At 40.4% G+C, this 133714-nt stretch overlaps 2 protein-coding genes and 1 pseudogene across 12 annotated transcripts; all 3 read left to right on the plus strand.

Annotated features, from left to right (window-relative positions):
* The first annotated feature begins 5038 nt into the window (after positions 1 to 5038).
* RNF135 (ring finger protein 135) lies at positions 5039 to 21036 on the plus strand. 4 transcript variants are annotated; one of them, XM_041726384.1, is made up of 6 exons: positions 5039 to 7407; positions 13689 to 13759; positions 15121 to 15270; positions 17605 to 17767; positions 19340 to 19429; positions 19983 to 21036. In XM_041726384.1, exons 1-6 carry the CDS (start codon positions 6768 to 6770, stop codon positions 20510 to 20512), a joined length of 1644 nt encoding a protein of 547 aa, XP_041582318.1. In that variant the 5' UTR covers positions 5039 to 6767; the 3' UTR covers positions 20513 to 21036. The 4 variants fall into 4 exon arrangements, with proteins under 4 accessions (XP_041582318.1, XP_041582319.1, XP_041582321.1 ...); XM_041726387.1 differs by lacking the exon at positions 13689 to 13759 and having other exon boundaries at positions 7130 to 7407; XM_041726386.1 differs by lacking the exons at positions 13689 to 13759; positions 15121 to 15270 and having other exon boundaries at positions 7132 to 7407.
* Positions 21037 to 27151: 6115 nt separating this feature from the next.
* On the plus strand, positions 27152 to 30548 carry LOC121474229 (annotated as a pseudogene).
* Positions 30549 to 36528: 5980 nt separating this feature from the next.
* Positions 36529 to 101740, plus strand: RHOT1 (ras homolog family member T1). 8 transcript variants are annotated; one of them, XM_041725003.1, is made up of 21 exons: positions 36529 to 36762; positions 56228 to 56286; positions 58049 to 58130; positions 60795 to 60838; positions 61347 to 61400; positions 61557 to 61609; positions 66596 to 66704; positions 67001 to 67102; positions 74037 to 74135; positions 74659 to 74767; positions 75524 to 75644; positions 78033 to 78117; positions 78527 to 78672; positions 79820 to 79920; positions 81968 to 82098; positions 83190 to 83273; positions 84877 to 84996; positions 86736 to 86938; positions 87986 to 88081; positions 89745 to 89867; positions 100634 to 101740. In XM_041725003.1, the coding sequence occupies exons 1-21, from the start codon at positions 36687 to 36689 to the stop codon at positions 100749 to 100751; spliced, it is 2115 nt and encodes a 704-aa protein (XP_041580937.1). In that variant the 5' UTR covers positions 36529 to 36686; the 3' UTR covers positions 100752 to 101740. The 8 variants fall into 8 exon arrangements, with proteins under 8 accessions (XP_041580937.1, XP_041580930.1, XP_041580933.1 ...); XM_041724996.1 differs by lacking the exon at positions 87986 to 88081 and adding an exon at positions 99028 to 99171; XM_041724997.1 differs by lacking the exon at positions 87986 to 88081 and adding an exon at positions 99028 to 99171 and having other exon boundaries at positions 36543 to 36762; positions 56232 to 56286.
* The last annotated feature ends 31974 nt before the right edge of the window (positions 101741 to 133714 follow it).

A 133714-nucleotide genomic window follows, 5' to 3' on the forward strand; every position in this document is an offset into this window, starting at 1 on the left:
TCCAAGCCACTGCATGTATCAATAATTCTTATTGCTGAGTAGTATTGCGTTATATGGATATACCACAGTTTGTTTATCCCATGCAATAGTACTCAGCAATAAAAAGGAATGAATTATTAATACATGCAATAATATCCAGGAGTAGCACTGTTGAGTTATATGGTAGGTGTATGTTTAACTTTATAACAAACCATCAAACTGTTTTCCAGAGAGGCTGGACTATTTCGCATTTCCACTAATGATATTTGAGAGTCCTAGTTACTCTGTTCAGAAGTCCAGTGTACCATCCATTGTGCCACAGAGCCAGGAAGAGAGTTCCAGTTACTCTGCATCATCACCAGCACTTGGTATTGTCAGTACTCTTAATTTTAACAGTCCTAATAAATGTGTAGTGGTTTTCCATGGTTTTCATTTGTATTTCTCTAGTGGCTGGTGATGCTGAACATTTTTTCATGTGCTTATCTTTGGAGAAGTGACTTTGGTTCCATGTCTCATTTTTTTAATTAATTTTTTAAAAAAGATTTATTCATTTGAGAGAGAGAACACAAGCAGGAAGAAGAGCAGAGGAAGAGGGACAAGCAGACTTGCCACAACACGGGGAGCCCGACATGGGGCTCGATCCCAGGACTATGATATCTTGATGTGAGCTGAAGGCAGATGCTCAACTGACTAAGCCACCCAAGTGCAGGTCATTTTTTTAATTGCGTGGTCTCTTTTCTTTATTGTTGAGTTTTGACAATTCTTTATATATTCTTGATATTAGTCCTTTGACAGACATGGAATGTGCAAATATTTTACCCCAATCTGTAGCTTTTTATTCTCTTAACAGTGCCAGGGAAGTTTTCTTACGGCACTGAGGTCAGGGTTTATGGATTCCTTTGTTTTTTGCAGATTTTTGTTGGTGATGAAGTTTGGCATGAAAAATAGGGTGTTTTGGCTTATGTTTGGATATTTTGAATTCATATAAAGTGGAGTAGGAATGAGGATGATGTTCATTTAATGGCTTCTTCCCCTGAAAAAAATATGCTTTGTCCCTGAAGGAATGCACTGGTAGATATTAATGGCAGTCATACCTTATTTCATCCCCCACACAAATTCAGGAATTTGTCCTTTCCCATCTAACATTAGAACCCAGTGTCACAGGGATGTGTATTGACAATTTTTAAAAAAGATTTTATTTACTTATTTTATTTTTTTTAAATTTTTATTTATTTATGATAGTCACACACACACACACAGAGAGATAGAGGCAGAGACACAGGCAGAGGGAGAAGCAGGCTCCATGCACCAGGAGCCCGATGTGGGATTCGATCCCGGGTCTCCAGAATCCCGCCCTGGGCCAAAGGCAGGCGCCAAACCGCTGCGCCACCCAGGGATCCCTATTTACTTATTTTAGAGAAAGAGCATGCAAGGGGCAGGGAGGGAGGTAGAGGCAGAGGGAGAGAGAGAAACCAAAGCAGAATCCCTGCTGAGCAAGGAGCCCAAGGGAGGGCTTGCTCCCAGGACAGCAACATCATGACCTGAGCAGAAACTGAGCTGGACACTTAACCTGCTGAGCCACCCAGGTGCCCTTTAACACATCTATTTGAATTTAACAATGATGTCAGACTGACGGAAAATGAGTCTGATTCGCCTGACTGGTTTGATGTGAGAACTGGCCTTGCCAATTAGGTTATGTGGCAAGTATTTTGCATAAATTGGGTAAGCTAAATCTGCAGCCCCCAAATTTTAAAGAAAATATATTTCAAGCATATAAAAGTATCTTTCCAAAAAAAATATGAGATTGGCAAAGGTGTATTCAAATATTCCAGTTTTTCTAGGCCTGAGTATATCCTTTTTTTTTTTTAATTTTTTTTTATTTACGATAGTCACACAGAGAGAGAGAGGCAGAGACACAGGCAGAGGGAGAAGCAGGCTCCATGCACCGGGAACCCTATGTGGGATTCGATCCCGGGTCTCCGGGATCGCGCCCTGGGCCAAAGGCAGGCGCCAAACCGTTGCACCACCCAGGGATCCCATAGGCCTTAGTATATCAAGTTAAACAAAGTGACTCTTAAGTAATAGAGTTACTGGTTTAATTGATAGTAATTTGATAAGCCCGGGCAAAGTCTTGTTACCATACCTCCCAGAAAATGAGAAAGTGAACACTTCTTTTTTCTCTAAGTTTTTATTTATTTAATCTCTACAATCAACATGGGGCTCAGACTCATGGCCCTGAGATTAAGAGTTGCTTGCTCTTTCAACTGAGCCAGCCAGGCACCCCAAGAAAGTAAATACTTTTGACTTTTGCAACACAGGTAGCCTCAAATTCTTTGTTCTAATAAAGATTAAAGGAAAATCTGATCAAATTGTCAGCTGAGAGATTACTAAGTAATTTCTGTTGATGGATCACTGATTTTTTTTTATCTCAAAGTATTCAGTAAAGTATGTGACATGGTTGTCATATATGTGAACGAGGTTTTTCAGAACTAACATAAAAACAAAAAATAGTATAATTTATTCCCGAATCTTGTTTAATTCTATTGCTAAGTAATGTTCATCTCTCATATAACTCAATAGCAAAAAAAAATTAAAAACAGGCAGAAGACCTGGATACATATTTTCCAAAGAAGATGTACAAATGACCAGCAGGTACATGAAAAGGTGCTCAACAGCATAATCATCAGGGAAAAGCAAATCAAAACACCAATAAGATATCACCTTGCTGTAAGAGAAGCTATCAAAAAGACAAGAAATAACAAGTATCAGCCAGGATGTGGAGAAAAGGGAACCCCTGTGCACTGCTGGTGGGAATGTAAATTGGTGCAGCCACTGTGGAAAAGTTATGGAGGTTCCTTAAAAAATAATAATAGACCTACCATATAACCCAGTAATCTCATTTCTGGGTATATATATGAAGGAAACAAAATCACTGTCTCAAAGAGTTATCTGCACCCAATGCAGCGTTATATACAATTGTCAAGTCATGGAAATAGCCTGTGTCTACATTAATAGATGAATGGATAAAGAAAATACACACACACCCCTTGAGGATATTATACTAAATGAAATAAATCAGAGAAAGACATTGTATGATCTCACATGTATTATCTATAAAAGCTGAACTCAGAAACAGAGTAGAATAGTGGTTGCCAGGGACTGGAAAGTGGGGGGAAATGGGAAGATGTAGGGCAAAAAATACAAATTGCCATTTTTGAGATGAAGAAATTCTGGGAATCTATCATACAGCATGGTGACTATTGTTTACTATTTTGTATATTTTAAAGTTGCTAAGAGAGTAGATCTTAAATGTTCTCATCAGCCTCAAAAAAAGGTGAGATGATGGAGGCGTTCACTAACCTTATTATGGTCATCATTTTGCAATATATATGTGCATTAAATAAATCATCGTATTGTACATCTTAAACTTAGAGACAATGCTATGTGTCATTTGAGATAACTCAGTAAAGCTGGAGAAAAAAGTAATATTCATCCACAGATAAATGCGGTTTTTTTAAATTAAAAATTAAAAAAAAGATTTTATTTATTTATTCATGAGAGACACAGAGAGAGGCAGAGACAGGCAGAGGGAGAAGCAGGCTCCATGCAGGGAGCCTGATGTGGGACTCCATCTCAGGACTCCAGGATCACGCCCCGGGCCGAAGGCAGGCACTAAACCGCTGAATCACCTAGGGATCCCCCAGAAGAAAAATTTAATGAGCCTTTTTGTTATAGGAAGTAAAACAGACTTAAAATTTCAATAAATATGCATATTTCTATTGCAGAGAATTATTACAAGTTGATAAAAGTGATTACAAAGTGATAAAAGACTTTCATGCATAAAATAGATTGCTTTAGAATATCGTTCTGTGGAATTGGACAACTAAGAAGAAATGGATAAATTCCTAGAAACATATAAACTACCAAAACTGAAACAGGAAGAAATAGAAAATTTGAGCAGACATATAACCAGCAAAGAAACTGAATCAGTACAAAAAAAAAAAAAAAAAAAAACCCTCCCAACAAATGAAACTCCAGTGATGTGGGAAGCAAAGACAAAAGAAAAATCAAATGTCTTTACTACTTATAGGCCATTGACAAGTCCTTGAAACAGGCAGAATGACAGTCCTATAGGAACTCAGCTGCCTCGATGTTAGAGCTTTGCTAAGGGCAAAAGGCAATCTTAGCCCAACTCCAGAATCCTGTAAGTCTACTTTAACATGTAAAAATTCCTTTGAGGGGCATCTGAGTGGTGTAGTCGATTAAGCGTCCAATTCTTGGGTTCAGCTCAGGTTGTGATCTCACAGTCTTGGGATTGAGCACCAAGTCACACTCCGTGCTCAGCATGGAGTCTGCTGAGATTCTCTCTCCCTCTGCCCCTCCTGCTCATGCTCACCCTCTGTCTAAAATAAATAAATCTTTAAAAAAAATAAATAATTACTTTGGAAACTTCCTTTATCTTTATCCTCCCAAGATATGTGTTGGCAATCATCCTCCAAGCATATGATCCACCAATATGCATCTGGAGGGTCTCATGACTAAGGTTTTATCAGACAGTAATAAAGATTGATTTTATTTATTCATTCATTCATTCATGAGAGACAGAGAGAGAGGGGTAGAGTCACAGGCAGAGGGAGAAGCAGGCTTCCTGCAAGGAGCCCAATTCGGGCTTGATCCGGATCCTGGGATCACGCCCTGAGCCGAAGGCAGATGTTTAACTGCTGAGCCACCCAAGCGTCCTATCAGACAGTAATAAATGATCTTTTCCTAACAATAGCTAGCCCCCTCAAAGTCCTGGAAACCTTGCTTCCAAAATTCTTTGGAGACTTATGCTCTCCCTAACCCCCTCCCAACTTGGAGGTATATAATGGGCCACTCCTCATGACCCCAGTGCAGCTCTTTCTGCCCACAGGTCCTGTCCCTGTGCTTTAATAAAAACACTTTTGGGCCCCTGGCTGGCTCAGTGGTTGGACATCTGCCTTTGGCTCAGGTTGTGATCCTTTCTCTATGTATCTCATGAATAAATAAATAAAAATCTTTAAAAAATAAAAACACTTTTTTGCACTGAAGCCGTTTTAAGAATTCTTTCTTGGCTGTTGGCTATGAACCCCAATATCTATCCTATATCACTAGGATCAAATGACTTCACAGGTGAATTTTACCAAATAGTTAAAGAAGAGTGAACATCTCTTCTTCTCAAACTATTCCAAAAAATAGAAAAGGAAGAATATAGTTCTCTGGAGAAAATGGAATGGCAATACAAATTCAAAAAGATGAAACAATGAGAAATTTTCCAATGTAAATGAAGAACTTGTTAATGTATTTTTACAGCTAGGGCTACTTCCACCCCTACCCTCTTTCTGGTAACCACTGCATGTTTTTGCATGAAACTTTCAGGAATTGTCCAAGAAAAACTTTGCAGACCACGGGTTAATCCACTCCTTCAAGAAACTTGGGTGTCTAATAGAGAAGGGAAGGAGAGGTCGCTAGAGGGATGCTTCTATTAAAGGAGATTTTATTTTTCAAGATGGAAAATTTGAGCATGTGTCTTTAGTATTGTGTCTATATTTCAAGAAAAGAGAGGTGTGAAGAAATAGGGTTTACCACCAATGAAGAGACTTCGGAACAAAATCCAGGTAACATATCAATCAGGATAGGCTAAATTATGCTGTAGCCACAAGCATCCACTAAGTCCCCATAAGCTTAACATGTCTTAAGTTTATTTTTCTCTTTTACTACAGGTTCCAGTGTGGGTCCCCAGGGGGTCTGCTCATCTTCACCACTCAGACACCAGGCCACCGGATGATGGCTTCATCTCCACAGTCAGGGCATTTGGCAGAAAGGGATACAATGACTTACTAGCTTTTTTAAGCTGGTGGAAAGGTGACAAGTATTCTGCATGTTTCAAGTGGGTCAGAGAAGTGCCAATCCTACCAGGTGCTGAAAAGAGCTGGAAACTTCACTGAGTAGCCTAATAGGTAGTTCTATTGACTACTACTTGTCATTACCAGTATTGGAAATAGCCATAAATTTGTATTATCTGGTACTTACTTTGGGGCAAGGCAAGATGGGATGCAATAAAATATGAGATACTGTTAGTTCATTTCAACAGATCAGAGAGATGGGGGTTCTGGTCTCTGCCACTCAATGGCTGCTGTGTAAACCTGAAAGTTCCTTTGCCTCTTTGGGCAAATGTTCCAGCCCCAACATTTTCCTGCTGTGATGAGCTTGAGACTGGAATAAGGAGAGAGGAGGAAGCCAGCGAGCCCAACCAAGGCCAGGCGTGCTACCTCAAGAAAACAGACCTTAGTGTTTTTGTCCGGTTGCCTGTTGGGTAATGTGCTTTCAGCCAGCAGAGAGCAGTACGGAGACAGTGGCATAGTTCTGCATCGTAGTGGCGGTTTGAAATGTCTAGGGGTCCTTCAACTTTGGCCGCATATTAGAATCATCTCGAGGAGGCTTTTAAGAATATCCGTGCGGGGATCCACCCCGGAGGATGAAATCAGACTCTTTGGGAGTGAAGCCCCAGCATCATTCTTTTTAAAGAGCTATGTGCACTGGGAATTTTTTTTGTTTAAGATTTTATTTATTTATTCATGAGAGACACAGAGAGAGGCCGAGACATAGGCACAGGGGGAAGCAGGCTACCCCCGCGGAGCCTGATGAGGACTGGATCGCTGGACCCTGGGATAAGGACCTCACCCTCTGGCTGAGGCTCAACCACTGGGCCCCCCAAGTGCCCTGCGCCGGGTTTTCTTTAATCTTTTACTACTTGTTGGAGGGGATGGATGACAGCTAGTGGGCGCAGTCTCGTAATAAAGTTCTCGAACCGGACCCTCTCTTCTCGAGGGCTGTCGGGACCGCGTTTTAATGGGCCGGGGTCTGTGTGCAGAGGGAGGGCACCAAGCTCGCGGGTGCTTGGGACATCAGGGTATCCCCAGCGCTGGGGGCGAGCTGAGATCGCGCGCAGCTGTGACTCCGGCCCGCTCTGCCCTAGGGCGCGGCGTGCGGGGAGGGGAAGGACGCTCCAAGGCCGCTCTCCCCCACACCAGAGACAGGAAGAAAGGCTGGGCCGAGGCGGGCAGAGGAAGGCCGAGGGAGGAGCTGGAGGAGACGTCCGCGCCCAGGCGTCCCGTGGGGCGCCCCGTCCCCATGGCGGGCCCGGACCCCGGCCCGGCCGTCCCCGTGTGGCTGGCCGAGGACGACCTGGGCTGCATCATCTGTCACGGGCTGCTCGCCTGGCCCGCCACGCTGCCCTGCGGCCACAGCTTCTGCCGCGACTGCCTCAAGGGGCTGTGGGCCGCCGGCTGCGCTGGGCCCCCGCGCTCCTGCCCCACCTGCCGCGCGAGCGCCGCGGAGCCGCGGCAGCTGCGCAAGAACACGATGCTGCAGGAGCTGGTGGACAAGTACAGCCGCGCGCTGCGCCAGGTAGGCGAGGGCCCGGCCGGCGCCGCGGGCACCTGCGCCCCCCGCCGCCCCGCCCCGCCCCGCCGCGCCGACGCGGACTGCGCTTCCCGGGTGCCCTGCCTCCGCGCTTGCGCCCTTCGCCCCGCCGCCTGCCTGCTGCGCGGTCAGCTCTGGCTCTGGGCGCTCCCGCTCCTGGGGAAGTGGGGATGAGTGTGAGGACGCGGAGGAGAACCCAGTCCCTGACTTGCAATCAGACTGGGTGCTCTATCTCCTCCTTGGCACATTTCCCCTCTCGGCCAGTCTGTCTGCAGACCGTGGTCTCTTTTAACATTCTTCTATTGGGGTAACATATAGCATAGAGTCATACCAACCTTTTTTTTTTTTTTTTTTTTAAAGATTCTATTTATTTATCCATGAGACACACACAGAGAGAGGCAGAGACACAGGCAGAGGGAGAAGCAGGCTCCGTGCAGGGAGCCCAACATGGGACTTGATCCCTGGACCCCGGGATCAGGACCTGAGCTGAAGGCAGAGGCTCAACCATTGAGCCGCCTAGGTGTCCCTCCATACTTTTTTAAGTGTATAATTTAGTGGCATGAGTTATATTCACAGTGATGTGCAGCTATCACTAGTTTGTTTCCAAAAGGTCATCACCACAAAAACTCTGCACCCTTTAAGCAATAACTTCTCATTCCAACGCTCTGCAGCACACACACACACCTTTTTTTTAAAAAAGATTTTTATTTATTTATGAGAGGCAGAAGGAGAAGGAGGCTCCATGCAGGGAGCCCGACGTGGGACCCAATCCCGGGGTCCAGGATCACGCCCTGGGCCAAAGGCAAGCGCTAAACCGCTGAGCCACCCAGGCATCCTATCTGAAGACCCTTTTAACCTCTAATCTGTGTTCTGTCTTCATGACTTGCCTACTCTAGATATTTCATATCAGTGGAGTCGTGTAATATTTGTCTCTTTGTGTCTGGCTTCTTCCACCTACCATGTTTTCAGAGTTCATTCATGTTGTAGCATGCACCTGAATTTTATTCCTTTTTGTGGCTGAGTAATGTTCCATTGTATGTATGTACCAAATATTATCTGTTCATACACTAATGGAAATTTGGATTGTTTCCACATGCTGGTTACTGTGAGTAATGATGCAGTGGAATATTGGTGTGCAAATAACCAAGGCCTTATTTTCAGTTCTTTTCGGTAAATTCTGCAGCAGCTACAACATTTTACATTCCACCAGCAAAGGAGGAGTTGCCGAATTTTCCACATACTTGCCAGTACTTGTTATTCTCTCGTTTTATTTTCATTCCGCCTTCTCACCACTTTGTTTTTAGTATAGCTTTCCCGTTTAGGATTGAAGTGTTTTCTCACTGTGGGTTTGATCTGCATTTCCCTGACGATTGATGATGGTGACTGAACATCTTCTCATGTGTATGTGTTTTTTTAAGATTTTATTTATTTATTTATTTATTTATTTATTTGAGAGAGAGATAGTAAAAGAGAGCACTAGCAGGGGGCAGAGGGAGAAGCAGGCTCCCCGCTGATCAGTGAGCCTCAATATGGGGCTCTATCCCAGGACTCAGGGATCATGACCTGAGCCAAAGGCAGACTCTTAAGGGACTGAGCCACCCAGGCACCTCTCTTTTCTTGTGCTTATTGCTCATGTATATATCTTCATTGGAGAAATGCTTATTCAGGTCCTTTGATTGTTTTAAAAGTTAGGTTCTTTTTTTTTTTAGAGATTTAATTTGTTTATTTATGAGAGACACGGAGGCAGAGACATAGGAAGAGAGAGAAGCAGGCTCCCTGCAAGGAGCCGGATGTGGGACTCAATCCCAGATCCCAGATCCCAGATCCCAGGATCATGCCCAGAGCTGAAGGCAGACGCTGAATCGCTGATCCACCCAGGCGTACCTAAAAGTTAGGTTCTTTGTTTTTGTTGAGTTTTAGGAAATCTTTATAAATTGTGGATATTAAGCCCTTATCAGATATACCACTTTCAAATATATCCCCTCATCTTATGGGTTGTCATTTTACTTTCTTGATGGTGTCCTTTGATACACAAAAGTTTTATCTATTTCTTCTTCTCATGTCATATCTAAATGCATTGCTGAATTCTGAGTTCATGAAGATTTACCCTCATATTTTCTCCTAAGATTTTTATGGTAATAGGTCATATATTTAGGTTGCTGATCTATTTTGAGTTAATGTTTCTATGTGCATGAGGTAGGGGTCCAACTTTATTCTTTTACATGTGGAAATCTAGCTGTCCCAGCACTATCTGTCGAAGAGACTATTTTTCTCCATTGAGTGGAGTTAGCACCTTATAAAAAAATCAGCTAGGGGGATCCCTGGGTGGCGCAGCGGTTTGGCGCCTGCCTTTGGCCCAGGGCGCGATCCTGGAGACCCGGAATCGAATCCCACATCGGGCTCCCGGTGCATGGAGCCTGCTTCTTCCTCCGCCTGTGTCTCTGCCTCTCTCTCTCTCTCTGTGACTATCATAAATAAATAAAAAAAAATTATTAAAAAAAAATCAGCTAGGGGGTACCTTCACCTGAAACCATTTGTACAAGTATTACTCTTGGGGCGCCTGTGTGGCTCAGTGGTTGAGCATCTGCCTTCAGCTCGGGTCGTGATCCCAGGGTCCTGGGATCTAGTCCTACACTGTGCTCCCCATGGGGAGCCTGCCTATCTTTCTGTGTCTCTCATTAATAAATAAAATCTTTTTAAAAAATCAGTTGGCCGTAGATGAATGGATTTATCTCTGGACTCCTAATTCTATTCCACTGATTTTTTTTTTTTTTTTGGTCTATCCTTATGTCAGTACCACATTGTTTTGATTACTATAGCTTTGTAGTAAAGTTTGAAATCAGAAAGCATAAGTCCATCCTACTCTGTTCTTTTTCAAGATTGTTTTTGCTCTTCAGGGCCTCTGCAATTCCATATGAATTTGAAGATTGATGTTACCATTCTGCAAAGAAGGCTGTTGGAATTTTGAGAGGGAGTGGATTGAATCTGTAGGTTGCCTTGGGTGTGACATCTTTAACAATATTATGTCTTCTTGGGGATCCCTGGGTGGCACAGCGGTTTAGCACCTGCCTTTGGCCCAGGGTGTGATCCTGGACACCCGGGATCAAGTCCCACGTCGGGCTCCCTGCGTGGAGCCTGCTTCTCCCTCTGCCTCTCTCTCTCTCTCTCTCTCTCTCTGTCTATCATGAATAAATAAAATCTTAAAAAAACAAAACAAAACAATATTATGTCTTCTTGGGGCAGCCCCGGTGGCCTAGCCGTTTAGCGCTTCCTTCAGCCCAGGGTCTGATACTGGAGAACCCGGATCAGTCCCACATCAGGCTCCCTGCATGGAGCCTGCTTCTCCCTCTGCCAGTCTCTCTCTCTGTCATGAATAAATAAATAAAATCTTTAAAAAATATATTATGTCTTCTTCCCAGAAATGTGAAATGTCTTTCCATTTATTTATTATTTATTATTTCCATTTATTTATTCCATTTATTTAGGTCTTTTTAACTATCTTTTAGTATGTTCTGTAGGTTCCAAAAATATAAGTCCTTTCATTTCCTTAGTTAAATTTATTCCTAGGTATTTTATTCCTTTAGATGCTACAATAAATGGAATTGCTTCCTTAATTTCATTTTTGGATCATTCCCTGCAGGTGTATAAAAACACACTTCTTTTTGGGAGCTGATCTTGTGCCCTGTAATTTTGCTGAATTCATTTACTAGCTTTCTTGCGGATTCTTTTTTTTTTTTTAAAGAGATTTTTAAAAATGTATTTGACAGAAAGAGAGCAAAAGTAGGCAGAGTGGCAGGCAGAGGGAGAGGGAGAAGTAGGCTCCTTGCTGAGCAGAGAACCCAACATGGGGCTCCATCCCAGGACCCTGATATCATGACCTGAGCCACCCAGGCCATCCTCTCTTGTGGATTCTTTAGGATAATATTTATATGGTCATATCCTATGTGAGTACAGATCATCGTACTTCTTCTTTTCCAATTGGGATGCTTTTTATTTCTCGTATAATTGCTCTGCCTAAATTTCCTGTACAATGTTTGGTAGCAGAGTTGAAACCAGGCATGCTTGTTTTGTTCCTGACTAGAAGCTTTTAGTCTTCTACCATGGAGTATGATGTTAGTTGTGGGTTTTTCATAAATTCCCTTTATCATGTTGAGGAAATTCTATTCTTGGTTTTCTCAGTATATGTATTTTTTTGATCATGAAAGGGTGTTAGATTTTGTCAAATGCTTTTTCTGCATCGATTGAGATGATTGTATATCGTGTGTGTGTGTGTGCTTCCTTCATTCTATTAATGTGATGTATTATATTGGTTGTTTTTCTTAAGTTGAACCACCTCACATTTCTAGGATAAATTCTGCTTGGTCGTGGTGTATTATCCTTTTAATTTGCTGTTGGATTTAGTTTGCTAGTTTTTGTTAAGAATTTCTACATCAGGGATCCCTGGGTGGCGCAGCGGTTTGGCGTCTGCCTTTGGCCCAGGGCGTGATCCTGGAGACCCGGGATCGGATCCCACGTCAGGCTCCCGGTGCATGGAGCCTGCTTCTCCCTCTGCCTGTGTCTCTGCCTCTCTCTCTCTCTCTCTCTCTCTCTCTGTGACTATCATAAATAAATAAATAAATTTAAAAAAAATAAATAAAAAAAATATATAAATAAAAAGAATTTCTACATCAATATTCATAATGGATAATGGCCTGTAATTTTCTTGTGATGTGTTTATCTAGCTTTGGCATTAGGGTAATGCTGGCCTTACTGAGGAGTTAGGAAGTGTTTCACCATCTTCAACATTTTGGAAGAATTTGGGAACTATTGATGTTAACTCTTTAAGTATTTGGTAGAGGGACGCCTGGGTGGCTCAGGAATTGAGTGTCTGCCTTCAGCTCAGGTCGTGTTCCCGGGATCCTGGGATCGAGTCCCGCATTGGGCTCCCTGCAGGGAGTTGCTTCTCCCTCTGCCTGTGTCTCTGCCTCTCTCTCTGTGTGTGTCTCTCATGAATAATTAAATAAAATCTTAAAAAAAATTTAGTGATTGATTTGAGATCTTATTTCTTTTTAATGCAGGTCTTTCCAGTTATAAATTTCCCTCTGAGTCTTTTACAGAGCTCTGACACAATTTTTTCTGTCAGTTTTTGCTGGTTCTGTGATGTTTCTGTGTGGAGGGAACATGAGATCTTGGAGTTGCCTACTCCACCCTTTTGCTGTTCTCAGATATACATATACATATATATATATAAGATATATATTTATACATATATATATTTAAGATTTTATTCTTTTTTTTTAAATTATTATTTATTTATGATAGTCATACAGAGAGAGAGAGAGAGAGGCAGAGGGAGAAGCAGGCTCCACGCACCGGGAGCCCGATGTGGGATTCGATCCCGGGTCTCCAGGATCGCGCCCTGGGCCAAAGGCAGGCGCCAAACCGCTGCGCCACCCAGGGATCCCTAAGATTTTATTCTTAATTAATCTTTATACTCAATGTGGATGTGGCTCAGACTCACTCCAAGATCAAGAGTCATACACTCTACTGACCGAGCCAGCCAGGTACCCCTGTTCTCTGTAATATATATTTTTAAAGATTTATTTATTTATTTGAGGAGGGGAGGGGCTGAAGGTGAGGGAGAGGGAGAATCTCAAGCTGACTCCCCACTGAGCACAGAGAATGAGGTGGGGCTCAATCTCAGGATCCATAAAATCATGACCTGAGCTGAAATAATGAGTTGGATGCTTAACCAACTGAGCCAAACAGGTGCCTCTGCAATCTTTTTTAACAGAATTGAGGTCACATTGTATAACCAGGTTATATCCTCTTTTTTGAATTAATTAATAGCGTTTATTTTTCGAAGCAGTTCTATGTTTACAGAAAACTGAGCAGATATTGTGGCAAGTCCCCATATGTCCCTAATAATAGTTTGCCCTATTATTAACATCTTGCATTAGTGTGGTACATTTGTTGCAATTGATGAATCAATATTAATACATTATTTACTAAAATCCACAGTTGAGCTTGATGCAGTGGCAGTATTGTAGCCAATGAGGTTTATCCAAGGCATGATTTTGCCAATTGAAACTAAAATCCACAGTTGATATTAGGGTTCACTCTGGATTGTACAGTTCTATTGGTTTTGACAAATGCGTGATAATATGTAACTGCAGTTATGGTGTCATACAGTTTTACTGCTCTGAAAATCCCCTATGCTCCACCTCTTTGTACCTTGATCCCAAACCCTGGCACTTGCTAATCTTTTTACTGTCTCTTTTTCCCAGGATGTCATATAATTAGAACCATACAATTTATATCCTTTCCAGATTGGCTTCTTTCACTAAGCAAAGTGATGGTATGTGGCTTGATAGCTCATTTCTTTTTATTCCTGAATAATATTCTATTACATAGATGTACCACAATCTATCCATTCACCTTCTGATGGGACATGGTTGCTTCCTTTTTTTTTTCTTTTTTTGTGTGTGTGTGTGATTATGATAATTTTTTTTTTTTAAGATTTTACTTATTTGGGCAGCCTGGGTGGCTCAGCGGTTTAGCACTGCCTTTGGCCCCGGGCATGATCCTGGAGATCCGGATTGAGTCCTACATCAAGCTCCGTGCATGGAGCCTGCTTCTTCCTCTGCCTGTGTCCCTGTCTCTCTCTCTCTCTCTGTGTCTCTCATGGATAAATATAAATAAACAAATTAATTAATTAATTAATAAATTAATTAAAAATGTGTAGGATGTCAATAATCAAATGAAAGGAGCTGGCATCTGTGCATCACTTTAAAGTTTCCAAGATCGGGGCACCTGGATGTCTCAGTTGAGTAAACATTGAACTCTTGATTTCAGCTTAGGTCATGATCTCAGGGTCTTGAGATCAAGCCCCATGTTGAGCTCTGCATTCAATGCGGAGTCTGCTTGAGATTCTCTCTCTCTCCCTTTGCCTCTCCCCCTGCTTGCACTTTCTCTCTCATTTTCTCTCTCTCTCAACTAAATAAATAAAACCTTAAAAAAAAAAAAAGTCGCTAAGATCCCTGCACAGTAAACAGGTAGAGTCTCTGCATTGTTGAAGAGGAGAAAGAGGGAGGGTCATTTTCACTTTGAAAGGAGTGGTGAAGACACAAGATGACCCTGGTGAGAGTGGACCTTCAACCCCTCCAATTGAATGCCCTCCACAGTCCCACTCACCATGCCGGCTGCATGCACCCTGCCAGGCTCTCAGCATCTCTCTTACCTCCTCTGTTCACTTTCCTTTAGCCTTCACTCTCACCTCTGCCCCCTGCCTGTGGATGGGCTCTGTTTCCCTGTTATGGCTATAGGATGATCAGTAGGATGCCAAGGTATATGGACTGTCTGCCTCCTTGTCCTCTGGACATTTTTGTCACTCGGTTGCCTGCTTCCTTTATGCAGTATTTACAGCTCCCTCTGTCTAGAGCTGCTGGGTCCTGGGTCCAGCTTTGTGTTCCACTTTGTTATTTTATTTTATTTTTTTAAAGATTCCATTTATTTATTTGACAGAAAGAAAATGAGCACAAGCAGGGGGAGCAGCAGAGGCAGAGGGAGAAGCAGACTCCCCACCAAGCAAGAAGCATGATGTGGGGCTTCATCCCAGGACCCTGGGATCATGACCTTAGCCAAAGGCAGATGCTTAACTGACTGAGCCACCCAGGTGCCACCCCACCACCACCACTTTGTTCTTTTGTTCTTTTAAAGGCAGCGGCCCAGAAGAGCATCAAAGAAGTTGGACATGAGCTGACAGAGTTGGTGGAACAGCTTGTAGGCATTGTCAGGAATCTTCAGAGTCAGAAACACCTTCCTGAATCTGGACCAGAAAATGAAAGGAGCACCCTGAGCATGGGCATGGTAGGCTCAGCGGGGAGGGGAAAGCATGTGCTGGGAGTAGGACTAGGGACAGTTTCCAGCTGGAGCCACAGAAGTATGTGAAGGATGCAATGTCTTCATCTTTTACCACTTTCTTACTGTCACACATGGATGACTGGAAGTGCAGAATGCTTGAGGTGAGGTAGGGGAGCTTCAGGTGGGCTAGGTTCCATCCTTATCTCTACACCTAACCAGCTCTGAGATACCCAGGAACCTCTATGCAAATCGTGCAGACAGTCTAGTCCTCATCTTCATTGACCTCTCAGCACCCTTTGACCACACTTCATTCTTGAAGCTTTCTTTTCCCTTACCTTCTGGGACAGGGGTCTTCTGAACTTCCCATTTCTCTGTAGCTGCTCCTTCTTTGTCTTGTGGGCTCACTCTCTTTTTCCCTCCTCAGCAGCAAAGTGCCCAAATTCCTCAAGGCTGAGGGTACATCCCTATCTTCCCCACTGCATGGTCTTCCCCACACCATGGCTTTAATGACCACTCTGTGCACAAACATAACTCCATCCTGGACCCTTCTCTGAGCTATGGTCTGATATCTTCCTTGTCACCTTTTCCTCTTGGATGTCTTCTTGGACATCCCACTTAAAATGTCCCAAACTGTTTCTCCTTTGGGAGTCCCCATCTCAATGACTGGTTCTGTTATCCTAAGTGCATAAACCTGGGAATCATGTCACTCCCTCCCTTGCTGGCCTAAACATCCCTGGAACCTATTTACTACTCTTTTTAAAAAAAAAATTTTTTTTTATTTATTCATGAGACACACACACACACACACACACACACACAGAGGCAGAGACACAGGCAAAGGGAGAAGCAGGCTCTATGCAGAGAGCCTGATGTGGGACTCGATCCTGGGACTCTAGGATCACACCCTGGGCTGAAGGCAGGTGCTAAACCGCTGAGCCAGGGACTCCCGCTATTTACTACTCTTGAGCTCCTTGGAGACATCTCTGATCCAAGCCTCTGATCATTTCTTGCCTAGATTACTGCAAGAATGAATTACTCCACTCTATTCCCACTGGTCTGCTCTCCTAGTGATTGTCAGAGTGACCCTGTCAGACACAAATCTGATTTACAACATCTCCAGTGACATCTACTTTTGTGGAATTAATACCTCAATCTTGGCAGTCCTCACAGAATGAACAGGGCCCTCCAGAACGCATTTCCTGTCTGCCCCTCTTGTGGCCTGCCACCGGGCTCCCCTCCTTCGCCTCACCCCAGGTCTTTATGCTGCAGCCACTCTGGCCACTATTGGTTCCTGCAAGGTGTCACACTTCTTCCCACCACGGGATGCACTCCATGGAATGTTCTTTCACCCTGTCACCTAGGTAACGTCTGCTCATCCTTCAGACCACAGCTAGATCTTCACTTTCCTGGAGAAACCTTCACTGATTTCCTCAAACAAGTGCCCCTGTTAGATTAGAGGCCCTTACAATTTCACTTGTAGCAGTTCCATAAGTTGCAACGTGACAATGATGGGTGCCATAATTTATTCATATCCATTCTCCTTCTTCCCTTGCCCTGGACTTGAAGCTTCATTATGGTAGAGACTTTGATGGCCTTTGTTCTTTTGTTTACTCTTGTATCCCCAGGCCTAGCAAGGTGCTTGCTGCACAGCAGGTGCTCAGCAAACACTCACTGAATGAGTGGAGACAGGGGTCTTCAGGGCTGCAAGGTGTTGAGGGGGAGGAAAGCCTGAGAATCTGACTTTCACACTTGATCATTGCATTGGTTTGATGTGAGGATGAAAAAAAGCTCTGGTCTAAAAAAGTGCTGAAAAAGAAAAGTGCTCAAGTGGTAGGCAATTGCAGGACAAAAAAATTTACTGTGGTGACTGAGTTCACCATGAGTTGAAACTTCTTTGGTAAAAGGGAATAACCAACCTATGGTGGAAGGTTGTTCTACAAATTAGAAGTAAGCCGAAGAAAGTACTCCCTTTGCCTGTGTCTCTGCCTCTTTCTCTTTGTCTCTTGTGAATAAATAAATAAAATCTTTAAAAAATAGCTTATATATATATAAAAGAAATCCATATTTATTGTACAAAATACTAGAAAATACATAGCAGTTTAAAGAAAACAAACGTCATCCACAACTCCACCACCCGTAAATAACCACTCTTTAATACTTTTGGCTGCACTATGTGTTCTTCCATATTGCTTTCATGTAGTTTGAAGGCCTAATTATGTTTTTAAAAATTTGTGAGGAGGCAAGTAGAAAATTATAGATGGCAGAATTAGAATATACTAACTTGATGCATACCTTAGGAGACTTCAATTAATTAATTTATTTTTAATGATTCATCAATAGTCTTCTTCTGATGGGGCGGACCTTGCCTTGGCTTCTTCAAAGCCAGTGACTTCTGACACACCCGAGAGAAAAATGAAAGACATTCTGCATGACCTAGAAGAAATCCAGAAAAAATTACAAGAAAACTTCACATGGAAGGGGGCCCTTGAAGAACATCTGCAGGGTGAATTGATTTTATTTTGGGAAAGAGGATTAACTATGGAAGTTGGGGGAAATGACAAAGTGTTCCATGGCTTTGTTTTGGGGGGATGAGGATCCCAGAGCCCAGCTGTGGTGTTGTAAATGAGGAAGGAGTGGGCTGAGGTGTTTTTGTGGCTAGCTATGTGTTTTGGATGTAACTGGAGGTGTGATGTAACATAAGCCTTTAAAAGATAGAAAAAAAATAATAAAAAAAAAATAAAAGATAGAAACTCATTTTCTGAGACCTATACATCCAGAATCTAGACCTGATTTTGCTGCTTGCCTGTGTTATCTACCTGGAGATTCAAAAATAGGCTGCTTTTTATGTTTAATTATTAAATGTCTTTGTTAACAAAGCATGCGACTTTGTAAATCATCCTTGATAAGTTCTATTAAACTGTCATCCCTGGTGAGTATACTAATAGTAAACAGTAACAATGCAGGAAAGAACCTCTCTGTCCTGACTTTGTAGGTTCTCTATTATAACCCTTGTCGTGACTGAAGAACAATTCACACCTGCCCCTTAGACATTAGCTCTGGACTCCTTCTGCTCTGCCTCCTGCTCCGCTGCCAGCTTTCTATACTTTAGAGACATATCTCTTATAACTCTTTCTATGTTTAAATGATCTTACTCTGCTTAAAAAGTTATTTTTTATTTAGGTGGAGAAACATGATCCCTTGGGAAAAGTTTCTCAAGGAAACAAGTTAGAACATACTTTATTAGCTGCTGCAAAAATTATCTGAGAAATAAGTGCCCTCTTGGCTCCTGTGTGCCCCTAAATTTAGATTGGGTTCCTTAGTGATCTTATTTACTGACACATATTTGAAATCAATATTTAGGGGCTCCTGGCTGGCTCAGTTGGTGGAGCATGTGACTCTTGATCTTAGAGCTGTGAGTTCAAGCTCCATGTTGGGCCTAGGGATTACTAAAAAATAAAATCTAGAAAAAGGGAGAAATAAATTTTGAGATTAAATTTAAAATTTTAAATTCAGAAATCAAAACAATATAAAAGCATACAGTGAAAATCTCTTTCCCACCCTTGTCCAATTTTCCTATTGCCCTGCCTCAGTTAACCACTTGTATTAGTTTCTTGAGTTCCCATTCAGAATTTACTTGTGTGAGTGACAGTTTAAATCACAGACAGGGGGTCATGGGTATTCTGGGTGTTAGAATGCTGTGACCTGCTGGAACTGTAATTTATTTGATAGATATGCATCTGACACTTACTTCCTATGTAGCTGGCACTACGCTTGGTGCTTAGAACATAAAGGTGAACAAGGTCTCTACCAGCAAGAAGCTTCGAGGGAAGCCGTTACCAGGGAAACAGGCAGTAAAAAAAAAAAAAGGTCCATGGTGAGAACATGGGGCTGAACATACCTGAGCTGGATGTTCTGCCTTGATCCAAGTCTGACACTAAAAAAATCCACTAAAGAAATGTGATGAAGCAGACAAGCCATATGTCCTGATCATGATGTTTGGATACCTTCTATTTGCCTTTTTTTTTTTTTTAAATGAGACTTTCTTTTCTCCCTCCCAATTTTTTGAAATCCTTAGTGAAACTCCAGGAAGCTCCATCTTCTTCTTCACACCCATTGCCTGACCACAGCTGCCCAGCCCCCAGGAGGGCCTTCCAGTTTGCTCAGTGTAAGTATGTGATCTCCTTAACACCTGGGTTTGGCCTGCCACATCCACCTTCTGCTGCTGGGTCTGTTCCTGGCCTCACAAGCCATCTGATTACAAAGGCAAAAGGGAGAGGCACCTGGGTGGCTCAGCGGTTGAGCATCTGTCTGCTTTTAGCTCAGGTTGTGATCCTGGGGTCCTGGGATCCATTTTCACATCAGGCTCCCCACAGGGAGCCTGCTTCTCCCTCTGCCTATGTCTCTGCCTCTCTCTGTGTGTCTCTCATGAATAAATACATAAAATCTAAAAAAAAAAAAAAAAAAAACCCACAAAAGCAAAAGAGATTGAAGACTCTCAAATTCCAAGCTATGCTGGGTGGGATTCAGATACAGCTTCTGGAAGAGGCTTAATGGGGAAGTAAAAATTAAGATAGAAAAAGGGGTATTGTTACTAGAACAACACTGGGGATATGTACAGAAAACTGCAATTTGATAAACTAATTTTAATGCCAGTGTGAATAAAACTTTATCACACCCAAAGACACAGAGATGCTTTCTGCTCTTACTTTTTTCCTCAGGGGCCATCAGCCCAACCTTTGACCTTCGCAGCCACTCCTGTAGCTTGGAGGTGTCCGAGGATTGCCGGGTGGTGACTGTATCTCACTGGCCACAGACCCATCTCTGGAGTCACGAGAGGTTTGTGACCTGCCAGGTCTTATGTTCCCAGGCCTTCTCTTCTGGACAGCAGTACTGGGAAGTGGACACTCAGCATTGCAGCCACTGGGCAGTTGGGGTAGCTTCCTGGGGGATGAGGCGTACCCAGATCCTGGGAAGGACCAAGGACTCTTACTGTGTAGAGTGGAAGGGGAATAGCCAACTCTCTGCATGGCACATGGTCCAGGAAACGGTCCTTGGCTCAGACAGACCTAAAGTGGTGGGCATCTGGCTGGACCTGGAGGAGGGAAAACTCGCCTTCTATTCAGTGGCTGACCAGGAGACGCTGCTGTATGAGTGCCCAGTCTCTGCCTCCTCTCCTCTGCACCCCGCCTTCTGGCTCTATGGCTTAAATCCTGGAAACTCTCTGACTATACGGCCAGTAAACGTGTAAAGGTTCCCTGGGTGTTAAAACATGGTGGTGGTGTCCTGGTCTCCCCCTCTGGTTCCAAGCCAGTGGCAACTTGACAAGAATCCTACTTCTCAAGTTAACGGGTGTACAGTAAAGGGCTAACTGCCGGCTTGGGATGTTCAGCTGCACATTCCCAAGAGAGCATGGGTCCCTGACTGGCTCCTGGGAGGCAGCCTCTAAGTGCTTGGCATATCCTGCCTGATAAGAGTATTTTGGTTTACCTGAGGGCCTTGGGCCAGAAGGTATCAGCTTGAGCTCTGGAGGGGCTGGAGACAAAGGCCTGCCTATGTGACCGACACCAGGGCACCAAGGCTTGTGTAAGCCACCCTGGTTGATAGTCCTCCTTGTATATTGTCACATGCTGTTGCATGGGGAATTAACATTGTCCTTGTGACTCTGTGGGGAAGGAGACTTGGGGTCTCTTAGCCTGTTTCCTATGTGCCTTTTTCTACTGCTGATTTTAATCTGTATCTTTCCACTGTTAATAAATTGTAACCAAGACTATAATCACTTCTTTGAGTTCTCTGAGTTCTTCTAGCAAATCACTGAATCTGAGAGTGGTTTTAGGGACTCCCAAGCACAGGGGCAGGTTTTCAATTGCTGTGTAATAATTGTAATAATTGCTGTATTATAATAACTACCGTGAATGCAATGGTTTCGAACAATGCACAGTTATTATCTCAGTTTCTGTACAGCAGGCTTCAGGACACAGTTCGACAACGCCTCTGCTTCATAGCATCACCAGGTGCAGTCAAGGGGTGATATGGAGCCATGATGGCATCTGAAGCTCAACTGGGGAAGGATCTCCTTCCAAACTCATGTGATCTTCAGCGCATTCAGTTCCCTGTGGGTTGTCAGACTAAGGGCTTCAGTTTCTTGCTGGCTATTGGCTATGGACCACCCTCAGTTCCTTACCCCACAGGCCTCTGCGCTGTAGTTACTTACATCCTCAAAGCCAATGAGGAAGAGGAGTTCTTCTAGCCAAATGGACATTAGATCTTATATAATGTAATCACGCTAACATAATCACATACATCCTGTTGCCTTTGCCTTATTCTATTGTTTAGAAACAAGCCACAGATCTTGCCCAGGCTCGATGGGAAGGGATTATGCAAGAGCAGGAATACCAGGAGGTGGAAGGTCATGGGGGCCACCTGACAGTTTGGCCAGCATTGGATGTCATTTCATATTTGATTTCCCCTGTTTTTAAAAACCATTTTATTACATAATAAGAAAACTCTATACAACATATGTGGAATATAATGAATTATTACAGAGTAAACACCCTTAGTAACTACCCTTCCAGTCAAGAAAGAGAAGTTTCCTAACTGCCCCCCCACCCCCACCCCCTGCCAGAAACTCCTTCATGTGCCTTATCTCAATCACAGGACCCTGCTTCTACCTGAAAGGAATCTGACTTTTACAGTAATCATTTCGTTGAATCTCTTTAGAGTTTTAGCACCAAATATGCACACCTAGTCACAAGAGGCTTACCCATGTAAAAAAAAAAAAAAAAAAAAGTGGATATGTCTTTTTCTTAACTGCTTTGTTGAGATACAATTACATTTTATAAAATTCACCTATTTAAAGTATACAGATGGCAGGGTAGGGGGGCAGGGAGTGGAGTGCCTGGGTTGCTTAGTCAGTTGAGGGACTGACTCTTGGTTTTGGCACCAGGGTCCTGAGAGCTAGCCCCACATGGGGCTCCTTGCTCTGCAGAGAGTCTGCTTAAAGACCCTCTCTCCGAGAGGCACCTGGGTGGCTCAGTGGTTGAATGTCTGCCTTTGGTTCAGGTCGTGATCCCGGGGTCCTGGGATCAAGTGTTACATTGGGCTCCCGGAGGGAGCCTGCTTCTCCCTCTGCCTATGTCTCTGCCTCTCTCTGTGTCTCTCATGAATAAATAAAAAAATAATCTTACAAAAAAAAAAAAAAGGGAAGCTTGGGTGGCCCAGCTGTTGAGCATCTGCCTTCGGTTCAGGGCGTAATCCCAGAGTCCCAGGATCGAGTCCCAGGACCAAGTCCCGGATTGGGCTCCTTGTGTGGAGCCTGCTTCTCTCTCTGCCTGTGTCTCTGCCTCTCTGTCTGTCTGCCATGAATAAATATATCTTTTTTAAAAATAAAATAAATAAAGTATACAGATTGGGCACCTGGCTGTCTCAATCTGTAGAACATGCAACTCGATCTTGGGGGGTCGTGGTTGGAGCTCCACAGTGGGTATAGAGATTACTTAAATAAATAAATTTTTAAAAAGATTTTATTTATTTATTCATGAGAGACACACAGAGAGAGAGGCAGAGACACAGGCAGAGGGAGAAGAAGGCTTCCCTCAAGGAGCCCGATGTGGGACTCAATCCCTGAAGTCCAGGATCACGCCCTGAGCGGAAAGCAGAGAGCAAACGCTGAGCCATCCAGGTGTCCCAATGAATAAATCTTTAAAAACATAAAAACTAAAGTATACAAATCAATGTTTAGTATGGAGTTATGAAACCGTCACTGTATTCTAATTTTAGAATATTTTCATCACCCCAGAAAGACCCTTCATATCTATTAGCTCCCAATGTGTCTTGTAGGTCACCCAGTCTACACATCTCCTTCTCCCTCTCCTTTCCTTGCAATTCAACTGTAGGACCCCAGGCTGTAGCACCCAGTTTGAAGATGTGGAAATTCACATTTGGGCTGTTGCGTTGGTTTGAGCAGAAAGCCTTGCAACACAACCCAGCCAGGCAACCCTTGGCAGCACATTTCACCTCTTTGCCCTGTAAGATGGAAATAATTATTATTTGCCCTTCCTTACCTTCCTCAAGGGGTTGCTGAAAGAATTAAAGTAATAGGTCAGGAAACTGGGAAAATGCCATGGTGATTATAACCACAGCAACAATGACAGAGTTATGTCGGCCTCCAAAGCACCTTGGCCTCTAACATCTTGAGATCCTGGATCTTGAGATCTTGAGATCCTTGAGATCTTGAGACTTGTGTCTCATTTACATATATATCCTTGAAAACAGGGCCAAGCCAATTCTTCCACATGTTCTACTAACTCGCTTTCTGGCCTCACAACCACTATACATGATGTTAACACACCAGAAAGTGGAGGCCCAGACAGCATTGGTGGTTTGTCTGGGACTGGTTAGCTGATAGAGCAGTGACCAGGCCCAGTTCCTCTCTCTCAAGTCTCTAACTATAATACCCTCTGTTAAGGTCCTGTGCTGAACCAGGACCTGGCCTTCCACTCTGATGGGACACAACTAGCCCTAGAGCCACAAGGTACTCCTTTTTTCTGGTTGTTGGTGGTGGTGGTGCTCAGTTAGTATAGTGGCCTTGGGTTGTCTGAGCAAGGGCAGGCCCTCTCTTTGTGCTGGTTGACCGCTAAAGGGCTCTCTGTTTTCACTTCCTGCATTATGGAGCTTTTATCTTCTCACCCAGAGTCACCTTGATATTTGCCCTTTAAAAGTACCAAGATGGAGAATTCAGAGGCCAGGGTTTTTAGCATCTTGAGGTCCTTTGGTTAAATACCATCCTGCCTGGTGGTTTGGATAATGGGGCCTCTGTGAGCATGGATATTTTATTGCCTGGCCACATGATTTCCCCAAACTGAAGCTGAAGTATAAGAACCAAAAAGGTAGAGAATGGGGCACCTGGGTGGCTCAGTCAGTTAAGTGTCTACCTTCAGCTCAGGTCATGATCTCAAGGTCCAGGGAATCAAATCATTCATCAGGTTCCCTGCTACGTGGGGAGCCTGCTTCTCTCTCTCCCTTTGCCTGCTGCTCCCCCTGCTTGTGCTCTCTTTCTCCTTCTCTGTCAAATAAATAAACAAAATCTTAAAAACAAAAACAAAAACCTGAGACAATGAAGTTTAGCACTCTGCTTCTTTGCTTTTGTCTCAAGTTTTCTGTCAGCATCTGCTTTCCAGGACACTGAAAAGTGGTACCCTTTTCTGAAAACAAAACAAAACAGAACAAAACAAAACAAAAATCCTCCAGAACAGAAATAATGAAGCTGAAATGCCAGTGGCTGAAGGGCTTCTCACTGGGATCTACAGTGTGGGGGAAGGAATCGTCCACCCACGCATCAAGCTGGAAAGACGGCTCATGGGGGTGCAAAGGCTCATGGGGAGAGTGCCAGGGACTCCTGGGCTGCTTCTCACCCCCCACCCTCCGCAGATGTTTCTCTCAAAAATTTATATTTTCTTGTAGGCTTGTCTCTGTGAAATGCTTTTTTTCTGGGGGTCAGGAAGAAGGGAGTAATGTCAGTGATAATGGCCACTCCTCTCTCTCCCTCTCTCTTCCCCTCCGCCTCAGACACACTCTTCACCCGATGGGGAGGGTGCTCCCACTGGAAGGCATGGTTGTGCCATTATTGGGGCCCAGGGCTTTGTGTTCCTGGAAGAACCCTCTACCAAGCAGGAAGCCACCATCTTCTTAGGCTCACGACAGTTATATTTGATACAATTATATCTGTCCCTTACTTTTCCTCCCTCAAATACATTTTTTTTCTGGAAAGGTTAATTTGAAGACTTTATTTCCCAGCTGATTGCAGAAACAAGCCACAAAATGCAACAATGCTGCTCTTTGGAGATACCTCAGGCCCCTGTGCTCTGGTTGAAGGAAAAATCCCTTCCCTAGCAGCTTTTGGGGCTTTTGGCAGGAAGGGAGAATTTTCTTTGGTATATGCTCTGCTCCATCATCCCCCATTCCTGCCTGAGCCCTCAGCCCCAAACCCAAATTCATCCTCGTTGTAATTGTTGAAAACCCTAATCACTGCAAGGGGCACCTGACTGGCTCAGTCAGTGGAGCATGTGACTCGATCTCGGGTTTGTGGATTCGAGCCCCACATCGGGTGTAGACATTGCTTAAAAATAAAATATTAAAAAAAAAAACAACCCCAAACCCTAGTCCCTGCATGACTTTTTGTCCTTCTAGAGGGGTGCAGTCTTCTTTTTTAATTACAGTTAGGCTTATGTCAAAGATTTGTTTTGATTTGGGGTTTACCTTCCTAACTAGCCATAGGCTTTCTCAGGACATGGGAAACCAAGCTTCAACCCTTTGTGTGCCACGATTCTTGTCACATTTGCACCATTTTTTACTTACCTAATATTTTTCCCTAAAAAAAAAAAAAAAAAAAAAGTTTTTTCCTAAACCAACTTAATAACTCCCCGCAGGTATATTCATTTCAAAAGGAAACTTAAGGGACTTAAGGGAAACTTAAGGGTGGCTCAGTCAGTTGAGCATCTGCCTTGGCTAAGGTTGTGGTCCCAGGGTCCTGGGATTGAGCCCCACATCAGGCTTCCTGCTCAGTGGGGAGTCTGCTTTTCCTTCTCCCTTTACCCCTCCCCCTGCTCATACTCTCTGTCAAATAAATAGATAAAGTCCTTAAAAACTAATTTAGGGACGCCTGAGTGGCTCAGTGGTTGAACGCCTCCCTTCGGCCCAGGGTGTGATCCTGGAGACCCAGATAGACTCCCACATTGGGCTCCCTGCATGGAGCCTGCTTCTCCCTCTGCCTGTGTCTCTGCCTCTCTTTGTGTCTCTCATGAATAATAAATAAAATCTTAAAAAAATAACACTTAAAAAAGTAAAACTATGTAAATGGAAATCAGAATCATGTGTTTTAAATAACGAGGAATGGGATCCCTGGGTGGCGCAGCGGTTTGGCGCCTGCCTTTGGCCCAGGGCGCGATCCTGGAGACCCGGGATCGAATCCCACGTCAGGCTCCCGGTGCATGGAGCCTGCTTCTCCCTCTGCCTGTGTCTCTGCCTCTCTCTCTCTCTCTGTATGACTATCATAAATAATAAAAAAAAAATTAAAAAAAAAAAATAACGAGGAAAACCCTAAATATGTTTCACGGAAAACACAAACAATGTGACTAGCTTGGCTCTATCCTATAAGGCTCTGAACCCAAGGCTTGCTCTGGAGCTCGCTCGCTTGAGTTCTCTCTCTCTCAAAAGGAGATTATCAGGTGTTATAGATTTACTGAGGCTTTCACCTTGACTTAATTAGGATGAAACATAATAGAAAAGGAAAGAACCTTCTGGCCACAGGGGTCACTATGTCCAATGTCCCCACACCATCTACAATTATCTTGTTCCATCACTTCCACTTAGGATAATTTGGCCTAAGATTTGGCCAAAATCTAATTTGGCCAAGAGATTGGCCTGCTGCAGTATGGAAGACTGTGTCTTCCTTCTTGGCTCAGTGAAGTCTTTTCACCTTTATTTTTCAAAATTAATATGCCCTGGGAAGAAAGTCTTACACCTTTGCTCAGGAGTGTCACATACAGTGACTTGGAGTCACATACAATCTTTTTTTCACCACTTTCTGCACAGTTACCAAGTTGTGACGCTGCATTTCTGCCTTCTCAAATCATCCCAACTACGGCTTCCCTCTGCACCTGCTCTGGTTTAGACTCTAATCACTTCTCTACTGGATTATTTTGACTTAAGCCCCTCTGTCTCTAGTCAGAACCCCCTTCCATCTGTTACCGATTGCTCCTAGTATTAGTACGTCTTCTATTTTTTTTTAAGATTAAAAAAAATTTTATTTATTTGAGAGAGAGTGACTGAGCATGAGACAGTGCACATGAGCAGAGGGGGAGGGGTCAAGGGAGAAGCAGACTCCCCACTGGGCAGGGAGCTGGATGGGAGACTCCATTCCAGAGCCCCAGGATCATGACCTGAGTGGAAGGCAGATTCTTAACCGACTGAGCCATCCAGTTTTCCCCCTTCCCATCTGTTCTCATTCTGTTAATGTGAGCTTCCCTGAACACAAATCAGGTATCACTCTTTCACTTAGAACTCCTCAATGTTCCTCAGTGCCTCCAGCAGAAGGTTCCACTTGCTACCTCTATCTTCCCTATCTCTAGCCCCATTTCCTGTCATCCTCCCACACATACGCTCCACCCTAGCCACCTTGCTTTGTGTCACATCATGTACTTTTGTGTATCCAGTCTACTTTGCCTGTAATATCCTCCCCCTTGTCTAGAGGGAAGTCTCCGTTGAAAATGGTGCACAATGTGTTTAAATGGGATCAAAGCAGATGTACTAATACTAGGAACATTCAGGAAGGCCACTCAGGCTAAAACCATGGCATTTTTCCTAAGAGTTCTCTGGAGATATTGGCATTTTTGCTGGGTTAAGGCATGGCATTGCCTGGGGGTCATCTGTTAACACAGCCCAGTAGGAAGAGGGGACTACCAGAGGAATGGGACACAGCCACATGGGTCTTGCTGGTTTGGGCTAGGGAAGGTAAATATTTAGATTATGAGGTGCCACCTTTTATGGAAGGTTTTTGAAAGGTTTGGGTACATGGAGAATAACTGGGAGGATTCTGGTGAGAAGAAAGATGAATTGTTTTGTCCACAGCTTGCTTCCCATAACAAATCTGTGTTGTTCATTTCTGTGCCCCTAGCACCTAGCACAGAGCCTCACACATGGTGGAGACAATAAATACTTGTTAAATGACTTAATAAAAATGATATCCTACATTAGTATCTCAAAGCATTGAGATACTATTCTTCTAAATATATTTTTTAAAGATTTTATTTATTTGAGAAAGCAAGAGAGTGAACAAGCATACGCAGGGGGAGGGGCAGAGGGAGAAACAAACTCCCTGCTGAGCAGGGAACCTGATGCAGGGCTTGATCCCAAGACCTTGAGATCACTACCTGAGCTGAAAGTTTAACCAAATGAGCCACCCAGGCACCCCTCTTCTAAATAGTTCTATTAATTTTATTTAAAAGATTAAATTAACTTGACATGTTACAAAAGACAGTTGTACTAAAAATTCACAATCTTTAATACGTTTTTCCTTTCTTTGTACTCTCATCTAATATTTATGTACATCCGTTAGTTTTTAGTTACCTGATGAACACATGTGCATACTTGGTAAAGGTTCAAAGCTACAAAAGTATAGAGGGTAAATGTTGCATAAATGTATATCATACTTGATTTTTATATAGCTGTAATTATGTGGTTTTATATTTCTATTTTTTCACTTATTTTGTAAATACTTTTCCATATCTTTTATTAATATTTTATTTATTTGAGAGAGAGAGAGAGAGAGAGAGAGAGAGAGAGTGGTGGGAAGGGCTGAGGGAGAGGGACAGAGACAGACTCTCCACTGAGCTGAGCCCCACACATGGGGCTCTATAATTGGATCCTGAGATCATGATCCAAGCTGAAGGCAGATGCTTAACTGACTAAGCCACCCAGGTGCCCCTCCATATCTTTAATAGTCGTTAGTTTTAATGACTGCAAAGATTCTCCAATTTATTTATTTATTTTTAAAGTAATCTCTACACCCAATGTGGGGCTTGAACTCATGACCCTGAGATCAAGAGTCATGTGTTCTACTGACTGAGCCTGTCAGGTGCCCCATAATGACTGCAAAAGTTGGCAGAGGCGGCCTTGGTGCTGGGCGAGCGCGCGTGGACTGTACAGCAGCCGCGGAACGGCCATGGGCCTGCTGGGCCCCGGGCACCGTGCAGCGCGAGCACCGGCCTAGAGCCAGAATTGAAGCTGCAAGATGCCTGACCAGGACCCTGGGGCTATTAGCCCCCTCCAACACACGGTGGCCTCAGGAACTGGGGCTGTGGTCACCTCCCTCTTCATGACACCCCTGGACGTGGTGAAAGTACACCTGCAGTCTCAGTGCCCCTGGACGGCCAGTGAGCTGATGCCTCCCTCCAGACTCTGGAGCCTCCCCTACGCCAAATTGCCCTCCTCTCTCGGATCCACAGGGAAGTGCCTGCTATACTGCAATGGTGTTCTGGAACCCCTGTACTTGTGTCCAAATGGTGTCTGCTGTGCCACCTGGTTTCAGGACTCTACCTGCTTCACGGGCACCATGGACGCTTTTGTGAAGATCGTGAGGCACGAGGGACCAGGACCCTGTGGAGTGGCCTCCCAGCCACCTTGGTGATGACTGTGCCGGCCACTGCTATCTACTTCACCGCATATGACTAACTCAAGACCTTCCTTTGTGGTCGAGCCCTGACTTCTGACCTCTACGCACCCATGGTGGCTGGTGCCCTAGCCCGCTTGGGCACCGTGACTGTGATCGGCCCCTTGGAGCTGGTGAGGACAAAGCTGCAGGCCCAGCATGTGTCCTACCGGGAGCTGGGCTGGGCACCTGTGTCCGAGCAGCTGTGGCTCAGGGTGGCTGGCGCTGGCTATGGCTGGGCTGGGGCCCCACTGCCCTTTGGGATGTGCCCTTTTCAGCCCTGTACTGGTTCAACTATGAGCTGGTGAAGAGCTGGTTGAGTGGGCTCAGGCCAAAAGACAAAAGACCAGACATCCATGGGCATGAGCTTTGTGGCTGGCGGCATCTCAGGGACGGTGGCGACCATCCTGACTCTACCCTTCGACGTGGTGAAGACTCAACGCCAGGTCGCGCTGGGAGCGGTGGAGGCTGTGAGAGGGACGCCCCCACGAGCCGACTCCACCTGGCTGCTGCTGCAGAGGATCAGGGCTGAGTCAGGCAACAGGGGGCTCTTTGCAGGCTTTCTCCCAAGGATCATCAAGGCCGCCCCTTCCTGTGCCATCATGATCAGCACGTATGAGTTCGGCAAAAGCTTCTTCCAGCGGCTCAACAGAGAACAGCCTCTGGGCCCTTAGAAGGAGATGGGACAAGGACTCCATCTTTTCCATGGATTGGGACGGGTGGTGGGCAGAAGGAGACCGAGCCAAGTGCCTTGTCCTCAGCACTGAGGAAAGGGGCCTCATTTCCCTTCCCCCTCAACTCTGAGCCCCAGGGGTAGGGGGCTACCCCTCTAGGCCTGCTCAGGCCCCCCAAAACAGCTTTCTTCCTGCCATTTCTCATTGCCAAGCCCCAAGGATAATCACTATTCCACCACCACACCCACCCCAAGTTGAAGACCAAATCTAACTGACCCCTCCCTTCCCACTGTTTTCCTGTGTGTTTGCTGTAGCTGGGTCTGCTCCCAGGAGCCACAAAACCCTGGGCCTGGTGTAGTCTGCACCCATCCCTGTTAATTCCTGGAATCTAAAGATGATGAACTTCTTTCCAGTAAAAAAAAAAGACTGCAAAAGTTCTAATAATTTTATGTCATACTAATTTATTCCCTTATAATTGTATGCTTTTCCATTTTTAACTGTTGTGTAATGTTCCTCTAAATAGAATATGTATATGTATATATATTTTTCTTCTTTGAATTATTTTCTTGGACTATATTTAATTGTAGTGACCTCTTTGCAGAAATAAACAGAAATTCTAAATTTACTGTTCTGTGGAATTTTTTGTTTTGCAGAAATAGCCTAAAATTAGCCTAAAAATTTCTGAGAATAAGTGGTTGATATCTATAATAAGTCAGCAAAAGTTTAATGTCTTTACAGTGATTAAAAGTTATATTAAATGCATTTTTGCCTTTCAGAGTTTACAATTTGAGTGGGGAGGCTAATCAATTTGCCCTTGGAAAGATAATGTATGTCAGCAAAAGAATTCCAAATAAAAAAAATGCAGCAAATGGTGACAAAATGTATACTGATCATACATTAAGCAATGTGATAAATGTTTTATCTTGATTTTATTTAATTTTCAAAAGGGTCCTATGAGATAGCTCCATTTTGCAGATGAGGTTTATGTTTTCAGAGAGGTTCTGTAACTTGCCCAATGTTGTACAGGTAGCAGAGTGTTGGAGATAAACTGTAGGCTCCAGCATCCATGGTCTTACCCATTCCCTACGGGAATTCAGACCACTTGTGGGGAGGATAGATCTGAGAGGCTTTTCAATGTCAAGCATCTCTTAATTGAGGGTTCTTGTTTTACAATCTATACTTGAAAGGAGCTTAAGAAAATTAAAAAGAAAACTGGATGCAACCTCATCAATATGTGAGGGTTTTTCTTTTTTTGTTTTTTTTTTGTTGTTGTTTTGTTTTTTCTTTTTTGGACAAAAATCATCCTTTACTGTCTTGTTGAGTGTTATGAAAAGTATCCAGTACTTCAATACCTAAAATGCCCGTGCTTTTTTCAAAAACTAAAGAGAATCCATAAAATAAAGCATTTGTACCCTGCTGAGTGCATTTTCTTTCTTTCTTTCTTTCTTTCTTTCTTTCTTTCTTTCTTTCTTTCTTTCTTTTTTGAGTATAGTTGAGATACAATGTTACAAAAGTTTCAGGAGTACAACATAGTGATTCCACAACTCTGTAAATGGATCCGATGAGGATCCGATGCGGAAAAATTTCCTTTCAACATGGTTAGTTATCAAATGCCTTTTATTTATTTATTTATTTATTTATTTATTTATTTATTTATTTATTTATTTATGATAGTCAGACACACACACACAGAGAGGCAGAGACATAGGCAGAGGGAGAAGCAGGTCCATACACCGGGAGCCCGACTTGGGATTCGATCCCGCGTCTCCAGGATCACGCCCTGGGCCAAAGGCAGGCGCCAAACCGCTGCGCCACCCAGGGATCCCTCAAATGCCTTTTAATAAGTAATTGTGCTGATTAACATGCCTTCCAGCCTAATCACGCAAACAGAATCCGTGTCTCTAGAGACCCATCCATGTGACTATTTAGAAGACATGGGTATTTGAACAGTAAACCAAGAACAAGTGCATTAAAAGGCAAGATAAAATATTCACTCTGTATCAAAGCATTGGACTTTTCTGCTCCACCAAAGCAAGCTTGACAGGAAAAGGAAGACGTCTTCCAGGAAGGAATGGGAGACAAAAATGAAGAATGAGTGGATGATGAATGATACTTCGGGTTTAACTTGAAGACCAAAGATGAGGGCGCCTGGGTGGCTCAGTGGTTGAGTGTCTGCCTTCTGCTCCAGTAATGATCCCGGAGTCCAGTCCCCGCATCGGGCTCCCCATGGGGAGCCTGCTTCTCCCTCTGCTGGTGTCTCTGCCTCTCTCTCTCTCTCTGTGTGTGTGTGTCTCTCATGAATAAATAAATACAATCTTACAAAAAAAGAAAGAAGAAAGAAAGAAAGAAAGAAAGAAAGAAAGAAAGAAAGAAAGAAAGAAAGAAAGAAAGAGGGATCCCTGGGTGGCGCAGCGGTTTGGCGCCTGCCTTTGGCCCAGGGCGCGATCCTGGAGACCCTGGATCGAATCCCACATCGGGCTCCTGGTGCATGGAGCCTGCTTCTCCCTCTGCCTGTGTCTCTGCCTCTCTCTCTCTCTCTCTCTCTCTGTGACTATCATAAATAATAAAAAAATAAATAAATAAAAAATAAAAAAGAGAGAAAGAGAGAAAGAAAGAAAAAGAAAGACCAAAGATAGAAGGATCTGAGGAGCAGGACCAATGCCAGCCCGAGTCTTACTTGGCCTCTTGCCCAGGACTGTGTCTAACTCACCAATCAGAGGCCAACCTCTTGTTCCACCCAATGTCAGTCATCTTCTACCCACTGGCCCTGGGTGTTCCACTATCCTGGGATGCAAAGAGAGGCTGTGTGGCAAGCTCCTCTTTTGACAGACATAAAAGATGGATCCTGTTATCTCCTGGCAGAAGTACTTTGTTTAGACCTCCCCATGTCTCCTGCAGAGTTGAAGTGGCAAGAAGTTTGTCTTGTGATGGTAGAGCTTCTTCTTAGCAATGTTTTGGAGGAATATTCCATCAGTGCCTTCTAGATTCCAATCTGTCCTCTTGGCTTTATCCAATATACTTAATATGCAGTAATCAATCTGTAATATCTCAATAGTAAACTCTATTGCCAACAACTCCATTCCCTGGCTTATTTTTGCTGCAGTGTGTCATCATGTGGCTCTATGCTTAGGCACAGAGAGGTGTACAGAAGTCACTTTCTTCACAATTTACTTTATTTATTTAACATTAGTAAATCACTGACCACGTACCATGCACTATTCTAAGTGTTTTCCTGGTCTATCAACTCACTTAATTACAATTAATTACAATTCCATGAGGTGTACTTACCATTTAGCAGAAGGGACACAGAGAAGTTAAACAATTTCCTTGATGGTGCACAGCTAGTAACTGGCAAAGCTGAGGTTCAGATCTAGGCAGGCAGACTCCAGAATCCCTGCTCTTAACCCCTGAACTCTGCTGTCTCTAGAACTTCAGAGTGACCCTTGATGGGTGCCTGTTAAGATCATGAGAAGGGCATATCATGGGAGTGCGGGGGTCCGAAGCTCTAAAAGTATAGCTGACCAAGGAGATGGAGAGGGGCTGTAAGAAGAAACTTACATTGTCCAGGAGGCCCAGACACTCTCTCCCACACTTTAACAACTGCTGGTCTCCATTAGTTGTTGCCTGTCGAAAGTGGTTGCTGGCTGTCCCTTACTGCAGCCTTGAGTTTGGATTTTTAAGTAGGTTTTATTTACAAAGGAGTTCCCAGTATTAACTCTGTGATATTCCCCTACCAAATAAACTCTTCTGAGTCCCCTGCCTTCCAGATGTTTAAATTAATAGAAATGCCAAAGCTGTTGCCGAGCACACATGTACAACACTATGAAGATCTTCTCTCTTCTCATGCTCCTGGAGAAGTCCCTCAGAATTAACACTGTCATTGGCTGACAGTGCTGTTGCAGTGCTCCTGGAGTCAAGATTCTTCACAAAGGGTTGCTTAGAACAGGCAGTGCCCTAAAGAATTTGCCCCCTCCCTCATAAAGGGCCTTTGTTCTTTGTTTAATATTTGTGTAATTTATGTTTTTTTTAAGAAGAGTTTTTTTCACATATATTATTTCATGGGATCCTCCAAACAATTCCATGAGGTAGAGGAGTGGGAAGAGATGATAGTCTTCATCTGGTAGAGAGGAAACTGAGGCAACAGGTGATGTGACTTGCCCAGAGTCACATACTAAGGATGGCAGAGCCAGGCTCGGTCTCAGCTATATTGCCTTCGGCAAGTCATGGTACCTCTCTGGGTCTTGCTTTTACCTATAGAGTAATGAGATTGAAATAGGGGCTCTGCAGGGTCTTTTCAACTCAACCATTGTGTAATCCTAAAATTCAGAAGAATTCTTTTCCCTGAAAGATCTGGCTAGCAAGACTCCTGAATTTCACATTTCCATCCATCTTATTTGCATCCATCCTGGAATATGACTTCATTACGTTTCAGCAAGCAGGGAGTGTCTCTCACCTCTCTCCCTCCTTATATAATAGTGTTTTTTGGAAGCGCTTCCTCTCTTATGCTCTTTAGGGACATCTTTATTTTATTTTTTTATTTTTAAAAAATATTTTATTTTTTTATTCATGAGAGACACACACAGAGAGAGAGACAGAGACAGAGACACAGGCAGAGGGAGAAGCAGGCTCCATGCAGGGAGCCCGATGTGGGATGTCCAGGTCTCCAGGATCAGGCCCTGGGCTGAAGGCGGCGCTAAACCACTGAGCCACCCAGGCTGCCCCTACGGACATCTTTATACTAAGAGGCAAAGATGATAGCTGAAATCAATAGAGCAAGTACCACGAGTCTGGCACTATACCAAATGTTTAACCTGTATTATCTTACTTATTCTTCGAAACTACCTGAAGAGGTAAGTGTTATTATCACTATTGCTCTGTTACTGAATGGACAGGTTGGAGAAGTAAAAGAACTTACTTGGGACACCTGGGTGGCTCAGTGGCCAAGGGCCTGCCTTTGGCTCAGGTGGTGATCCTTGGATCCGGCATCAAATCTTGCATGAGGCTCCCAACAGGGAGCCTGCCTCTCTCTCTGTATCCCTCATGAATAAATAAATAAAATCTTAAAAATATATATATAAAATAACTTACTAGGGTTACATACTTAATTAGGTAATGGACTCTGGATTCAATCCCATGCAATTTGTCAGCAGCTCTTAACTAGTACACCAACACCCGGGGCTTCTCCTAGGAAAAAGGAGGGTTGTATTATGCCCACTTCATTTCCTCTAAAAATGTATTATGTAATTTTTAAAAAAGATTTTATTTATTTATTCATGAGAGACACAGAGACAGGCAGAGACATAGGCAGAGGGAGAAACAGGCTCCCTACGGGGAGCATGATGCAGGACTAGAGTCCAGGATCATGCCCTGAGGCTAAGGCAGACGCTCAACCACTGAGCCACCCAGGTGCCCTCTATTAAGTAATATTTAAGATAGAAAAAAACCCGCACATTATGTAGATTGTATTTCCTCATTAATTCTAAATATCCGTCTATTTACCTACTCTCTCTCTCTCCCACTGTGTGCCAAGCACTGTTCTAGCATTCGGGATGTAGCAACAAATTCCTCCAGATAGAGAGGGCCAGGAGGAAATAAGGCAATATTAGGAAAATCACTAATAGTTCACTATCGGGTGTCACCCATGTGTCCAGCACTAGGCTCGGCAAGCTTAACTAAAGATAAGTATCAGAAGACCTAGCTCAAAGAAAACCGCAGAAAGTGACTTAATTTGGCTTAGAAACTAAGTTTGGCTTAGAGCAAAGTCATTTCGTTGGCTACAAAGAAATGAATCTGTTTACAAGGACAACGTTAAAAAGAATGTCATTATTATTAGTTTATTGAACGTCATTATTTTGATTTTTTTTTTTTGTTGTTTTTGTTTTTGAATGTCATTATTTTGAACTGCTTTTTGTAAGCATCGCCGGCCAAAAGCAGCTGATGGTGGCTCTGGGTAGTGGAAAAGGCTGTATCCTGGCAGCCAGGGACCCTTTCAACAATCAAGCATTTTCCGAGGGCTATGTCCAGTAAGGTATGGATGCTACTGAAAACCAGGTAGACTGGCTCCTGGAAATTATAGTCCGCTACGAATATTCCCGTCCTGAGTCACCGCCAACCTCTAGCTCTGTGACCTTGGATAAGTACCCTCGCCTGCCCCAATCCTGCAAAATGAACGGGGTCAGACTAGCGGATCTGCCCCTCCAAGTCGCAGCCTGCCCAGGCGCATCCCGGAGAAGCGCGGGCGAGGCGTCCAGGCCCTGCGCTGCGGCTAGCCAGACGCGGGGGGCGCCGCTCGAGCCCGGGGAGCGTTCGCGTTCCGCACGCGCTTGTCCCTCGCGGCGCCCCGTCGGCCCCGCCGCCGCCGCCGCCGCCGCCGCCGCCGCCCGCGGAGCCGGAGGAGGCGGAGCTGGAGCTGTCCCGGCTCCCGAGCGGGGAAGCAGCCGAAGGGGCGGCGCGGCGCGGCGGCGGGGGAGGCTAGCAGGCGGTGCCTGCAGCGCCGGGAGAGCGGCGCCGTGGGGTGGGCGCTCCCGGCGAGAGGTGTCCGCTCCATGCGTGCTGGCCCAGCCCGGCCCCTGCGAGCCGCAGACATGAAGAAAGACGTGCGGATCCTGCTGGTGGGAGAACGTGAGTCCGCGCGCCGGGGCCGCCGCAGCCCGCGCTTCCCGGGCCTGCTCGCGCCTCTCCGCCCCCGCCAGCCGCCCGCGGGCCTCAGCCTCCCTCTCACCTGGGCCCCCCGCCCCTCCCGGCCCCTGCCCCTCGGTCGTCCCCGTGAGCCCCTGGCCGCCGGCCTCAGCCCTCCGAAGGTCCTCTCTTCCTTTTCCGCCCGGAATCCTTCCTTTCTGGGCCTCAAAGCGTTTCCGAGGCCGCTTCCTTTTCAGACCCTCTTGTCTTGCGTGGAGATTCCCTTGTCACCGCCTGGCAGGTGCTTGGAACAGGCCGATTGACCAATTGGGATGGCGTGGACCGGCTCCTGGGGAAGCTAGGGGGAGGGGTGCAGAATTGTTCGACTTGCGGCAAGGTCAGGGTTCTGCTGCCCTTTTTTTCTTTTCTTTTTTTTTTTTCTCTTCCCCCTTTGGTGCTCGCAGTGCTCTCTAGACACTGATTTCAAGGTATGGAGCGGTTTTTTTTGGCGATACTTAGCTTTGCATTGGAATAACTGCTGGTAGACTCGGTATTTCCTCAAAAATTTATTTTCAACTTCAAGTTAGACAAGTTAATACAGGTGCTCGATGAATGAATAACCATCTGGGGAGGGTCCTTTAGTTCAAAGAATTATTGTCAACCAAAAGGCCTAATCCCCCCCCACACACCCCACATTATGTATTCCATAGCTACTTGGTAATTAATTTATAAATAACAGGCACACAGGAGATCCAAACAGACACATGCATCTAAGACCCCCTAGAAATTCTTAGATTTCACCCTTGGAAGATATAATGAAGGAGAAATGCCTTCTGATCACCGACTTGTTATCACAGGGACTTCTTGATATCATTTGACTAGTTACATGACTCATTTGGTAGGACTAAAATAAGAAAGTGGGCTGGGAGGACTGAATTGTTTGTTTGTACATTAGTTAATGCTCTGCCATTGATGTTTCGAAGCATTCTGTTGCAAACCCCATTTCATCCTAGAGTAGCCCCTTCAGGTCTCTGTGATGCACTCTCAACGAGGAAAGCTAACACATTTTTACCCTCTTCTGTAGTGTTCTTTGATATTCATTGAAATCTCTGTTCATCTGCTCTTTGGAGAAGTCTTTAGCATCAGAATTTGGAAGTAAGCCTGCCCTGACACAGTTTACCTTTTGTTTGCAGTTGTGAATTTTAGGCTTTATTTACAACAATATCGTAATCTGTATTTTGCATGGATTCCCTTGACAAAATTCAAGAAGGTGTTATTTAACATATAATTCATAGCTTATGCATCTGGAATCATGTAGAGAAAGTGAGTAGATAGCCATTTAAAAAGCTGATCCTGGGCAGCCCGGGTGGCTCAGCGGTTTAGTGCCACCTTCAGCCCAGGGCATGATCCTGGGGTCCTGGGATCCAGTCCCATGTCGGGCTCCCTGCGTGGAGCCTGCTTCTCCCTCTGCCTATGTCTCTGCCTCTCTGTGTCTCTCATAAATAAATAAATAAATAAATAAATAAATAAATAAATAAATAATAAATAAAGTCTTTTAAAAAAAATAAAAAATTAAAAGCTGATCCTTAACTGTGTCATAAAATAGTTTTATAGTACAGTAATTGTAATAGTAATTTTCTAGAAGCAAAATTCCTGTGTTTTGGTTTTGAATATAGGAAGCAATTACATATAATTAGTCTGTAAAACATCTAAATAGGAATGCTATACATATGTAAGATACGTTGTCAGCCTTAGGGCATTTAAATTGTTAACAGTGTTACTTAGAAGTACATAAAAGAACCCAAAATTTGTTAGAAAAACTGAAAGTCATTTTCTGCAGATATGAAAACAAATAGAGATGAGAAAAGTGTGCACGTATGAGTTTTTTGATCACAGGGAGAACCTGACATAAGAAAAAGCCTTAATTTTTAAGGAAAACAGTTTTCTTGAAAAGGTTTGTACCAAAAGTTTTAGGCCAGTTACCATATATATCATTTTTTTTTCACATTTAGAAATATTAGAATTATACTTAATGTGAAATATGTAATTTTATTTTATTATTTTTTAAAGATTTTATTTATCTATTTATGAGAGACAGAAGGAGAGGGATAGTGACACAGGCAGAAGGAGAAGCAGGCTTCCTATGGGTAGCCGGATGTGGTACTGGATCCTAGGACCCTGGGATCATGCCCTGAGCTGAAGGCAGGTGCTCAACCACTGAGCCACCCAGGCGTCCCAAAATATGTAATTTTAATTTGTTAAATTAAAAGCAGGTATTTTGGAGGGGAAATGTTTGTAGCATTATTTTTTGAGGTTTAGTGTAAATATTTGAGAGCTGTTAACCTAAGTGTACCATTTTACTTTTTTTTTTTTTTTTAAGATTTTATTTATTTATTTGACAGGGAGTGCGTACAAGTAGGGGGAACAGCAGGCAGAAGAAGAAGAGAAGCAGGCTCCCTGCTGAGCAGAGAGCCTTGTGGGTTTTGGTCCCAGGACTCTGGGATGGAAGGCAGAAGCTTAATCAACTGACCCACCCAGGCGTCCCTAGCTTTACCGCTTTAAATGCTGGGTAAACATAAATGTGACCAAACCTATTTTAATAAATAAAAAAATAAAAAAACTGGCCTAACACATGGATTTATTAGGTAAACCACTTTTTTAGGTAAAAGTGGTGGTAATTTAGTTGTCATTTTAAGATGGTTACGGGGAATGGGAAAAAAAAAAGCATCATCTTTGGTATTTTTAAAAAATATTTTTATTTATTTATTCATGAGACTTCATTTAGCCTATATTTAGTATATTATATTTTATAAAAGATTTTATTTATTTATTCATGATATACACAGAAAGAGAGAGAGAGAGAGAGGCAGAGACACAGGCAGAGGGAGAAGCAGGCCCCATGCAGGGAGCCCGATGTGGGACTCGATCCCAGGTCCCCAGGATCAGGCCCTGGGCTGAAGGTGGTGCTAAACCGCTAAGCCACCCAGGCTGCCCTCATCTCTGGTATTGTTGTAAAGTCTGTTCCTTCTCTATCACTTCAGTACATTTTACTGCTGTTAGTGTCTGGCCCTGAACCACAGAGCAGCAGCTTCATTCACTGAAGCTCCCAAATAGTTGTGAATGGTTTCAACATTCTGTTGGCTGAACCTATACTGTACTCTGGAGGTGGAATGGATCTTTTCTTGGCCCATCCAGAATCTGGATTCTGATCCATCCCGGCTTAAATGCTAACCAATTGCTTATTGTCTATTTAATTCTGAGATCGAAGAAGTTAGATTGTCTATAAATTTTAAAGTATTTATTTGCAGAGAAAGCCAAAGTGTTTTAAGTATCATCTGCTCCTTAATAATATTGAACATGATGAGGACCATTCAGGCCACGTAAAAGTCAGTTGCCATTCTTTAAACGGAACAAATTTTTTTAGATCATTAAGAATGCAGCCACATAAAACTTAGTTCTTCAGGGTATTGTTTTTCATGGTCAGATTCTTTGGCCAGAATTTATATTTAAGTAGATTTGCATTACTATGCTTAACAAATGTCCTTGTTGCAATAAAATTAGCATGAACCTTACTGGCCTTTTATCTAAATCATGTAGCCATCGTTAATAGTACACAAGATTTAGTTCTAGTGATGTCTTGTTTTTAAGTTGAGATATGTTTGTCTTTACTGGTCAAAATCATTAAGAAAGTGGAACTGCTAACCTCTTTTTATTTTTTTTTAAAGATTTTTATTTATTTTTTATTATTATTTTTTTTTATTTATGATAGTCACACAGAGAGAGAGAGAGACAGGCAGAGACACAGGCAGAGGGAGAAGCAGGCTCCATGCACCGGGAGCCCGACGTGGGATTCGATCCCGGGTCTCCAGGATCGCGCCCTGGGCCAAAGGCAGGCGCCAAACCGCTGCGCCACCCAGGGATCCCTTTTTTAAAGATTTTATTTGTTTATTCATGAGAGACAGAGAGAGAAAGGCACAGGCTCAGGCAAAGGGAGAAGAAGCAGGCTCCATGTAGGGAGCCTGGTCTCCAGAATCACACCCTGGGCTGAAGGCAGTGCTAAACTGCTGAGCCACCCGGGGCCGCCCAGCCTCTTTTTAAATGAATCTGGTCATTCTTACTCAATATGTCTGTTTAGTTTTTCATTAAAAAAAATATTTTATTTATTTATTCATGAGAGACACAGAAAGAGAGAGGCAGAGACACAGAGGGAGAAGCAGGCTCCATGCTGGGAGCCCGATGTGGGACTCCATCCCGGGACCCCAGGATCACACCCTGAGCCAAAGGCAGACACCCAACCGCCCAGCCACCCAGGCGTCCCTGATTAGTTTATCACTGAAACTCATTCAAGCCAAACTAGTTCAGGCTTCGATTGGCTCTGGCCTAGGCTTTTGTAATATCTCTCTATAACTGGTCTTCCTGCTTCTAATTTTGTCTATTCTCTACGTAGCAGGTAGAGTCATCTTTAAAAAATATCTCAGATCCTGTTACCCATTTTTGAAATTCTTTCATGATTTCTCTTTTCATTTAGGATAAAGTCCAAACTTTTTAATGCAGACCTGTGACGTCTATTAGAATCTGGTCCCTGCTTCGCTCTTAACCTGTTCTCTACTGCTTTCTCAACAAGAAGGCCCTGACTCAGGCAATTCTTCCATGTGTATTTGTTCACTTGTTTTTTGGGCTAGAAAGTAAGCTTCATGAGGGCAGAGGATTTATCTTGTTCATTGTTATATCCCCAGTGCCTGGAGTGGGCCTGGCACAAAGTAGGTGCTCAAATACAGTTGAGCTTTGAGCAACATGGGTCTGAACTATATGGGTCCATTTATATGGGGATATTTTACAGTACAGTACTGTAAATGTATTTTCCTTATGATTTTTCTTAATAACGTCTTTTCTTCAGCTTACTTTATTGTAGAATATATGTATAACATACAAAATATGTGTTAATAGACTGCTTATGTTATTAGTAAGGCTTCCGGTCAACAATAATTATTAGCAGTAATGTTTTTGGGGAGTCAGAAGTTACCAGGGGATTTTGGACTGCTGGGGGTATGGGGAGTAGGTTGATGCCTCTATCCTCTGCATTGTTCAAAGATCATCTGTAGTTTTTGGTTTTTTTAGAGAGAGAGTATGCAAGCTAGCTGGGGGGAGGGGTGCAGAGGGAGAAGGAGAGAGAGAATCACAAGCAGTCGCCATGCTCAGCACAGAGCTGGACCTGGGGCTTGATCTCAAAACCCTGAGATCTTGACCTGAGAGTGAGATGCTTAACCCACTGAGTGATGCTAAACCCACTGAGATCTTGACCTGAGAGTGAGATGTTTAACCCACTGAGCCACTGGGGGTGGAGGGGGCAGGTCATCCGTAGTTTTTGAAAGAATGAATGAGTTCAAGTTCCATTTATTTAGCCTTTCTTTGTTTTCCAAACTAAACATAAACATTTATGTCTTAGTCATAAACATTTGACCATTGTCCTTTCTTAAATCCAGTCTGCTGTGTGGTTATTAGCATTTGAAGGCAACATTCCTCCAGTCTCCTTCTCCAGGTCCTTAGCTTTATTTTGCCTTGGAGATTCCTGTGTTCTTTTTTTTTTTTTTTTTTTAATTTTTATTTATTTATTATAGTCACAGAGAGAGAGAGAGAGAGAGGCAGAGACACAGGCAGAGGGAGAAGCAGGCTCCATGCACCGGGAGCCCGACGTGGGATTCGATCCCGGGTCTCCAGGATCGCGCCCTGGGCCAAAGGCAGGCGCTAAACCACTGCGCCACCCAGGGATCCCAGATTCCTGTGTTCTGACAGTAAAACAGACCAGTGACTTTTAATGACAGTGTCATGTCTGTTCCATGTCTTGGCTGCCAACAGTTACTACATTCCTTGCCAAAAGAGGTCAGCTTCTCCTTGAAACACTAGAGGTCATTTTAGTAGGATTGGGGAAAAGACTCTTCAGGCATAAGATAGGTATAAGAATCAAAGAAACTTTAGTAATAAGCTAGCATTTATGTTAAGAAAAAAGCTTTCTACAATCCCTTTAAGCCATATTGCTTTCCATTCTGGTCTTTGTTAAATGATATTTGAAGATTAAACTGCTCCAGTTTCAATTATACTGTGTTTAGTACTTTGGGTGATAGGCTGTAGTCAGGTGTGATAGTCTGTGTTCAAGCATAGTCTAGTCTCTTCTGTTCATATAAGGTCTATTCTCTGTCATTCTCATGTATATATTAAGATCTGTCTTTTTGTTCCTCTGGCACCAGTTGGGCACTACTGTTGATCTAGTTCAAAGGAGAGGGATAGACCATAACATTTGTTCTTCTGCAGTCCAAATAGTCTGCATATGGTCACTGAAATTTCCCTTTAGAACAGTACTCAGCTGTTGCCCCAGGTGCTAAAGCTTCCCAGTTAAAAATGAACACAGTCATCCTCCTCATCCCTGTATAATTACATAATTTAGTAAGAGCCAACAAGTCTTCATAAGAAGCAGCAGATAAAAATGAGTAGATCCCTTTACTACTTGAAGCACAGGGTGTTTGTTGTCAAGAAAAATAGCCAATATGGCTGGTAGGATGGTAATTGGAACCAGAAAATGTTATTGCCACTTCATGAATATTAGGAATTTGCTGTCATTTAGAACTAGATGTTCAAGAGATGTGATGAAAAGACAAAGAAATTTTTAGCCTGGATAAATCTAGATAATTTGTTCTATAGTGATGAATTATGTTTCCCATGAATGACCTACTTAGAAGCATGGAGTCTCAGACAGCATTGTGGCATGTTGTGTTGAACTGATCAGAAAGCTTTCTCTCTTTGGGAATAATTGTGACCGTGCCTTTTGTTTTTATACATCACTTCAGGGTTTCTCAGGCAAAATAGAGGAAGCAGAGACCATTAGATGACTGTCTAACAATAATGTTTTGTCCTCCATATTAATATTTTAAGTATATTTATGTATTTTATTTTTAAGTACTTACTTGTATTTTTACATATTATATTTTATTAAATTCATTTATACTTATTTGTTATAAAATTATGTAATATTATATATTGTATTTTGTATTAAATATAAAATTTAATTGGTACAGTAATTAGAGAAGTGTGTTCCTTTATAGAATTTATTTTTTGGAGCAGTTAAAAATATACTCCTGCCTGCCACTGTTGAGGGGCCTTTTGGATTGTAAGCTTATTTAAATAGTTTTTATTTTTATTTTATTTTTTTTTTTTTTTAAGATTTTATTTATTTATTCATAGAGACACAGCTAGAGAGAGGCAGAGACACAGGCAGAGGGAGGAGCAGGCTCCATGCAGGGAGCCTGATGTGGGACTCGATCCCGGGTCTCCAGGATCACGCCCGGAGCTGCAGGCGGTGCCAAACCACTGCGCCACCGGCGCTGCCCTTAAATAGTTTTTAAATTTAATATTTTAAAATGTTTTTAAGGTACTCATTTCTCAATTAAAAGGCTAAAATTAGTGACCTATTGTAATTTTAAACCTGCTGCTTCCCTATTTTGATAGTCTCACTCAGGGTTAGGTGAGTAGGCCTTAAGGGAAGCAAAAGCTCTAGTTTAAATTCACTGAAGCATTTCTTAACTAAATCACCTTTGTCTAATCTTTTATTAAAGTAACTATCATCTTACTATTCTTCCAAAAGGAAACCCAAAATGATGCCAATGAAAATGTACTCATTCTTTCCCAAGTTAACTGTATAATCTGTCTCTCTTGGTCTGATTTTGAACTTTTTTTTTTTTTTTTTAAGACTTTATCCACTTATTTGAGAGAGAGCACCAGTAGACTGGGTAGGGGGAGGAGCAGAAGGAGAGGCAGAAGCAGACTCCCCATCGAGTGGGAGCTTTTCTTGGGGTGATGTGGGGCTCTCCCCGGATCATGACCTGAGCCAAAGGCAAATGCTTAACTGACTGAGCCACCAAGGCACCCCTGAACTTTTTTTAAAAGACAAAATCAGGAACGCCTAGGTGGCTCAGCGGTTAAGCATCCGCCTTCAGCCTAGGGTATGATCCTGGAGTCCCAGGATCGAGTCCCACGTGGGGCTCCCTGCATGGAGCCTGCTTCTCTCTCTTGAGACAAAATCACTCTTGGAATTTTGCATGGAAGAGGTTCATTTTCTTTGATTTTTAAAAAGCCTACAATACTGATTACTTCAAAAACTAGATGGAATTGTTTTTATTGCAGTGAGTACTAAGCCACCTCAGCTTCTATAACAGCTGAGGCAGAATAGGAGTGAATAAATAAATAGAAGTGCCACACTGTAAGTGGTAGTATCCATATATAAAATTTAAATTGAATGCTTCCCACTTTTTGGTATCACTGTCTGTCTGTCTTGTATGATCAAGCGTAAGTAAAACTCTTAAATTGTTGTGGTGCTTTCAGTGCCCTTTCTCCTGCTAAGGGGTTTCCTTCTGGGTCCCCGAGGCCTGCCCTGTTGGAATAGACTTGGTGGCAAGTTTGTGCTTTGACAGGAGCCTGCTGCTGTAGTGGTGGCCAGAACTGCCATGTTGAGCTGAGTTGTGAAGAAATCTGGATTTCCTCAGAATGTTGGTCTTTCCCTTCGGAAAATATCATTGGGAACGTAGTAGAGGGTTCATGGGTCCATGGAAAAAGCAGAAAGGGACAATGGCCAGTAAAGGGGTGTTCTCATGAGGTTTTTTTTTTTTTCCCCATGAGTTTTAAGCAGAAAGATAAGGAAGAATGGATGACCTTTAAGGGTTATGGTGAGGGAGGGGACTTTAGTGGTAACATGGAACACCTATCTGTTGAAGGCCTGAGTGGTTGTGATTAAGGAGCAGTAAGTCTTTTCTTTCTTTCTTTCTTCCTTTCCTTTCTTTTTTTTTTTTTTTTTTAATTTTTATTTATTTACGATAGTCACACAGAGAGAGAAGGAGAGGCAGAGACATAGGCAGAGGGAGAAGCAGGCTCCATGCACCGGGAGCCCGATGTGGGATTCGATCCCGGGTCTCCAGGATCGCGCCCTGGGCCAAAGGCAGGCGCTAAACCGCTGCGCCACCCAGGGATCCCCACCTTTCTTTTTTTTTTTTAAAGATTTTATTTATTTATTCATGAGAGACACAGGCAGAGGGAGAAGCAGGCTCCATGCAGGGAGCCTAATGCGGGACTCAATCCCAGGTCTCCAGGATCACGCCCTGGGCGGAAGGCGGCACTAACCTGCTGAGCCACCCGGGCTGCTCGAAACTAATAAGTCTTTTAATGTTGGTGTTTGACTTAATTTTGATCATTTTTGTATGTTTCAAGTTGTGAACTAAAAGGTAGGTTTCTTCTGAAACTGGTGAGGGCTTTGGAGTGGTGGGATACAAGAAAAATTTTAAAAAGGTAATTCTAAAAAGGGGTTATGAGAGAAATCAAGGTCTTAAGGGTATTAAGGCAGGCAAATTTCTCTAGGACCAAGCAAGAGTGAGACTTGTTTTCCTTTTGGGTACCAGGAGTATTTGAGTTATTGAGCATCTGATTCATTTTTCCCATTCTTAACATAGTTGGTCAAGGATAAGAATGTAGAGATGTGTAAGACATCCAGGAGAATTCTGCAGAAGTGAAACAGTTTCTGGGAACATATCTGCTGGTGGTAGTTGTGGAATTTTGGAGACACTAGGGAAAAAAAGATATGTCTAGTTGGGTGAGAAAGACCCAGAAGTTCAAAGGTCACAGGATTTGTACAAGCTTTGGATCTTCTCAAAGGTTTGTTGTTTTAAGCACCTGGGAGTCTTATTTAATTTTTTTTTTTTTTTAGAGTTGATTTTTGTACTTCTTTTTTTTTTTTTTTTTTTTTTAAGATTTTATTTATTTATTCATGAGAGACGCAGAGAGAGAGAGAGAGAGAGAGAGAGGCAGAGACACAGGAAGAGGGAGAAGCAGGCTCCATGCAGGGAGCCCAGTGTGGGACTCGATCCCAGGATTTCAGGATTCCAGAATCACACCCTGAGCTGAAGGCAGACGCTTAACCACTGAGCCGCCCAAGCACCTGGCGGTTTTACTGCTTACTAAAATAATGTATAAGGCAGCCCAGATGGCTCAGCGGTTTAGTGCCAGCCTTTGGCCCAGGGTGTGATCCTGGAGACCCAGGATCGAGTCCCATGTCAGGCTCCCTGCATGGAGCCTGCTTCTCCTTCTGCCTGTGTCTCTGCCTCTCTCTCTGTGTGTCTCTCATGAACAAATAAATAATAAAAATCTTAAAAAAAAAATAATGTATAGGAAAAGCCTCTACAAGTCCTAGTGGACTTGGTTGGACTTCACAGCAGAGGCATCCTCCTGTCAGGTGACCCACAGGTAGCTTTGCTTTGTGTTGTCTTTAATCAGACACCACTCTTTGCAAGGAACTTTATTTGGGCTCTTTCCCAAATGCATTTTTCTTGATCTGCTGCAGCCTCAGTTGCCAAGAGTAAAAAATGAGCAGGAGGTCCAAGTTCTAGGTTTTCTGATGCTGAACTAAGAAGGCAGTGGCTTGATTCATTTTAAAATAACTATTTTGCCTCCATTTTGCGTAATCAGGTGGAATTAGAGTGGACTGCTGTGAATTTCCATATGAATACTACCTTGAGCTAGCTACCTTTGGGATTTCTGGGACCTTAAATAAGGCCATGATGGAAGGAATTATTTAAGGAAAAAAGTTATGAAATGCTCACTATAAGCCCACAAGTTCTAGAAATTTCTGGACCCCATATTGCCATGGTGAGACCCATTTTGTTCTTTTTTTTTTTTAAGATTTTATTTATTTATTCATGAGAGACACACACAGAGAGAGAGGCAGAGGGAGAAGCAGGCTCCATGCAGGGAGCCCGACGCGGGACTCCATCGCGGGTCTCCAGGATCACGCCCCGGGCCAAAGGCAGGCGCCAAACCGCTGAGCCACCCAGGCGTCCCCCCATTTTGTTCTTATAGATAGATGAATATTCCTGACAAGTCACTTTCCCATACACAGTTAAAATAGTTAACACATACAGTTTGGGGATCTGTCTACCATTGCTAGGGTGCTGTAAGGGATGTTACTGTACATTACTTGTAATATGCACCTTTTTATCTGTTACAGGCCAATCTTTTAGGTGTACTACATGATAGTGTGCTTTAATCAGAGAGTATAAGCATTGATAACATCTAGTCCTTTTTTTTTTTTTTTAACTGATGAGAAAATTGAGGCCCAGGGAGTCAGTGACAACTCAAGATTATACTGCTAATTAGAGGGCTGATTCCCAAATCCAAATTTTCTGGCCCATTTTAGTGCTCAATCAACTCCTTTATTTTTTTTTTTAAAGATTTTATTTATTTATTCATAAACACAGAGAGAGAGAGAGAGGCAGAGAGAGAAGCAGGCTCCACGCAGAGAGACTGATGTGGGACTCGATCCAGGGTCTCCAGGATCACGCCGTGGGCTGCAGGCGGTGCTAAACCGCTGTGCCATCAGGGCTGCCCTCAATCAACTCCTTTAATTTAAACTGTGAGCATCATCATCACGACGACTACCATTCGTGTACTTAATGTTTGCCAGGTATTGTGCTAGGCATTATGTATCTGCCATCTTAATTAATCCTCTTACTGATTTAATTTAGCTGCAGCTGTTCAGCATTCTGTAGATGAATAAACTGAGGCTTCATGACTTGCCTGAGGAAACACAGCCAGTAAGCACTGGGATTAAGATTTCAGTCCAGGGATCCCTGGGTGGCTCAGTGGTTGAGTGTCTGCCTTCAGCCCAGGGCGTGATCCTGGAGCCCTGGGATGGAGTCCCACATCGGGCTCCCTGCTTGGAGCCTGCTTCTCCCTCTGCCTATGTCTCTGCTTCTCTCTCTTTCTCTCTCTGTCTCTCATGAATAAACAAATAAAATCTAAAAAAAAAAAGATTTCAGTCCAATCTTAGTCTTGGCTTATTCCAAAGCCTGTATTATGCCCCCCGCTTTTTGGGAAATATTTATATCAAAGCTATAAAGAATAATATAACAAATACCCAACACCTAGGTTAATAAAACATTACTATCAGTTGAATGGTAATCATTTCCTTTTCTTTCCCTCAAAAGTAACCAACCACTTTCCTAAATTTCAAATGTATACTCTTAACCACTAAACCATAAGCTGCATTTACCAAGAGTATTTGCTAGGAACTAAGATTCAATAGTGAGCAAGAAAGACACATTCTCTGCCCTTGTGGAATTTCCTGTGGGTGATAATGAAATTCTTATTCCTTAGTGTTTCCAGACAATCAGTAGCTGGCAGGAAAAGTAAAGTTTTCATCAAGGAGGGGTAGGAAGTCCTTTAGGAGACCATTGGTAGTATGCTACATGTTTCCCTAGGTGTTACATATGCACAGTACTCTTAAGAGTTTGCTTGTCTTAACTGATATTCAGTTTTTCTTCCTTGAAACCAAACTATAAGCTGCTTTTATGAACTTTTCAATTTTCTTCTATGTTTAGAGACTTCTGGGAAAAGTGAATGTCCCCTTCTTTTCCCATCCTTCCTTGCCCCCTTTCCCTTTTTTGGAAGAGTGATTGAGCATAGCACTTAAGCCATACTTCTTTTGTAGCAATTTTATCTATTTTGTTTAATACATTTTCCATATTATCCCCACAGAGTATGTAAGATAAAACTTTGTGCTTGGAAGACAATCAGGTAAATACTGAGCAAATGAATTAATAGTAGGAGTCTACACAAGAAAGATGAGTCATGTAAAAGCATACGTTAATACTCTCTGTGTGCTTTTCTAGTGTTTTCTCTATGTTGGTCTAGGCATGGGCAAATATGCCACAATAGAACTTATACTCTTGGATAGAAGGTCAGTTACAATGTTTCTCAGTTTTTTGAGCCATCATTACTTTTTTTTTTTTTTTTTTTAAGATTTTGTTTATTTATTTGAGAGAGGCAGAAATAGAGCACAAGCTGTGGAGAGGGAAAAGCAGGCTCCCCGCTGAGCAGGGAGCCCAACGCAGGGCTCCATCCCAGATGACCTGAGCCATAGACAGACACCTTAACCGACCAAGCCACCCAGGCACCCCATCACTACTTTTTTTTTTTTTTTTAAATAAATATTTTATTTATTTTTTTTTTAAAGAATTTTATTTTATTTATGTTAGTCACAGAGAGAGAGAGAGAGGCAGAGACACAGGCAGAGGGAGGAGAAGCAGGCTCCATGCACCGGGAGCCTGACGTGGGATTCGATCCTGGGTCTCCAGGATCGCGCCCTGGGCCAAAGGCAGGCGCTAAACCGCTGCACCACCCAGGGATCCCCCCATCACTACTTTTTATAAATACAAAACTGTTGTGCCCTCTTCATTCTGACAGTTTTCTGACACTGGGTGTTCTACAGTTCAGTTCAGTTTTGACACTAACAACCCTGAGTTAGCATCAGATCCTTCAAGTTAAAGTGCAAGCTCCCCAACAAGATTGCCCTTACTTTACACACCAACTGCAAATGGGGTCCCAGACTATCCATACTTCCTCCTGGCTAACTAAAAGTTTGAGGCTTCCCACCACCCCCTTAGGTTTGATAATTTGCTAGAACAATTCACAGAACTCAGGAAAGTGCTATACTTACGGATACACAAATGAACAACCAGATTAAGAGGTACTTAGGGCAAAGTCTTGAAGGGTCCAGAGCCTTGAAGTCAGGAGTGCTACATTCCTGGTTCATCATTATGTTCATCAGCCAGGAAGCTCCCCTGAGTTTTGATGTCCAGAGTTTTGCTGTGGAGCTTCATTATGTAGGCCCGATTGATTAAATCATTAACCATATGATTGAACTCAGTCTGTGTGCTTGCTGTGGCCTTCTGCCTGCCAGCCACTAAGTTTTGAGGTGGGGGCTGAAAATTCCAATCTGCCAATAACATGGTTAGTTTTTCTAGCAACCAGTCCCCATCCTGAAGCTATCTAGGCCCTCCCTTCTCCCTAATAGGTCATCTCATCAGGATAAACTCAAGTATGATTGAAAGAGACTATAACAAAAGACACTCCTATCACACAGGAACTTCTGAGGGCTTTTTTTTTTTTTTTTTTTAAGATTTTATTCATTTGAGAGAGAGTGCTCACAAGCAAAGGCTGAAGGAGAGGGAGAAGCAGGCTCCCTAATGAGCAGGGGGCCTGATGCAGGGCTCCATCCTAGGACATGATCTAAGCTGAAGGCAGAAACTTACCCAACTGAGCCACCCATGCACTCTAATTCCAAGGGATTTTTAAACTCTGTGCTAGGAACTGGGTGGGGATGAAGACCAGATGGATTCTTTATCATATCACACCCTCCTTTAATATTATTGGAAATTCCAGCATTAATTATTTTCTATTAAAGACAAATTGAACGAGTAATTTTAGAATTTATTTTCCCCCTTAGAAGTTACCTACTGTTCACAGCTTTTCAGATGCTGTTAAGAAAAGCTTTGAATGGGATAGTTCCAGAAACACTATGAGGTGGAACTTAATTTCCTAAGTGGCAGTATGTGTGCATGGGAAAGGTGAAAGCAATTCAGTCTGTCTGATGTACTAGAGGTCTTTTTCCCCACTCATAAAATTAGAAGATTCAGTTTATTAAATATTGGATTATTATGTTAATGTAGACGCATACATGTTAAGTATGCACCTTATATTCATAATAGTTTGATGTAAGTTATGTGGCACAGAAGTAGTTCAAAGAAGGAAGGGGGGAGCTGCAGTAGCCCTGGGCTATCCATAGGGATGAGGTAGATTTTGAGCTGTCCTTGAGAGATGGTTAACATTTGGAAAAGCAGAGGAGAGAGAATGAATGATGTTTCAGGTGAAGAAAACTATGTGAGGAGGCAAGATCCATCATAGCTTGTTTGTGCTTACACAGAGCAGAACTGCCTTATTTGAGCAAATTGTGTATGTGGGTGTAGTGGGAAATGAGATTAGGTAGATGAGGTGGGGTCAAATTATGCATGGTTTTCAAAGGCCAGCAGAATGTTTCACCTTGATGTGGTAGGTAATTGAGAGTCAAGGCTTTTGATCAGATGAGTTAGAAAATGAAAAGATGTCTTAGAGAGATGGGCTGACATTTGTATTGCTGGTGGATTTTAATAAGAGGAGAGATTAGAGGAGGGGGTAGAAAGTTGGGAGTGGGAAGTGTTTCAGTAAAAATAATTACAGGAGTGCCTGGGTGGCTCAGTCAGTTTAGCGTCTGTCTTTGGCTCAGGTCCTGGGATCCAGCCCTGCATCTGACTCCCTGCTCAGCAGGGAGTCTGCTTCTCTCTCTCTCTCTCTCTCTCTCTCTCTCTCTCTCTGCTGCTCCCCTTGCTTGTACTCTGGGGGAGTCTCTCTCTGTATTTCAAATAAATAAATAAAATCTTTTTAAAAAAGTACCACAATTACAGAAAGGTGGGAACATAGAGGAAGGAATGAATATTAAAAATTTCAAAGAAAGGGACACCTGGGTGGCTCGGTGATTGAGTGTCTGTCCCCGGATCAGGACATGATCCCACGGTCTGGGGATCGAATCCCACATTGGGCTCCCTGCATGGGGCCTGCTTCTCCCTCTGACTATGTCTCTGCCTCTCTCTTTTTGTGTCTCTCATGAATAAGTAAATAAAATCTTTAAAAAAATTTTTCAAAGGAAAATTTGGCAGAGCTTGAATGCTCATTTACAGAGAAAGGGTAAATCAAGGATGGCCAGTTTTTGAATTTTTCCTTTTTGTCCTGATGTGTAGAGTGTTCTTTATTGGTGAAAACCTCATAAATCTGTTGGAATATAATCTCTCTGAATGTAAAAGTAGGGAAGACCAAGTGCCTTGATCAGCACATGGAATAGTGCCTGGTATATAGAAGTGCTCAAGAAATATTTGTTGAAGGGATGAAAGAATGCATTTAACATGTCAACCTTTAGGTAAATTTTAGTTGTCACCTGTAAATTTTTTTTTTTTTTAAGTAAGCTCCATGCCCATTGTGGAACCTAGTGTGGGGCTTGAACTTAGAACTGTGAAATTAAGACCTGAGCTGAGATCAAGAGCTGGACACTTATCTAGCTGAGCTACCCAGATACCCTTGCCATCTGTAAATTTAGAATATACCAATTTTTACTACCAAAACGTGACTTTTAAAATAATACTTGTTGGGATCCCTGGGTGGCTCAGCGGTTTAGCACCTGCCTTTGGCCCAGGGTGCAATCCTGGAGACCCGGGATCGAGTGCCACGTCGGGCTCCCAGCATGGAGCCTGCTTCTCCTGTGTCTCTGCCTCTCTCTCTGTCTATGATGAATAAATAAAATCTTAAAAAAAAAATACTTGTTAACATTTTCCAGTAGCAAAAATTGTATATATTTGTTGTAGAAAATTGGGGAAATGTGCAAAAGTACAAAAGCATAAATAAAGTTACAGTTACATTGGCTTCAGAGATGACTGTTGTTGGTGTATAGATCCTTCTGTTTTTTTTTTCCACAGTTGAATACGTATGTATTTATAAAATGGGATCATATAAGTAATGCTGATTTTTACCTGCATAAATGTCATTTTTCAAGTAAAATGGAACAATTTGAGCTTCCAAGTAATGATAATAATGTATTTAACATGTAGAATAATGTAGGAATCCATGAGACCATGTTAATATGAATCAGAAATGAGTTTTTCCTTAAAGTAGAATGCAAAGTAATGTAGAAGGAGTGATAGAAATAGAAATATCATCATCACCATCTAGCAACCAACTATAGCAACACAAGACAGAAACCATGAATGACTGCGAAAACCGGGAGGCAAAGGTTTGGTGAGAAACAAGAGTGTTTGCATGGTCTGAACTTACCTTCTCACAAGATACTTACCAACTACAAAGGGAAAGAGAATAACTTGCAGACACCACCTTCCAGCTGATGATAGTTAACTTCACCAATAATGGGACAAATTGACATCATCTCCCTTCAGTTGTGATACACTGAGGGATACAATATCATTTCTGGGGCATTCCTCTCAGAGTGCAAAACCTGAAATTAATCATGAGGTGATATCATACAAACCCAATTGAGAGAGAGTCTACAAATTAAATGACTTGTATTTTTTTTCAAAAATGTTGAAGCTGTGAAAGATAGAAACCACTAAGGAATTCTTCCAGACAAAAGACTAAAGAGATGTGATGACCAAATGCAATGTTTGATCCTGGCGAGAAAGATTTTTCTTTTCTATGAAAGATGGTAATGGGACAAATGATGAGATGTGAAGTCAGGTCAACAGTAGATAATAGCATTGTGTTAATTTCCTGATCTTGACACTACACCATGGTTATAGAAGAGAATGATCTTGTTTTTAGGAAATACATACAAGGTGCTTAAGGGTAAAGGGGCATCATGTCTATAAGTTACTCTTAAATGGTTTATTTTTATTTATTTTTTTAAGATTTATTTATTTATTTATTTATGATAGACATAGAGAGAGAAAGAGACACAGGAGGAGGGAGAAGCAGGCTCCATGCCGGGAGCCCGATGCGGGGCTCGATCCTGGGATTCCAGGACCATGCCCTGGGTCAAAGGCAGGCGCTTAACCGCTGAGCCACCCAGGGATCCCCTCTTTTTTTTTTTTTTTTTTTAATTTTTTTATTTATTATAGTCACAGAGAGAGAGAGAGAGAGAGGCAGAGACACAGGCAGAGGGAGAAGCAGGCTCCATGCACCGGGAGCCCGACGTGGGATTCGATCCTGGGTCTCCAGGATCGCGCCCTGGGCCAAAGGCAAGCGCCAAACCACTGCGCCACCCAGGGAAGGGATCCCCTCTTAAATGGTTTAAAAATACATGGAGTCAGGGGAGGGAGAGGAAAGGAATGATAATGCAAATATGGTATAATGTTAACATTTGAGGATTTTGGTTAAAGAATAGACATGACTCCTTTGTACTAGTTTTGCAATTTTTCTATAAGTCTGATACTTTCTCACAGTGAGTTAAAAAAAAAAAAAAAAACTGGACCCAGAGCTCCTGGATTAGTCACTAGTGAATCATTGAATATTTTAATTAATTTATATAGTATTTGTGTATGTAGTGTTTGCTGACCATAGGGGCCATCATTCCCTCTCTGTATTATTGTTTTAACAATATTTTCTTAAAGTGTGTCATAAGAAAGAGAACAGTGGCTTAGTCAGAAGATGGGTTTTCATTTTAAATCTGCAGCTAATCTTTAGTGAGATCTTGAGAAAATCACTGTTTCTGGATCCCAGGTTCTCCATCTGAAAATTTTTGCAGGGAGCTGGATAAGCTGACATTGATAATCAGAGTCCAGCAGTTCTGTGATGATGGGCTCTGATTCACTGACATGGTCAGAATTCAGGGAAATGTTATCTTATAGTCAGCTACTTGAAAAGTAAGCTGAAAAGATCCCCAGAAACTAGAGCCAGAATCAGGTCATGATCTCAGGGTCCCGAGATCGAGTCCTGCAGGAAGCCTGCTTCTCCCTCAGTCTATGTCTCTGCCTCTCTCTGTGTCTTTTTTTTAATTTTTTATTTATTTATGATAGTCACAGAGAGAGAGAGAGAGGCAGAGACACAGGCGGAGGGAGAAGCAGGCTCCATGCACCGGGAGCCTGATGTGGGATTCAAGAAGCAGGCTCCATGCACCGGGAGCCTGATGTGGGATTCAATCCCGGGTCTCCAGGATCGCGCCCTGGGCCAAAGGCAGGCGCCAAACCGCTGCGCCACCCAGGGATCCCACTCTCTGTGTCTTTCATGAATAATTAAATAAAATCTTTAAAAAAAAACTGGAACCAGGAGATACCTGTCAAACCATCCACTCTGTCCTTTTACTAGTGGCATTCTACTTGTTTGCAGCATACCCTCTAAGTTGTTTTGACCAGTACTCTTTTTTCCAGCCATTTGTTGTTTTTCCAGAGACTGACTTGTGTTTTTAGTCACTGTTTTCTTTCAGTCATTTAAAAAAGAAATGGATTTCTCTTTGCTATTTTTAAAATTGTGATAAAATATATAAAACATATGATTTAACATTTTAACCATTTTTAAGAGTATGGTTAAGGGACTTTAAATACATTCACAGTGTTGTGTAATCAACAGCACTTTTTCTATCTAAAACTCTTTCATCATCCCCAATAAAAGGTTTGTGTCTATTACATAATAACTGTCCCTTTACCCTTCCCAGGAGATTTTTACATACGGACATGGAATACTGCCCAAGGACATAATTAAATGATAATGGAAGATTGTAAAGTAATATGAATACCAGGATTCTATTATTGAACTATGTGGTGAATTATTATAATATGTTAATATAAGTAAAAAAAATCTGGGAGACTACATGTATTAAACTGGTAAAGAGGAATTTGGGGGAAGATTTTTACTTTTATTTATTTTGGTAATTTTTTTTTTGTTTTAAACAAGGAGCTTTAAGCAGAAAAGGATATACTTTAAGCATTGTGCTAAAACTTGGTGATTTGGATGCCTCTGAGTTTGGCTAATGGGTGACAGACTCTGCTGTGTTGTTGCTGAATTTGAGCTTACGTAGTACCCAAACATTTTATTATTAAAATAATGATGTTTGTTTTCACAGCTAGAGTTGGGAAGACATCACTGATTATGTCTCTGGTCAGTGAAGAATTCCCAGAAGAGGTAAATATTTTTATTTCTTTTCTGTATCTAAGTCTTTTAAATTTATCAAAAATGAGCCTAAAGTGAAATCAATTCTGCTTTCTTATTTTTTTATTTTTTTATTGGCATGTGTTTCCTTTCTGACAGTTGTGACTTTAAAAGGGCTCATACTAGTTTATACAAAACATCCCTGCAATGTACTGCAGGAGCTAGAATCAAACTAGATCTGAGTTTACCTAATTGTTTGCTCTTCCTCCTTTTGATCTTAGCTAGGACATTTGTCATCTCTGTGCCTTCGTTATCTCATTTGTAAAATGGGAGCTGGAAGGGATATTAGAGATCATGTAAGCTATTAATCCTTTCTTAAAAATAATATGTTATTCATAAGCCCAAAATGTAAAACAGGTGAATATTCCTTTAGTTGAAATAAAGATGAAATGTTTGGCTGGCTGCCCACCTGCCTTCCATCTGACACTCCCCAGTCTTTGAGACATCAGAACCTCTAGGATTTTAACTCACATATTTGAGAACCTTTAATTTTTGCATCATTTTACATTTTATAAATGAAGAAACTAATTCACCCCACCTCTGTCTACCTCAAATGATTATAATGTGTCTCAAATGAGATAAGCTTCATAATAGTAGAGTAACACCAAAAGTAAGGTGGTTTTATGATTACTGGCAATCTATTTGTGTTCAAAATGAGGGACCATTGGCTAAGGCCCTATGTAAAGTTAGAATTTTGTTTGGGGAATAGGATGGGTGCAAATGGGATGAACGTTGTTTCTCTTTATCCTGTTCATAAAACTGGTATTATAGCCTCACAGTTTGCATTTCCCCTGTCTTTACTCTTGTTTAGTTAGGGTATCTGTATAATTTCATTGTGCAGACAGGAATTTGATATATTATATGGTAGTGTTTTCAACAATTACAAGTGCCACATGAACCATTCATTGTTTCTTTTGCTTTTTTTTCCTCTTAAATAAGTAATTACTTAATTTGGGAAATGAAGTGTATCATCATGTGATCACTTGGAGTATAATACTTAAAAGTTTTCTGTGATAGTTTGAGTTTAGATTTGTCATTTTAGCATAGACTTCTTGGGTGTGGATAAGAGGTTTTTAATTGGTTAAAAAAAATCATATAGTCTTTCTAGAAAATGCAGTCATTAAGCAAGGCTTATGTAGCCAATCAGTTATCTTCTAGAAGATAATAATTTTGATAATTTATTGTTTTATTTGAAGATTGCTTTGGATTAACTTCATTCGTCATTTGTAGAATATCTTTAGCATTCAACAAAATAAAATGAAAACAGCAGTTTAAAAATAAAATATTTGAAATACCAATTAATTTAAATATTATGGTAGGCTGTGTTAGATCTGAAGTATTCTTAATATATCCTATGCCCACCACGCAGGTAGAAATGTGCATGTTTTTTTATTTTTTTATTTTTTATTTTTTATTTTTTATTTTTTATTTATTTATTTATTTATTTATTTATTTTTTTTTTTTTTGTGCATGCTTTTTTAAAAGAAGTGTTTATTGGGACACCTGCGTGGTTCAGTCAGTTGAGCTTTCAACTCTTGAGCTCAGCTCAGGTCTTGATCTCAGGCTCATGGGTTCAAGCACAAAAATAAACATTGGCAAAAGTGTAATAAATCTTGTAAGGACAGGTATGGGTGGAAGAGGCTAATATATAGACAAATTTACATGATCTGTTAACAAGTTTGATTCATAATATCCAAAGTTTTTTTTTTTTTTCTATATTTGTTTGCAAATGAAGGTTCCTCCCCGGGCAGAAGAAATTACCATTCCAGCTGATGTCACCCCTGAGAGAGTTCCAACACACATCGTAGATTACTCAGGTAATGAATATTCTCTTGTAGGTGAAGCTGCAGGATTAATTTAATAGTCCTCAAGAAAGGTATATATACTGAGCTTTAAAAAATATTCTAGGATAGGTGTTTTTTTCTTTGGCAGTAAATAATCATTTACTATTCTTGTTTCATTTATATCTCCCTGCCAACCCCTACCCCATACCCCCTATAAAGCCTCCATCTTGCAGTTCTCAGTCCCATATTTACTAAGTTGGGTTCCATAATAATGAAAAGGAAAGAGAGATGATAAAAAACAAGTAGTAAGGCAGCCCCGGTGGCATAGCGGTTTAGTGCTGCCTGCAGCCCAGGGTGTGATCCTGGAGTCCCGGGATTGAGTCCCACGTCAGGCTCCCTGCATGGAGCCTGCTTCTCCCTCTGCCTGTGTCTCTGCCTCTCTCTCTCTCTCTCTCTCTGTATGTCTCTCATGAATAAATAAAATCTAAAAAAAAAAAAAAAAAAAAAGACAAGTAGGAGATAAATCATTACCCTCCTTGACTTGGCATATTCACAGAGATAAGTTTTGGATTAATTTTGTTACCAGGCATTCAGGAATGCTCTGATGATGCAGAAAGAGTTCTGAATTTGAGAATTTGTTGAGTTCTAAATTTGTTTTTTAATTTATCAGCCTTTGTCTCCTACCCAAATAATAGTTAAAACAGTTGTAAGCTTGCTTACATTATATGGTAACAGAAGCACATTTGTATTGCTTTTAATAATTTAAAATTTTTCTACCCACTAGTACTGACTTTTTAATCATTAAAGTATTTTGCTTTGTGCTGGGACTTTTTTTTTTTTTTTAAAGGAATGTCTGGCTGGCTCAGTGAAGCATGCAACTCTTGATCTTGGGGTTGTGAGTTCGAGCCTCATGTTGGGAGTCAGTTGTAACAGATGTACCACTCTGATGAGGGATGTTCATAATGCGGGAGGCTATGTGGGGCAGGAATTATATGGGAAATCTCTGTACTTTCTACTCAGTTTTGCTGTGCATTTAGAAAATAAAATCTGTAAGAAAGGTATAACTATATTGGTAATACTTTGTTTTCCTAAGTTGGTATTCCACATGTTCTAAAAGTGAAATTCCTACCTAGGACTGTAGGACTGCCCAGTCCAATACATTATGACTATTGAATGCTTAAAATGCTTAAAACTAGGCTAGTCTAAATTGAAATGTGCTGTAAATATAAAATGCAGGTGGAATTAGAAGACTTGGTGTGAGAAAAAGAATGTAAATCTCAAAAAAAAAAAAAAAAGAATGTAAATCTCAATAATTCTTTCATTGAGTACATGTTGAAATTTTAATATTTTTGATATCTTAGGTAAAATAAAAATGTACTTTTACCTGTTCCTTTTTAATTTTTTTAAAGGAGAAGGGGCAGAGGGAGAGGTGGAGAGATGGTCTTAAGCAGGCTCTATGCCCAGGTGGAACCCAACATGGGGCTCAGTCTCACAACCCTGAGATCATGACCTGAGCCGAAATCAAGAGTCAGATGCTTGAGCCACCCAGGCACCCCATCCTGTTAGTTTTTTTTTAATGTGACTAATAGAACATTAAAAATGACATACGTGGCTTGCATGTCTGGCTACTAGATTGCACTATACCCAAAGCTGAGGGGGTTGGATGCTCTCTGCTGCAGTTAGCCTTATAACCTGCTTCATTTACAGAATTATTCTTTTTCAGCATTGGAATTGGAGCCATAACCCATTGATTACTCAACATATGAGAAGATATTTAAGATATGGCCAGTTGTTTAGCATAAATTAAAATTCTATTGCATTCATTTATGTTATTAGTTTGTATGTCAGAAATAACAGGCATTTTGGGGGGAAAATATTTAACATAAGGTAATCCAAATTAATGTCAGTTATTGCTTTCCTCTTCATTTGTATGCTTTAAAAAAAAAAAAGATTTTATTTATTTATTTATTAGAGAGAGTGTGGGCACAAGCTGGAGAGGCAGAGGGAAAGGGAGAGAATCTCAAGCAGACTCTCCACTGAGTGCAGAGCCCGATGCAGGGCTTGATCTCCTGACCCTGAGATCATGACCTGAGCCAAAATCAAGACTATGCCATCCCATTCATTTGTATGCTTTTTCATCATAGCTGTGATCATGCATATCTCCTGCACATCCACCATTTGAGACCCATTCCAGCCAGAGATAAGCGCTAGCAAGGGAATTCTTGACTCTTCACTATCATGCTTTGGTTTTGCTTCTGGGGCTTGCTCTCTCAAGATACAAGCTCTTAGCTTGTATTGTCCAGATTCTCACCTGGCCTTCTGACCCTGTGTGTATGGACTCTTTGTCTGGGCTTCTGACTGCAGCACCTAGTCCTCTAGCTTGGGTTTCTGATCCCTTTGGCCTCACCCTTCTCAATTTTGGATCAGATGCTAGCCTAGATTTATCACACAATGCCTTCTGGTCTTCTGTGCCTGAGTTATCCTTGTCTTCCAGGGCCAGTCAGCTTCCTTATCATAGTCCAGCTCTTTCTTTTTGCTGGCTTGCCCTTGTCTTTGCCACCTCATCTGGCACTACACTATATAAATGACATAAGAGGTGAGGGATGTTGGATGTATGCCATGTAGAAGTTAGCTTGACCATTAGTTTTTATGAAAATTTTTAAAATAATGGACCTTTTTTGACTTTGTCATTTGTAGAAGCAGAACAGAGTGATGAACAGCTTCATCAAGAGATATCACAGGTGAGTTAAAGAAAATAGCTGTTGGGTTTTTTTTTTTTGTGGGAAAATTGTGATGATTTTGTGAGACTACCTTTTTCATTCTCTGACTTAGGTCTTTTCAATTCTTTGTTGTTACTGCTGACTTTGAGTATGTATTTCTGCAATAAATCCTTAGGAACTTTTTCCTCTTTGAGGCATGCAAAGTTTGGGGGTTTTTTTAGGTTTCAAATTTTATTCTTTCTTTGGCTCAAATATATTAACTAGTTGGCAATTAAATGCTAATGTTTACATTTGTTTTGTTTAAAAATACCATTAGGGCAGCCTGGGTGGCTCAGCTGTTTAGCGCCATCTTCAGCCCAGGGCATGATCTTGGAGACCGGGGATCGAGTCCCATGTTGGGCTTCCTGCATGGAGCCTGGTTCTCCCTCTGTCTGTGTCTCTACCTCATTGTCTCTGTTTCTCATGAGTAAAAAAATAAAATCTTAAAAAAAAAACCAAAAACCATTAATTTCTTATTTTTTTCTTGTAGGCTAATGTCATCTGCATAGTTTATGCAGTTAACAACAAACATTCTATTGATAAGGTATGGACTTGTGACTTTTTTTACTATATTTAGTTAAATTTCATTGGGGGCACTTTTAAAATTGATCCTCAGTTTAGAATTTTAGCGGTCCCAGGGCAGAGTATTTTTCAGAGAAGATCCTCATTGTGGCTTAGCTCTTACTAATTTTCTTTTTAGGTAACAAGTCGATGGATTCCTCTCATAAACGAAAGAACGGACAAAGACAGCAGGTATTTTTTGTTTCCTCCTGAACTTTGTATAATGAAAAATTTCAAACTTAGAGAAAAGTTGCAAGAAATAGTACAATGAATACCTGTAAACCCTTCACTTAAATACACTAGTTAACATTTTACCACATTTACTTTACCTATAGATCTTTCTCTATTTATACACACACACTGATTTCAGGAGGAATTATTTGAGGCAGCACATATATTTGGGAGCAAAGCATAAAATAGAGTTCTGGTACTATAATGATTTACAACTTCAGACATTAACTATTTTGGTAATTATATTATTTCTCCTTCTCAAACCACTGCTTAAGAAGTTTCCACTTTAGAATTCCTCTTCACTTGTATAGGTTGTACCTTCTCTGTGGAAATGCCACTTGGGTGAGGAATGGCTTCACCTTGTCACTGATTGCTCACAAGGTGGTGTGTATGATGTCATGGGACTGGGAGGAAAACAAGTGCTCTTTGAGATCTGACTTATCCATTTGACTTGACTGAGCCTTACTTCCTCGTCTGTAGTGGAGAAGACACTAATGCCTGTCTTGGCTGCATGTGGTAATTTTGAGAAGGCAGTGAAATAACACACGTGTACGTGCTTTATAAGTTCTCTAGAGATCACTAGAGATCTTTATTTCGGAATGCAGAGAGGGAAATTTCTTTGAAATTCTTTGGAAGGTATATATGTGATGGGAAGAAGTAAGAGAACACATCTTCTATATTTTTCTGAGCAGGGTGATAGTTCTGGATATAAACGTTTCAAGTTTTAAGTCAAAATGTAAACTAAAAATTTTTCTTGCAATATTATTTAACGGAACATGTGTTATTTATGAGGCATTTTTAAACATTAGGGAAGTCAGATTAATAACTGTGTATTGTACACTTTTGGTCCTTTAATTTTTTAGATTTCTCTCTCTCTTTTTTTTTTTTAAAGATTTTATTTATTTATTCATGAAAGACATACACACACACACAGGCAGAGACACAGTCAGAGGGAGAAGCAGACTCCATGCAGGGAGCCCAATGCAGCACTGGATCCGGGACTCCAGGATCACACCCTGGGCTGAAGGTGGCGCTAAACTGCTGAACCACCCAGGCTGCCCTAGATTTCTCTTTTGATTGGACATTTTTGTGCCTTGAAACTGTAAAGATCTGGTGCTTAACAGATGAACACGGTCATTGGCCCTGCCTCATGTATTTATGGAGGGAGACTTTGTGACTGATACGGCATTTTATATGCTATGTCTCACAGCTCTGAAGGCTCCTCTTTGTCATAGTTTTAAACTTTGATGTGACGTCCTGGCAAGGTAAAAAGGAGACAATGGCCTGAGAAGTTGTACTGTCCACTGTAGTAGACTCTAATTAGTTGTGGCGATTTAACTTCAAATTAAGCAAAATTAAATCCAACTAAAATTTCAATTCCTGGGAATAGCTACGTTTCAGGCGCTCACTAGCTACTTGTGGCTAATGGTTACAGTAATGGGCAGTACAGATAGAGATCATTTCCATCACACAGAAGGGAGTATCAGATAGGCTGCCTTGGAGGAGTTCACAGCTATATGCTCCTGACACTTGCTCTTCTTGCTGAACACTGGAGCTGTTTTCAGAAGGGACTTTTCAGAGAAGGCAGTTTTTCTGGGATCTATCAAGCATCAGATTGGACTCCTGAATTAAATCAGTTTCACTATGATAGCTTCCTGAAATTCTGTGGTGAATTCTGTGGCCCTTTTGGTATCATCTGAAAGTAGCTTTTGACATTCAAAGATCAAGTTGAGCTTTCTTAGGTGTAGCTGTTTTCCCTCTCTGAATCATATAAACATAATTATTTTTCTTGTGGTTGACTTGTCCCAAGAGGGGCTGTTTTCTTTCTTTTTTTTTTAATCTTTTTTTAAGGATTTGAATTTATTTGAGAGAGAGAGAGAGAGAGAGAGAGAGAGTACAAGTGGGAGGAAGGAGAAGCATACTTACTGCTGAGCAGGGAGCCTGATGTGGGGCTTGGTCCCAGGACCCTGGGATCATGACCTGAGCTGAAGGCAGATGCTTAACTGACTGAGCCACCCAGGCACCCTGTTTCTTTACTATATGGACCTTAGACTTTCCCAATAACTTCTTTCCTGAGCCTCATAAGTTTATATTTGTTGCACAAATATTTTTCCTTAGGATTTCCTTGGACTGGTAGCATAGTGGTTCTTATTCAGGTGTGCCCATTAGTGTCACCTCAGGTATTTTCAAAGAATGTAGATGCCTTTGCCCCACCCCTGGAGTTTTAGAATCTGTAGGTTTGGAGTAGGGCTTGGACATGTGTATTTTTTTAAGCTCTGTTAATTATTTTATGCACACCTTTAGTTGCAAACCACTACATTTTTGGAGAGACCCTCCTGGCTTTTTTAGGAATCTATATTTGGGTTATATAGATGTGGGTTATATAGATACAGACTATATATATAGTCCCTTTATGCATAATCATTGTAAGGGGTAAATAAATGCTTGCAAGAATTTCTATTGCTATCTGGAGTTTCAGCAAGATGATTTGCTTTCTCTCCAAGCTCTCTGTAGGTCATACAAATAACAGTTCCCTACTAGACTAGCTCTCTTTGATAATCCCCATTTAGATTTCTCATAGGACTGTCAGATTTAATCTGTTTAAAACAAAATCTTTAATTCCCTGCCTGCTCCCCACTACTCCCCCCGCCCCAAATGAATCTTTTCTATCTCAGGAGGCCTACTCATTTTGTCCAGCCAGAAACCTATGTGTTTTTCTTGATTTCTGCCTTGCCCTCAACCTCCATATGTAATCTACCAGTTGTTCCTATTAGTTCTACTTCTTTTTTTTTTTTTTTAAGATTTTATTTATTTATTCATAGAGACACACAGAGAGAGAGAGAGGCAGAGACACAAGCAGAGGGAGAAACAGGCTCCACGCAGGGAGCCCGATGTGGGACTCGATCCTGGGTCTCGAGGATCACGCCCTGGACTGAAGGTGGCACTAAACTGTTGAGCCACCCAGGCTGCCCTATTAGTTCTACTTCTAAAATATATCTCAAATTTGAATACTTTCTCTCCATCTTTACTGCTCTAATCCAGGCCAGCACATTTTTTTTTAAGATTTTATTTATTTATTCATGAGAGAGAGAGAGAGAGAGAGAGAAAGGCAGAGACCCAGGCAGAGGGAGAAGCAGACTCCATGCAGGGAGCCCAATGTGGGACTCGATCCCAGGTCTCCAGGATCACGCCTTGGGCCAAAGGCAGGCACTAAACCGCTGAGCCACCCAGGGATCCCCCAGGCCAGCACATTTTAAAAAGCTTTTTATTATTGAAAAAAAAAAATCAGACACATTCAGAAGTAAAGAGGATCATCTTTCTATATCATCTGTTTATCTGTCACCAGCCTCAATTCATGGCCAGTCTTTGTTTTGTTTTGTTTTGAGTATGTGTTAAAATATTTCTTGATCATTGCCCATTTTTCTACTTGATAATTTTACTTTTCTTACTTGTATTTTTTTCTTTTTGGTATCTATTTAGTATGTTTTATACATTTTTAATACAAGAATTGAGAAAATGGGAAATAATATACTGAAGCACAAATTTAGAGATATTTCTCTAGGTGGATATCCACACATTAATCAAAAATGTCTGTCACTATCATGGCCAGTCTTGTTTCATTTATTACCCCTCCCATTGGATCATTCTGAACAAATCATACTGTAAATATTTCAATATGTATCTCTGAAAGACACCATATGACTCATTTTAAAATGTTGATCCTAGCTCAGTGGTTGAGTGTCTGCCTTCGGCTCAGGGCATTATCCTGGGGTCCTGAGATTGAGTCCCACATCTGGCTCCCTGCATGGAGCCTGCTTCTCCCTCTGCCTATGTCTCTGCCTTTCTCTCTTTGTGTGTCTCTCATGAGTAAATAAATAAAATCTTAAAAAAAAAATGTTGACCCAGTCATGTTGTACCCCTCTCATAATTCTTCAGTGGCTTCCTGTTTTATACTTATAATAAAATGCATATTCCTTACCACAGCTTATGTGTCTGACCTTTGCTCCTCCTTCCAACCCCTTTACACACCTCTTCCCCTTTGTTTAGTACTCCAGCCACTCTGACATTTTTCTGTTCTTTGGACTCACCAGAATGTTTTTTCAGTTTGAGCCCTTTGTACACACTGTCCCTTCTTCCTCCACAGCTCTTTTCTGGCTCTTCACAGTGCATATTCCATTTCAGCCTTCACTCTTTGACCCAAATGTCACCTTGTCAGGGAGATTTCCCTCTGATTCCTGTATAATTAGCCCTCCCATTACTCTGCTGCATATCCCCTTATTTACTTTCTTTATTGCACTTACAGAATTGGAAAGTGTATTGTTTATTTACTTTTGTTCATTTTCTGATTTTCAGTTTAGCATGAGTAGGGACCTTGTCTGTCTTGTATCCTTAATGCTTAGAACAGTACCTGGCTTATAAGAAGTACTCAGTAGGGATGTCTGACTGGCTCATTCAGAAGAGCATGCAACTCTTAACCTCAGGATCTTGAGTTCAAGTCCCATGTTGGGCATAGAGATTACTGAAGAACATAAATTAACTTTAAAAAAATTTTTAAGGGACACCTGGGTGGCTCAGTGGTTGAGCATCTGCCTTCTCTCAGAGCGTGATCCTGGGGTCTGGGATTGAGTCCTGCATTGGGCTTCTTGCATGAAGCCTGCTTCTCCTCCCTCTGCCTATGTCTCTGCCTCACTCTCTGTCTCTCATGAATAAATAATAAAATCTTTCAAAAATAAAAAATAATTAAAAATAATTTAAAAATTTAAGAAGTACTAAGTAAATATTTGTTGAATATGAACATACCATCTAGGGGACTAGAACTGACTACAGTAGAGGGTTCATGTTGGGGGGATTAAGTAAAGCTAATTAGAATGGGTTATGGTGTACTTTAAAATATTTAAGGTCTTCTGCAAACTTCCTTATTATTGCAATGTATCCTTTTTATTTCAGGTTGCCTTTGATACTGGTTGGGAACAAATCTGATCTAGTGGAATATAGTAGTATGGAGACCATCCTTCCCATTATGAACCAGTACACAGAAATAGAAACCTGTGTGGAGGTATGACCATGTGATTGCTGCTGGTGAATTCTCACTAAACCAAGGTTTGAAATAGGATGTGGGAAGGAGTGGGATGGAGTAAATTTCCTGCTGTTTGTGAAGTCATGTAAACCAAATACAGCAAAGGACTTGGAATTGGCCTCTGAGTTCTTTGTAGACATTGTGATAGCAACAAAGAAAAATGTATTTTTCAGTTTCTTTAAGCAACCTTATTACCTTATATTGATAGTTTAAAAGTTGTTTTTAGTGCCCATAATTGCTTTCAGAATATAAAATTTTGAACTTTTTTTTTCCAGTGTTCAGCAAAAAACCTGAAGAACATATCAGAGCTCTTTTATTATGCACAGAAAGCTGTTCTTCATCCTACTGGGCCCCTGTACTGCCCAGAGGAGAAGGAGGTAATCCCTGGCCCCCCAGGGTGTGTTAGTAGGGGCTGGAATATGTAGGGAGTAACCTTAGTATTGATTTTTAGTAACTCTTGAGTACTCTTCTAAACTACTGAAATTTAAATTTATTTTCTATTAAATAATTACATTTTCTAGGTACTGCAAAGACATTCATGTTAATACTATGAATAGTATTCCAGATCAAATAATTTTTCAGGAAATATCATTAAACAAACAGAAGAATTGGCAAAAATAAGTCTGAAGACTTACCTAGTGGTCTACTTACTTTCTTAGTATAGAGTTCACAAACTTAAAAATATATTACAAATGAAAACCTTGTGTAATGATTGGACACAGGAACAACATGTAACACAATTTGAATATTCTTTTTTGTTTCATAGTTAAACACAATAATATCTAAATTTAACAATATTTACCATAGACTTTTTTCTTTTTTAAAAAGAATATGTATCTGTTTTTTAATTCCAGTATAATTAACATACAGTGATGTGTTAATTTCAGATATGCAATATAGTGATTCAGCAGTTCTCTACATTACTCATTGCTCATTGTGATAAATGTACCCTTAATCCCCTTCACCTGTTTGCCATAGACCTTTTTTTAAGATTTATTTTTTTATTTGAGAAGGAAGGAGAGAGAGGGAGAGACTGAAAGAGCGAGTGACTGAGAGAGAGAGAGAGAGAGAGAGAGAGACAGTGTGCATGCACTGGAGAAGGGGCAGAGGGAGAGAGAAAGAGAATCCTCATCCAGACTCCATGCTGAGCGCAGAGTCTGATGCAGGACTCGATCCCAGAACCCTGAGATCATGACCTGAGCTGAAACCAAGAGTCGGCCGCTCAACTGACTGGGCCACCCAGACACCCCTACCATAGAGTTTAAAAGTTAACTTTTACTGAGATATAACTCACATATCGCAAAATTCATCCTTTTAAAGTATACAGTTTAGTGATTGCTAGCTAGTATATTCACAAACTTACACATCTACAACCACCCCCAATGTCTAATTCCAGGACATTTTACCACCCCAGGAAAGAAACCTTGAACCCATTAGCAGTCACTTCATTCTCCTTTCCCCAGCCCTTGGCAACCACTAATCTACCTTCTGTCTATGAATTTGCCAATTCTGAACATTTCATATAAATGCAATCATGAAATAGGCAGTCTTTTCTTTTTCTGTCTGGCTTCTTTCACTTCACATAATGTTTTCATCATACATCTGTGTTGTAGCATGGATCAGCATTTCATGTCTTTTTATGGATAAATAATACTTCCTTGTATGGATATACCACATGTCATATTTTTATTCATCTGTTGATTGACATGTGGATTATTTCCATTTTTTAAATTGTGAATAGAGCTGCTTTTAACATTCATATGAAAGTTTGAATACCTGTTTTCATTTCTTTTGAGTGTATATTGAGGAGTGGAATTGCTAAGTCACATGATAGATCTGTTTAATTTATTGAGGAATCACCAAACTAAACGGCAGGTTCTGATTTCTGCATGTATTTGCTATGCCAGTACTTGTTATTTTCCTGTGTATGTGTGTGTGTGTGGTTTATTATAGCCATCCTGGTGGTGACAGTGGTTTTGATTTGGATTTCCCTGATGCCTAATGATGTTGAACATCTTTTTCACGTGCTTATTGGCTATTTGTATATGGAGAAATGTTTATTTAAGTCATTGTTCATGTCTTAATTGAGTTACCTTTTTATTGTTGAGTTTTTAAGAAGTAAAAAGTTGCAGATTTTTCCAAGAAAAGTTTATAGTATCAGTGGTTGGCAGACTTTGACCTGTGTGCCAAATTGGCCTGTCACCTGTTCTTGTATAGCCTGTGAGCTAAGAATTAATATATTATACATTTTTCAATGATTGAAAAAAAATCCAAAGAAATAATATTTTGTTATATAGGAAAATTATATGACTTTCAAATATCATCATTTATAAATAAAATTTTATTGCAACACAACCACACTTGTTCATTTATGTTTATCTGTGACTGCTTTCATGCTGCAAAGGCAGAGTTGAGTAGCTGCAATAACCTGTGTGTGGTACTCTCACTTCTCACTGCTGCTCGAGGTACTGCTGATTGCACTGACACAGTTATAACTTAATAGTGTGAGTACTGGTGCCACAGTGCCATAGAATTTTATCATTTTATTATCATGCTATTACGTAGCATGTCAAAACAAGAAAAGAAATCTATGACAAAGCAGATATATCTTCTGAGCTCAAACTCCAGTTCCAGCATTGTTTTTGGGAGGACTTTGGTGTAAATGGAAAGGAAATTTCCATATTTCATAATCCACTTGACTGTGCACTTGAGGAGCTTCCACCTAACCTTCAATTGGGAGTTGATCAATCTGTAGTATAATGACATGCTAACGGGAAAATATCAAGAATCTGATTTTATAAATGTCTTCCAAGCAGTTAATATGCTCAATTAAAATTACATATTTATGGATATGTGTCAGTATTGGCCATATGTATCTACAGAATATTTCAAAAATGAAATATGTAACATCTCATTGCAGACCAGCATTAACAGGTGAACATTTTCAGTCTTCATGATAGAGAACACTAATGTTGAACCCTAACTAAACCAAATGGTATTCCTCCCAAAAGAATCCCATTTTTCTTATTAGTAAACCTGTATAGCAAATTTATATTATTACCGTAATAATATCACATTTTGAATTCTGTCAATAAAAACTTTATGGAATTTTGACTCTCTCTTGCTATATAAGTACCTTCATAATATTCTTGATTTTGCTTGTTGGCCCCCAAAGTCTAAAATATTTGCTGGGTGGCTCTTCACAGAAAAAGTGCTGACCACTGGTATATGTGATTAATCTAAATTATTCCTTAATCTGACCCTGATATACTCTTCCTTAATCTTGGTTTACTTTTCCATAATTGGAGTGCTTCTTTTTAATTTATTTTTAGTCCACTATTTCCCTAATTTGCCTCATAATAGTCACTAGGCACACTTATTAAAAACACCAGTTCCATTCTGATTCACTCAGGTACCATATTTTATGATCAAGGAAATTTGGGAAAGTTGTACTGTAGAGATTTACCTGAGGCCTTGGCCTAGTGGTGCATTAAATCCCCTATATTATAATAGACTATGCAGTGGTTTAATTGCTACTTTTTTCCTAGGCTTATTATTAGTCCTAATCTGCTTATCACCTCTGCCCCTCCCCCAGTCCCAGAGAGTAAAACATCTACCACCATCTGTTACTTATTTCTTAGGGGGACTTGTCTGAGATAAAGTGTGCAACTTTTTAAAGATTAAACCTTGCTTTAGACAAGTATAAGCTTTGAGTCTAAGCTTATACCAGAACTATTTATTTATTTATTTATTTTTTTTTTTTTTAAAGATTTTATTTATTTATTCATCAGAGATACACAGAGAGAGAGAGAGAGGTGGAGACACAGGCAGAGGGAGAGGGAGAAGCAGGCTCCATGCACCGGGAGCCCGACGTGGGACTCGATCCCGGGTCTCCAGGATCGCACCCTGGGCCAAAGGCAGGCGCCAAACCTCTGCGCCACCCAGGGATCCCCAGAACCGTTTATTTAGACAATAATAAACTTTTTTTTCTAAGTAAGCTCTACACCCAGCATGGGGCTGGAAATCAGGACCCCGAGATCAAGAACTGTACCCTCTACCAACTGAGCCAGCCAGGTGCCCCAACAATAATGAACTTTTAACAGAGGTGGGGTGCCTGGGTGGCTCAGTACATTGAACTCTTGATTTCAGATCAGGTCATGATCTCAGGGTTGTGAGATCCAGCCCTGATCCAGCTCCAGGCTCAGTGCAGAGCCTTAAGATTCTCTCCTTCTGCCCCTCCACCCCAGTTAATGGGCACATGCACGCACGCGCTCTATGCGTGCTCTCTCTCTCTCTTCCCTCCCTCAAAAATAAATAAGCTTACAAAAAATAAACTTTTACCATAGATTTGAGGTGTAATCATAAAAAAAGTAATATTTGAGATTGAAGGCTAATGACTAATTCAAAATTAATTTGTGATGATGGACTCTGTATGGCCCATGGAGTCCTCTGCTTACCCAATAATGAAAAAGATGTGACTTGTATAATGTTTATTCTGTGAGGATTTCAATTACTCATATGCAAAATGAATTTTTATTATTATTATTATTTATTTATGATAGTCATACAGAGAGAGAGAGAGAGAGAGGCAGAGACACAGGCAGAGGGAGAAGCAGGCTCCATGCACCGGGAGCCTGATGTGGGATTCGATGCCGGGTCTCCAGGATCGCGCCCTGGGCCAAAGGCAGGCGCCAAACCGCTGCGCCACCCAGGGATCCCTGCAAAATGAATTTTTTATTACTGTAAAAAATTTTTACAGCTTTATTGAAATATATTTTTAATACCTTTTAAACATAGTCATATTTTGGTGTTATATTTTAAGGTAGTTACTATTTAGATATTGTATTGAGGCAGTACCTTAGACCACTTTAGCTTCTGATGCATTTCAAGCTTTAATGAAAAATGCATCATTTTATTTTTCTCCAAATTACCTGTTGTTTAATGTAGCTTTTTATGATATGAGGAAAAACCACTTGTACAAAATAAAGTTATTTTTAGATTCTATTTTTTACATCATTCTAGCTCTTGCTACTTTTTGAAACATTTAGGTTATATAACAGGTTTTTAAAAGAATCAAAACAGTCATCTTTATTAATTTTGAATATCTAATGTTAGGATCACATTTATAGAAGTTATATCTTACCATTCTTTAAGAAATTACCCATGATTGTAGACTTTCTAGCTTATAACCTGTTTAATAATACTCTTTTTACAGAGGAAGCCATATCAAATGGTTTCTTTTTTACTTAACTTTTTTCAATTCTTTACAATCTCTTTATATCATAGGTTTTATCTTTGTCTCATTAGATCAAATTGCTCTCCTAGAGACCTTATTTAAAACAAAATAAGAGATTGTGTGTATGTGTTTGAGAAGATAAGTGTTCCCAATTTTTAGGGAATTTCTGGGTGGCTCAGTCAGTTAGATGTCTGCTTTCGGCTCAGGTCATAATCCTAGGGTCCTGGGTTCGGGCCCTGCCTTGGGTTCCCTGCTCAGTGGAGAGTTTGCTTCTCCCTCTCCCTTTCCCCTCTCCACCTCCCACTTGTGCTCTCTCTAGCTTGCTCTCTCTCAAGTAAATAAATAAAATCTAAAAAAAAAAAAAAAAAAAAAAAATTTCTGAATTTAGTTTGATAGCATGATAAAAACTTATCATTGCTATTTACTCTAGATAGTGGTACAGTTCACAGGTACACATTTCCTTTGCCATCTTTATTTCTCTGATTCAGAATGTCCATAAGAGATCTCCTCCTAGATTTATACTGTTTAGAGACCTTCCTGAAAGTTTTATTTTCTCAAAATAGTTGACAGTGGTTATCCTATAGTAATTATATAAATCAGAAGCATGTAGGCCTTATTTTTAAGTAGTAAAATATGTGTTCTGTTACATATCCTAAGACAAAATTAAGGAAGTTGACAAAATATATTTCCAGCAGCATTACTTAGAAAAGTTTTAGAGTCACAAAAGGCAAGATTCTTTTTTAAATGCAAGTAATTCTTAAAATAAGTTAATAAAAGGCTTTTTATACTTTTGCCACGTGTTTGGGAATAAACACATTTAATTCCTAACTTTGACACACACACACGAGACCAAAACATTTAGTCTCATTCTTCTACCAGAAGGTTGGTCAAAAATCATAAGTTGGTTATACATCAGTAAAGTTGGGGGCGGGGGGGATCAGAAATTGGGAAAGAAAAAGCCCTTAGTAGTTTTATAGACAGTTCAAATTCTTTATAGGATGAAGGAGAACATAAATACTTTCTGGAATGCCTGGGTGGCTCAGCGGTTGGGCATCTGCCTTTGGTTAAGGGTGTGATCCCAGAGTCCCTGGATTGAACCCCGCATCAGGCTCCCTGCATGGAGCCTGCTTCTCCCTCCTGCCTGTGTCTCTGCCTCTTTCTCTCTGTGTCTCTCATGAATAAATAAAATCTTTAAAAAAATACTTATTTTCTATATGACTGGAAGAATAGATCTTCTCTCTAATGATGAACTTCTCTTTTGCTTATTCTCAGGGAATTTATGATCACCAGGGGCAGAATTTGACCATTCTATATATTGGTCCAAGTAAATAGTACCTCTTTACTTAAAAAGACTTTGAGTATAAAAGTAAATGGCTTTACTTTAGTTCATTTTTCATGCTGTATTTGATGTTATGTACTTAATAGTGGAAAACAATCAGCATTATTCTTTTTAAGATTTTGAGAGCGAGAGAAAGTATAAGCTCTGGGGGGAGGGGCGGAGGGAGGGGGAGAAGCAGGGTCTCAGGAAGCCTGACTTGGGGGGCTCCATTTTAGGACCTGAGGACCATGATCTGCGCCGAAGGCAGGTTCATGACCAATTGAGACACACAGACACCCCGATCAGAATAATTATTAACATTACTTATGAAAGGGATCCCTGGGTGGCACAGCGGTTTAGCGCCTGCCTTTGGTCCAGGGCGCGATCCTGGAGACCCTGGATCGAATCCCACGTCGGGCTCCCGGTGCATGGAGCCTGCTTCTCCCTCTGCCTATGTCTCTGCCTCTCTCTCTCTCTCTCTGTGACTATCATAAATAAAAATTTTTAAAAATTACTTACGAAAGTCACATTTTGGGGCACCTGGATGGCTCAGCAGTTGAGCGTCTGCCTTTGGCTCAGGTCGTGATCCTGGGTTCTGCATCAGGCTCCCTAAAGTGAGCCTGCTTCTCCCTCTGCCTATATCTTTGCCTCTCTCTCTGTCTCTCATGAATAAATAAATAAAATCATAAAAAAGTTATATTTTGAAATTCCAGTTGTCTTAATTAACATAATTATTTCTTTTCTTGATGATGTATAGATGAAACCAGCCTGTATAAAAGCCCTCACTCGTATATTTAAAATATCTGATCAAGATAATGATGGCACTCTCAATGATGCTGAACTCAACTTCTTTCAGGTAGCCCTCTTTAGGCATTTCTGTGTCTTGGGGAGTTTCTTGCTGAGAAAAGCTATAAAAATATTATTAGCTTAAACAGTGTTATGTTGATAAGCATGTCTCTTTCATAGAAAAATGTTTCCCATCTAGCTATTTAAGTCTTCACCTGGGGTATAAAAAACTCTCCTATGGATAGGAATTGAGGAGACTCTTAAACGGTGTCATTTCATGGTAAACAATGTGTGTATTAAATATGACTTGAAGGTGAATTCTGAATTATTTTTTTTCTTGGTTTTGTATAACATGGGTACACAAAGAGCTCTGTGTTTTACAAATGCAATGGAGAGAGTAGAGAAAGATTCTTTCTTTTGACCTATGACGAGTTTTAAATAAATAATGCAAAGCAGAAATTATCCTAATTTAGAATTTGGGTTTTTTTTTTTTAGTTACAACTGATTTAATGTTGTTTTGTAGATTAATGTTTTATATTACTTGTGGTTTTAATGCTATTTTGTTTTTAAATTTATTTTTATGTTTTTGCTAGAGAATTTGTTTCAATACTCCATTAGCTCCCCAAGCTCTGGAAGATGTCAAGAATGTAGTCCGGAAACATATAAGTGATGGTGTGGCTGACAGTGGATTGACATTGAAAGGTGAGTGAATGGTGTCTTACCCCGTTTTAAGCTTAATGTTTTCAAACATTGGCAGAAGGTGAAGGTCTTTAATAGCATTATGTATACTTTAAGGAAATGTTAATATTTACTGATAGGCCTAAGATCTAACTTCATTATTAAGAGACAGGCCATTGATGGAGATAATTTACCTTACTGTCAGCATAAATTAGAGGTGGGGAAATTGCTCAGCTGTTAGGAATGCAGAGGTCCATCTGAGGGGCAGAGATTTCTGGGACAAATTTATCTTAAAATTCTTACTACTTAAAAGCATCCTTTAAAGAGAAATTATTTTTAGGACAGACATTTTGCCTACCAGTCACATTTACCAAGTACAAAATGTTCCTTGTAGAATATATTATTGAGCCACAGTGAAACAAGAAATGAAATTGAAAACCACAGTTTTCCATTATAGAAATAAGTTCAAAGATCTATAAAATGATTTCATTTATTTTTATCATAGAACTTTGTGAATGTTGGTGTTTTCCTTGGGATGCATTTTTGGCCCTTTTATCCATTGCCATCTCTGCTGACCTGGGTGTATATGTGAAATGATTCTGAAGTCAGCTCTTTTTCATTGAGAAACTTGTGAACCTTGTTTTGATTTGACCTTGGACATGCGAAATCATATGCATATGTTCATGATTCTAGCTCTTACCATTACATGTTATGTTTTTCTCCCTTGTTACGTAGTACCCTACTCACATCAACTGTACTTACTGATTTATTTTATTTCAGGTTTTCTATTTTTACACACACTTTTTATCCAGAGAGGGAGACACGAAACTACTTGGACTGTGCTTCGACGATTTGGTTATGATGATGATCTGGATTTGACACCCGAGTATTTATTCCCTTTGTATGTACCTTTGGCTTTCTAGTTGATTTTGCTTGCCAAGTATTTTAAAGTGTTCTTTAAATGCATAGTTTAGGTAGGCTTTGAGCTATTCAGAACTAATTTAGATTTCTAGAGAAGTTTATAGCAGAGTTTATCAACCCTGGCACCATTGACATTTTAGACCAGACAATTCCTTGTTGTAGAGTCTGACCTATGTATTATAGGATGTTTAGCACTTCCTTAGTTGCCAGTAATACCTCCTCCCCCCAGCTGTGACAACTGAAAATGTCCAATGTCTCTAGAAAGTGTCAAATATTCCTTCAGGAGTGAAATCATCCCCATTTGAGAGCCCCTGATTTATACATGGCATAAATTTTTCCTCCTCATGGAGAGTAAGAGTATCTTTTTTTATTCATCTTACTGAGGAAGGAGATATAGATGCTGGACAAACTTGCATTTGGAACCAAGAAGTCAGAGTATATTGGTTCACTTCTTTTCATTAGTTTTTCTCTGTAAGTTTTATGGCCTTTTCTTAGCTCAGGATAAAATAAATATTCTTCCTAAAAAGCCAGTCTGTTTGTAGTTATTTTCCTCTGATACTACTATGTGTAAGTTGTGTTTGTTTAAAACGGACCCAATGTCACCTGAAACAGGAGACTGCCTTGCTGTGTGTTGCCCCTCCTGTAACCCAGGGAGGTAGGATTTTCAGGCAAGTGACATCCCAAGATCTCGCCTTTTGGGTCTTCAGCCTTTCTTCTTTACTTTTTCCTTGGTGCATTGTCTTCATATTGTCCCTTTTTATTTTAGTATAGCACCCCTGGCTATCTGTGTAGGGGTTCAGAAAGACTCCTGGTTTTTTCATTTATCATCAAGAAAGCAGTTTTTTCAGGCTGGATTCCTGGCCTATTAATCAGGTCTAAGTTGGAATTGTTCTTGTCAAAGTTACTAAATCTTGGCTCAAGTAATTTCCCAGATTTTTCAATAAAACTATAGTGGATGAATGAATTTGTCCCAAGACCTTTGTCAAGTTTTCTTTTCTGTGCCATTAACATGGGTAGGTAAATTCTACAGGAAATGGCTTATTACTTTCTTAAGCATGACAGTAAGAAAACTCCGTTGCTTGTGGATTTGTGGGTCACACTCATATCTCTCAATATCCTTATGCTGTCTACCTTTCGTTTTCTATAGAATAGCTTCATAGAGCTACCATTTGAATCTTGCTAGCCTTATTAACTGTCTCCTTCTGTCCTTCATACTACTACTAGATTAGTAGATGTATAAATATAGATTTGCCCATGTCACTTCCCTTCGAGCCAGGATAAAGCTCAGGCTTCTTAACATGTTATACAAGGTCGTTCATGATCTGCTCTGCTCATGCTTCACTCCCTGCCTTCATTCTAGAAGTAAGTACTAATACTAAACTATTTATAGTCTACCAATCATCTGTTGTTTTGCGCTCCAGGCTTTTGCGCAGGGATTCTCACTTTCGCCCTCTCTCTCCCCCAACCTAATTACTGCCTCTTATCCTTCAAATCTCCAAGTCAGTGTTAGTGTCTCTTAACAGGGCTAATACCTTCCCACTCTCAGGCCAGAGATGTCCCCTTTTGCGTAGGCTCCCGTAGCATCATTGGTTCACCCATATCCACCATTCACCTCATTCTGCTGCAATAATGAGATTGTCTGTAGTCTGTCTCCCATTTGAATAGCACATTCCCTAGAGGTAGGGAGCCTGTCTTGGGTTTGTGTGCCTAGTACCTAGCTCGGTGCCTTTGATTGAACTGAGCTTAGGGTGCATCAAAAAGTCAAATCAGGGGCAGCCTGAGTAGCTCAGCGGTTTAGCGCCGGCTTCAGCCCAGAGCCTGAGCCTGGAGACCCAGGATCGAGTCCCACGTCGGGCTCCCTGCATGGAGCCTGCTTCTCCCTCTGTCTGTGTTTCTGCCTTTCTCTCTCTCTCTCTCTCTCTCTCTCTCTCCTCTGTGTCTCTCATTAATAAATAAATAAAATCTTTTTTTAAAAAAAAAGGTCAAATCAGGCAGAAATAACCTCTTCACATCATTTTCAACTCATTACAATGTTGACATAAGCAATAATTGCAACTTATAATTTGTTTAGAAGAATAACAAGCCCATTACAGTATAATTGGTGTTACTTGTAAAATTTTTATTTCAACCTGCCCTTCAGAAATTTAAGAAAACTTCATATGTCAGCTCACAATGAATGTTAGCTATAGCTCTTCTGAGGATTGCCATTCCACTCTATTGGCTTTCCCTGGGAAAGTCTAAATGGCTTCAAAGGTACTTTATAAATGGCATCATCCCCAAAAAAAGACTGTTGCAGTTTTATATTCGTTCTTAAATTTTAATATTTGGTTAATGATTTATTTTACTCTTAAATTTTTTTTGTCAATAGGTTAAAAATACCTCCTGATTGCACTACTGAATTAAATCATCATGCGTATTTGTTTCTCCAGAGCACCTTTGACAAACATGATTTGGTAAGCTTCTAGCTGCACTTTTTGGTGATATGTAATAAAATATTTTTCTGTAAATGATTCAACTTTGCTTCCTTACCTATGGGAGGTTCATGTCACATAGCCAAAAATTGCTTAAACTTAAGTTACACTAGCAAAAATACTTTCTTTAATTTATTTACTTCTATTATTTTCTCAAGTTGAAAAAGTCTACTTTCTGATAGATTCTTACATAGGTTTTCTTCTATACATGAGAGAATTTTCTTGATAAAATGTAAAACTTTATTTATTTATTTATTTATTTATTTATTTATGTATTTATTTATTTTAAACTTTGTTTTTAGAAGCATAGCTTTACTAGACTGGGGGCTCTTATGTTTGGGAATTATTATCTTAGATATCTAAACATTTTATATACTTTGTGTGTCCTCAGGATAGAGACTGTGCTTTGTCACCTGATGAGCTTAAAGATTTGTTTAAAGTTTTTCCTTACATACCTTGGGGACCAGATGTGAATAACACAGTTTGTACAAATGAAAGAGGCTGGATAACTTACCAGGGATTTCTTTCCCAGTGGACGTGAGTACAGAGCTCACCTGTTTCCTTTAGAGTCACAGCTAGTTTAAAATTATGATACATTACATTCATCATTTTGTAAGTTTGTCAGGTCTTATAAAAATACTTCAATCATAACTGCCTATGAGCAGGATTTATAGTGCTGCTGCTATATCTAAGATGAACTTTAGATATTCTATTAATTTATCAGGAAGGTTGTGTTTGCTTTTGGATGATGTATAAAGTAACAGTGATAAGTCTTACATCAAAACTGAACTAGAGGGATCCCTGGGTGGCGCAGCGGTTTGGCACCTGCCTTTGGCCCAGGGCGCGATCCGGGAGACCCTGGATCGAATCCCACGTCGGGCTCCCGGTGCATGGAGCCTGCTTCTCCCTCTGCCTGTGTCTCTGCTTCTCTCTCTCTCTCTCTGTGACTATCATAAATAAATAAAAATTAAAAAAAAAAAACTGAACTAGATTTTAGTACTTTTTTTATTATGGGAATTGAAAACCTCATTGCTGTTACAGTTCTTATACTTCCAGAATATGGGGAGAGTGTGTTTTACTTGACACTGAAGACTTATTTTGGTTTTTTGTTGTTGTTAGTTTTTAGTGCAGGTCTTAGTGATGGTTTTACTACAGTCTACTTGCAGTGCAGTTGACATTGTATCTAGGGTGCTTAGGACATCCTGTGGTCACACATGATGACATTATTACTTTAGCCTTGGTGAGACTAACTTTCTCAACACCAAGACCTGTTCTGTTTTTAGACAAGAAGGGCTAATTCCAAGTACTTTTCAGTTATTTTTGCACCTCTTGGAAACCTTTTCAAATTTAATTATCAAGTCCTCAACCAGCCGATATATGCAGTCAACTGTGTGCAACTTGAGAAGCAGATACTGTAAGATATCCTTACCCTGGATTTTATCAGCATCTCGCTGCTCATCTGTGTGTAGGTTTAGGAATCCTACTCTACCCCTGCCAGTCTTGCATCCCCTCCCTCTCTTCTCTTCCTTAAGAATGGCGATGTAGGGAAACCTCTGGTTGGGCACATGGGAACTTAAAGCAGTCTGACAGAAATTATCTGGGTCTGGTGGTAAGGTTATTTGAGCTGTTGGGATTTTTTTTTCTATAAATGTTCATTTAGGAACTTTTCCATCTCTTCTCTTAGGCTCACGACCTACTTAGACGTCCAGCGATGCCTAGAGTATTTGGGCTATCTAGGCTATTCTATATTGACTGAGCAAGAGTCTCAAGCTTCAGCCATTACAGGTGAGTATCTAAATAGTACTCAGTTCATGCTCAGAAACATTTTTATTTTTTCAAAAACATTTTTTAATATTCCAGTTTCAGGTGTAAAAAGAGCGAAAATAAATTCCTCTTCATTAGTCTTCCACATCTACACTCTATTTCTTCTCCTGGCCACTTGGTAATTTCTTTTGAGTATCAGAGGCTTGATTTTGTTTATCAAAAAATAAAGAGTAGTAGAAGTTTTACTTCTAGCTTACCCCTGTGGACGCTCCACTGATGAAATCAGGGAGAGCTGTGGGCATTAAATGTATTGTAATGTGCCAGATTATCTTCTTTTCATTTTCTTTAGACATTGGAAACAATACCTATCAGCCTATGATGTCAATACTGAACTAATTGTGTATCTCTTGGTTTTGTTACCATTTTCTACATTAGAAAATCTTTCCCAGACTTTGTAATTCTTACTAAGCAGTGTGCTCCATTTAAAGAATACCATAGGTAAAGGCATGCCTCAGTGGGTCAGTGGATTAAGCATCCAACTTCGGCTCAGGTCATGATCTCAGGGCGCTAGGATCGAGCCACACGTTGGGCTCCCAGCTGAGCTGGGATTGTTCCTCTGCCCCTTCCTCTGCTTGTATTCTTTCTTTCCCTCTCTCTGTCCCTCCACTAAATAAAATAAAGTCTTTAAGAAAAAATAACATAGGTATGGAAATAACAAATTAGGGAACTGAATGTTTCAAGATTTTCTTACATCTTCATCAGTAGAGGGTAATGCCATATCTACAGGACGTCCTGACACAAGAAGACAACCAATCTTAAATTGACAGGGCAAGTACCCTTTAAAGTAGCTAACCAAGTAGACAGTATTTAATTCAGCACCAAAGAGCAAGGAATGAATTGTTAGCTAGCATGAGGTTCTTTCACTCAGCAAAATACTGTGGACGTCTTGTTATATCAATAAGTTAGTGTGTCGGGCAGCCTGGGTGGCTCAGCAATTTAGCGCTGCCTTCAGCCCAGAGCGTGATCCTAGAGACCCGGGGTTGAGTCCCACGTCGGGCTCCCTGCATGGAGCCTGCTTCTCCCTCTGCCTGTGTTTGTGTCTCTGCGCCCCCCTTCTCTATCTCTTTCATGAATATATAAATAAAATCTTAAAAACAAAATAAAGTTAGTGTGTCATCATATAGATGTTGTATAACTTATTTAACTATCCCATGATTGCTGTGTGTATGTGTGTGTGTGTGTGTTTTATCATTTTCAGCTTTTGGCTACTATAAATAGTGCCTCTGGTGAACTTTCTGTAGTTGAATTTGGGGATTACAGCTTAAAGAGTTCTCTTTACCTCTGGGAGAGATGTACCATTGCTCTGCTTTTCTGGCCTGCTTCTTTTACAGATTTACATTTGAAAGCCAGTTAACCCCAGCTTGCATATCCCTTTCCCATTTATAAATTCAAGAGTGTGCAGATTGGAGATAGCATCCTTTAATTTGTAATTTGTTATGGCAATTATTTAATACAGAAGAAAATAGATGGGATATAATGGTGGCTATATTCATTATAATTGTCATTTTTAGGATGTAATTTTCCTTATGAAAATGTGCTACTTATTTTATGATGAAATAAATGTCATTTGGTTACCAGAAGTTAACTTACAGCCAGCTTTCAGAAATGTGACTTTTCCGGGGCACCTGGGTGACTCAGTCAGTTAAGCGTCTTCTTCGGCTCAGGTCATGATCTCGAGGTCCTGGGACTGACCCCTGCATTGGGCTCCCTGCTCAATGAGGAGCCTGCTTCTCCCTCTCCCTCTGCTGCTCCTATTGCTTGTGCTCACTCTCTTTTTCTGTCAAAAAAAAAAAAAAAAGAAAGAAAGAAAACAAATGCATCTTTTTCCACTAATGAAGCCCTGTGGTATATTTAGTGCTTGGTTTTACATACAGCTTGGCTGTATTACAGTATGTCTGTTTATTAATCACATACTTCATAAAAATGAAAAATCACAATACCCTGTTTTGCAGAAGATGAAATGGAGGCTCAATGAGTCTAAATGGTACATCTTTTTTTTTCTTTTTAGTAACAAGAGATAAAAAGATAGACCTTCAGAAAAAACAGACTCAAAGAAATGTGTTCAGATGTAATGTGATTGGGATGAAAAACTCTGGGAAAAGTGGAGTCCTTCAGGCTCTTCTTGGAAGAAACTTAATGGTGAGAGTTCTCAAATAATAGAGTTTTATCTAACAAATTTTTGTAGTTATGAGTTTATATGATTTTTTCATAGCCATTAACTTTTTTAGGTGATAACTAGAGCTCAGTGGCCTGTGTATATTAGTAAAGGACAATCTAAGAGTAACAACAATCCTGTTGAACTGTCTTTATCTTTGTTTCATTGGTGTTAGCTGTCATTTGTCTTCTTTTTCCTCAATAGTATTTAGGTCAGAATTAAATGAATACATATGTGAAAGCACCTGACATAGGTGCTTGGCATGAAATAAATGTATAGTGGGGATCCCTGGGTGGCTCAGTGGTTCGGCGCCTGCCTTTGGCCCAGGGCGCGATCCTGGAGTCCCAAGATCGAGTCCCGCATCGGGCTCCCGGCATGGAGCCTGCTTCTCCCTTTTTTTTTTTTTTTTTATTTTAATTTATTTATGATAGTCATACAGAGAGAGAGAGAGAGGCAGAGACACAGGCAGAGGGAGAAGCAGGCTCCATGCACCGGGAGCCCGACGTGGGATTCGATCCCGGGTCTCCAGGATCGCGCCCTGGGCCAAAGGCAGGCGCCAAACCGCTGCGCCACCCAGGGATCCCCCCTGCTTCTCCCTTTGCCTGTGTCTCTGCCTCTCTCTCTCTATCTGTGTCTATCATAAATAAATAAATCTTAAAAAAAATAAAAGAAAGAAATGTATAGTAAATATTTAAAATTGAATACTTTATCTAATTCTGGCTACAGCCCTGTGAAAGGAGATGGATGTGTTTCCAGATGAGTCTCGTGTCAGACCAAATTATAATATAAGGAAAATTGCTGGCAAGTAGCTCTGCAGTACTTTCAGTAATGTAGTTTATTTACTTTTCAGCTGCTGCTTTTCTTTATGCAGAACACATGCATCTTTTGTCTTAGACCTTAAGAACAAAGAAACATAAAATCAATGTCCCCTTTGTACTGATAAATAACAAATAGTGAAGGGAAGAATGCCCTTTTATTTATGACGTACCCATACATACATGCAGAGTGTGTGTTGATGAAAACTAGGTACTGTAATTTCTTAACTGTAAATATTGAGACTTTTCGTTGTTTTCAGAGACAGAAGAAAATTCGTGATGATCATAAATCCTACTATGCGATTAACACTGTTTATGTATATGGACAAGAGAAATACTTGTTGGTAAGAAATTCTCTGGCATATAAAGATTACTGATTATTGGGCATATTTTATATGATTCTTTGAAAATATAATTGAAAATATAATTGGATTTAATTTAATGGCTGTGTGTAGAACTTTTGTAATTTTTTTTTCCTTTCACCTGGTTTAGTCATTGAAATTAATTTTAATTCCCTTGATGTATGTGGTGATTACACGAGTGTAGATATAAGTGAAAATTAATCTATGCATGTGCTTAATTGTATGTTATACACAATAGAAAGTAAAAACAACAATAAAAAATAACTTCTCTTTCTTCTTTCTCCCACTTTTCTTTAAAAAAGTTTGTTTTCCCCTTCTGTTGACCAGAAATTAATAGGAAAACCTTAACACAGGTGCTTGGTAGTTTGTCTATATTCTGCATCGAGTTTTATCTACTTAGCAGAGAGGTGTATGGTTACCAAATGTGTTAATCTAAAAAAATGAATTAAAGAATTGTATGGCTAAAAAGATAATATGAAGTCCAGTAGAAAGAGATTATTACATGTTCTTCTTGGATCCATTCACAGTTTGGTTTGAACCCTGATCCCCCATTGATTAACTGTGTGACCTCAGGCAAGTGTCTTATTCTCTCTAAGCCTGACTTCCTTATTAAATTAGCTAACATGAGGAGCTCCTAACAAATAATAGGTACCAGAAACGCTCATTTCCTTTCATTTTCTTTTTGGGAATAGTTTATTCTGCTACACAGATGATCACATTGAATTTTATACAGTTTTTCCTCCTTGTGATAAAAGTTTTTTTGTCACCTTCTTATTAACTTGTTTATACTCCCAATCTTCTCCTGTAAGTATAGTTCTATTTACTGGGTACTCAGTAAATATAGCTGACTGTTAATTTTCCTGTTTTTATTTTTATACTATTCTTTGCAAATTGATGTCTTTCATGTCTCCAAATATCCATGCTGGAATAGTGTTTTATTTGGAATATACTGAATCACTTCTGACTCTGTACTTCCCCTTTCTTCTCAGCATAGGTACACTATCTTATATAACTTTGTAGTACTGAGTTTTACTGTTGTTGGGTCATTGTCATATTATAGGTGGGCTATTTCTTTGGAGGTCTTATAGTCAACATTGGAAAAAAGTAGGCAGTGAAGCAGAACAAAATGACCTTAGTGTAAATAGTCTTTTTCTCTGTTTTGTTTTGTTTTTTTAATTGGTGAGAAGACAAGGTGGTCTGATAGAAAGAAAACAGACTTGAAATCGTATTTGAGTTCAAATTTTGGTCTGTTGACTTGCTAGATATGTGTTATCTTAGGCAGTTGACTTAATCTCTTTAGCCTGTCATCTTATCTATGTAGAGAATGCATATAGAGAGCCTGCCTGGGCACAGGTTAGTCACTGACTAAATGTTTGCTCCTGTAAAACCTTAATTACCAAATTTTCAGTCCACAGAATCAGAAGCTACTGGTTTAGCTACACTTCCCACCTCTAAAAATAGCCTGAAAAGTTATGCTTACCTAGTACTTTATTTGGAAGTCAAGCAATAATAACACATCATGACTTTAATTAAACATCAATATTATGATATTAATGTTTCTTATTATCTTTTTCTTTTTTACAAGTTGCATGATATCTCAGAGTCGGAATTTCTAACTGAGGCTGAGATCATTTGTGATGTTGTGTGCCTGGTATATGACGTCAGTAATCCCAAATCCTTTGAATACTGTGCTAGGATTTTTAAGGTTTGTTGTTCTTTTGGTCTGTAACTTTATATGGAATTAAATGGAATTGTATAATGTGATGTTTTCTAACCAAAGGGATGCAAGAAAATCACTTGCAGAGCTTTTAAAAAATATATATGTTTGTTCCCATCCCTAAAGGTTACAGTTTCATTCTGAGGTGGTAAAGTCCAATTAAAATTAAAGTGAAGTTTGATTTAAACATTTTAAAAACACTTTTTCCAAAAATAAATACATACATACATACAAAAAAACCCACCTTTTTTTTTACACATGTGACTCTGATATATGCATTTAAAGATAAGAACCTTTACATTAATGGAAGGTCTTCTTGACCATTACTAATGTATGTGGAGAGGTGCCTGATGGGCTCAGTCAGTGGAGCGCACGACTCTTAATCTTGGAGTTGTGAATTCAGGCCCCACATTGGGTGAGAAATTACTTAAAATCTTAAAAAAAAAAAAAAAAAAAAAAAAAAGAAAGGCGTGCACATGGATTATATATTGCCATTTACACAAATAATAATAATAATAATAGAGCAAGGGGAAAAACCAGAGGCTTGAAAAGCCCTCATTTGCATTGAGATTATTACCAAGATCCAATAGGAGTAAAAAACTTTACAAAAACTTTAAAAAACTTTACAAAACTTTACAAAACTCATTGCAAAGGAATTTATTTTAGCATTATTTTTAATTAAAAAACTAGAAATAATTTGGATATCTAACAATAGGAAGATGATTTACTAAATTAAGTTAAAAACAATAACAGTGGAATATTAAGCAGCCATTAAAAGTAATGATTTTGGGGGCACCTGGATGGCTCAGTTGGTTAAGCATCTGCCTTCAGCTCAGGTCTTGATCCCTGAATCCTCAGATCCTGAGATCGAGCCCTTGATCGAGCCCTCGAGAGGGAGTCTGCTTCTCCCTCTCCCACTGCCCTCACCCTGCTCTTGCTCTCTATCAAATGAATTTAAAAATCTTTTTAAAAATAATGATTTTAGGGCAGTCCCGGTGGCGCAGCGGTTTAGCGCCGCCTGCAGCCCAAGGTGTGATCCTGGAGACCCGGGATCGAGTCCCACATCAGGCTCCCTGCATGGAGCCTGCTTCTCCCTCTGCCTGTGTCTCTGCATCTCTCTCGGTGTGTGTGTGTGTCTCTCATGAATTTAAAACAAAAAAAAAGTTAAAAAGTAAAAATAATGATTTTAAATTCTGAAAACATGGAAAATTGAGTACTCTGTTTTTAAATGGCTATGTCTAGCATGACTGCAACTATAGAAACATATATAATTGCATATATATAATGATTTTTATATATACATATATATACATAAATATATAATTTTTATCATTATATAAAGACTAATGATAAGAAAAATGAAAATAGTGAAAAAATATAATTGTGAAACAGGTTTTAAAAATGAAAATAATGTGCTTTAGGATAGAGGAATTTAGATGGATTTCTTTTTACTACAAAATATGGTATTTTTTTAATAAAAAAAGATTTATTTTTTTCAAATTGTAGTGAATCTGAAGAGTTGTAGGTTTGTATGGTTGAGAGCATTAGAAAATTGGCCCCGGTCTTATGAGACTTCCCTGGTCCACTGTCAATCATTGTCTCTTAGTTTACTTTTGCCTTGAAACTATGTTTTGCCCTGCAAGAGATAATTTTTAGTACACATTTAATTAAATTTAGTAATTTTTTTAACTTGTCTTCAGATTTTGATTTTAGTTTTTATTCCATAGCAACACTTCATGGACAGCAGAATACCTTGCTTAATCATAGCTGCAAAATCAGACCTACATGAAGTTAAACAAGACTATAGTATTTCACCTGCTGATTTCTGCAGGAAACACAAAATGCCTCCACCACAAGCCTTCACTTGCAATACTGCTGATGCACCCAGTAAAGATATCTTTGTTAAATTGACAACAATGGCCATGTACCCGTAAGTACTTGCTCTGCCATCATTTTCATGTTGCATGGTTCATAATATCGTTGCATGCCATCAGTCACAAGGGTGGAACCTTTGTCACGTAGAAGTTGTTCAGCAACAGAAAGAGACTTTGTAATGAGAAGGAACAAATTTGACTAAATGCGAGTTTGGTTTGGGTGCCATAATAAAATTACATAAACAGTGCTTCTGACAGTATTTGTATATTTGTAAGCAGGCTATAACTATCTTCATAGGATAGTACAATAAAACTCAACCCCCGACACAGCATTAAAAAAAAATTCTTATTTCAATAAAACGGGGTTGGCATCATGTTACTCTATACTTTTAAGACATTTCCATATGAACAAAAAATTCATCTTAGTATTTTTCTGTTTATTGACCTTGAGTATGTGGAAGATTCTAAAGTGCTTTATGAATTTATGTTTAAATTATAGGTATGTTTGAGTTGAGAATATAATGTCTTTTTTAAGTGCTGTAAACAGTAGTTGTAATTGGAATTCCTACTATATAAATGTTTTACATTAAGTGTTGTGAGCCATGAATTTTATGTACATTTATTGTATATCTATACATGCATATACATAAGCACATAACTGTGAACATTTTCATAGCTTACTAACTGCTTTAGAATTGCATGGTTCTTAATGGCATTCTCCTCAAGTACTGTGTGTGTATAACTCTGTTTTGTAACAAGATAGTTTTTCAGGCAGTGCGTTTCTCAGGACTTTAGCTTAATCTATTTATTATTAATTAAGTCTCTAAATTATTTTTCTTCTTATGAAAACTGGTATAAAATAGAGTAATAACCAAACATGGCTACACACTGAAGTCTTTCAGAAAGGTGTTAATTTGCGCAGATTCTTTAAATCAGAGTTAACTTTACTGCTATTCTGTTAACTAATACTTTTTTTAAAAAGGCAGCAAACCCTTGAAATTCTATTTGTATTGGAAGACAAGTCATTCCTATTACTATAAGATAAACAAAACCTTATTTGTGTTTTACCTTTGCTTTAAAAGTCTCATGTATGTTATCTACAGAGAGGATCATTACAGAGACAGACTCTCCCGAGACATGGGCAACACTGATAGAATAGAGAATTTGAGAAAAATCTGGGTCTTTCTAAAAACTGCTTTGTAAGTTACTTTTTCTTTATGGCTTCTGTGGGACTTTGTTGGCATTTTCTTATAGATGACCAGATCTCCTTTCTTGCCATAATTAACATTTAGTAATTATCCAGAAACGCACTGCTTGGTCAGGCTTACTGCCTAACTGTATATTACAGTGGTGGTTTTTTTGTTTTTGTGTTTTTAGGTTTTTTTATTTTTTATTTTTTACTGTGTAAATGCACTATTTTAATCTTATAGATAATCATCGTAACTGTGTTTTCAGATCTGCATCTTTAAGACATTTTACTGCAATTTGTGTGTGTATGTGTGTGTATATGATAAATGTACATACAGGGACACTTGTTTATATGGTTAATCCCAAACTACTTCTCATGAAGCATCTCCCTGTTGCTAAGCATACTTTGCATCTCTCCTTTTTGGTGGGTGGAGCCTGTGTATGTTGAAGAGTCAGGTTGAATTGATAAAATAACAGATGGATTCCAGTATGACAGCTGGCAGCAACTTAGTAGCATTGATATGTTCATCATCACAAGTCAAGTTTTTAAAAGGAATGTCTTGAGTCTATGAGAGTTTAAAAAATTAATTCTCATTTTTCTTCATGTTGAGAATTAGGATTATTGGGATGCTGCTAATCTCCACAACCATGCCACCGTGTGATGTGGTCTCATCAGATCTCACAAGCTAAGCTAAGTCAGATTGGGCCAGTCCTTTGACTGAGAAGCCTTTAAAAAATGTTCAGGTGTTACAAGAAGTGATGGCATTGATTCATCAGGTGGCGCTCTTCTGAGTGGGTTCTGCGCCAGTACTTCTTCAGGGTGGTGTGATGGCTTTGTATGTCTGAGTGGCTCTGACCACTGACCAGTCACTGGAGACCTCCCTATTTTGGTTGTTAGGATGGAGGTGAAATAGATTGCCCCATGTGCCTGTACCAACTAGTACAACTCCACTCAACCAGAAAGGAGTCAGAAAGCCTCCTAAATTTCATATCTAATAATAATTGGACCCATTGTTGATTTTTATATCCTTACCCAGAGTTTCATACTGTCGTACTTAGCTGCTGTGTTTTAGTAGATGAAATCAACCCTATATTTTGTTCAAGTGGAAATTTATGAAGCACTTTGATTTCCTTTGGGAGCCTGGGTGCTTGATGAATTAAAGACGATGTTGTTCATATCTCCTCAGGGTTGAATATACTCGTCTTTTGGCTCTTTTGTGTATTTGTCACTCTTCTCCTTCCTGGTTTTCAGGCATGTGTGTATGCTGAGGGAGGAGGGAATGGTTATTTAAATGCTAGCAAACTTTGTCCTTTGGTGGGTGCTCTGGCTTACTCAGTTTTTCTTTTTATTAATTTACATGAGGGTGCCATCTATTGCTGTGCATACTTATTCCACTAAAGCTCTTGTAATAATAATTCCATCCCCCCTCCAAAAAAAGCAAGAGTGTTAGTTAATTTTCCTTAGGTTTTCTATAGGGAGGGAGGAGGGAGCTATTGCTGTTTATTATATTTTTGGTAAATGTGGAATTCTGCACAACTTTAGCATGCCCCACACTGTCCTTTTTTCCTTAGTGTTGCTTATGCCTAAATCTTTTTTTTTAAGTTGGCACACCCTAACTTGTGCCATATTTGCAAGTAAGAACTCAACTCCTGTCCTTCTGTGTGTTTTCGCAGCCATGCCCGGTTACGCTGTATGTGCACCTGCAACAGGTGTACATTTTGCATCTGTCAGAACTTCCTCAACTCAGACTTGCTGCAATCTGTAAAGAACAAAATCTTCACTGCAGTTCTTAACAGGTTCTTAACTTTATTTACTGGGTACCAGGCATTCTGTTAAAATACCAAAGAAAAAAGTGGATAACTATTTATTATACAGATACTACAAAGACCACAAACCAACTGATGCCCAACTAACTTCTACTAAAATTCTCACCATGGTGGCGATGTTTTTAGGGGACTATAAAATAAAATTTTGGATTTCTTTTTCATGAAGGAAGCTAAAGTATTGTTCATATTACAGGATAGTTTGTGTAGGGAGATTAACATCTTTTGGTTGAGAGTTCTAGAAATAGACTAGGACTTTTGTAGTAAGGAAAAGGCACATTGATCCCAAATGTTAAACTGTACTCAGCTTACGTTCAACTAATATACTGAACTAAAACCATACTAATGCCAACAGTATCTAGGTTTGAAAAATTTCTGTATTGTCAGTACCTGGAATGTTTATTTGAAGAGCATGACTTCTGGAAATGAGAATCACAGCCAACTTTGAGGATTCAAAGGAATGTGGGAAAGAACAAAAGATCTGTAGTACTAATTTTTGAGGTCTTTATAATCAAGCCCAAAACATGAAATATGCTTAGAAAGTAATAAGGTTTTTAGAAAGGGAAGAAAAATAAACAAAAAGTAGGATATTTACATTCCCTCAAAGCAAAGAACTTGGAAGGTTATATTCTTATTCTGGTCATGCTTACATTATTCAGATTTACATTTTGTGAGCATTTAAGAGCCTATGTACTATTAATTTGTATCTACTGTAAATTGTGTCTAAAGATGAATGAGTGTTTTGAAATTAACATTCAGATGTCATTGGGAGCTGGGCTTGATTAAGACAGATCTTCAAGCTTAATCAATTTTGGTTAGAAATGGGTCCATTTTTGCTTACCATTGGACTCTCACTGAAGGCAAGGCTCCAACGGTACCAAATAAAAGGATAGTTTGTGTCCACCAGGAAGAGTAGTAGTTGTGGCTATGAAACAGTGAGACTTTATTTAATGTGGGTCAGAAACTGATTTTGAAGGCATTCTAAAAAGAGATTTGATGACGTTTTGAGCACTAGCAGCTCTGGAATAAGAATGCAGCCATCTCAGGTGACTGCTTTGAAGGGACTGCCACACTAATTTGGTGGTAAAGTTCTGCCTCTGTCCTTTGAACGGCACCTTACAAAGTAGTAACACAGATTTGCTCATGATGACTATCTGGGAAAATGCAAGGCTAGTTCAAACCAAACAACATTCAAGAGCTCCAGTGTTAGAAATGGTAGAGTTGGAAGAGATTCCAGAATGCATCTGGCCTAACCTCCCATTAGAATGCCTTCCTGAAAGCCTTCCTGTGGAGAGTACTGTTTACCTGCTGATGGCTTTCCTCATTGGAGAGGGTTTTTGCTTTTACCTTTGCTCTTTATTTTTATTTTTTAACTAAAATGATTTCCCTATAACTTTCTCTCCTTTAGTTTTAGTTCTGCCCTTTAGAACAACATACGACTATTCTACTCCCTCTTCAACATAGCAATCCATCAGACATTTGAAGACGGCCATCATGTCTCCCCTAATTTTCTCTTCTCCAGGTAGAACATCCCCATTTCTTTCAGCCTTTTCTTAAATTAGATGGTTTAGTGACCTCACCAGTCCTGATTGTCCACACCTGTGAAAGCCCTTTTGGTTTTCAGAGTTCCTCTTAAAAGAGGTGCCACTGAGAATGGAGAGCAGTGCTGTAGGTGTGATGGGGCTAGTCCAGAACAGTGGGTAGTCATGTTCCACAGTTAGGACAGCACCTGTCTGCTGCATGAATTAACTTTTTTAGCAGCCCATCCCACTGTTGATGCATATGAATCTTGGGGCTCATTGAAATCAGATCTTTTTTCATATGAAGTACTATTAAGGCAGTGTCCCCTCCTCTCTAATTGTGTACTTGACATTTTTAGTTGACTCTTTGAATATAAACACAGATACATATGTATCTCTATTAAATGTCATATTCTTCTTTTTGATCCATTTGTTCTAGCTCAGTCATTTCAAACATTATTTCTGTCATTTGTCCCATTATATATCTCTCTTGGCATTGTGTTATTTGCAAACTTGGTAGATATGTCTTCTTTATCTTTCAAGTTATTGATAAAAAATAATGTTGAATACCCAAAGATTGGAGAGACGGGGAGCCAAAGCCAGCAAGCCCTAAAGTATTCCATTGGAGAACTCTTTTCCCAAAGACACATGTTTAAAATTCTTGGGGAAAGATTATTCTGTAAATTAAAAATATTATTATCCAGTCCATATTTTATATCTTATTATCTTACAAGATATTTCATAGAGGGCTTTTTTGAAATCAATATGTATTTTCTAACACAGTCCTCTGATCTACCAATGCAGTAATTTTATCTAAATAGGAAGTGACATCTATTTGGTGTCTTATTCTTGGTGAACCCACCTTGGTTCCTAATAATTGCTAATCTAAAACCATCTACTTTATTTGTTCTTGAAGATCTTCAGTGTCCATAATTGCAGACTGAATTCATTGTCTGGATCTTAGTGACAATTTTATTCTTAGGTCGATTTAATCTGCTTCCAAATGAAAAAGGTTGGGTGTGTATTAATGGATGAGCTTGCTCATAATAAAGTACTCTACAATGATCTTTGAAGGGAAATCAGTATATTTTGTCATATCTATTTATAAACTAGAACTAATTTGATGGTAATGTTAGCATACATCCCTGACATCTAGTAATCAAGAATGGGATGAATAAAAAAGAGAAGGAGGGAAACCAACATACCTTTCAAAGAATTCCTTCTTGATTTCTTGTAGTGTTTCAAAATTTTATAGAAGCACAGTGGAAATTTAGGAGTTCTGTATTGAAGTTTCTCCTTGTTTATAAAAGGTTGTCGGTAAGGTAGGTGGGGGTAGAGCCCCAAATCTTAAGTACCTAAGGGTCCGAGTAGTTAATGTAAATGAAGAAGGTGGCCCAAGTATGAGGAGTAAGAGACGTCGGGACTATGATAGGCCCTATCCAAAAGATGCAGCCACAGCTCAGCCCTGGCCTTTTATTGTTGTCCAGGCTGAGTGTTGGCAGGTCTTCTGATTCTATGAGACACTAGAAATCAAGATTTTTTTTTTTTGAAATCTGGATGTTTATGTGAAATTTCCTGCTATTCAAATAATGGCAAGTAAATTTAAATCTTGAAAAGTACTCTTCAGAACAAAACATGTTTACAGACCACCAGGTTGCAACCTCAGTCTTAAGATATGGCCTACAGTTGTGAAATTGCAGGCAAAAAAAAGAAAAAAGAAAAACATACACCTAAGGAATGAAAATGTCTTTTTTCCCCCTCCTACCAACCAAATTCTACTCCCTTTTTCATGAAGAATCTGAAAAAGTTGTGGGGTGATGGGGTCACCTCCTTTCTCTACTATCTCTCAGGTTGTGGCAGCCTTTGGTGGTGGGTCACTCTTGGTTCGCCATGCCAGAGATATCTTAATGTTATAAAGCAGAAAAAGGATTGATTAATTGGGTGAAAGTCATTTAGGAATTTTTCACTGTAATTCACTAGGGAGGAGTCTCCCACTCAACAGTAAGCCTTAGTCTTTGGTTTTAGAAGCTTGCCACGTCTCGTGTTTGACTTAGAACTGTAAAAGAGTAGATTTAAACTTTTTATTTAAGCAAAATGTTCATTAAATACCTGCAAAGAAATTAATAGGCAGATATTGGTACATACATCTTGGTCTCAAATTTAGTGCCTTCTTTAGTGTGCTTGTAATAAACATGTTGGTTGTTGAAGCAAATCACTTCCAGAGATAGTACGTGTTTGAGACAATGGTCTCCCTATACCTCCCCCTGCCCCTGTGATTTATTCATTTGAATCCTTAAGTTCCTGCTTTAGATAGGATCTGCTGTGACCTGGGGCAGAATCTGAAGATGAAGAAGATTTGGACCTGCCTTTAAATACTATGTTTTCAGTAACCTTAGTCCCTCAGGCTACAAAAGGAAGTGTAATAACCTGATCATGAGAGGATTTAAGCCTAATTATATTTAGGCAGTTCCCACAGATTCATTTCTGAAATTAACCGTTTTTTCCCTGTCTGTCTTTGACCAGTAAACATTGCCTCCCCTTTTTTTGAGCTTATTTACTGACACTACATATTTTAAGTAGAGAGTAGTAATAGTTTTTTTTCTTTTTAATGTAATTGAATATATATTTCAAGATGTGAAATCAGTGTTAAATTATGTATCTGATATGGAACTTTAGTAATTATGATCTCACCCTTGTGATCTGGACAGATTTATGTTTTTCTTTAGAATAATTTATGAATAACGAATTATTGGAATTTAAATACATTTGGAAGATGATTAATGTGGCCAGAATGATTTTAATCTGTGGCAATGCTTTCATTTCAAATAGTGTAAATTATGGTACTGGGAAAATATGCCTTCTGATTTTATTTTAATTTTAATTACCTTTTGAATCTGAAAGTTAAAATGATTATGTAAGAGTGAGCTGGATTGTTGGTTTGAACTACCCAGGATTTTAGTTATCAAGTATTTATTATTCCAACTTCAGAAGACTCCTACTTTGCATGAGGATGTTACTGTACTGCAATGTGCTGTGGACTTTAATTTGTCCTTTCCTTTAGGTGTTCATTTTAATTTGTATGTCTGTGTCAGTCATTTTTTTTAACTTCTCTCAGTCCCTATCCCAGCTAATTTCTGTGTGTAATCCTCCCACTTTTCCTAACCTATAATTTAATCAGAATTACTTTATAATTTCTTATTTTGGTGTGATTTTCTTTGGTACGTATTTTGGTTTTAGGATTTCTCTCATCCCATTTTATTATTTGTATCGGCCATATAAATTATTTGTTCTTAAGTTTAGTAGCAGCATTTTACTTTAGCAACCAACTGCATAGTCCACAGTGAGTATTTAGAGTGACCCAGAGGTATGATGGACAGTCATTATTCTCAGTGAATTCTTTAATTTTTTTAATGCATTTTTTAAATTGCATATATGTGGCATTTATTTTAAGCCATTTATTAGTGACATTTGCCCATATTGCTGTAATAATCACCTAAATTGCTCCTTCATGGACTTTAAAACTGTGTTACTTAATAAGAACCCGTTTTTTGAAGAAAAATTTTATTGTCACACTGAAATGAACTGCCTTTTCATAGGTTTGCCTTAAGAAGAGGATAAGTACCTAGAAATCTTAATGTAACACAGTCTTCTGGCAATGTTAAGAGTTCTTAAAATATTATGGTAAACTGTTGTATCCAAAAAAGTCTGTCCTGTGTTTTAGTTTCATATGAAACTTCTCTGTTCCCTTGTATCAAAGTCCTTACAAGGCTTTTCTTTTAATTAGGATACATACTCTTATGTTTAAAATTATACAAGAGTTTATATTATAGATTCTCCTTAAGTAAGCTGCTGCTTGCTTATACATTTTAAATTTTTGCCATTTGTTAGAGTATTAAAGGTTGCCACAAGGTGGAGTTTACCTGCTCTGATCTTTAAGTATCAGTAGGTTACATATAAATATTATGTGTTTCCCATATATCTAGGATCATTTATAATTTTGGTTCTTCTAATGCTTGGTGAAACATTTCTTGACATTGATGCACACTTACGCCCTTTTCCAAAGTATATTACTATTTAGGCATGCTCAGTTAACATGATTTCATGATTTGTGTTGCAATTTATCTGTTGAATACTATATTTTGACTTCTTAATCTATTTTGAGAACTGTCTTATTAAGAGATTTCATGCCTGCTAGTTCAATTAGAACTGTCATTATTAAAATTATTATTAAGAATAGTGGCATCATTATTAGAAATGAATGTATAAGATACTTCACCAGGCAAAAACAAAACACCAAGAAAACACTGAGAGGAATAACAGCAGGGAGGCCCAGAAGACTTTAAAAAAGCAAGTGAAATACTTGAAAACAGAACACTTAACTATAGTTTTGGTGACCTCGGTATAATTTTCCACTTGAGCTATGAAATTTCAACGAGGAAAAAGCTGTGTGTGCTGTGAGCCCTAGTAACTAGGTTACACGCATTACAGTTACATAGGCAGTTGCAAAGTATTAACTTAAAAATTCATACTTGAAATACATATGTGGATAGAAAGAACATTCATATTCCTACATTTGTGTACCTCTGATTTGGGTTTGGTAAGATGAGAAGAATGCAATATAAGAAATTCACATTTATTTCTGAAAAGTTAGGACGGCTGGTAAAAGTGCCTGGGTGGAACTGCTCTTTCTGCTCTTGAGTCTGCTCCACTGAACTTTTCTTTCTTCCTCATCATAGCCTGCAACTGATATCTGGACCTTTCTGAATGTGCCCCCCTCCTTAAATTGTAATTTTTGCAGATATTTAGGTCTCTGCAATATAGTTTTTATACCCCAGACCTAAAGTCCAGGGACACATTATAAAAAACAATATTAAAAATGCTCTATTTGGGAATAGCTAGAATGGTTTAATTCCATTGAGCCCTTTAGAATTTGATTATTTCGTTTCTAAATATTGCAACTGATACCATTCCTCCTATTATTGCTCAAATACATTGAACCAATAAAAATTTTAACTCCTATTTTTATATATATCATAAATTACAGAGTGAATCAAAAGTATCTTGTATGCCTTCTTTAAGGCATTCTGTGTAAAGGTACATAGGAATTATGGTCACTCCGTTATATGCCTTGTGTGATTGTTTACACAAACACTTCTTAATTTAGGTCTTTATTGCCTGAAGTTTGAAACCTTTCCTTCCCTCTGCCGTATTAAGTAGCAGCATAGCAGCCGACTGGCTGGCTGAATTGGTAGAGCATGTGCCTATTGATCTCCAGGTTGTGAGTTCAAGCCCCACATTGGGCATGGAGCCTACTTTAAAAAAAAAAAAAAAAAGGCGCTTGTTATCTGATAGATATATGGGCCCTTAGCACTTCTAAGCAGAAAACCAGCATCCGATATGGAAGAATTTTCCACCTAAGAGCTCAGAAGCTCTGCAAAGCTTCAGATGATTAATTAAGGAATATATTCCAGTATTTAGGCATTATTTCTTATGTTCTAAAAAGAGATACTGCTGAACTAAATTATTGTACATAGAGAAGGAAAATGTGATTCTGGTATATCAATAGATTTTTTTTAAAAGACATGCACATGCACATACATTTTTGACCTTTAATACTCATTTTTGGGAAGTCTTTTAAGGAAACTATACTAAATACAGAGACAAATCTTCTGTAGAAGGATATTCACCACTTATAGTCACCAGTAAATGGAGACAGTCACCTACAGAGGAATGGGATATAATAAAGCTGTTTAAAATGATGTTTCTGGGGGTGCCTGGGTGGCTTAGCCACTTAAGCATCTGCCTTTGGCCCAGGTGATAATCCAGGGTCCTGGGATCAAACCCCACATTGGGCTCCCTGCTCAGTGGGGAGTCTGCTTCTCCCACTGCCCCTCTACCTGCTCGTGCTTGCTCTCTCTCTCAAATAAATCTTTTAATAAAATAAAATGATGTTTCTGTAATTTATGAAAAATCCTTACATAATATTAAATTTTTTAAAGGATATAAAATTATATAAATTATACATATTGTGTTTGCAGCTATGTAAGAAACACATAGAAAAAAGTCTAAAAAGAAATACCCAAAGTTTTAATTAGTTGCCTTAGGTGATGGGACTCTAGGTGATTTTTCTTCTTCCCACTTTTATTTTCCTTGTATCTTATAATGAGCCTATATTACCTTTCTGACAGTAAAAAATAATAATAAACTAAAAAAATATGCCATAAGATAATTTATTCTAAGAAGATATGTGAGTCATTTTTAAAGAATTATACTTTTGAATTGCAGAATTTCTTTTTGCTTGAGTTTAGAAATGAACTAGAAAGCAGCTTTATGAAAAGCTCTGTTTGAGCTTGAGACTTGAAATGACAAACATGACTCAGTTCTTATAGTTATGGAATACAATTAAGATCGTCACGTTGTTCTCTATTCAGGTGTTGTCAGTCAGCTAAGCAGTGACAAATGTGCCATCCATTTGCTTTCTCATATAGAGAGAGCCTGATTAGTGCAGCTTTTAAATGCACGTGCTAACGGTATGAAATAGGTCTCTAAGTCACTTTCCGTGTCTACCAGTGTCTTAACCATTATATCATTGATGGAGTCATTGAAGTATATCTTAGGAGTTAAAGTTGCCTTAAGATTTAAACTAGCTGTATCTTGACTATGTATCTATATTGTTTCTCATATATGAATATGAACTGCTGTTCTGCCTATTGAAGGCTGTACTGTAGCTTGGGGAAAACCATAATCACTATCTTGAAATGTAAAGGTAAACTAAGCAATAAAGTCAGAATATATTCATGAATGGTAATACTTTCTTAAAATACAACAAAGGGAGCTGTGTGAAACTGATTCCCATACTTGAAAAATATTTATGAGAAATCATTTTGACTGATTTTAATGTGATGACAGCTAGTTTTAATCCTAACCCCTTTCTTCCCTAAATTAAAACATAAATGTAAAAAAATCTTTTAAAAGTCCTTCACCAGTAAAGATGCATAAAAATCAGAGAGACCAAAGCTGAAGCAAAAGCTCTAACGCCCTTTTAGCCTATGTTCTCACTTTAAATTCTATGCATCTTTATTGATTTGGAGTTATAAACTTTGAAACTCTCATCACAGATCTATGATAGTCCCTGAGTTTGGGGCGTTGGGCTCAATTTTTTTATAGATATATGTTTGCACTTATTGGTAGTCTGCAATTAGAAGCATCAATAAATGTCATAACTAATAGTTGTTAGCTTCATTTTTAATGAATGTTTTTGGTCACCACATACTGTGAGTTACTGCTTAGGTACTGGTTTCAAGGGCTTCATTTAGTGTTTCAGATCCACCAGGACTAGCCTCTAAGGGATATATAGAGAATGTATATAACAGCCGTAGGTTTTCTTGTCTGGTATGGGAGTGTTTTTAAAAAGTACACATAGATTTTTTTTTTTGAAGTTTGGCAGTTTGTTACAGAATACATTTATTTTAAATATAGAAAGCATGAGATGCATCATATTAGGGTGGCAACTCAATTTATGTGTGGGATGTTTAATTGAGAGATGTTATTTTCAGTCCCCTTCTTTTGTGAGCTCTGCTGTGAACTGCAAACTGTGTGCATGTGTATAAAAGGTTAAGAGCCCGGGTAGCTGAGTGGGGTGCCATGCTGTTAGCAGACGACGAAAGCAGTATTACCCACCAGGTGCACGCCGTCAGCTCTGTAGAAGATTCCATCTTCATGGAGTCATCTCACGGTCCACTTTTTCTTGAAGCCAGGTAACATTTCCCACAACCAGTGGGTTGGCCTTTGAGTTTTTCCAGCTGGAAAAACCGAAACCTAAGAATTTTCTTCCCTAACTTTAAATAAAAGTTGCCTGTTGGAGGAACTAACTCACAAGGTGGAATGGACCTGTGTTTTTATCACTTCGCTTTATAAAATAATACTTACATCAGGAGTGATTTTTTTATTTTTTATTTTTTTTAGGAACTGGGGAGAATAAGATATTGGAGCGCTGTGTGTTGTTTTGCCATGGTGATAAGCATGGAGCACTCTGGCTTGTATTATAGACTTGTTTCTAGGATGTGCAGATTGCATTTTGTGATAACTAATCTGATCATCATTCTTTGACTATTACTGAGGCAAAGTCATTGCTTACAATTGATGTTCTTGGCTCTTAACTCTTTTGCATATGTCAGCATCTTGGTCTTTTAATGATGTCTGACTTTTGCTTCAGATCTGTGTGTTTTTTAGTTGCAAAATAACCTGAACTAGAAAGTCTCCTTAAGCTCTTAATTCTATAAGTTTTCTACATTTCCTCAATTATGTTCCTTTAACTAAAACTTCAGGGACACTTGAATAAAATATTCCAACTTTTGCTTTAAAGTGTTATCCACTCTATGGTAAGCTGTCATACTTGAGACTCTTGAGGGTGCTTAGCAGTGTCATTAACTGAGCATGCTCACAAACTCAGTTTGTGGTACAGGCTGTCCCTGTTCTTGTCATACATTGTATGGCTTCTTTTCTGTCATTTACCTTTCGGTCCATCATGTTACATTATGTCCTTTAGTTGGTACCATTGTCACTGCCTGTCTGACTAATACCAGGGTTGGTTTTTGTTTTGTTTGTTTTTAATATTATTTCTTTAATCATCAGTAACCCAATTAATGCAAACTGGTAAATTTTCCCCATCCCCTTTGGGATTTAAAAAATTTTTTTTGGTAAATTTTTAAGGGGGTCAGTGTTTCCAAAGTTGACTTTAAGCATTGCTCTTAGAAAAGTATGGTCACTTGTCGCTTAACTGCTTACAAGATAGCTTTCAATCCCTGGGGACAAGAGATTGCATATTAAGTTCCATGAAATTAACTCTCAGAATTGTGAGATCTCAGTTTCACCTCTCATGTTGAAGGACTGTGGTGGGATTAAAAAGTAGTAGGTTGATTTGTCTACATTCTCTACATTCCATGTGAAGAAAATGTCTAAAATTTTAGAGCTGTTATCTCCCAAGTAGTAGCTAATTGTAAAGACATTCATCTTTATTAATGCCTACATTATGTCTTAAGATAATAATTATCTAAGCAATGTACATGTGGCTATATTGATAAATGCTTTTGGTAAGCGTGATTGTATGCAATTAGCCTGACAAGTGTGCTAATACTTCCCTAAAAGTAGACTATTAATGTAATTGGCATTTTTCATACTAATCATGTTTCAAACATTAATTATATTTTCTGACTACAGGCACGTGACACAAGCTGACCTCAAGAGCTCCACGTTTTGGCTTCGAGCAAGTTTTGGTGCTACTGTTTTTGCAGTTTTGGGTTTTGCTATGTACAAAGCATTGTTGAAACAGCGATGATTAAAAAAAAAAATACTGGCCCTACCAAAAACAAATACTTTTATGTATTTATGTATGCTTTAAATTCTGCTAGAAATATTGAGATATTTATACATGCAGAGTTACTTTATTAATATTTGTAATTCATGCATAAGAGTATTTTAATGATAGTTATAACTGCAGTATTGGCTAGCATATGGAAAGAAAGAGCTTATCAGCCAAACTAAAACGGCTAAATCTCAGAGGCCAAAAGGGAATATTTTGTAAATAATGTACATATTCAGGCAAGATATGGTCTCCCAAACTGAATTCTAGAAATGATGTTTCTAGATGTTTCTACATGGTATTGTTAGTGTTCAGTTGGCTCACTCTCCTAGGTCTAAGTCAGCTCAGAGATTGTATTTACTCATGAATCAGTTATTTATTTCACATTTTACTCAGAATGATCCTTTGGGTTCTTTAAAGAACATGAGACACAATTTGCCATTTTCTCTCCGTTTTTAAAAACCGATGAGTCATGGTCAGCTCACACCTCTCTTTCAGTCACTTGTGGTAGGCCAGCCTTGAAGCTGTTGTGCAGTCTAGGAAGTTGCATAGCTGAGTGAAGTGCTTCTTTAAGGAAGGAGTGAGTTAAAGGCAGGTAGCTGGGGCGTTACCTAAATGATTATGTTGCTTCCTTTGTCTGTATGTGGTTTTTATAGCCCTTTCAATCAAATGAGAAAAAAGATTTGTATATTATCAATGTTTTTAGTTTAAATAAACAGTCACCATTACTACTATTGAATTTCCTCCCCCAGTGTACATCATTCTATAACGGCCGTGTCTATTATAGTGTGTTACTGTAGCTGCATGTGTCATAAAGTGTTCTATATCTGGCTAGGATAACCCGGAGGCAGCACTTTTTTAAATAATAAAATAAATCAAATGACTATAAACTCTCATGATAAACCTATTTTTTTCCATCATCAACCTTTTCGAGTATTTAAATAAATAACTGCTGTGTACCGTGATCTTGAGTTTTTTGTCTTATGAAGTAAATATTTCTGTACGGATGTGAATGAAATCCTCTGGTTTCTATCTTTCTTACCTCAAAAATTATTTCTTGTTCAAGATAATACTCATTAGGAAAGAAGATAGTATGATTTGTATATATAAGAGGGAAGTCTTTTTTTGGTTTTTGTTTTTTAAAGATTTTATTTATTTATTCATGAGAGATAGAGAAGCAGAGACACAGGCAGAGGAAGAAGTAGGCTCCATGCAGGGAGCCCGATATGATACTCGATCCCAGGACTCCAGGATCACGCCCTGAGCTGAAGGCAGGCGCTAAACTGCTGAGCCACCCAGGGATCCCCGGAAGTTTGTTTTTTATTTTTTTTTTTCTTCTTTTTTTCTTTTTTTTTTTTTTTTTATTTATGATAGTCACACAGAGAGAGAGAGAGAGGCAGAGACACAGGCGGAGGGAGAAGCAGGCTCCATGCACCGGGAGCCTGATGTGGGATTCGATCCCGGGTCTCCAGGATCGCGCCCTGGGCCAAAGGCAGGCGCCAAACCGCTGCGCCACCCAGGGATCCCCGGAAGTTTGTTTTTTAAAGTTGTGGGCAAACCTGTTCTTCAAGAAGGCCAGTTGTTTTCTCCTGCATGTACCTAACACGTGTGGTTTCTGCTGGGACTTACATGCTTATCTGCTCCTCTAACATGGATTTTTTTTTTTCCTTTTCACTGTTCTGATGGATGTCTAAAGATCACAGTCCCTGAGCAGCTGGTAACAGCATAATTTACAAGCTATACACTTGTGAAATAATCTATGCCGTATTTAACTGCATACTTCCTTGTCCCCCCACCCCATTTCCATTCTAAATTTGAGGAAAGGGAAAACTAAGCAAAAATCTCATGACTCCTTATTTTCATTTTCTCGGAGTCTCCTGTTTACCAAATACATTTGTCAGTTACACAGCTTCAAAGGACAATTACTTCTTTCTTTCCAGGTTCTTCCCTGTTCAGACTCAAATATTATTTTTTTTTAAGATTTTATTTATTTATTCACGAGAGACACAGAGAGAGGCAGAGACACACAGGCAGAAGGAGAGGCAGGCTGCTCACTGGGAGCCCAATATGGGACTTGATCCCAGGACTCTGGGATCATGCCCTGAGCTGAAGGCAGATGCTCAACTGCTGAGCCATCCAGGCGTCCCTCAAATATTATTTTAAATGGGTACGCCTCATAGATTGGTATGTTTATGAGAAACAGAGGAAAGAAGGTAGTTTGCTAAGATGTGAAAAGTGACGTATATTTGTTAGACTTTTCTCTCTTAATCTTTTCATTTGAAGCATGTGTAATTGACAAGAAAGCCGGCAGTCGCCCCTTCTCACCTGTTCTTGACCTGCACCCCCTGCTATGCTTAGCAGCCTTCCTGTACTGGCAGCAAGTGCAGGTGGGGTAGGTTTGCGGAGGGAATACTCCTTCCTGCTTTCTCCTCTGTAACCTACAGGTTTACACATATATTTTCTTCATTTCACATTCACTTTAGGGATCAGTTAATGTGGGGAAATATGTGAATAAATATAATTTTCTGCTGGCTTTTACAGTTTGCTCTCAGAAGATACAAGCAGTGAGCACTAAGAAAAATGAGGGAAGTAGGAACTTGAAGATTAAAAGACAATCTTTGACTTCGTGTCAATTGCATTATCTCTTAGTTGTGAGGCTGCTTGCTATAATATGTTTTTTTAAGATTTATTTACTTATTTACTGGGAAGGAGAGGCAGAGAGAGAGAGGGAGAGAGAATCTCAAGCAGACTCCCCTCTGAGCATGAGCCCAACAGCACAGGGCTCAAACTCATGACCTGAGCTGAAATCAAAAGCCGGACGCTAAAAAAGAAAAAAACAAAAACAAAAAAAACCCGGACGCTTAACCAACTGAGCCACCCGGGTGCCCCTGCTTGCTACAGTATTTTAATGAATAGTGAGGCAGTCATGTGCAGAAACATCACTTGGAAGGTTTGTAGTCCTATGGCATAATGTAGTAATTTAGCCTTATCTAGCACATTAAGGATCTGTTGCGTCTTGCCATTCATATGTCTTTCTCTTTCACATTTGACTAAAAAATGAGTAATGTCTCACACTGCCAGAACTTATAAATGCTCCCGTAGGAGTGGGCTCTGGTGGGAGGCACATAACCATTCTGAAAGGACCTGTGAAAGAAACGGTGGGAGGGCTGTGGGTATCTATGTATATCTGTACATCACCCATCAGGGGAAAGCACCAAAGAGGAGACACTGATGAGCCAGTCCTGGATGAAATGAGAGTTTTTCTGACCTGAGGGAAGGCAACTGAATAATAAATAGGAAAGGGAAAAACAGAGGTAAGTGCTCAAACTCTGTGGAGAGTATAAGTCTTTCCTGGGGGATCCCTGGGTGACTCACCGATTTAGCACCTGCCTTCGGCCCAGGACATGACCCTGGAGTCCCGGGATCAAGTCCCGCATCGGGCTCCCTGCATGGAGCCTGCTTCTCCCTCCTCCTGTGTCTCTGCCTCTCTCTATCTGTGTCTCTCATGAATAAATAAATAAAATCTTTAAAAAAAAAATCTTTCCTAAAGGCCCTGAGAATTCAACTGGTATTAGCCTTGGTGCCCCTTTTGTCTGAGTTGTACTAGTAAAAGTCAACATGAAAGTACCTTTAAAATACATGTACAAGGGGCACCTGGGCTCAGTGGTTGAGCATCTGCCTTCGGCTCAGGGCGTGATTCCGGGGTCCTGGAATAGTCCTGCATCAGGCTCCCTGCAGTGAGCCTGCTTCTCCCTCGGCCTATGTCTCTGCCTCTCTGTCTCTCATGAATAAATAAATAAAATATTTAATATATATACATCTATCTTAAAAATGAGTATGTGACCAAGTTGTCATTTTTATTTGGCATCATCCTTTAAATTTTAATAGTCCATGTGCTTTTCGGAAGCTGACTTGGGACTAGGTACTTTTTGGAAAATAGGACGTCAAGATGCTAAATTTATTTAATGTTTATGGCATGAGACTGCTCCACACAGATAGCCTGACTGTTCTAAAAACCCTGATCTCCAGATTTCACAGCCCCAGTAACCCACTTCTTAAAAACTCTAAGCTTGCAAGAGATTCTTGTCTTTTTAAACTCTGTTTATCAAAAGTCCATCTGTGAGAATGAATGTGTGTTAACTTGTTTGAATCTCAGCTCTGTGGAAGTCTCTGACCTGTGAGGATCACAGTTACAAGTCTGACATCCCTTTAGTGCATCCCAAATTCAAAAACTCCTGTGGCATACTCAAACGATTCAGAACACTTTTCCCAGTTATTTTTGGTTCAGAAGTTATGGACACCTTTACCAGAAAGCAAGATTTTGACATCATTAGGAAACACTTCCTAACTCCATTACGCCTTTCCAGTTCCTGGATGTATTTTCCAGTGATAGTGTTTTTGCTCTGTAGATTTTATCTTTTCCTTTAGCACAGACAGTTGGAAAAGTCAAGACAGTGAAATTGAGGGGTTGCCATTTGTTCTAGGACTGAAAGCTGAATGTCAGATGTATACTCATAAGGAGGCATTGCCAGTATTACCTTTGTACATATGCATGGTAAAAATCCAGATTCCACATGATCACTTTTTCCTCTTTCAGGATTTTCCTATTCATGGTTTATATTTAAGTCTTTTATAATCAGGTACTCCTTGGAAGTTTTTATTTTTAATTAATTAAAAATTTATTTAGGGAGGCCTGGGTGGCTCGGCAGTTGAGCGTCTGCCTTTGGCTCTGGCCGTGATCCTGCCTATGTCTCTGCCTCTCTCCCTCTGTCTCTCAAGAATAAATAGATAAAATCTTAACAACAAAAAAAAAAGGCAAAGGCAGACGCTTAACCACTGAGCCACCCAGGTGCCCCTGGAAGTTTTTATTTATATTATTAGAATGATGTGGGTATGTATGGGGTAGAGTAACATGGGTCACAAACTTTTTCTGTAAAGTGGTAGATAGTAAACGTTTGAGATTTTGCTGCTCCTCTACTCTATCATAACAGGAAAGCAGCCACAGAAAACAAATGGGCATGACTGCATCTTTTTCTTTAAAAATTTTATTTTAGAGAGTATATGCGTGTGAGCAGGGGGCGGGGCAGAGGAAGAGGAGAAGAGAATCTCAAGTAGACTCTGTGCCAAGCAAGGAGCCAGATATGGGGCTTGATCTCACAACCCTGAGATCATGACCTGAGCTGAGAGTCAGGCACCCCACCATGACTGCATTCTAATGAAACTTTATAAGTACTGAAATTTGAATTTCATATCATTTTCATTTGTCACAAAATAATTTTTGTTCTTAACTTTTAACCACTTAAAAATGTAGAACCTATCTTAGTTCAAGGGCTGTACAAAAACAGACCTTGGGCCAGATTTGAACAACACTTCGTGTAACTGATGAAAGTATAGTAATAGTACATAGCAGCTTTTACTGGTAGTTAAAAAAATTTACCTGATTGTTTTGAAATTTGAAAAGATAGACTAGGAAGAACTTGAAAGTATTGTAGTCATGTTTCATTTGTAGGGAAACTGAGATTGGATCTGTAGGAGGTGTTTGATTTGTTTCATTTTCGCCAATGGTATTGTATTGTTCATCAGAACATAGTGCTCCAGCTGGGCAGGGGCTTACCTTCAAGGCAGTGTGGCCTAAGCACGTAAAGAGGACATCTGTTTCCCTTCCTCTGAGCACTCACCTGGAGCTATGTTTTTGGTACGTTATCCATGTTTGTTTTCCACTTGTGCAATTGTATAATTGCACACCTGAAAGGTAAAAGAATCCCACAAGAGGGGTGCCTGGGTAGCTCAGTCACTTAAGCATCTGCCTTCAGTTCAGGTCATGATCTCAGGGTCCTGAGATCACCTGTGCCAGGCCCCCTGATCAGCAGGCAGTCTGCTTCTCCCACTCCCTCTGTCCACCACTCTCTCCCTCACTTGTGCACCCATTCTCTCAATAAATAAAATCTTTAGGAGAAAAAAATAATCCCACAAGAGTGTTTACTTTGACCTCTAGTTTCCTGGGTAATCGACCCCCTTGTGTGCATGACAGTGTGATAATACTTCTTATTTCTTTAGATGTTAGAGGCAAAATTTCAGAGCTAAAATAGACCAAGATATCATCTGTCCAACACTATACTTTTATAGAATCAACTGAGCACAAAGAGTAGGAGCAACTTATTCAGAGCCCCTCTATTAGTCTATGCCTGAGCTAGGTCTGGAACCCAGGTCCTGACTCCCAGTCAGCTCTCCTTCCACGGTAAGAGCCAGCCCTTGACAACTCAACTTGATTTTGTACCTTTAGTAAATTTGCAGTATGTTCAGTTTTAAAAGCCAGGCCTAAGAAGAAAGAAAAAACCAATAGCGTTTTGACATTTCTGTTAGTAAGAAGGGTTAAAGTTGGCAAAGCAAATTTTCTGGAAGACTTTCAGTTCCTCAGGCATACTGCCTTCGCTTCTGGTAGCTGTCAGTAGGTAATTGATGGTGTCTATTTAGAGGAGTGCCGGTTTGGCAGTTAGGTTTATTTCAGGGATAGATTACTGAGGGAAGTAGGGCTGTAACCACTCTTTTAAAAGAACTGTGTATGATTTTTGTTTAATTGTTCTTGTTGATTTTGAAAAAAGAAATGCTTTCTCTTTTTATTTATAAGTAGAGAAGTACCTTGGAACAGAGGCTTTACTAGGATAACATTATGTCACTCACTTAACTCTTTGCCTCTACTACTCTGATCTGCCTCTGGGACCTCTGTGATTCCAGCCTCCTGCATCCCAGCCACTTTTGAGTACCATCTAGACCCGAAGTGGCTGAGTGCACACATCCAGTTACTCTTTTTTTTTTTTTTAAGATTTTATTTATTTATTCATGAGAGACACAGAGAGAAAGAGAGGCAGAGACACAGGCAGAGGGAGAAACAGGCTCCATGCAGGGAGTCTGACATGGGACTTGATCCCAGGTCTCCAGGATCAGGCCCTGGGCTGAAGACGGCACTAAACCACTGAGCCACCTGGGCTGCCCTCCAGTTACTCTTTTTACCGATTCCCTCTCTGATCTCTTACTTTCCCTCCCAGATTCTTGAAGTGTGGTCACAGGGCTTGGGAACTTGTAAGGAATAATTTTCAGGCCCCACCCCAGACCTACTGACTCAGAAACTTGGAAGGTGGAGTCCAGCAAAATGAGTGCTCACAAACACGCCCCCACATACACACCCTGCCCAGATTCTGATGCATGCTGAAGTCTGAGAACTGCTCACTGGGTCTGGAGGCAGTCCAGGTAGTTCAGCACACAGACTTTCCCTGCACAGAGGTTACAGCACACTTGGATAACTAAGTTAATGGTGGTTAAAATTATTTTCCAATAAAATCTTTAAAAGTCGGGGGCACCTGGGTGTCTCAGTCAGTTGAGCACCTGCCTTCAGCTCAGATCATTATCCCAGGGTCCTGACATCAAGCCCTGCATTGGGTTTCCTGCTCAGGGGGAACCTGCTTCTCCTTCTCCCCGTGCTCATACTCTCTTTCTCTCTCTCAAATAAATAACATCTTAAAAAAATCATTATTTTCCAACAGAGTAATTAAATCATGTGTACATTAAAAAGGTTAGCAAACCTATGCCATTCTTTCCCATTCATGATAACATTCAAATCTGAAAGTGGTTGACAAGGCCCTACAAACCTGACCCAAACCTTATTTGCCTCCAAATTTGCACTCTCACATCTGACTACACTCCAGTCAGAGATTCCTCTGTTCTACCAGTGCACCTCACTCACTCTCCGTTGGACACTCTGCAGATGCTCCCTCTAAAACCCCGTCCTTCCAGCTCTTGTCCTGCAGGTCTCAGGAGGATCGAGGCCAGGCTGCCAATGTCCAGGATCTGTTCACTCCATCCCCCTGCTCGCAGCATGGCTTCCCAGACCTCACCTATGTTTTTTCCAGAGACTGTCTCTTTACCCTCTCTAGAGGCTCCATTAAAGGGTGTAAGCAGGGAAGGGAAGTATTTGGCAGGTGTCTGCAAATTGTGCTTTCCTCGACCGCCAAGGAACTGAACCTGGAACAGCTGACCCATGTCCTTGCCTGGCTCTGCCCTGCTGACCGTGCACCAAGCTCAGATCTTTGCTCCACGTGCCTCACACCTGCCTACTTTTAACTTAGATTACCCAGGGGATATGTGTCCATTTCCTGTGCTTTTTTTTTTTTTTAGGATTTTATTTATATATTCATGAGAGACACAGAGAACCAGAGACATAGGCAGAGGGAGAAGCAGGCTCCCTGAAGGGGATGTGGGACTTGATCCCAGGACCCTGGGATCACCACCTGAGCCAAAGGCAGATGCTCAACCACTGAGCCACCCACCTGACCCCATCTCCTGTGTCTCACTGAATTTTCTTGAATTACACAATCCTTTCTTGAGAAGCAGCTGTACTCAGTCACCACTGCCCTTGTGGAGGTACTGACTAGCAGCTCTAGAATCTAAACAGTCTCTTTGTGGTATTGGGCATTCACTAGGTTGCAAGTGCAAGAGTAAAAAGCATGGACTTAAGAGGTAGGGCCTGAGTTTGAACCTCAACTTTGCTATGTTCATTGTGCAAATTGCTTGACTTTTCTGGTTCTGTCCCCCTTCCTATTGGGATTATTGTGCACATTCACTGAGATCTGTCCCTGATTTTTTCTTTTTTAAAGATTTTATTTATTTATTTATTTATTTATTTATTTATTTATTTATTTGAGAGAGAACAGAGGAAGTGGGGGAGGGAGAAACAGACTCTTCACTGAGCAGGGAGCTTGATGCAGGGCTCCATCTCAGGACCCCAGGATCATGACCTGAGCCAAAGGCAGATGCCTAACTGACTGAGCCACCCAGGCACCCTGTCCCTGTTTTTTTTTCCACCTTCCTCCTTCCCCAAGAGAATAGGAGCTCTGTGTCCCCCACAGCAAGCACCACTGCATGGCAAGGCTCTGCTCCTCCTACATGTGAGCAGAGCTCAACTATCGCATCTGGGAGAGCTGGAGAGGCCTGGGTGACAGCCACATTTTTTTCCTGTGTATATATGAGAAATATTTTGACTAAGTTGTCTTGAGTATAAAATGTCCCTTAGCCCCCTATTGCCTTGGCAAGTGGCACAAATAGCTGAATTTCCTATCTTGCTGGCTATTTTCGCTTTTTTCAGTCTCTTGCTGGCTGTCGGACCTCTGCTGAACCTTTAAAGTATTAGTATAACCCAACGTTCCATCCTGAGTTTTCTTTTTTAAATTTACTTGTTTGTTTGTTTGTTTATTTATTTATTTATTTGAAATAGCACAAACAGGGCAGAGAGGCAGAGGGAGAGGGAGAAGCAGCAGGGATGGAGCCTGACACATTGCTCCATCCAAGGACCCCAAGATTACCACCCAAGCCAAAGGCAGATGCTTAACCCACTGAGCCATCCAGGTGCCCCTGTCCTGAGTTTTCTTATCCTATATATATTCTGTCTCTCGGTGATCTCCTTGAGCTCTTTGACTATATTTTTTTAACTTTTTATTTCAAAATAATGTGAAACATTTTATAAGTTACAAAAATAATAATAGAGTTTGTTCTGGGCATTTCAAATAAGTGCAGTCATATAATACGTGGTCTTTTGTGACTGTCTCTTTCATATAGCATGATGTTTTGAAGGTCCATCTACACTGTGACATCTATCAGTACTTCATTCCCTTTTTTGGCTGAATAATATTTCATTTCATAGATATACCACATTTTGTTTATGTTATCAGTTGAAATACTTAGATTATTTTTACTTTTTTAAAAAAAGCAATTGTTATTATTATTTTTTAAAGTAGACTCTATATCCAGCTTGGAGCTTGAACTCGTGATTCCCAAATCAACAATTGCATGTTCTGACTGAGCCAGCCAGGTTCCCCTTTATTTTTTGACTAGTATGAGTAATGCTCCTATGAACATTTGTGTACAGTTTTTGTGAGCAGATATGTTTTCACATACCCTTTGGTATATACCTGGGAGTGGAATTGCTGGGCCATCTGTAACTCTGTGTTAATATTTGACAAATGGTCTTCCAAAGTGGCTGCACCATTTTATATCCTCAATAGCAATATAGGAGTGTTCTAGTTTCAGCACAGCCTTGCCAACACTTGTTATCTGTTTTTTTATTGTAAACATTCTAGTGAGTGTGAAGTGGTATCTCACTATGATAGTGACTGATACTGGTCTACTGGTATTACTGTGATACTTGCCACATTTTCTACTTCTTTCATTTCTTCTATGTTTATTAATTAGAATTATACTGTAATAATTATTTTTATTTTTATTTATTTATTTTTAAGTAGAGGCTAGAACTCCCACCCCTGAGGTCACAACCTGAGCTGAGATCAAGAGTTAGATGTTTAACCAACTAGCCACCCAGGTGCTCCCAGTTTCATTATTTTTTTTTATGGCTGAATAGTATTCTGGTGTGTGTGTGTGTGTGTGTATCTTCTTTTTCAGTTCATCCTTTTGGCACCTAGGTTGTTTCCTTATCTTGGCTATTGCAAATAATGCTGCAATGAACATGAGGGAGAGTGTATCTTTTTAACTTAGTGTTTTAATTTTCTTCAGATAAATATGCAGAAGGAGAATTGCTGGATCATATAGTAGTTCCATTTTAAATTTTCTGAGGAAACTCTGTACTGTTTTCCATAGTGGCTGCACCAAAATTTTTAAGGGGCACCTGGGTGGCTCAGTCAGTTGAGTGCCTTCAGCCCAGGTCATGATCCCACGTGGGGCTCCCTGCTCAATGGGGAGTCTGCTTCTCCCTCTCTCTCTCTCTGCCCTTTTCCCCTGCTCATGCTCTTTCTCTCTCTCTCAAATAAAAAACAAAAATATTTTTAAACATTTTATTTTTCACTAATCTCTACACCCAGTGTGGGGCTTGAACTCACAACCCTGAGTTCACACACTCTATTGACTGAGCCAGCCAGGCACCACTGTTGCTGTACCAACTTAAATTCCTACCAACAATGCGTAAGGATTCTCTTTTTTCCTCATCCTCACCAATGCTTGTTATTTCTTGTCTTGTTGATAATAGTGCCTCTAACAGGTATGAAGTGATACCTCATTTTGGTTTTGACTTGCATTTCCCTGATGATGAGGGATGTTGAGCATCTTTTCATGTGCCTGCTGGCCAACTGAATTATTGTCTTTGCTGGAAAAATGTCTATTCAGATCTTCTGCCCATTTTTTAACTGGATGGTTTGTGGGTTTTTTTGCCATTGAGTTATATGAGCTCTTTATATATTTTGGAAATGAACCCGTAATCAGATACATAACTTGCAAATATTTTCTCCCATTCTATAGGTTGCCTTTTCATTTCATTGATGGTTGCTTTTGCAAATCCAGAAGCTTTTTAGTTTGATGTAGTCCCGTTGTTCATTTTTGCTTTTGCTGCCATTATTTTTGGAGTCAGATTCTAAAAATCATTGCCAAGACCAATGTCAGGGTGTCTTAAATCATCACTGTGTTATTCAGGGCCTAGAACAATAGTTGGCACATAATCAGTGCTCAATAAATACAGTTCGAATGTACAAGTGAACAGACAAATAAACAAACTAGGCTATTTCCCTTAAAACTGTGGAAGTCAGTGCAACATATTGGCTGGGTGAGGAAATAAAAACTAAAGGGAAGCCTAAATACTTCCTGCTGAAATGGGCTCTGACAACTGAGTTGTGGGGAGGGGCCCCAACTACAGAATGACAGGGACTCATATACTTTGGATCCAGTAGGCCATGGGCCTCAGATTTGGGGTTTGGGCTTTTCTTCAAGTCATCTGATCAACGAGGCTCCTTAGCCTGAGCTCAGGCATCTCTCTCCTACTGCTACACTTAGTGTTATCAGGAGGGATTTCATCCTGCTTGGTCATTCATTCATTCACTCAGAAACGTATTTGGAAGCTCCTGTGTATAAAGTGCTGGGCCGGCATTTAAGACATGGGCAAAAGACATGAATAGACATTTCTCCAAAGAAGACATCCAGATGGCCAACAGACATATGAAAAGATGCTCATCATCAGGAAATACGAATCAAAACCACAATGAGATACCACCTCATTCTAGTCAGAATGGCCAAAATCAATGACACAGGAAACAACAGATGTTGGTGAAGATGCAGAGGAAAGGGGAACCCTCTTACACTGCTGGTGGGAATCCAAACTGGTGCAGCCACTATGGAAAACAGTATGGTTTCCTCAAGAAGTTAAAAATAGAACTACCCTACGACCCAGCAATTGTACCACTAGGTTCTTACCCAAAGGATACAAAAATAGTGATTCGAAGGGGAACATGCACTGAGATGTTTATAGCAGCATTATCAACAATAGCCAAATTATGGAAAGAACTCAAATGTCCATCAACTGAGGAATGGATAAAGATGTGGGAGTACCTGATTGGGTCAGTTGGTAAAGCAAACGACTCTTGATCTCAGGGTTCTAAGTTTGAGCCCGATGTTGATGTAGAGATTACTTAAAAATAAAATCTTTAAACAAAGTGCAGCCCAAGTGGTTTAGCGGTTTAGCGCCACCTACAGCCCAGAGCCTGATCCTGGAGACCCAGAATCGAGTCCCACATTGGGCTCCCTGCATGGAGCTTGTGTCTCCCTTTGCCTGTGTCTCTCATGAATAAATAAATAAAATTAAAAAAAATCTTTAAACAAAAAAAGAAGACGTGTTTTATACATATACATATATATATATAAATACACACACACATATAGGGGGTGAAAAAGAGGGAGGCAAACCATAAGAGATTTTTTTTTAAGGTTTTATTTATTTAAGAGAGAGAGCAAGCATGAGCAGTGGGGAGAGGCAGAAGCAGGCTCCCTACTGAGCAGGGAGCCCATGTGGGGCTCCATCCCAGGACCCCCTAAGATCGTGACCCGAGCCAAAGGCAGACACTCAACTGACTGAGCCACTCAGGCGTTCCCCATAAGAGACTCTTAACTGTAGAGAACAAACTGAGCGGTGATGATGAAGGGATGTGTGAGTGGGGAATGGGCTAAATGGGGGCTGGGGATTAAGGAGGGCACTTGGGGTGATGAGCACGGGTGTTATCTGTAAGTGACATTAAATTCCACTCCTGAAACCACCCGTTTCACTATATGTTAACTAACTAGAATTTAAATAAAAGCTTGAAACAAAAACAAATAAATACAAATAAAGTGCAGGGCGAGCGTGTGAGAGATAAAGATGAGTTACAGTGGGGGGAGGTGCTCTATTGGAAGATTTTTATCTTTAAAGAGGTCATGTGTAAATAAGTGTCTCCTGTAGGTAGAAGAGTAGTAACTATAGGAAGTAAAATCCAGTGCAATGGGAATTCAAACAGCAGGGGGATTTTCTCAAGTTGTGGATCTTCCCAAAAGTTTTATGGAGGAAATCACATTCAACTTGACCTTGAACAATGTATACATAAAAAGTATTTATTTATTTATTTATTTATTTATTTATTATTAAAAAACTTTTCATTTAAAGTACTTAATTTCACTTGGGCTGAAAGAATTCCAGTGCCTGTTTTCCCTCATACTTCCGGGGCTGGAGATCAGCCATCATCTCTTCAAACGGATTTTCTCTAGCATGGTATATAAAAACATAGACACACACTTCTATTAAAAATGTCAAGGGAAATGTCAATTTCAACTGAAATTGAAAAATATGCACTTTAATAGCACACTTGCCACAGAATAGGTGTTTATCTAAGCAGCATGAAAGCTGTGTTAATTTGTTAGGAGTAAGTGGCAGCTGAAAGTTGTACCAGATTATAATCCAGTGCATCTCACATTGCAGTCAGGATTCTGCCGCAAACCTAGGTCTGGGAGAATTGACAGACAAGGATTTAGGTGAATAGGCAGTCCAATATCATCCTGCTTCACCTTAGGTCAGCTCACCCGTGCAGGGGTGCTTGTCACGGTGGAATCCACTTATTTCCTCTTCGTGTGATATTTTAAGAGGCGCTTACATTAAGAGAGTACCCAATCTGCATATCTTTACCCACTAATCGAAATGAGTTAAGTTCCCAGCCAGCAGCTTGGATTCCCATTTACTCCGAAGGCAGGATAGCTCTATTTAGGGGTGCCCCTTCTCAAAAAGTGAAACAAAAAAGGTAAAAAATGTGTGGGATTATAGCAGACCAGGGTAAAATGCCTACCACAAAAGATAACCTATTTTGCTCATCAATGAGCCATCTGTCCTTTGACTTCTCTGGTCCTGGAGAAACAGGAGTCCAGCTGGCAGTAAACTGGGGCAGAGTAGAGGGACCCTTAGTGCTTTAAGCAGTAGGTAGTTTAGGGTGAGCGACAAGGTAGCATACTGTCCCCTCTTGGTTAGGAAATGGATTTCTGAGCCCTTGTAGGAGGCAGTACAGCATAGGAAATTCTGGGCTGCAAGATAGAACATGCCTATGCCAGCGTGTCTGCCCTCAGGCTAGTCTGGGTTCCTGAGGATGGAGGGATCCCCAAGCACTTTGACCTCCTGCCAGGAGAGAAATGGGGAAGTGTTTAGAAGCATCAGAGTTTTTCAATCCCACCTCCCTGCCCCACAGGCAGATGGAAAGAGCAACTTAGCTCCCTTACCAGCAATACTCAGAATTGTCCCCACACCTCATTGCAGATCACCCACCTCCAGCCCATAGGGGAACTCTGGTCTTTGGAGAAGAACTCCTGACCTGTGAAATCACCCCACCTGACCGTGCCCCATTCTCCTAGAATGCATCCAGGGCAGAGTTTTGACTGAACTAATGGATCTTTTCTCTGGGACGTGTTCTTCCAGCTTCATTTTCCTTCCCCTGTTGCCTTTATTTCTAGAATTCTGGGAGCTATACTGATCATTGTTTCTACCCATCATTATTAAGAGAGAGATAGGGAAACATTCCCATGGTAACAGTTTCATCTCAAAATATCTGAATGCTATTAGCTGCTTTCCCCTCCAGGGAAAAGACTAGATTCTTTTTTTTTTTTTTTTTTTCTTTTTTCATCTTCATCCTCAGAGTACAGATGACAGGTCCTGTCTACACTGCTGGGAGGCCTGCCCAGGTCAGGAGCAGAGAGAAGAAAGTCCAGAGAACCAGATTTGTTTCTTAACTGACTTCACTTTCTGAACAAAGTAAAAACATTTAAAAAAAAAAACTAAACAAAACTTAAAATTTATATGGCTTTCACATTGACCCAGAGAATTGCTGGTGGAAACACAGATGAAAATGTCAACTTCTCCTGGGGAAATTATCCCCTGAGAACACACGAGATAGGCCAGCACAAACATGGATCAAAGCCCTACATGCCACACTTACTGCAGAGCAACGTGGTTTGAGCAAATTCAGATGTATGTGCTGATGAACATTGGAGAGGCATAGGACAAGAAAGCACTGTACTTTATATTCATGACATACGTTATGGCTGGCAAGGGACTTTTCATATATATTTCTTTTCTTTTCTTTTGAGAGAGAGAATGCTAGCAGGAAGTGGAGCCCGGCAGAGGGAGAGGGAGAAAGATTCCAAGCAGGCTCCACACCCAGTGCAGCACCCCATGTAGGGCCCTGGGACTTTTCACATTCAAATGGGATGATAAAGGAGATAGAACACATTTGTTTTAAACATGTATAATGGTGGGGCGCCTGGGTGGCTCAGTTTGTCAAACGTCCAACTCTTGATTTCGGCTCAGGTCATGATCTGACCTGATCATGGGTTGTGGAATCAGGCTCTGTGCTCAGCGAAGAGTCTCCTTGAGATTCCCTCCCCCTCTCCCTCTGGCCCTCCCTTACTCTCTCTCTCTCTCAAATAAATAAATAAATAAAATATTAAAAAAAATAAAACATGTATAATTGTTATCTCACAGTTTTGGTGGGTCAGACATTTGGGAGCAGGTTAGTTCGGTGGTTCTAGTTCAGGGTCTCTGATGAGGTTATAAACTGCCAGCTGGGGCTGCAATCATCTGAGGGCTTGGGTAAGACCTCAGGATCCCTTTCTAAAGTGGCTCACTCATATGGCTGTGGGCAGGAAGCCTTAGTTCCTCACAGCATCGTGCCATCGCTCCATGTGGCTGCTTGAGTGTCATGGCAGCTCCCTTTATCCCAGGGCAAGTGATCCAAGAGGTGGAGACCCAGGAGGAAGCTGCATTGTCTTTTATGACCTAGTCTCAGAGGACACACATTGGTTCTGCCATATTTAGTTCATTAGAAGTGAGTCACAAAGTCCAGCCCACACTTAGGAATCGAGTTCCACCTCTTGAAGGAAGGAATATCAAAGACTTTGTGAACATATTTTAAAATTGTCATATCATAGTAGTTATGAAAAAGAATGAGTCAGTGCTATATGTACTGATATGAAACAAACCTCAAGATACATATTCAGTGAAAACAGCAAGATGCAGAACAGTAAGTTTGGATACCATTTGCCGTTTTTAAAAGCGATGAGGGAAATATATGCAAATATACATGCATTTGCTTTCATATACATAGATTATCTCTTGGAGGGTATACAGTAAACTGGCCTTAAGGAGGAGGACTGGGGACAGAGGTAGGAGAGTGATTTGCTTTCTGTATCTTTTGAATTTTATATGTGCAAGAATTACTCTTTAATAATAAAATAAAATTTAATTTTAAACATTTATTAAAGGGGCACCTGGGTGGCTCAGTGGGTTAAGTGTCTGCCTTTAGCTCAGGTTATGATCCCAGGGTTCTGGGATTAAGTCCCACATCAGGCTCCCTGCTCAGCAGGGAGAGTCTGCTACTCCCTCCTCTTCTGCCCCTCCCCCTGCTCATGCTTGCTCTCTCTCAAATAAATAAAATCGTTTTAAAAAATAAAATAAAAAATGATTAAAATAAATAAATAACATTGTTGAAAGAACTCAGAGCAAAAGAATGATCAGCTTGGGGTAGAACTAGTTTCTAGAAGTTACTAGGTGGGGGGGGCGGTTAGTAATGTGCTTGCTTGATTGTTTATTTTTTTTTAAGACAGTTTGCTTTCTTTGAAGGCATGTGTTGAGACAGGAGGCTATAAGCAAGATGTTCAAGGAAAATAGACTGAGCTTTCTGAAGGAGGGCACTTGTAAGAGAACTTCCTGGAGCTCCCACACCATCTATATCCACCTACCTGCATTTGTATGTATCTGTGGTCCTCTTTCCCCTGTGACTACAGATAAACTGTCCACAAGGCTGTCGGTTACTTCAGCGCTGGATTCCAGCCCCTCCCTCTTATCTGCTCCAACAATTATCTCCCCTCACCTCTCTCCCCTCTCACCTCCTCCCTCCTTCATTATCAACTTTTTTTCCTCCTGGATCTTTCTATACAATCATATTGTTATTTCTGTGACCTGAAAACATTGTCTTCTTGTCCTATTCTTCTGTTCCTCTTTATTGCTTGAAAGTTTCTCCCATGTCTCCTCCATTCTCTTTTTAGAACTTGAGACCAGCGCTTGGGTGGCTCAGTGGGTTGAGCATCTGACTCTTTTTTTTTTTTTTAATATTTTATTTATTTATTTACTCATGAGAGACAGAGAAAGAGGCAGAGACACAAGTAGAGGGAGAAGCAGGCTCCATGCAGGGAGCCTGATGTGGGACTCAATCCAGGGTCTCCAGGATCACACCCTGGGCTGAAGCCACGCTAAACCGCTGAGCCACCCAGGCTGCCCACATCTGTCTCTTGATTTCAGCTCAGATCATGGTCTCAGGGTTGGGAGATCGAGCCCCATGTTGGGCTCCATGCTCAATGTGGAGCATTGCTTGCCTGCTTGTCCCTCTTACTTGCTCCTACCCTGCTCATGCACTCTCTCCCTCTCTCTCAAATAAACAAATACAATCTTTAAAAAACCTTGAGATATAATTCACACACTGTAAAATTCACCTGTTTATTTATTTTTTTAAGATTTTATTTATTCATGAGAGACACACAGAGAGAGGCAGAGACACAGGCAGAGAGAGAAGCAGGCTCCATGCAGGGAGCCCAATGTGGGACTCGATCCCTAAACCCCGGATCATGCCCTGGGCCAAAGGCAGACACTCAACCACTGAGCCACCCAGGCATCCCAAATTCACCTGTTTAAAGTATACAATACTAATATATATCAGTAGTATCTAATATAGTGATAGAATTGTAAAACTATCATTGTGATCTAATATGAGAGTATTTCATCACCCCAAAAAGAATTCTCATATGCATTAGCAGTCACTGCCCCCCAGCCCCTGATAAATGCTACCTATTTTCTGTTTCCATGAATTTGCCTATTCTGGATCTTTCATATAGATGGAATCATACAATATGTGACCTTCTATGTCTAGCTTCTTTCACTTAGAGTGTTTTCAAGATATATCCACATTACAGTATGTATCAGTATTTCATTCCTTTTTATGGCCAAATAATATTCCATTGCATGGTTATACCACATTTTGTCCATTCATCAATTGATGGATTTGGGTTTTTCCCCCACCTTTTGGTTATTACGAATAATGCTACTATAAACATTTGTATACAAGTTTTTGGGGAGACATATGTTTTCAGTGTTCTTGAGTATATATCTAAGATTGGAATCGCTGGGTCATGCTTTAACTCGTTTAATATTCCGAGTAACTGCCAGACTGTTTTCCAAAGTGGCTGCAACATTTTACATTCCCATCATTCTTTCCCACTGTTAATACTTGTGATTGTCCATCTTTTTTATCATAGCCATCCCTGTAAAGTATAAAGTGGTATGTCATTGTGGTTTTTATTTTCATTTCCCTAGTGACTAGTGATGTTAAGTTTCTTTTCAGGTGCTTATTGGTCATTTGTATGTCCTCATTAGAGACTTGTCCACTTGAATCCTTTGCCTATTTAAAAATTATCTTTTTATTAAGTTGTGTTTGTTACATATTCTGAACACTAGTCCTTTATCACATATATGATTTTCAAGTATTCTCTCCCATTCTGTGAATTGTCTTTTCATTTTCTTGATAGTAACCTTTGAAGCATATAAGTTTCTTTTTTAAGTAATCTCTATGTCTGGGGCACCTGGGTGGCTCAGTTGGTTAAGCCTCTGGCTTCTGCTTAGGTCATGATCTCAGAGTCCTGAGATGCAGCCTCATATCAGGCTCTCTGCTCAGCAGGAGTCTGTTTGTTCCTCTCCCTCTGCCCATCCCTACTCATTGTCTCTCTCTCAAATAAGTAAAATATTTTTAAAACAAGTAATCTCTACGTTCAATGTGGGGCTCAAACTCAAGACCTTGAGACCAAGAGTCACATGCTCTACTGACTGAGCCACCCAGGTGCCCCAGCATATAAGTTTTTTATCAAATTTTTTCTGTTGTTGCTTGTCCTTTCGGTATCATTGAAGTAACTATTGCATAACTCAAAGTCACCGAGATTTACATCTAAGTTTCTTTTTCTATGAGTTTTAGCTCTTTCATTTAGTCTTTGGTCCATTTTGAGTTAATTTTATAAGTTATATGAGCCAAGGGGCCAACTATATTCTTTTGCATGTAGATACTCAGTTGTCCCAGCACCATTTGTTGAAAAGACTATTCTCCTACTGAATAGTTTTGGTACCCTTGTCAAAAATCAGTTGGCCATAAATCTAAGAGTTTATTTCTCAATTCTATTTTATTAATCTATATGTTTTCCTTATGCTAGTACTACACAGTCTTTATTACTGTAGCATTACAGTATGTTTTGAAATCTGGAAGTTGTGAGTCCTCCAACTGTTCTTTTTTTTTTTTTTTTTCAAGATTGTTTTGGCTATCCTGGGTCATGTGCATTTCCATATGAATTTGCGTTTTCTCTATGATCAGCTTGTCAGTTTCTGGGGGGAAATGGCAGCTGAGATTTTGTAGAGGTTGCATTGAATATGTTTATCAACTTGGGAGTATTGCCATCTCAATAATACCAAGTCTTGTGATCAGTGAATATGGAATGTCTTTCCATTTATTTAGGCCTTTAGTTTCTTTAACAATGTTTTGTAGTTTTTAGTGTATAAGTCTTTTACCTCTTTGGTTAAATGTATTCTTAAGTATTTTATTCTTTTTGATGCTATTGTAAATGGAATTATTTTCTTATTTTATTTTAAGTAAATTCTACACTCAACATGGGGCTTGAACTCATAACCTGAGATCAAGAGTTGCAGCCAGGTACCCCTGGAATTGTTTTCTTAATTTCATTTTCTTTTTTTTTTTTTTTAAGATTTTATTTATTTATTCATGAGAGACACAGAAAGAGAGAGAGAGAGGCAGAGACACAGGCAGAGGGAGAAGCAGGCTCCATGCAGGGAGCCCGATGTGGGACTCGATCCCGGGTCTCCAGGATCACACCCTGGGCTAAAGGCGGCGCTAAACCACTGAACCACCTGGGCTGCCCTTTAATTTCATTTCTGACCATTCACTGCTAGTTTATAGACATGAAATTGATTTTTGTATATTAATCTTATATCCTCCAACTATTAGCTCTAATAGTTTGTGTATGTGCATATTCCTTAAGATCCTCTATATATAAGATCATGTCATCTGTTTATAGAGTTTTACTTCTTCCTTCTCAACCTAGATTCCTTCCATTTATTTTTCTTTCTTAATTGCCCTGGCTAGACCCCAGTACAATATTAAATAAAAGTGATGAGAGTGGACATCTCTGTCTTATTCCTGGTCTTGGGAAAATATTCCATCCTTTCATCATTAAGTAAGTTGTTAGCTGCGGCTTCTTTATAGATGTACTTTATCAAAATAAGTGAATTCCCTTCTAAGTTTGTTGAGTGTTTTCATTATGAAAGGGTGTTGGGTTTTGTCGAGTGCTTCTTCTTATCTGTTAAATGATCTTTTGGGGTTTTATCTTTTATTCTATTAATATGATGTATCACATTGCTTTTGTAGGTAGAACAAGTCTTGCAATTCTGGGATAAATCCCACTTCTGGTGGGATTTGTATATAAAAAGAGCTTTAGGATGGATTTAGCTTGCTAGTATTTTCTTGAGGGTGTTTGTATCTATAGCATAAAGCATATTGATCAGTAGTTTTCTTGTGATATCTTTGTCTGGTTTTAGTATCAGAGTAATTCTGATGTCATATAATAATTTGAGAAGTGTTCCCTCCTCTATTGTTTTTTGGAACAGTTTGTGAAGGATTGGTTTCCTATTTTGTCTTGAACCCACTCTAATCTGGCTTTTTGCCTGTGCTATTGTGCTGAAACTGCTCTTGTCAAGACTTCCAATGACCTCCATGCTGCAATTCAGTGGTCCATTCTCAGCCATCATCTTACACTCATCAGCAGCGTTTGATACATTTTCTTCCTTCTTGAAATACTCACTTTTCTTGGCTTCCACACTTCCCTGGTTTTCTTTCGCTTCAATGAACACTCTTTGTGAATCTCCTTTGCTGGATTCTCTCCCTTTATCATATATTTTCATAAAAGGACCACAGGCCTTGACAATTTTTTCTATCTTTTCTCAGACTTTTGGTGATTTCATCTGCTCTTCTGAATTTAAACACCAATTACATGCTGAAGACTCCCAAATTTAGAGCCCATATGTGATATCTCTCTGTCTCTGGATTTATAAGTCTACTGCCTAGTAGACATCTTAATGTGGATTTTGAAGGTACATCTCAAACTTACCACGTCCAAAATAAAACTTTTGATTTGTGCCATCAAATCCACCAGGTCCCACCATCTTCTCCATCACTACTAACTGCAACTTCATCCTCCCAAATGCTCAGACCAAAAATCTCAGAGTCATCCTTCTTGGCTCCTTTCTTTCTCTCACTCCCTGCCCATTGCATTAGTAAATCCTGTTTGGACTACCTTCATATTAACCAGAGTGACCATCTTTGTGATTATATTATCACCCTGATATTTCTCCAGTTGGGATTGTTGTAATACCCTTCTAAATGGTCTCCCTGTTTCTTCCTTTGCTCAGACCTTTAGTCTGTTCTCAACACAGACACCACGTAAGAGTTTTTATCATGAATAGATGTTGAATTTTGTCAGATGATTTTCTGCATCTATTGAAATTATCATGTTGTGGTTATTTGGGTTTTTTGTTTTGTTTTGTTTGGGGGGTTTTGTTTTGTTTTTGTTTTGTTTGTTTGGGGGTCTGTTATGTGATAAATTACATTGATTTTCAAATGTCAGATCAACTCTGCATTCCTAGGATTAACCCCATTTAGTCATGGCCTATATATTTTTTTAAGATTTATTTATTTATTCATGAGAGACATGGGGAGAAAGAGGCAGAGACACAGGCAGAGGGAGAAGCAGGCTCCATGCAGGGAGCCTGATGTGAGACTCGATCCCGGGACTCCAGCACCATGCCCTGGACTGAAGGCAGGCGCTAAACCGCCGAGCCACCTAGGGATCCCCAACCTATTTTTTATTTAAAATAAGTTCCTTTATAGATATCATATAGTTAGATTGTGATTTTTTAAATCCAATTTAGCAATGACTCTTTATTTTAGTGCTTGCTTTAGGATTTATAATATATATCTTTAGCTTATATCCATCTACCTTCAAATGATACTATACCACTTTACATACTACATTAAAATCTTGTGGATGAGCGGCCCAGCGGTTTGGCTCCACCTACATGGAGCCTGCTTCTCCTCCTCTCCCTCTGCCTGTGTCTCTGCTTCTCTCTCTCTCTCTCTCTGTCATGAATAAATAAATAAAATCTTAAAAAAAAAATCTTGTGGATGAAATAGATAAAGGATATTAGGAGGTACAAACTTCCAGGTATAAAGTAAAGAAGTCATGGTGAGGACAAATACAGCATAGGGAATATAGTCAAAAAGATCATAAAAACGTTGTATGGTGACAGATGATGATTGCACTTACCATGGCAAGCACTGAGTAATGCATAGAACTGTTTTTTTTTTTAATTTTTATTTATTTATGATAGTCAGAGAGAGAGAGAGAGAGGCAGAGACATAGGCAGAAGCGGGCTCCATGCACCGGGAGCCGACGTGGAATTTGATCCCAAGTCTCCAGGATCGTGCCCTGGGCCAAAGGCAGGTGCTAAACTGCTGCGCCACCCAGGGATCCCTGCATAGAACTGTTGAATCATTATGTTGTACACTGGAGACTAATAGAACATTTTATGTTAATTATACTTCAATACTAAAACAACAACAACAAAAATTAAAACCTTGTAAGTGTATACTTTCATCTCCCATCCTGGCCTTAGAGCTATATATTGTTGTCATATATTTTATTTTCACGTATGTTATAAGCCCCATGATTCAGTATCGATATTTTTGCTTTAAGAAATTGATTACTGAGGCACTTGAATGGCTCATTCAGTTAAATGGCTGCCTTTGGTTCAGGTCATGATCCTGAGGTCCTGGGATCAAGCCCCATCTTGGGCTCCCCACTCAACGGCAAGTCTTCTCTCTCTCCCTCTGCCCCTCTCCCTGCTCATGCTCTCATGTTCTCTCTCCTTCCCTCAAGTAAATAAATAAAATATCTTTTAAAAAGAAGAAGAAGTTGATTATCTCTGGGGCACCTGGGTGGTGCAGTTGATTGGGCGTTGGACTCTTGGTTTTGGCTCAGGTTGTGATCCGGGTTCGTGAGATGGAGCCCCATGTTGGGCTCCACGCTCAACATGGAGTCTCCTGAGGCTTCTCTCTCACCCTCCCTCCACCCCTCCCCACTTCTCTCTCTTTCAAATCAGTGAATAAATCTTTTTTTTTTAATCTTTTTTTTTTTTAAGAAATGGGTTATCTCTTAAAGACACTTATTTTTTTAATATTTTATTTAAATTCCATGTGCCAACAAATTTATTTTTAATTTTTTTGTTTATTTTAAAATAAGCTCTACACCCAACGTGAAGCCTGAACTCACAACCCAGAGACCAAGAGTCACATGCTCCACCAACTGAGCCAACCAAGTGCCCCTCTTAAAGACATTTAAATTTTAAAAAAGACGCATACTGGGATCCCTGGGTGGCGCAGCGGTTTGGCGCCTGCCTTTGGCCCAGGGTGCGATCCTGGAGACCCGGGATCGAATCCCACGTCAGGCTCCCGGTGCATGGAGCCTGCTTCTCCCTCTGCCTGTGTCTCTGCCTCTCTCTCTCTCTCTCTCTCTCTATCATGAATAAATAAATAAAATCTTTAAAAAAAAAAAAGATGCATACTTAAGTACTCATTTATTTTTGTCTGGTGTTCTTTGTTCCTCTGTATAGAGCCAGATTTCTATTTGATATCTTTTCCTTCTGCCTGAAGGTCTTCTTTTAACATATCCTATAGTGCAAGTCTGCTGGTGTTGAATTCTTTCAGCTTTTATATGTCTGAAAAGTCTATATTTCACTTTCATTTTTAAAAGACATTTTCCCCAGATAAAGAATTCCAGGGTCACAGTATTTTTCTTTCAGCATTTTAAAGATCTCACTCTACTTGTGTTATGGGTGGCAATAAATATGCTGTCATCTTATCTTTGTTTCCATATGTATTATGTATCTTTCCCCTCAGGCTGCTTTTATGATTTTTCTCTTTATCACTGGCTTTAATCAATTAGATTAGGAAGTGCTTTTGCATATTTTTCTTCATATTTCTTGTACTTGGGGTTCATGGAGTTTCTTGTATCTGTGCATTTATAGATTTCACCAAATCTAGAAAGTTTTTGACCATGATGCCTTCAAATATATATATATATATTTTGGTCCTTACTTTTCCTGGGACTTCAAACATACATAAACATAAACATATTAGGCTGCTTGATGTTGTCCCACGGTTCACTGATACTCCATTAATTTTTTACTCTTTTTCTCTCTCTTTATTTCATTTTAGTAGCTCCTGTTACTGTGTCTTCAAGTTCACTAATCTTTTCTTTTCCTTCTGTTAATCTTTCTAGGGTATTGCTCATCAAAACATGCATGGGATTTTTTTTTTATATACACATTCGATTTTGGTCTTTTTTGTATTTTCACAGCTTCCCAGCTTCCTTTGCTTATCTTCAGGCTTTTGTCAGCATGTTAAAATGTAACATGCTACACCTTGGCTCAGAACTTTCCAGTGCCTTCTCGTCTTATTCAGATAAAAAGTCATAGTTTTAAAAATGATCAACAAGACTCTATTACCTTGACTTCATCCATTACCTCTCTGATTTTAAGTCCTTCTCCTACTCCTCTCCATCTGCTCTGACATCATTCTATTCCTGGAATATATGGGGCATACTTCTACCCCAGGGGTTTTGCACTTGCTTCTAACTCTGCCAGAAATGCTTATGTCCCATCCGTCCACATGCTTTATCCCTCACCTCTTTCAGGGTCTTATTAAAATGTCACTTCAGTAAGATCTTCCCTTCCACCCCATTTTTAAAACTTCAGTGTCTGCTTATATAGGCATTTCCCGAATCCTTGCTTTATTCTTCTCTATAGCTCTTATCATCACCTTACATCCTGTACCCTTTTATATAATTAATTTTGCTGGTTGTTAGTCTCCCCAACACTGTTAGCTCTGAGAGGGCAGAATTTTCCTCTATTTTGTTCACTGCTTTGCTCTCAGCTCCTAGCACAGTAGTACCAGGCAAATAGCAAACACTCAAATATTTGTTAAGTGAATGAGATGGATGAGATTTGTTAAGTGAATAAATGAGAGCCTGTTGGCACATGGGGTAGAGGGAGAGTTTAATAAAAAGGGGGGGGGGTTAGCACATATTATGGAGCTGTTTCCCAAATAATTTTTCTTTTTTTATCAAAATATTTTTCCAGGGCAGCCCCGGTGGCGCAGCGGTTTAGCGTGGCCTGCAGCCTAGGGTATGATCCTGGAGTCCCGGGATCAAGTCCCACATCAGGCTCTCTGTATGGTGCCTGCTTCTCCCTCTGCCTGTGTCTCTGCCTCTCTCTCTCTGTCTCTATGAATAAATAAAATAAAATAAAATCTTAAAATATATATATATATTTTTTCCATATGACTTAATTCTCATCACCAAGAGACTTAGTCTCCATTATAAATATAACAAAACTCCAATAAAGGAGGTTTTTTTTTCTTTTTAAGATTTTATTCATTTAATCATGAGAGACACACAGAGAAAGGTGTCCCACCACTAAAGGAATCTGAATCACCAGTCTTGGACCAGCTAAGTAGCAGCACTGGGACTTGGACTAGCACCCTCTGTCAGATGCCATGATTGAGGTTAATATCCAGTTAGCAACAGCCTTAAGGGACAGGTCTTAGGCTCCTTTCAACTTTGATAGTGTTTGTGACCATTTCCCCAAAGAAGAAGCAGAACTTCTACCACAAACTTGATATAAGCAATTCCCTGTTTCTGAGTTACAGCAACCTAGGAAAACTCCAGCATGGCAGAGTGAGCACACCACCTGCGGATACCCTTGAGAGCCTGGGACTTATTTTTAGCCTGAATAGGAAAAGTGCCGAAAATCTTCTAGGAGAGTTGGCAGCTGGCGGGCTGCTGATACAGCTGTGTTTATGTAAGCTGATGGCAGAGGAGAGTATGAGGATTAGCAAGGAGGCAAGAGGTGCTGGGTCCACCTGTACCTTTGCTGATGCTCTGACAGCCAATGCCTTCTGTTGGAAAGTTATGGATAAAAAGCTATTGTTAAGGAGAGAGGGTCATGCGGATCATTTGGAGCTTGCAGAGAGTATGGGAGCACCTGGCTGCCCCGAGTCAGAGCACTGGTTGAAGTGGTCCCTTGGATCTGTCCGCTGGTTCTTGGCCTCTTCCTACTTTTATCCAGGAGTAAATAAAAGAACAGAGATGCATTCACATGATGCATCTAGAAAGCTTACCAGTACATTGGATTTGGAACATATTTCTCAGACATGCCAGGTGAAAGCAATCTCTAAAACCTCATTATATAGAAAGTTGTCAAATAATGGGCTCCTGTTCTCTCATAGAGGCAGCAGAATAAAAAAGTCATCTGTGGACTCTCCTGAGGAAAATCAAGGCTGAAACTTTTTCTAGTAGAGATTTTTTTTTACATTTAGTTATAAAATTTTTCAAATATAAACAAAAGTAAAGCAAATAGTAATACTGAACCCTTAGGTACCCTTCACTCAGCTTTAACAGGTAGCATAGCAGCCTTGTTTCATCTGTTCCCCCACCCACCCTGAAATTATTTTCAACAAATCCCAGACAGCACATCATTTTATCTGAAAATATTTCAGTATGTACCTCTAAAATATAGAGAATTGGGATCCCTGGGTGGCTCAGTGGTTTGGCACCTGCCTTTGGCCCAGGGCGTGATCCTGGAGTCCCCGGATCGAGTCCCACATGGGGTTCCCTGCGTGGAGCCTGCTTCTCCCTCTGCCTGTGTCTCTGCCTCTCTCTCTCTCTCTCTCTCTCTCTCTCTCTGTGTCTCTCATAAATAAATGAATAAAATCTTTGAAAAATAAAATAAAATATAGAGAATCTATAAAAAATAAACAACCACGATACTATCTTCACATTTTAAAAACAATGAACAATTTTGTTTTTTTTTAAAGATTTTATTTATTTATTCATGAGAGACACAGAGAGAGAGAGAGAGAGAGAGAGGCAGAGGGAGAAGCAGGCTCCATGCAGGGAGCCCAATGTGGCACTCAGTCCTGGGTCTCCAGGATCACACCCTGGGCCAAAGGCAGGCACTAAACTGCTGAGCCACCCAGGGATCCCCACAGCGAACAATTTCTTAAGATCAACTATACAGTGTTCAGATATTCCGGTTTGTCTAAACAAGCTTTTTTTTTTTTAACCTTCACTGTGTTTATTTTTTTTAATTTATTTTTATTTATTTATGATAGACATAGAGAGAGAGAGAGGCAGAGACACAGGCAGAGGAGAGGGAGAAGCAGGCTCCATGCCGGGAGCCCGATGCGGGACTCGATCCCAGAACTCCAGATCGCGCCCCGGGCCAAAGGCAGGCGCGAAACCGCTGAGCCACCCAGGGATCCCCCCTTCACTGTGCTTAAATCAAGATCTCAAAAAAGATTCACCTGTTTTCCTCTTTGCAATTTATTGCTGAAGAAAGCAGGTTATTTTTTCTGTAGAGTTTTCCACAGTCTGGATTTTTCCAATCACATTCCCCATGGTGCTGTTCAACATATTCCTCTGTAAATGTATTAATTTGTTAACTGCCAATTTGTTTCCTATAAATTGGAGGTTAGATCTAGATATTTGATCAGGCTGAGGTTCAATTATTTTTTCTTTTCCTTTTTTTTTTTTTTTTTAGAGAGAAAGAGAGCCCACGCACGTGAGCAGTGGGGGAGGGACAGGCGGAGACAGAATCTCAAGCAGATTCCTTGCTGAGCACAGAGTCTAACACCAGGCTTGATCGCACGACCCTGAGATCATGACGTGACCTGAAATCAAGAGTTAGATGCTTAACCGACTGAGCCACCCAGGCACCCTGGCACAGGTTCAACTCTGTGGCAAAAAATATTATCTACCAACTGGCTGGCTCAGTTGGTAGAGCATGCAACTCTTGATCTTAGGATTGTGAGTTTGAGCAATACTTTGGGTGTAGAGATTACTTTAAAAAATACGTCATAGGTGATGCTATGTACTTCCACCAGAGGCAGAAAATGTTTGGTTTCATTTGTGGTGTTAGCAGTCTAGAATCATTGCCTGGACTCCATTAATTGACGCCTAATGAGTTTTAAGGAATAAATGTGGCTGTGATGGCTGTCTCTGGGCAATGCATTCGGAAGAGCATTTCCTGGAGAATGTGTTGTTTGTTATTTCTGAGTCATGAAAACAGCCCTGAAAGCCTGCCCTGGTGGCTGCACTGCGGCGCTGATCCTGGGCACTTTAGGGAACCTTGGGCTTGGTATGTCCGGTCAGCTGTGTGGGGTGTTATGACGGTCTTCCCCACTAGAGGACACTGTGGCTCCAGGTCTTCACGTGGCTCCTAGTCAGTCCTGCAACTGAGAGGCCTCTCAGAAGGCCAAACCTTTGGTGTGCATTTATTAGGCACCAACTGTGTGCCTCTTGTATCAAAAAGAGCGATGAAAAGACGTCAAACACAAAGTCCTGTGGAATCGTTTCCCAAGGTAGTTTCATTGTATTTTTCTTTAAGGATAAACAGAGGTATTTCTACATCTGTTAGAAACCACTTTAGCCCCCCACAGGGATGGCTGCTTCCAGCTGTAAACCACAAATTTGGTTACGTGGTTTAAAAAAAAAACCAAAACAAAACTGTGATATATGGGCTTTTTGGAATATGAATGTATCCAAGAAAGATGCCAAAGTGTATTCATCTCTGAAATAATTTATTCATCTATTCAACACCATGTATTGAGTATCCAGGGGGAAAAGGGAGGGAGAAATGATGTTACTTACAGAGAGCTACTCTGTGCCAGGCACTGCCCCATCCTTTTTATCTACATCCTCGAAAGATGTGTCATAGCAGCTTCATTTAAGTTAAAGGAAACTGAGTTCCATTGAGCCTAAGTGAACTAACTGGGTGAAGGTTATCCTGCCAGATGCAAACGGAGGTCTGTAAATAAATATGTTTGTTTCCACTAACCCCCTAGACGCCACACTGACAGCATGCTACTGGAGAACAGAGAAAGTGTGGCAATGACAAAGGCATCCTGTCCTTATGGAGGTCATGATGTAACACAGACGTTACAACAGACACATGATCACAGGTTCCCTAATACGTGGACACCCTCACCACCCCCTGCTATGGTACTATCCTTCTACAGGGGAGAGCCCACTGACCACCAGCCCAGGCATCACCGGGGCTCTGCAGGACTAACTGCCCACTCACCCTCACCCCCATCTGCCCTGTGACCCAGGCTTTTGGGGGCATCTGCATGACTCAGACCATGACCACCAACCCACCTGGAATATGTAGCAAAACCAAGATAGAGTTGGCTTCGTCGGCTCACAATCTGTAGTTTCATGGAGGAAGACAGGCAGACACATGCATGATCAAGCAAAAGCAATGAGTTCTTGAAGATTCTGTGCAAGGGGCACCTGGGTGGCTCAGTTGGTTAGGCATCTGCCTTCAGCTCAGGTCATGATCCCTGGGTCCTGGGATCAAACTCCATGTCTAGCTCCCTGCTTTGTGGGGAGTCTGCTTCTCTGCCCCTTCCACCTGCTCTTAAACTCTGTTTGTCTCAAGTAGATAAATAAAATCTTTTAAAAAATTCTGTGCAAATAATTTAAGATGCCCTTCCAGTTATTCATATTTTCGAGCCCACTTAACCATTCCCCCAGCCTTGTCCCTGTTGCCTCGTAGTTCAGCCCTGGCAGCACCGCTGAACTCACATCATAAGAGTCCAAGCTGTGTAATTGACTAAATGCAGTCAGATACATTAAGGAGAGAGAGTGACAGCTGGCAGCTGGGAAAATGAACTAACTGGCTTAAGCTAGGAAAGAAGATACAGGTGGCAGGTGTCTAAAGAAACACAGTTAGGAGCGCTTGGAGAGGCTCAATCCCGAATGCCACTACAACCTCAGGCAATCACAGCTGCAAGGTTCTGAGATGAGGACAAGCGTGGGTGTGCTTTAAGCCAGCACCCTCTTCCAAACCAGCCCTAGGATAATGAATGAGCCATCAGCCAGCGCCTTTGCTCTCCGAGGAAAGGACCTCCCTCTGCAGACGATCCCTCTGCAAACACAATTGTGCCTTGGGAACCATCTGGCAAATGTGCCCGTTCCTTCAGCGGTTCTGGTATTTCCCTGACTTGCAGCCCCTTTTTCTTGGATATAAATTGTTGCAGCAAGCCAAACCAGCAGAATGCTTACAGTGCTTCATAGGCTTTCCCCGAGCCTGGTTAACCCCATGATTCGCAGCCTATGAGGCTGCTCACAGCTAATGGATATCTTGGATGCAGGCATTCTCTGTGCTGTTCTTATGTATTTTGGAGTATGCAGAGCAGGCATGAGAGCTGCAGACCATAGCTGCAGCAATCAGATTGAGCACATTTCTGTTGCAGGACGTCCTTCACGGAGAAGGGACAGGTTAACTCCATCTCTCTGCAGAGGACTCAGACAGCTCCCCAAGGAGCCACAACAGGCTGCCACAGCTGTAGGACAAATCACGTGCTCTGGCCACACACAGGAGGATGCCCAGCAACCCTGACTGCCAGCCGCTGGGCCCCATTTTGCAGAAAGCCATGTTCCTCTTCTGATCTGGCCTGATGGCTTGCGAGGCTGGAAAATTGTGGGTCACCTTGAGGCCACTTCAGCCATCCCATTTCCAGCCTGCTTCACTGATTCTAGTTCAGAGAACAGATAAAGGCAGGAGATGGAAGGGGAGAGTCTTGTTAGTCTCTCATATCCCTGGTGATGTGTTTCATGGACCGGGACGGCAAGCTGAGCCATCAATCATAATCCCCCTGACCCCCATCCGGGGAGTACTGGATTATTCCAGAGGGGTAGAAGAGAAAGTAGTCAATGCAAAGACTCCCAGAATGTCCCCATCACCTAACAACAAGTAGGCAGTTTCTATGCAAATTTACACCTTCTTGCCTTAGTACATGCAGTTCCCTCTGTCTTGAATGCATCAAGCCTTCATCCACCTGGCAAACTCCTACTTAGTCTTTTAAGATCCAGCTCCAGCATCACCTCTTTGGACCCCCTTTCTGCCACCACATACTTGGCATACATCTCTACTCAGCATCAGTAGCATCGTACCTGAAGGATTTTGTAGCGTGTCTTTTCTATCTGTACTAGAGCTCACTGTGGGCAGAGACTATGTCTCATTCATCTCTGTGTCCGGAGCCTCAGTCTGCAAAGATGTTTACAGGCACTGTTTTGGAATGGCAAGTCGGAGATCGTGGGATTTTGAGATGGATTCTTCTCGCAATCATAAGAGTCCAAAGAGTGGCTCTATGGCTAAAGAGTGACAGAGCTTGGACAAGAACCCAGGTCTGCTGACTCCTGAGCCTGCTTGCAAGTACTAAGGAATTACATCCTGATCTGTATTTCCCCCCATCCAGCCGGGGTGGAAGGGGTAATGGGAAGTGAACAAGCTACTGGGCAAGTGGCAGGAGGCGAAGGATCCAAGTGACCCAGTCGTATTTCAGGGCTGGGGAGAGGTCACAGCTCATCTAGTTTGACCTCTGCATTTACAGATGAGAAAATGGAGGCCTACAGAGTTGAGGTGCTTTGGTCAAGGTCATACAGCAAGCTGATGGCAAAGCAAGGAGAATGCACACCTCCTGATCCCCAGGAGAGCTGAGAGTTATCCTCCCACCCAAGAGAGATGAGAGAGAGGATGGCCAAGCCCTCCTGACCAGCTGCTATCCGAGGGGCAGGTCCCTGGAGTCCTCCATTCTTCTGGGCTTTTCTTTCCCTCTCCTGGTGGCACAGCACTTAAGTAGGGTGCGTTCTGCATAAATAATAAAGAACACTTTCCTTCCAGGGAGGAAGGCCGTGTCTGGGCAGGCGGTATGACAGATGGTATTTACAATGTGCACGGAGAAGTTCTCACACAGCCTCACTTGGGCCCTGTGGCTGAGAGAGGGAGGAAGCAGATCTGAGTGCCCACTGTCTCACTCCCCTGCTTAGTGTTCCCAGGTGGCTGCTGCTGCTGTGTCCCCATCCTCAGAAAGCCTGCCTCATGGGCCCCAAGGCATTCTTCACTGCGGCCCCTCACTGGAGGAGGTGCAGGATCAATGATGTTCTTTCCCAGGGTAGGCCCAGAAAGTCCTCTGAGGCCAGATGCTGGGTAGATTTCTTGGGAATTCTGACCTCTGGGATGCCTTCCTTTGGCCTGGAGAAGTTAAATAGGACAGGTTTATTCATTGAGCAAGTATGTTTTGAGGGCTTTCTATGTGCCCCAAATTGTTCTAGGGAGTCATGGACACTGCCATAAGTATATAAAACCAAATCCCTGCCCTCATGGAGTGCACACTCAGTGGAAAGGCTTACCCTGGGCCTCGTGGCTGCACAGCTGGTTGAACACCCTCATCTGAGCCTGGCACTGTGCAGTGGTGAATGAAAGCAAACCGTCCCCCTCCTTCTGGGAGGATATTGCACAGGTAGCTGAAGAGAAACAAAGCAGAGAAACAGACCAGTGGCTTTTTCCCTAAAGCCAAAGCCCCTGACGCACACCAGCC

This window comes from Vulpes lagopus, chromosome 12, assembly GCF_018345385.1.
Source record: "Vulpes lagopus strain Blue_001 chromosome 12, ASM1834538v1, whole genome shotgun sequence".
Taxonomy (NCBI): Eukaryota; Metazoa; Chordata; class Mammalia; order Carnivora; family Canidae; genus Vulpes; species Vulpes lagopus.

What these genes read in the sequence shown, in the direction of transcription:
- RHOT1 (XM_041724996.1), top strand. Translation starts at nt 36,687, where the DNA reads ATGCGTGCTGGCCCAGCCCGGCCCCTGCGAGCCGCAGACATGAAGAAA. An exon ending in GATCCTGCTGGTGGGAGAAC is followed by an intron (nt 36,763 to 56,227) that starts GTGAGTCCGCGC and finishes TTGTTTTCACAG; the next exon opens with CTAGAGTTGGGAAGACATCA. An exon ending in TTCATCAAGAGATATCACAG is followed by an intron (nt 60,839 to 61,346) that starts GTGAGTTAAAGA and finishes TTTTTCTTGTAG; the next exon opens with GCTAATGTCATCTGCATAGT.
- RNF135 (XM_041726384.1), top strand. Translation starts at nt 6,768, where the DNA reads ATGACAGCTAGTGGGCGCAGTCTCGTAATAAAGTTCTCGAACCGGACC. An exon ending in ACAGCCGCGCGCTGCGCCAG is followed by an intron (nt 7,408 to 13,688) that starts GTAGGCGAGGGC and finishes TCTTTTTCCCAG; the next exon opens with GATGTCATATAATTAGAACC. An exon ending in TTTCACTAAGCAAAGTGATG is followed by an intron (nt 13,760 to 15,120) that starts GTATGTGGCTTG and finishes GTTCTTTTAAAG; the next exon opens with GCAGCGGCCCAGAAGAGCAT.